The sequence below is a fragment of the Zeus faber genome (assembly GCF_960531495.2).
Source record: "Zeus faber genome assembly, chromosome: 4".
Classification (NCBI taxonomy): Eukaryota; Metazoa; Chordata; class Actinopteri; order Zeiformes; family Zeidae; genus Zeus; species Zeus faber.
In genome coordinates this window covers 31,338,817-31,482,995 of record NC_137191.1, presented here as the reverse complement: position 1 = coordinate 31,482,995, position 144,179 = coordinate 31,338,817, and the positions used below count along the sequence as shown (strand labels likewise).

General features: G+C 43.2%; 4 protein-coding genes across 5 annotated transcripts; 2 read left to right on the top strand and 2 right to left on the bottom strand.

Moving 5' to 3' along the window:
* Nucleotides 1–48,700: 48,700 nt before the first annotated feature.
* On the bottom strand, nt 48,701–66,887 carry LOC307229338 (actin-related protein 2-A). Of its 2 annotated transcripts, XM_079999322.1 has the most exons (10): nt 66,761–66,887; nt 64,773–64,883; nt 63,213–63,227; nt 62,221–62,436; nt 60,655–60,727; nt 59,098–59,234; nt 56,926–57,075; nt 52,346–52,491; nt 51,987–52,119; nt 48,701–50,507 (listed from the first exon to the last, which is right to left on the bottom strand). In XM_079999322.1, exons 1-10 carry the CDS (start codon nt 66,806–66,808, stop codon nt 50,337–50,339), a joined length of 1,200 nt encoding a protein of 399 aa, XP_079855448.1. In that variant the 5' UTR covers nt 66,809–66,887; the 3' UTR covers nt 48,701–50,336. The 2 variants fall into 2 exon arrangements, with proteins under 2 accessions (XP_079855448.1, XP_079855449.1); XM_079999323.1 differs by lacking the exon at nt 63,213–63,227.
* Nucleotides 66,888–79,119: 12,232 nt separating this feature from the next.
* LOC307229639 (ras-related protein ORAB-1) lies at nt 79,120–87,216 on the top strand. The gene is made up of 6 exons (XM_079999665.1): nt 79,120–79,267; nt 80,018–80,090; nt 80,239–80,334; nt 80,474–80,569; nt 82,434–82,565; nt 85,496–87,216. Exons 1-6 carry the CDS (start codon nt 79,254–79,256, stop codon nt 85,691–85,693), a joined length of 609 nt encoding a protein of 202 aa, XP_079855791.1. The 5' UTR covers nt 79,120–79,253; the 3' UTR covers nt 85,694–87,216.
* Nucleotides 87,217–95,990: 8,774 nt separating this feature from the next.
* LOC307229627 (SERTA domain-containing protein 2-like) lies at nt 95,991–108,817 on the top strand. Its single transcript, XM_079999652.1, has 2 exons — nt 95,991–96,141; nt 104,860–108,817. The coding sequence occupies exon 2, from the start codon at nt 104,864–104,866 to the stop codon at nt 105,998–106,000; it is 1,137 nt and encodes a 378-aa protein (XP_079855778.1). The 5' UTR covers nt 95,991–96,141; nt 104,860–104,863; the 3' UTR covers nt 106,001–108,817.
* A 1,221-nt stretch (nt 108,818–110,038) lies between these two features.
* On the bottom strand, nt 110,039–129,341 carry aftpha (aftiphilin a). The gene is made up of 10 exons (XM_079999548.1): nt 129,279–129,341; nt 125,288–127,009; nt 120,473–120,633; nt 119,816–119,945; nt 117,969–118,025; nt 117,227–117,349; nt 116,905–116,968; nt 112,740–112,823; nt 112,235–112,358; nt 110,039–110,585 (listed from the first exon to the last, which is right to left on the bottom strand). The coding sequence occupies exons 2-10, from the start codon at nt 126,968–126,970 to the stop codon at nt 110,441–110,443; spliced, it is 2,571 nt and encodes an 856-aa protein (XP_079855674.1). The 5' UTR covers nt 126,971–127,009; nt 129,279–129,341; the 3' UTR covers nt 110,039–110,440.
* Nucleotides 129,342–144,179: the final 14,838 nt, after the last annotated feature.

Genomic DNA, 144,179 nt, shown 5'->3' with positions numbered 1-144,179 from the left:
ACTGGAGGAGCTAGGCATTCTACAGTGGCAAGACCCAGGGGTCAGCAAGGTAGTGGACTCCCTTCCCACCATTGGCCGACACCGGAGGCGGGCGCAAGCGGTCTGTGAGACCCAGCAAGCATCGTAAGCGGTGTGCTAGACCCAGCAAGCGCGGAACTCGAGCGGGCATCAGCGCCAGGCTAAAAGCCAACCCTTACAGACCTGCATTTCCCTCTATTCTGCTATCCAACGTTCGCTCACTGGAAAACAAAATGGACTACCTCACATTGGATCTAACCACGCATCATCCTCACTGAGACGTGGCTTAATCAGAACGTTCCGGACAACGCCATTCAAGTGGATGGACAAACAACGTTCCGGGCGGACAGGAGCCATGCTCTCAGCGGAAAATCTCGGGGAGGTGGTGTGTGTATTTTCATCAATAACAACTGGTGCACTCACGGCGAAATTGTCTCAAGTCACTGTTCTCCGGATATAGAATTTCTAACAGTTAAATGCCGACCATTCTACATGCCTAGAGAATTCACAGCCATATACATCACAGCTGTTTACATTCCACCCAGTGCGATAACTAAGAATGCACTGTCTACATTGTATCAATCTGTGAGCTCAATGCAGAACTTTAATCCAGACTCTGTCTATATAATCGCTGGTGATTTCAATCAGGCCAAATTGAAGACAGTACTTCCACATTACCACAAACATGTGAACTTTGCGAGAAGGGGAGAGAACATTCTTGACCAGGTATACACCAACATTAAACAGGCATTCAGAGCTGTTCCCCACCCCCACCTGGGGAACTCGGACCATCTCTCTGTTATGCTAATGCCATCTTACAAACCACTTCTAACCAGGAGTAAGCCGTCTGTGAAGCAAATCAGAGCATGGCCAGAAGGAGCAACCTTAGCTCTCCAAGACTGTTTTGAATGCACAGTTTGGCCTGTTTTTAGGGAGGCTGCCACTACCAACCATCATGTCAACCTGTCTGTGACAGGCTATATACACCAATGCATGGACGATGTGACCGTCATCAAAAACATCACTACAAGAGCCAATGAAAAACCCTGGTTCACCAGGGAGGTACGTGCAGTCCTGAGAGCACGGAACGCTGCCTTCAAGTCTGGGGACAAGGACGCCCTCAGAGCTCCTCGGGCCAACTTGAACCGGGGCGTGATAACAGCCAAGCGTGCCTATGGACAGAAAATCCAATCACACTTCACAGACACAAAAGACCCCAGTTGCCCGTGGCAAGGCATCCAGTCAGTCACCGGTTACAGGCCAACACCCCCACCGTGCGAGGACAACACAGACTTCCTCAACACAATTAACACATTTTTCAGCCGGTTTGAGGAAAACAACACCACCACACCAACAAAAGTCCGGACCTGCCCGGACAATGTAACACTTCACCTGGACCCTGCTGATGTGCGGAAGACCCTTCTTAAGGTGAACCCCAGAAAAGCTGCAGGTCCTGACAACATACCGGGGAGTGTGCTCAGAGACTGTGCTGACCAACTTACAGATGTTCTCACGGATATCTACACCTCTCTGAGCCAAGCCATCATACCAGCATGCTTCAAAGCCACCACCAACATACTGCTACTCAAGAAATCCCCAGCCTCAACACTGAACGACTACCGACCCATAGTACTCACGTCCATCATGATGAAGTGCCTTGAAAGATTGGTCAAGGCCCACATAACATCCAGTCTCCCCACTGATGATGCCATAGCAACAGCACTCCACCTATGCCTGGCTCATCTGGAAAACAAAAACAGTTACGTGCGGATACTGTTCATTGACTTCAGTTCCGCCTTCAACACAGTCATCCTCCAACACCTGGTAAATAAACTCAGCGAAATAGGCATCAGCACCCCACTCTGCAACTGGCTACTGGACTTCCTTACTGATAGACCACAGACAGTAAGAGTTGGCAAAAACTCCTCAGAGACCATCACTGTGAACACTGGAGTCCCCCAAGGCTGTGTGTTGTTCCCTCTGCTGTTCACACTGGTGACGCATGACTTTTGTGCCAGATACAACTCGAACCACTTCATTAAGTTTGCAGATGAAACAACAGTTGTGGGCCTCATCAGTGACGACAACAACTCAGCCTACAGAGAGGAGGTACATCACCTCATCAACTGGGGTGCACATCACAGACGACCTGACATGGTCAATCAACACCACCTCCCTAGTAAAGAAGGCACAGCAACGCCTCTACTTCCTTCGCCGGATGAGGAGAGCTGACCTCCCCCCTTCTGCCCTCACCACCTTCTACAGGGGTGCTATTGAGAGCATTCTTACCAGCAGCCTTTCAGTCTGGTATGGCAGCTGCTCTGCTGCTGACCAGAAAGCCCTACAAAGAGTGGTGAGGACAGCAGAGAAGATCACCAAAACAGCACAACCAACCATCCAGGACCTGTACCCGTCTCGCTGCCGCAAGAGAGCCACTAATATCATCAAGGACCACACCCACCCAGCACACAAACTGTTCACCCTCCTACCTTCTGGCAAGCGGTACCGCAGCATGCGGTGCAATACCACCAGATTCAGGGACAGCTTTTTTCCAAAGGCCATCAGACTACTAAACTCACCAAACACGACATGAACATGACACCCACAAAGACCAACTGACTGCACAATATTTACATTTTTACAATACATATGTATCCCCTTGGTATACATATATATCGGCTTGCTGCTAGCTTTGTACTGCACCTTATTACATTAATAACATACCTCCTTTGACTTCTTGAGTATATTAAGACTATCCTTAGTCTTGTTGTGTTGTTGTGTCTATTGTTATTTTCTTTTTGCACTTTCATGTTATATGTTGTGTGTTACAAATATTTCTTGCACATTTGGAGTATGGGGAAATGCAATTTTGATCCTCTGTGTAATTACGTGTTACATGGTACGATTGACAATAAAGTACACTTTGAACTTTGAACTTTTTGAACTTTGAACCAGGCACTGAGGTCACAGAGAAAAACAATGTACTGGGATCATGTAGCTTGGGGAATTCTATCAGTTGTAAATTGCTTGTGCGAGTGATAGATATCACCGAAACCTCTGCCTCAGAGAGGGTGTAACTCTGAGTGGGTTATCCATGGAGTGAGGACTGTGAGACAGCTATAATTGCTAGCCTGGAGGATAATGAGTGCCCTCAGCCTTCTCCTCCCCAGACAAAGTGAGAGATACAGCAGCTAGTAGGAGTCCTCAATCTAGATATGGAGCAGTTGGACAGCACACAACTCAGAATTGTGAGAGAAATGTTTAGCAAATATGTTGGTGTATTTAGCACAGGGGATTTGGATTTGTGACACACAAAGTAAGTCCAGCACACGATAAATACAAGGGCCACAAGGCCAAACAAACAAACACTGAGACGGGTCCCCATCCATCTGGACGTAGAGTTTGACACCGACTTGCAGCACATGCTAGATAGGGAAATTGTTCAGCCATCATCTAGCCCATGGGCAGCACCTGTAGTGCTAGTTGAAAAAAAAGATAATACAGTGAAATTCTGTCTTGATTACAGAAAGCTAAGTGAAAATACGATGAAGGACGCATACCTGCTCCCCAGGATAGATTAGATGCTTGACTCAATGGCCGGGTAGGTGGAGATGCATCTTGATGACCATAGCAAGACAGCCTTTCTGACTGAGATAGGGCTTTTTGAGTTCTATGTCATGGACTTTGGATTGTGCAGTGCACCAGGTATGTTCCAGCATCTCATGGACTTGGTGCTTGCTGACATGCAGTGGACAACATGTTTGGTGTATTTAGACGATATAATTGTCATTGGTCGCCCTTTTTCAGGAACAATTAATGTTAAAGCTAAACAGCTGTAAACTTTGTTCATGGACGGACTAATCGTTACAGAGGAAATCGGAGACCAATACTTTAGGTTAATAAAGTATTTTATCTTGTAAAAGAGGATCCAAGGTTGTACAAGAGGAGCAGTTACAAAGCAACAACACAACATGATGCCACTGAGGAAATGCTCAACTCTCTCCAGAGAGCTGAGACTTTTTATAGGATGGAGACTCTTGTTGCATCATCGGCTTGCTTGAGCGTCTCCGGCTGGAAACAGTTCTTTGTGATCCATATGTCCTTTTGTGATCAGTTGTGCACATGTTGTTCCTGCACATAGCCGTTAGGACATATTGTCACAATACCTCATAAGTTCAATTGAGAATACACAGAAATACAAAATTCTTATAACATTCCCTCCTGTTTATGCTTATAATAAGCATTACATATGCAAATTTTGTGTGGAATGTGAGAGCAAAAACCCTGCCAGGCAGTATATGATACGGTTCCAAAACCCATTATCCTTTTGAGACAGGGAAACTCTCTCACACGCCCTCTGCCCAGGTGACCACCCACAGGTACTCCCTAACCTAATGGAGGTGAGTAAACATTCAAACAATGCAAAACCTTTAATTTTTATAATAATTATAATAATGCACTTTACGTTTGTAATGATGCTATCCAATTAATAAAGGGGAAGAAGGTAAATAAAACATAAAAGTGTCCAACACAGACTGGTCGACCCATCAGATGCTACAGCTGGACCTTTCCCTTCCTAATAGAATCTTACCCTAACATGAGAAACAAAATATAAAACATTGACCTTCTTCCCAGTTAACATGTATGTATAGTTTAAAACAAACAATCTTCATTGGCTGCATACTTCATGCCATCAGAGATTTATAACTTCCTTTGGAGATTTTCTATAAACTCTTCATAAAGCCTCAGACTTGTTATCTAATTAAACTTTGATGTCATTGTAAGAATTTCCGTTGGTGTGATTCGTGTCAACCCTTGTTCTTGGCCATCGGCTCCATTGGCTCATAGACTCCAGTATCATCATAGACTCCAGCGATGTTGAGATTGACGTCCGAACCTGCAACCTTGGACACATTCTCAACAGGGGTTATGTCATTATACTCCTTTAGATCGGCGTCGATAGGAGGTTCATCATGCGAGCGGTACCGTATTCCTCTATTAGGTACTTTGATGTATAGCATTGTTCTGGTCATAACATTTTCAATTAATCATTGAGACAACTTTCTTATACATGGGATACAACAACAAACACACGTAGCCACAATTGCAATTATCACAGCAATAGACAACAATTATGATTGTATTATCCCTGACCATTTTCCGAACATTCTCTCAAGCCACTTGGTAAGGGGATTCTCTATCCTGTCGTTTTCTGCCAGTTCTTTAGTTGATGTAGCAGGGGGTGTCGGTTTACTACAGACTGAGATCATAAATTGTCCCAGTGGGTCTTCCCTGGTTCCATAAGACCCCAATACATATATCTCAGTGTCTTTTTGCTGAGGATTCTTGAGAGTTATTGCTCTTTTGCAGTGGGTGAGGTGGACCCAGGTTTTCCATTCAGCAATACGGACTGCAGTGGGGATAGACAACAAAGACCTGGTATGACCCTTCCCAGTGTGGAGTGGACAAACACTTCTTTTTTAGGATCTTGATGAACACCCAGTCTCCTGGTTTTACTGGAGTCTTTCCCTGCGACGCTGGTTCTGTTGGAGAAAACACTTGGGCCATTATATCTTTGTTTTTTTTTTACATTTTACACATGTAATCAGCAATTGTTTCTGTTAATTCTGACCATATATTTCTGATAATTTTGATATGACTTGGTTTCTAAAATATTGGCTATTATCGCAGTAGATGGTTTCTGGAAACCCAAATCGTGGTACTATCATGGTAGCCAAAGCTTTGGCCACCGTGATTGCATCATTGGTTACTGTTGGTATTATTTCTACCCATGTAGAAAACATGTCTATTATTACTAAACAGTACTTTTTCCCTTCTGCTTCATTTAATTCTATAAAATCCATGCATATTGTTTGAGATGGATAATCCGTCGATGGAAATTTTCCTCTCTTTGGTCTCATTCTACCCTGTGCGTTTTGTTTAGAGCAGATTAGACATGATGCACAATTTTTTTTTTTGCCTAATTATGAAATCCGTATGTTGTGAATTGACATTCAACCATAATAACCATCCCTCCTGTTGAAACATGGGTGTTCCCATGGCTCAAAATAGTGGCAAATCTAAAATCTAATCTTAGACTAAATTTATTGTCTAACGGTATGTTGTTGTTATAACCATTTTTATTGTTAATCTCATGTTTAAAGTTTGTTTTTTATTGTTATTCTATATTTTATCTAATATATTAAATTCACTCGGAGATCGGGTGATGTTTCACCAAAATTGAGCGCAATACAAGTTAATGTATGCTGTAAATGTAATGTTTGCGTATAGACTGATAAATACTTGTTTTTAGCAGGATAATCCAGGCACTTACAATATATCATGATGAATGCTCCAAATTGACATAAGGTACAGTAGTCCACGCAGAGAAGAATATATTAACTGTTAAATTTAATTCAGTGCAGTTCTTTGGTAGACTTAGGCAAGTTATTACATTATACACATACACACATGTTACATTATTTTTCCTGGCTTACTGTAATCATAATTTGTACGGGGTAATAGATTTTCGTTTTGTCTCAAAATTATTAATTTCATGCGCTGAGGCAGACTAATATCCTGATCCTGCAGCTAATAGATATGCACGGGGTTCACACTTCAAATATATATGTGCTAAATGATACCCGTGGTGTTATTTCAATTATTAATAAATGATAATATTTATTTTAATTTAATTATTAAATTTTTCTCCTCCTCCTCCACCTCTTTCGCCTCTGTGTTGCCTCCTCGATCGGCAACTTCTTGCCCGGTGTCCAGGTTTGACATCGTCTCTCTCGTGTCCATTCCTCCTTCCCACTCCAGCTCTCCCACAACGTCCTCACCAACCACCTCATCCTCGAGATGCATTTCTTCGGACATACACAAAAGCATAACCATCATTATTTTCATCCTCTCCTTCTTTGATTACAAAAGCGTCACTCACCTTCTTTTCCTTTTTTGTGCGTTGCACTCCCACGGCATGCAGGGCATGCTCCTTTATGATGCACAAGCCTGCTGTGCCGTGTCCAATTAGGTGTTTTTTTTAACGAAAGCAGATAAACTTGGGTGCATGTTGTTTGGATAGGCATTTTTAATTGCATAATCATGTCACTAATAGCATCAAACACCCGCTTGAGTCATTCAAGGAAGATTATGAATTGTTTGCCTTCTTTCTGGCAGCAATGGTTTATTTTTGAGTAGTCCGCAGAATTTTTACATCGAATTGTGGTAGTATCGGTGAGAAAAAAGAATTGCATGACTTACCGCTGCAAGTTATTGTTTTTGGGATCTCGTCAGATTGGTACTGCCCTGGAGGAGCTGTGGCCTGTGGGCTGAGACATTGTGGTGGTGGAGGTCGGAGGAACTGGAGCATAGAGTGTTGGATGAGGAGTGAGGACTGGAGGTTTAGGATAGGGTGGAGGATCCGGTCGGCGACCCAGAGGACTGTACTCGTCATAATAAAGAACAGGGTAAAAGTTATTAATTTCTTCTGATTTTCTTGTTCCCGTCTTTCTTTCTCCCTTTTACAACAATATGAACAGTTGTTGTCCATTTTTATATTTTAAATTACCATTATTATTATTATTATTATCACTACTGTTAATTTGTTTTCAGCGCTTTTAACATTCATACAGACATACATCGATCTTTTGTTAACATACACAAAACACGGACAAAACACAAACACAGCCAGCAATAATATTTTGCTTGGTTACTAGAGCCTTTAGGCAGTGGGACCGAATTGACCGGACCTTTAGGTTACCTTTCCTAGAACCGGGCCTTTCACCCAAATGCGATCTTTTGTTAGCTCAGGTCCTGGGGGATTAGTTTAAGCCCTACCTCCTTCCAAAGACGTATTTTCGAGTTCTCGACTTCGGAGTTGTTTCCCTAAACCGGGCCTTTCACCCTTAATTGTTTGGTTTAACTGGGCCTTTCACCCTTAATTGTTTGGTTTAGCCGGGCCTTTCACCCTTAATTGTTTGGTTTCCTGAAGCGGGCCTTTCACCCTTAATTGAATTGTTGGGCGCCAATCCAATTTATTTAATTTTAGAGTTATTAATATTTTATAAATTATTTCCAAATTGTTTTACCTTCAAATAAGTAATGTTATCTAGTTTTTTACCTACCAATTTAATGTTGATGTTACTTTACCTTTTGGGAAGTAAATACTCAGAAAAAGGATTGTATCTTCTTACCGCTGCGAGTTAGCGGTGAAAATCAAGGAGAGGCTCACCTAGATACCCCTGATGCACGCTGCGAGTAACCGGTGAAAATCAAGGATAGGCCAACCTCGATACACCTGACGCACGCTTGTAACCCAATATTCCCTGCCTGAGTAAGTCACCTTACCTTTAGGCGTTTTCTACCCGTCTCCAATTTAGCCAATTAATGCTTATAAGTAATAGTTTTACCTGCAATTCTTCCAATTTAATGTTAAAATGTTACCTTACCTTTGGGCTTTTCGTGTCCCAGACATGAAACCTTAAATATATCCCAGATGTCTATTAAGGTGTGTCGTTTCCTCCATAGGCCTGGCCCCCATCACTGATCCGCTCTCCAGTGGAGCCTGGCCTCTAACAGTCCGCGGCTGAGGACTTTCTTTAGGAGTCCCAGACTCCCCCTTGCAAGGTTTCAGGTCCGATGCTCTGGAGAGAGGAGGCAGATTTTGGGGCGCCAAATTAACGTTAAAGCCAAACAGCTGTAAACTTTGTTTGTGGATGGACTAATCGTTAGAGAGGAAATCGGAGACCAATACTTTAGGTTAATAAAGTATTTCATCTTGTACAAGAGGATCCAAGGTTGTTCCAAAGGAGCAGTTACAAAGCAACAACACAACATGATGCCACCGAGGAAATGTTCAACTCTCTCCAGAGAGCAGAGACTTTTTATAGGATGGAGACTCTTGTTGCATCATCGGCTTGCTGGAGCACCTCCGGTTGGAAACAGTTTTTTGTGATCCATATGTCCTTTTGTAACCAGTTGTGCAGATGTTGTTCCTGCACATAGCCGTTAGGACATAATGTCACAATACCTCATAAGTTCAACTGCAAATACACAGAAATACAAAATTCTTATAACAAGTGACATGGTTGGAGGGGGTCCTTAACAGATTGAAACAGGTCAGCCTTGAGGTGAAGCCTGCTAAATGCCATCTGTTTAGGTCACAGGTGAGCTACCTAGGACATTTAATTTAAGGAGATGGAGTATCTACTGACCCCACGAAGACAGAGAGTATCAGAAGAAGATAGTGACAGAGGCCAGAAGCTTTCTCGGGCTTGCATCATATTATAGAAGATTCATACCTGATTTTCCACAGATGGCTGAGCCACTGTTCAGAAAACAGACAAGGGGAAACCATTTGAGTGGAATGCAGCATGTGAGGTGGCTTTCAATGAACTGAAATCCAAAGCGACCACATCATCAATATTGGCATTCCCTGACCCAAATTTAGATTTCATACTGGATACTGATGCATGTGACACCGGCGTAGGGGCGGTCCTATCACAAAAACATGGTAACTGTGAGAGAGTGGTAGCATATGCATGCAATTCATGCACTGCCTCACTTGGATCTCTGTTTCATGCAACTACATCTTGTGCAGCCCATATTCCCAGTTTTCATAATTCCATCACTGATTCACTTTCTCGCTTCATGTTTCAGAAGTTCAGACACTTGGCTCCAGACTCCGATGTTCAGCCCACCCCGATCCCTCCATTTTCTGTCAAGATCTTCAATTGACTCCCCAGCTTCATGCCCTCATGACCGCTTCTCAAAACTCCATCATCAACAGCCTTGCTCCTCGACCGTCTCGTCTTACATAACGGCATGGAACTGTTTCAAGACATTCCACCCTACCTTCTGGATACCGTTCCCCTCTCCAGATCTCATCACGATTTCAAGCTTCATTTCGCATGCTCATTCTTCATTCATTCATTCCTCATTCTTTATTCACACTTCCACCAAGTATACCTCTGGGGCATTAATTTTGTAATAATCTTTGTTTAGCATGACCGTTAGTGTACATTGTTCATTGGCGCGTTCTAATTCCTGCAGGGATATCTGAGCTTGTAAGTCCACGTTTGACTATTCCGACCCCTTGTTTGGTTTACTCTTCCCAAATATCCTTGGACTGGCCATTCCTGTCATACTTTCATGTTTTCTTTAGTACTGCCTTTCATTACCTGGTTACCCCAAGTCTGCCATGTTGATGGTGCTTCCCCCTTTCTCTGGATCGATCCTTGGACCAATGGAATCTGCCAGAGTGCATAGAGTATCAGGGGCAGACTCACCAGTCTCAGCATCATCTTCAATCTCTCTGATACCTTCCTCACTTGTTGCTGTAGCTCCTGGCTGGGCTGGATCTGGCCTTCCTGAGGTGCTTGGTCAGTCCTGGATACGTCTGCATCCCGATCTTCCTCATGTTGTTCCCTCGTCCTTGGCTGGGTGGGTTTTGTGCAATGGTTGCGGTGGTACCAGGTGGTACTCCCTTCCACCTGGATAGCTGTTGGCATTGCTCTGGTTACTTTGTATGTTCCTTCTCTCCTGGGTGCGTTCCACCATCTTCTGAACCCCCTCAGATACACCTGGTCACCAGGCTCCACCATGCTTGGTGGGTCTTCTTCTGGTTCTGGAATCCTGTTTTTCTCCTGTTGGAATATAAGCTTATGTATGCCAGTTAGTTGTTTGATATATTCCCTTATTTACATTTGCAATTCAATATGTATATGTATGTGACAAATAATCTCTTGAACTTGAACTTGACCTTGAATTGCTCCAAGGGAGGTCCCTTATGTGGTCATTGAATTGTTGGTGCAGACATGGGTCGACCCGTGAGCATTTCATGGCAAGTTAAATGTGTCATTCTGTTAGCCTGCATGCGATAACTCATTAGTGCCGGTGGTAGTGCATCTACCCAATTCAATTTATTTATTTATTTATTATTTTTTAACCTGTGCTGTCAGCATGCTAGGCATACAACACAGAGTATTTGTATGCTATTGCATCTAGGATGGAGTTAGTCTGCAAGTGGAGTTCAACTTCTCAACCTGCAATGCAATTTTTAATTAATTTTTAAATCATTAAGAACTGCTGCAATAACTCTGTCTAACTCTGTCCTGTGAACGACCTATAGGATGACAAGAGCACAGTTTTTGTTATACAGAGCCACCACCAATCCCAATCTTTGGAGAACAATTTTACCATGTTTGGGTCTATAAACAACTAATCACTACTCCAAGACGGAGAGATTGACCAGAGGTGAGACAATCAAACATACAACCAAACAACATGTACACAGACACGTAAAAACAGAGTTAATCAGGTCCAGGAAAACTCTAACAGTAATTGGACCCGTCGCATTTTCCTGTCACAGTTATGGCAGTAAATGAGGGAGGAAAGGAATGCAACCAGGAGGGTGCTGTGGTGCATTCAAAGCAGGTGTAGGTGGTGTGTGCATGTGTGTGTGATAGAACCACCTGTATGTGTGTGTGTATGTGTGTGTATGTGTGTATGTGTGTATGTGTGTGTGAGGTGTGCACCGGGTTGTGTCGATTACGCACATTTTGGTATTTTTTAGTATTTATAGAGCTTATTGTGAGTAATCACCGGGTGTCATGACATTTCACTGCATATATGTATGAACGTATGTATATGTATGTGACAAATAATCTCTTGAACTTGAACTTGAATGTACAGGATTTATCACAATTGGTTCTGGTGTATAAGGTCAGTATTATGTTGTGGCACCTCCAAGCAGCGGAAAGGGCCCTGAAGCCCTGTGTCCAAATTGGGTAGTGTGGAAAACACTGTACCCACCAGGACTGTACAGTGTTTTCCCAACAGCAAACCCTGGATTACTCCGGATATAAAGGTTCTCCTCAAGGAGAAGAAAAGGGCCTTTAAATCAGGAGACAATGAGGAGCTGGAGGAGGTACTTCTGTACCTCCTCCAGCTCCTCCTGATTTCCCTTGTGGGGCCCTCTTAGGTACAGCACAGCACCCCTCTTTATCCACATATTTTGCTCATAAACTACATCTTTATGCCCTACTACTGTTTGAGGCTACTTTGGCAGCCTCATCTGCAGCATTGTTACCTTGTATAACATCATCATTACCTTTCCTGTGTCCCTGACATTTGATTATTGCCACTTGTTTAGGCAGTAGCATGCTGACATTAATTCAACAATCTGATCACAATGCATTATGGGGGACTCAACTGTTTTCTTAAATCCCCTCATTTTCCATACTGCTCCAAACAAATGACATACATCATGTGCATATATGTAGAATCGGTGTATATATTTACCGTTTTCCCTGTTCCTACTCAACGGGCAGCTGGAAGAGCTCCCAACTCAGCTAACTTGCAGCTTCAAATACCTGGGAGTCCACATCACAGAGGACTTAACATGGACTGTACACACAGACACTCTGGTGAGAAAGGCAAGCAGCGTCTTTACCACCTCAGGCAGCTGAGGAAATTCCGGGTCTCGGTGAGGATCCTCAAGTCCTTCTACTCTGGAGCAGTGGAGAGCATCCTGACAGGCAACATCACTGCCTGGTTTGGAAACTTCACTGCTCAGGACAGGCGGGCCCTGCAGAGGGTGAGCGTTCAGCTGAACGTACCACTGGAACTACCCTCCCCCCCTTGCAGGAGTTATACACCAGGAGGTGTAGTAGCAGAGCCCGCAGGATCATGAAGGATCCTCATCACCCCAACAATGGACTGTTCCAGCTGCTGCGGTCAGGCAAGCGCCTCCACAGTCACACAGCGAGAACAGAGAGACAGAGACAGAGTTTTTTCCCGCAAGCCATTAGAACTGTCAATGCTGACCTCACCAGGGGTCCTCACTGAGCCATACACATAGGCTCCACTACCTTCTGTACTGTATGTAGCATACTGTACCGCATACTGTGTCACTGTTCAGGGTTGTTCGTGATGCCGTATTGCTGCGCCGTACTGTTGTATACTGTGCTGTATTATCCCAAATACTACCTCACTTTATTCACATGCCACTTTAATGCACATATCTGTATATACATAATTGCCTATTCCATATACATAAGCATATTCCCTCTATCTATTCCATTTTATTTAATTTTATTTTTATTGTATTTTATTTTATTCTATATATTTTCATTTTATTCTATAAGTATTCGACTTACTGTATTACGTTTTAGGAGTCAGTTAGTTGGGCTATTCAAAATTTTTCCTCGGACATATTGTGTGTTATCACCAGGTGCGTTGAATTACATTTCACTGCATATATGTATGAAAGTATGTATATGTAAGTGACGAATAAAAATCTTGAATCTTGAATCTTGAATCTTGAATCTTGAACATGGCTGTTTACAATGAGAACTTTGAATAACAGCAAACATTTTGTCTGGGTTCTGTCTCACTACTCCCAATCCTGTGTGGTTTCCCAAATTACCTTTGTAGCAAGATCCATCCACAAACATCCCTTCTTCTGCCTCAACTATGCTTATTGACATTAGATCTGGTCTCAGTTTGGTATAGGTCAGGGAGCCAGCTACACAATCATGTGGTGTTCCTTCAAAATCATGCAGAATTCTTTCTGCTGGAATTACTGTGGAACACCTTTTTATGGTGACACCTGGAAACGTTAAAAATGCCAAATATTCCAACAACCTTGAGTTTGTCAATACAAATTTTCCTTGTTCAATTAGTTCAGTGACTTTGTGATGCGTGAGAATAGTTACCGGACATCCCATTGTAATGGTCGAGGCCTCTTCATAAGCATACTATAATGCAGCCGATCCCTGGTAACAGGGCGGATGGCCTTGTGCTACTGCATCCAACTTTGAGCTGTAGTTCAAGTTCAAGTTCAAGAGATTATTTGTCACATACATATACATACAGTCATACATATATGCAGTGAAACGTCATGACACCCGGTGATTACGCACAATAAGCTCCAAAAATACTATAATGTGCGTAATCGACACAAGGTGCACGGGCAGGCGGCCGCAAGGGGCAGCGCCTCAATCGCGATAATGATATGGGTTGTTTTTGCTTTCCACTACATGATTCCTGCATTAACACTGCTGATATGTACCCCTGACTTCTATTTGACACATACAGTAGGAATGATTTTGTGTAGTCCGGAGTTGCTAACGTACTTGCTCCCACTGCATCTCTTGTATAATCCCTTCAAATGCTGCCATCGCATCTGTATTCCATGTCAATTGGGCTTGTAGGTTTGTTGTTCCTGCAGCCTTCATAATTTCTCTCAATGACGCGTTTTTTAGGGCATAGTCCTCTATCCAATCTGAACTAAACCTTGTTATCCCCAGGAATGTCATCATTTGTTGTATTGTCTGTGGCTAAGGTACTTTACTAATCCCTTCCAGTTGGCAAGGCGCTATTATTTTAGTTCAATGTGCTATCAGCCTCCCTAAGTAGTCCACTTCTTCTACTTTTTCTGTGACACCTTGTGTCCCCCTATGGCCAACTTGTTAAATACAGCCATGGAGTCCTCATAATATTGCTCCAACATGGGAGAACATATCAGAAGATCATCCACGTACTGTATCATAGTCCCATGTAGCACCAATTCCTACAGACCATTTTTCAGTACTTGGTTAAACACATGTGGGGAGTGTTTGAACCCCTGTGGGACTTTATATGTGTATTGTTTACCATAATACGTGAATGCAAAATGATGACAGTCTGCTTTTTTCTGCAAGTGGAACACCGAAGAATGCTCCACATAAGTGAATAACTGTGAAATATTTAGCATCAGGAGGGACATTAGTCAACAGTGTATGTAGGTTTGGAACCTCAGCCTGCATTTCTTCTTCTGTGTAAGTTATTGCTCTTAGATCATCTACTTACTGCCATTTTTTTTATCTGGTTTTATTACTTGAAGCAAAGTACTGTTACAATTACTTGTTTCTATCAATACACCCGCGGCTATTAGGCCTCCTGTGGTTGGGGCTAATCCTTAGCCGCGATTTAATGTAGTACTGTTTTTGCCATGGTAGTTTACCTTTTGATTTAATCTGGATTCTTACTGGGTTAACAGAATGCACCAATCCCATACACTGTATATGTCGAATTTCGACCATACCTGTTCTGGTGTTCTGGCTGCCATCGCTGTCTCAATCTCTTTCTGCCTTTCGTTGTGTGGCTTTCCTGTTTTGTTTCTGCTGTTACTGGATCACTTCCACTTCCTGTAAAACCCCTGTCATGTGTATATAACACAAGATTTTTAGCTACTTTCTGCAACATGGCTGATATGTTCCCTCCCATATTTGTTGTTTTTTTGTGGAGCATCGTTTCCCCTAGTTGTTCTGCCTCAAAACCCTTATTTATAAACAGAGTAACGTTGGGTGCTTTGTTAGTGTCTCTAAACGAATTTCTTATCGCCGAAGATTGAACTGCATCTTGTGCTGTCATAGCTGCTCCTTGTGGCCCAATTACTATGTATTGTGATTCTAGCATTTATTTTAACCCTGCAGCTTTCTTTTGCCATTGTTTTTCTAGTACATTAAAGTACAATGATATCCTATCCTTGACTCTCTTGTCAGAGGAATTTGAGCTCCGATGTAACTTCCCCATTTTTTCATTGTTACATTTACTTGATCTTGGACGTCTCCTATCCAATAGATGATAGCTGTGTCTTGCTTTGATGCTACCATTTGAGGTACTGTCCCTGCGTGTTCAATCAATATGCCTTGGGTCATGCATAGAATTTGTGTTTCTAATTTGCATAATGCATCCCTTCCTATTAGATTGACCAGTGTTGTGTCTCATATCAAGATGGGTAACGTAGCTGCACGTCCGTACAGCTTCAGTGTCACTGGAGCTGTCATTATGGTATTAACTGCGTTTGTCCCAAGAATCCTACAGTTTTAGCAAATTGTCCTGCCATTGGGAGGTGAGAGGCATAATTTTGAACTTACACAGGTCGCAGTTGCGTAAGTGTCCACCATCATTGGTGTACCTCTATCATTTATTAGAAGCTGCAGTATAGGTTCCTCATCAGCCTGTTTTTAATTGCTACTAGCTGACCCCCCCCCCCCCCCTGTGGTTTCTCTGGGCACCCCTAGTATCCTTGAATCATCCAGTGTCCTGCTGACCTCTCTAATAGTCGTTTTCCCATCTTTATTGTCCCTGCCTTTGCTGTCCCTGTCTTCTGTGTCCCTATTGCATCAGTGGGTAGGGGTTAATCAAACAAATTCTTCTGGGCTGACCTTCCTGATTGCATCCCCAACACTTCATAGGCCCTGGCTAGGGGATCCCTGCTGCTGAGCATATCTACACTGTCCTTGTGGCCCCTTATATTGACTCTGTTATCATTTAGATTCCCACAATTATGCGTGTATACAATTACAACAGGTTGGGCGGGTGACCTTTAGCTCTGAGGCTGTTGTGCTAGAGGAGAGAATACCTGAGGTGGGGCCTGTTGGATGATCGGTGTCATTATGCCTGGTTCTGCAACAACTGCCTGTTATTTCTTGTCTTTGTCTTTCTTTGTTATTTCCTTCAACTGGAGCTGAGACAACTTTCTCTGCACCTTTCTGCTTTGTTTGTGCATTCTTTGCTCATTTTGATGCTATATGTCCACCGCGTCCAACCAGGTGATCACTGAACTCTTTATGGTTCATTCATAAGGTCAGTCCCACTACATCTTCAAGCTTGTTTTGATTGCGGTATGTAGTGTCTCTATTATGGAGTTTGTGAGAGAAAAATACATATGATCAACTATTTGAATAATGTTTTACCTGTTAAATGAGGACAATAGCCTTTTCCTGTTGACGGGTTCAAAACATTGCCTCTGAGTTTTTAAGGAGCCCCCTCAGAGTTTACGTAAAGAGACTGTTCTTCCCTACAATGTCAATTCTAACATTGAAGAACAAGATCACATTTCTTCCTGTTTAGCCTTGTATGGAGATAAAGAATAACCCCAGGGGAGCTTGAAAGATCATTGTAAAAGGAACGACCGACTGTAAGACATCCAAGAAGGGTCGTTTGGACATGACGACCCTCCCTGATCTCGTGTTGTCCCTTCTGGACAACACGAGATCCCAAACAAATTAAGGTGAGGACTTACTGAGATATTGTACCGATCAGGGAAGATCGTAGGGAAGGCTTTGAGTAAGCTTAGATATTGTACTGATCAGGGAAAATCGAAGGAAAAGCTATTGTGAAGGAAATAGCTCTGAGTAAGCTTAAAGATTGTACGGATGTAGAGGATCGTTGAAGAGGCTTTGTTAAACTCAGAAATCCCCCCCTCAGACAGACGTGCCGCCAGTTGCGTGCGGTGCAAATTAGGAACGGGCAGCGGATAATCAGTCTGGAGGACTGTGGAAGTGGCCAATATTGCATCGATCAAGAGAATTGTGGTTTTTATTTGTTTATCTTTATTATTATTATTTTTATGTTATTCAATAATAAGTCAACATTATTGAAAACATAATTGTTATAGATCATTCTTGATCCCTCCTAGCAAAAGCATTGAGGGCAAGAAATAGAATAGTACTCTCCTTTTTTCCTCCTTGTAAAAGCGTTGAGAGTAGGAGAGGAACTTCTGGTATTGTCAAGATTACATTAGATTAATTAATAAATAAAGTCAGAATGGTTCTCTCTCTTGTTTCCTCGTAGCAAAAGCGTTGAGGGTAGGTGAGAAACAAGATAAAAGAAAAGAAGAAGAAAAAAGCCATTCCTGCCGGTCATGCAGTGTAAGGGACACAGGTTTGAAAATAAAAACGCTCTCATGTGATTTAGAAAAAGATATATAAATGTATTTAAAATAAATAAATAAATAAATAAATAAAATACAAATAAAATACAAAACAATATAAATAATTGTTATTATTATAATTTGTAATTGTTGTTTTGTTTATTATTTTTTATATTTTTATATTTTATTTTGGGGGTACTGATAATCCACCTATGCGACTTACTTTCTAACTAGTTTCAGTAATTTTTAAATAGTGAGGGAGAGGACGGAGTTCAAGGGCCCATTGTGTGACTCTATTTGCAGTATAAAACACTTTCACATGAATCCTGTGTGATCCAATTGGTGTCTGGGGCATGTGACCACCTGGCCAATGGACTACTCTGTAACACATATGGATGAGATGAGTTCAGAGAGATTCTATTGGTGTCTTGGGGTACGTTTAGCTACCTGGCTGATAAAAATCTCAATGAAACAAGCAAATGTATAAACGTGACATAAGCGTGGATGGGTGCTGTACATAACATGTCAAACTAGTTTCACACATGAGTCCTTGGTGTAAAAGTAGCATTATAATCTAAAATTTCTGGTAGGATTGCTGGATAGGATACTGTAAGGTTTTAAATTAATTTGAAAAAAATAAAAAAAAGAGGAGAGAGTTGTTAAGTTAGTGATAGACTGAAAGGATTAGGGAAGTTGATGTGAAAGACAATGAAGTTTGCACATGTTGCATTTGAGATTATTTGTTTAGGATGGAACTTGGAGCAAAGAGAGTTGTAAAAGTTATTTTAGTAGGATATTGGTTCAGCAGAGGAAGCTGCAGGACTGAATGATTTAACTTATAGTCAATTGGTACACTATGATAAAGGTGATTAAGGTTTACTAGTGGTGTTTAGCAGACTAAATTAAAATTTAATTTAATTTAAGTGCCAGCTAACAACAGTAGTCTACACTGAGGTAGTATGAATAGATATCGAACGGTTTAAACTGTCGGATTGTGTTTAGGGAGGTGATTGTGATGTTGATCATAGTGGTGTGGTGAGTTGTAGCAGGTTTTTAGTTGCTGGAAAGTGTCTTTGGTTCATTAATGCGACTTTGGTAAAGGTGAGGAGAAGGTATGGTAGGTGCTTTGTTAATAGATTTTATCGCAAAGCATTCCAAATTGATAAAACTAATTGGGAAAAATTGCTTCTAAAGTATGTTTTAAGACATCGCGGAGAGCAGATATGATGCATAGTAGCAGCAGAAATGCATTTGTTTTTGGTTAATAAAGAATTCTTTTTAGAGTTACTTTATTTTTTCCCTTTTGTGTTCTTGTGCCAAAGTGATCTGCTGGTTGAGATAAGATAATCCTTTATCTATCCCACGGTGGGGTAGTCTGCAGCGTAACAGCAGCAGTAACAAATTGGCACAATGGCAAAAAGCATTAGTAAATTGGTAATTCTAAATCAAAGGATATGATAAATAACTAAATAGTATAGATTAAACACTATACATTAAATCATGATATTGCATGAGTGAATTGTCAGTGAATTGTCAGTTTTGGTTTGATATACAATAGTATTTGTGTGTTTCAAATCCTTACCGGTTACTTTTTTTTCAGTAAATCTGGTGATTGTTTAAATATAATCGAACAACATTATTAATATATATATATTTTTTTTAATTTTGTCTTACTCTAGAAGTAATCTCAATTTGACATTGAATAAGGTAGATGTTGATATATAGTATAAAACTTAACAAGTAGGTTAACAAAGAGGAATAATTGCTTTGTTTTGTACACAAGAGAGGTAATGGATTGTGTACGTTTGCTTACTAAAAATTGAAACACTTAAAAAAATTTGAAATACGTTCGCCGTTTCAATGTTTTCTAATTTGGACATTCAACATTTTTTTAAGTTAAAACTTGAAAATAAACATGAAATTAACCAACCCGTCTCTTCAGTGTTTTATTTCCGCAGAGCTAAGCAGGAATCCACTGGGCTGCAGTTTTGATCAGTGTAGATGCGACTGGGTCTGATTGGGAAGACTTCAAAGAGAATTGCTCTACAATTGAGTAAGGCCATAACATGTCCAGCATCAGAATCCTTGTAAATTATTGATATTATTGCTATTGGTATTCAACCGATTTTCAAATTTGATTATTTAATAGGCTCAATTGGAATTATTTTGAAATGATATGCATGCAAGTATAAAAAAATGGAGACCTTGATTGAATTTAGCTCTATACCTCATATTGAGCTCCATCGTTAAAAATTATTAAAGCATCAGATGTTATAGAGTGACCTATAGAAACAGAATCATTTTCATAGTTCTTATTTTAATATGACATTCTAGTTGTCTAGTCTAGTTGTTGAAGCAATGCTCAGAAGCTGAGTTACGGTTAACTGGGTTAACACTCTGGGACACTGTTGTCAGAAAACCCTGGAGTGATTATCTTTAGGACACTGCCTGTTACAGTGGTAGACCTCTCTTTTCATCTTTTGATAATGTATGAGAACAATACATTAAGCACCGTAGGACATTTCACACAGGCCCAAAGGACATTCCTATTTTCCTGATATCCTGCTGAGAGACATGCCTACGCCTGCATTTTGGAGGAGGTCTGTGTAGACCTTGTATAGAGAGATCCAGTTTGGCCAACAACAGGTTGAATAACTTGGGACATTTTCTGAACAACAAACAAAGTTCTGTGATGTGAAATCAAATGCAACCGTTGACTCCTGCTGCTCCTTCCCTCCACCAACGAACATGAAGTGTTTGGCCTCAGTGTTTGGCACAATTGAAAAAGATGTTGTGGACAGGTGAGGAGCCTAATCATCTGTACTCCTTTGGACCTGCGTTTGGTGATGTGACTGCATCAGACAAAACACCAAACTGAATGACTGCAATTAGAATTTTTTACTGCAACAGGGAGACGTGGAATGACTGACCACCGGAAGTCCATGGTGGCTGCTTCTGTGTTTTCTCAGCCATTGTTTTATCAATCAGTCTATCCTGATAGTACACAGATCATAGACGAAAGTAATTGCTTCATTGATTTGATTTGTTGATAATAGCCCTTCTAGGTTTTAGTTGGTCTCAATCTGAATGCTGGCTATGTTATTGTCATTATAAATATATATATTTTTTATATAAAGGTGTTAATTGGAATTGTTAATTGGAAATGCCAAATAAACTCTCAATTTTTCTCTAATCAGACTGCAGAATGATGGGACTATTTGAATATTCCCTGACCAAAAGGTAAGACTAGCAGTTCAAAGCTTAACACATAACATATGTAATTTGTAGGAGTTGAGTAACGTATATTGACCGTGAGATAATGGATAGTTGATCAAATGTTATTGATCATCGCCAGTTAGGCTTCTATTAGATTGATGACTGCTGAGATCTCTGGCTTATTGTTTGCAATTATTAATTGTACCTTTAAGGGTATAAGTAAGAATTATAATGAATAAATAAATAAATAATTGGAATATAGTATTGAATGCTAAATATTAAAATGTTTTTTCTTATCCTCTCTAGTTGCTTAACTCATTGTTGAAATTATGTGGAGCCTCTGACTGATTTTGACTGATTTTGATTTTATCAATGGCAGCACACTTATTAGAGTATTGATGGTTCATTGATCTGCTTGTGTCGTGGATACACAGAACTTCCTAAAATACTTAGAACAGGATGTTCACAGTCCCCCCCCCGCCCCCCTTATAACTCCAGCCGGCATAAAAGAACGTTCATTATTTGAGTCATGACATTTATTTTATTTTAATTTTGTACCCTGGCATGGCCTTTCTCGGCTGTTGTGGTTGTTGGTTGGTTGTTTTTGGGTTGTGGAATGAGCCCATGCGTGCCCATCCATTAGACGGGAGAATGTTTTGTTTGCTTTTTTTGTTGCCTTACTCCTTTTTAAAAAAAAATGTTAATTTTTATTTTATTTATTATTGATTTATTTGTTTTTTTAGTTCCTTTCTCTTCCTGTGTCTAAAAAGGTTCCACCTGGGCCAATTCACTCGCTCCTTTTTCATCTCCTCCTCCCCACCTCCTGCTCGCCTCCGTCTAACCAAGGCTCTACTTGGGTTACTAAATAAACTATTCTGTAGCGTATCCATCTGTTATCTATTAATGTAATTAAAATAGACCCTTAGTTTCTTATTTTTATTATTGCAACCGACAGTTTTATATTCTTCAATTACTTAATTACTTCAGTTTTTATTCTTCCTAGAATATTTTCATACCCCGTTCCTAGTTGCCTCTATTATTTATTTTATTTTATTCGTAACACAGAGCTTCTAGATTGCACTTTCTTGAGGAGGTATTACAGAATCTTATCAATCTGAGGCAGTTTCGCCACCACACGCCACCCAAGTGACGTGTTCAGGGCCCTCCGGCCCAGAGACACAGATGACGGAGGGTTGTTAACACCAGTTTATTGTAGAGATGAGGCTAGGTGGAATTAGCCAGGAGCAGATGGAACATGTCATGACAGGGCTCTCATCCTGAGTGCGTGTGTGGATGGGGTTTTAAACCTGTGGCTGTTCAAGCTATCCCATCCACCACTCTATCCAAGCAGACCCTTACCCTTACAATTTTTAATAAATCATAAAGCCTTCAAAAACCTTTATCAGCAATCCGGGATATCACAAAAGCTTTCATAAGTGTTATTAGCAGTTTTAGTAAATTAAAAAGCTGTTGAAAATATTATCAGTAATTTATCCAACTTCAAAGTTTTCCAAAGTTAACGATCTACAAGGCTTTCAAAAAGTTTAATCGGCAATTTAGTAAAACACATATCGTAATGATTAATGCATGCACATTCACCCATGGATTCCCTCTCTCTTTTCTGTTATGTATGCTATGGTTTATAAATTTGGAGAGATACTTTACTTACTGCTTAGCATTAGGATCGGGTAGGTACTAATCACACAATGTTTCTATAACTAATAACTAAGAACGTTGCTCATCTTTCTCAAATGAGTGGCCACTCGGCCATTCTTCACCAGCTTGCCAGTCACAAATCATCATCATCATCATCATCAACTCAACTTTATCTTCGTTCCATCAAATCCATATTTTTTGCTTGTCATCCTCAATTAAACCAACAAACTCAAACGTTTTGTTGTGGTGTGGTCTATAACTCGTGAAATACAGCAAGGTCAAGTTCAGATCCAAATAAAATTGTCAGATACTTGGAATTAAAAAATCCAGAGCAGTTTGATTGTTATAGAATTTAATGGTTTCATCTCCACTTAATTGGTTTGATCTATGGAGATTTGGGTCATGGGACCGGCAAATAGGTCGAGTTCAGATTTTATGCATTCTACACCTAAACAATGCTAACACTCATTCATTTTTATTTATTTTTTATTCTTTCTGACGTAGTCTAAAAAATGGTCTGACCGTTGCTACCACCTTTTCGCTCCTTACGACTGGTTGAGGTTTTGTTTTTATTGATTTTACTCCTTTTTGAACGGATGAGAGGGAACCCAGTGGGAAAAGTTGCCGGTGCCTGTCTTTTCCTACCGCGGTACAAAAGTCAAATCAGTCTGGATTTTTCTTATTTGGACTCGGCTGTTTTATTGAATATGGATAATGCTGCATTATGACGTCCAAAGAGACCCCTTTTGCTGCAGTTTTCAAATGAGCTTCCACAATATTCTCCCCTCGTTTAATAAAAGGAAAAAGGACAAAATGAAAGACTCTACTCAATATAGAAAAAATAGAACCTGGACCACAACCACATCACAGGAGAGCCCATGAATCCCGGAAGATCGTTTCCCAATTGATTGAGGTATTACTGGGGATACTATGAGCATACATAATATGAGGATCAGTGTGCTTACTTCAAAAGTTATTCCTGAGTGGAGAGAAACGTAGTTTGAATATTACTTTTCCGTAGGTAAATTGTATGTTCCGGTTTTGATCGGATTTAATCTCCTTGTATATGTTGCAGAGTGCATTTATTCACAGGAACATACTGGGGTTTGTCATCATTTATATTGATGACCTTCCCGTATTCACCCTATATTTTAAACCATTCTCAGAAGAGGGACTTGAAATTCTCCCGAGAGTTGATATTCTATAATATTGGTATAGACAACAAGGAATAACACCCCACATGTATATCCATGGGCCCTGATTCCCTCTACCACACGATACCACACTTTAGGCTCATAGCCTAACATACAGTATAATCCAGTGGAGGGTGGAATCTTACAGACAGGTTGACATTTCCTATAAAGCCGCCTTTTTTAACAAGATTGTTGTAACTCAATTGTATGTTCAGGCCGGATTTGACCAAGCTGCAATTAATTTTACCCAGCAACTGCGGAATGTCTTCGTAATGTCCCAGTTTAAGTTTTTGAAAAATGCGGGTAGAGTTTTGTATCTACCCGGACAATAGCTACCTCGTAGCTATTGTCCGGGTAGATTATATTGTTCCATGAATGAAGATAGCTGATTTCAGACAGCTCCACCTCGTAAAGACCCTGTAATTCTATCGGTTGTGACAAATGTACTGTAAAATTAGAATTTCTGTTGTCTAGGTAGTCTCTTAGTTTACCGGTGGTTCTCTTGCTATACATTCACAAACTAAGAAATACTTGTGTGTAAAAGTCTGTTCGTACATTTTATCATACACACTATATTTAGACAGTCTTCTGACGTCCCCAACACAAAATTTGAAGCCCGCCGAGTGATGCAGGAGAGGAAAGTTACCATATAAGTTGTCAATAAAAACTTGAGTGGTAGTGTCTGACGTCACTTCCGACAGTTTCATTTTCTCTAGGTCGTCCTCAGACGAGCCTTCCATCGTTGTTTCCAGTCCTCCCGGTTCTCCATACATCTGGCCAGCTCGTTGGTGCTTTGTGCTCCCGCATCATTCTTGAGTACATCCACATATGTTAAAGTGGGACGTCCTCGTGACCGGTGCCCATGTGTTGGCTCCCACAGTACCAGTTTGCTGGCTGGCAGCTCCTGGTGTCTTTTGCAGTGTCCTGCTAGTCTCATTCTCCTTGCAGCAATCTTCTCGCCCACCCTTGGTATTCCCTCATACAGAATTCTGTTGGTTACATGTGTACTCTTGCTGATGTGAAGCACTACACGCAACATCCTGGTGTAGCACCCGTCCAGGGACTTCTCTAGGGTTGGCTTCAGGGACCACCATTCACTGCCATAGAGGAGAACGGACTCTACTGTCGCATAGAAGAAGCTGAGTTTGATTTGGCGGGGGAGGTTGGCGTTCCATACACTGGACATGCCGTTCAGGGCCCTCCATGCATGTGCCTTCCTCACTTTCAGATCTTGCTCAGTTGAGTTGACCCATGAACCCAGGTACTTGAAGTCATCGACTTCTTTCAGCACAGTTCCTCCTGCTGTAGTCAGAGGTTGATGTTCTGGTGGAACGTCATAGGTGATGACCTCAGTTTTCTTGGCGTTTAGCCTCAGGCCTACTTTGGCACACTCCAGCTCTACCCTTTTCAGTAGTTCTTGTGCTTGTTCCACATTATTGGAGAGCAGACTGATGTAATCCGCATAATCAAGGTCTGTGAGGACCACTGCGGGATGTCGTCTTGACCTCCTTGGTGTTAGCGTGAAGCCAAGTTCCTGCTCTCGCCCGCTGATTGCCTTCCTGAGTGCGTAATCGAGGACTATGATGAAGAGGAAGGGGGCTAGTGTGTCCCCTTGCATAACGCCAGCCAGGATGTCAAACTCCTCGCTGTTGCCATCTGGGGTCATCACCTTGGCCCTTGTTCCTGCGTACATGGTCTCTATTGCTCGGAGTAGGTTGGGAGGAATTCCATACGCCCTAAGGATTTTCACCATCATGCCTCTGTGGATCGAGTCAAAAGCCTTTTTGATATCAATGAAGCACAGAACTGCAGTCAGGTTGTCCTTCCTCACCTCCTCAATTATTCTCCTGAGTGCCAAGATCTGGGCTGTTGTTGTTCTCCCCTCCCGAAAGCCGTTCTGGTTCTCCCTCAAATGAGGGTCGATGGCAGGTCTTATCCTGTTCAGTATCATGCGATTGTAGATCTTTGCAGGGATACATGTCAGGCTAATGCCTCGGTAGTTGTCCGGTTTCGAGAGATCTCCAGCTTTGGGCACTGGGATGATGTTCGATAGAGACCACATATCAGGCTGCCGATTGTGCAGCAGAGCAAGGTTGCAGAAATCTAGAAAGATGTCGTCGAGATCACATTTCTTCAGGACCTCTGGGGGTAGACCATCTGGACCGGCACTTTTCCCCACTTTCACGGTGGTTTTTGCCCTGGCGACCTCCCCAGCCGTGAAGGGACCATCATCAATTCCCAGGTCTTGGAGGACTGTTGGCACATCTTCCTCCACTCCGCAGTCTCTCCCAGCAGCCTCTGGAAGTGCCTGGCCCAGGTTGTCACCCTCTCCTCAGGGCCGTGTCCGTCGACCTGTCCCTTCTTGGTCCTCTTCCTCCCAGTCATTTTATTGATTACCCTCCAGGCCTCCCCATATCTCTGTCCACCTTGCGCTGCCTTCACTCTCTGCACTTTCTCCATCAGCTCCTCCCCTTTGATGGTGTAGTAGGTGTTGAAGAGAAGCTGTTTGGCTTCATTCAGCTCCCTACGTCTCTCCACTGTTGGTACCCGCTCATAGTTGAGGCGGGCTTCCTCCACATGCCCTCGCGCTGCTACTACCTCAGGGTGTTTCGATCGCCGGGAGGATCTGACTCTCTCCATCATGGGCACACATAGTTTGGTCGCCTCCTCGTTCGCAGCAATGAAACGCATGTATTCGTTGCTGGACTCCGCTCCTTTGTCCAGCTGCTGGAAACGCTTCCTCACCTCCTCCGTGTACCTGGTTTGAAGGCCAGGGTTGTTTGAGAACGCTTTCCAGTCCCGCCAGATCTTAGGACTTGGTTTAGGGACCCTGAGGCTCAGTCTCAGCCGCATGGAGACCACGTGGTGGTCTGAGCCCACAGAACTGAATGTGGTTATGAGCCCCATCTGCCCACGCTATTTAACCCATAGCTGGGACAGTGGTTGGCAGACGCCAGGGCTTGTCCACACACCGGTGGGCCTGCGCGCCTTGCCTCTGGGGCCCACTGCTGCTCCGAGATCTCCTACAGTTTGGCCTGGGACCTCGCGATACCCAGTTACCGTGTGTGGCCACGCGGAGGCACTGCAGAAGTCTTGGTGATGGAGAGGCTATGTACTGACCTCGGAAGACTAACGCACTCGGCTTCCTTTACCCAAGACTGGGTTGATCAGCGGCAGAAACTAAGGGAGGGGAGTCACATGCATCTCTACAAGCAACATCTCTCTAGTATGCTGCACTAGACGCATCAATACACCCTACGAGCTCTAGCCCGCTCACACACAACAACATTTTAATACTACTGTGAAAGCTGCGATTATACCCCATCATAAGATGATCTTAAATATTGCGGTAGAGTCAGGTGCTTTTGGCGTTAAAATATTTCTACATACACCCTTTCAACGTTCTATTAAATCTATATCTACATCTAAATCTATTAAAGTCTACAGCAGACGCTTTTAACTCACTCTGTCACAAAATGTGTAATGTTATGCTTCTTTCATAAATTAGCTAATGTCATGTTGAAAAAATTCTTTGCCATCATCCGTCTTCAGTTTGAGAGGAATCCCACTTTCAGCAAAAAATTGATTGAAAGGCCCTAGTCACCTCAGCCCCCCTGTTGTTTTTCAAAGCCTGTGCATAGGCTTTTTTTTTTTTTTTTTTTTTTCTTCGAAAAAAGGTCTTCGACCATTAGGCGGTATTTGAATCCATCATTGTATCTGCTCAGGGCTTGCATATCAAACAGATCCACCTGGAACTGATACGTACTCTTAAATACATAAATACAAACACACAATTCCTAGGGTATATTTCTTATGGCGGTTTGTGTAAAGTGTAAGCATCCTGCTGCACCAACCAAATCTCTTACCTCACCCCCTTCAGCTTTTCCCCCGTTTCATCTTACATCGCTTTCTGTAACTTGTCTACCCCCGGTTAGAATTGTAAAAAGCCTTCCTTAACGAACACGGTGTTTTCTTTGAAACAGACATGGCTGTGAAAGCTCTTATACTCATGTTTATATAGTTTAATTGTTTTGTATCAGCATCATGACACTTTTATTTGATTCTTTTATTTTATACATTTTATTTGATTCTTCAGTCGAATAGTTGATACATCAATATAATTATAGCACGTCATTGATTTGTATTAACATTAAAACACCACATTTTTCAATAACAATAGCATATAATACAGATAATATATGTTCAAAATGAATAGTACGTAGATTACCTGGACAGGCAAACAATACAATGAAAACAAATGTCCGTGCTGAAAAGCGTTATCGGGGATTTGACACACACATTGCATCAGCAACAGTTCAACATTGTTCTCCAACGAAGATTAATGAGATGCTCCCATTGGTACTGTTCACCCATTGTTCTGACCGTCACCATGATTTGATCGAATCGTTTAAAAGATTGGAAATGATCCTCATTCACTTTTTTGGCGATAGCGCATCGTGAAAGTACTACACTCTTTTGGATAATATAATAAAGGGTAATGTGAATTTTCTTTAATCTTAAAACTACTCCTCAGAGAGGAGTAGTTTTAAGATTAAAGAAAATTGTCATTGTGACTTGGACTCCAGTCGCCTCAAGTCCCTCTTTTGATGACTTGCAAGAAAAAAGAAAAAGACTTGACACTCGGCTTGGACTTGGAAGTTAAAGACTCGTGACTTGACTTGAGACATGATGACTCGAATGACATATTGGTGTTTATTTTCATTCACTGAAACCTTGAATTGAAACGCGATCGCCAAACAAAAATGTACTTTGGTTGGGCTCGGTAGTCCCCTTCACTTTGTTGTTGCAGCTCGGTAGCAGACAACCAAATGTTATAGTAATCCATGAATGGTGCCATTGTGCAATTTGAGATTTCCTTATTCAACATGCGCGCCACACTCCTCCATGTTTGTTTTCATTTACTCCCACATGCAGATAACGTAAAGCACCGTGACCCCAAAGGATGTCACATATTGCCGTAAAGCAGTTTTGCCGCTGTTTTGTGACATAGTGATACTACATACTGAATCAGTATCAGAATCAGTAAGTTTACACATACAATGAATTTGTCTTGATGTTTGGTGCATACAGGAAACATAAATGTAAAATAGAACAGTAGGAAACGAATCTGTAAAGCTATAATAATATGTAAAATTTGGCTTTTTTTAATAAAGAGCTATACAGTTTGTGCAGGAATGTGCAAATGTTCAGAGTATTAGGTATAACAGTATGTGCAATGTGTACAGATAATACTCCAGAAGAATGGAGAATGTGCGTTAAGTAACGCATTGACATATTGCAGGGGACCAGGGGCGCGGGGCTAAGCCGCCGCTGCAGACATGCGGTGCAGGCTCCCATCCCAGGGTCGCTCAACTGCTGTGGATCAGGCTTATCAGTGGAGGGACTCCGCTGATTTGCCTGATCCCAAAACAGTAAGATATAATTGTTTGTGTGTCCCCGCACTGAAGATCGGCATGCCTGGGAGTCAGACGGCACTGGGCGAGTCTGCCCGACAGGCAAGCTTTCGGACACGGACAGTGGGAGATTGCGGAAGCGGTGATCGGCATGGACTATTTGTATGTTTGCCTGCGAGCCCCTGAGTTTCCTTTTTGGTCCAAGAGCCACCGTTGATTTAACATTGAACAATAAACACGCCACCTGCAGCTGTTTCGCCCCGCCTGCCTCCTCTTCCTCATTCCCTGGCCCTGAGCCAGAACACACCTCCGCAAGTGGCGCCTGAGCAGGGACTTGGAGCAGTGCAAGGCAGAATGCCCCCCCCCCCGGAAGAGATGGTGGCTTGCCACAATGCAGGAGCGACAAGCCCTGCAGTTCCAGGAGATGGCAAGGGGGCCAGGGGGACCAGGGGGCGCTCCGGGAAACCAGCATGCCAAACAGATCCTACTCCGGGAACACACCAGACCCGGCAAGGAACGACCGCTGGGCCCCCAGTCCCCAGACTACAGAAGATGACGGGGGAGGATTATCCCGAGGCGTTCCTCGCCAACTTCAAATGGATGGCCGAGGCGGCCAGATGGACGGACCGTGAGCAGGCGTGGCAGCTCGTTCCCCTCCTCACAGGAGAAGCCCAGCTGGCGGTGCATGCCCGACCACCGGAGCAGCGGATTAGCTACGCTGTTGTCCGGAGGGTGGTGATGGAACGGGTCGGGAGGACACCTGAGGGCCACTGCCTGCGCCTCTGGTCACTTCCCTATGACACCACGGGCCGGCCGCTCCTGCACACCCAGCAGCCCCCGGACGCAGACCAGCGTTGGCCCAGACCGGAGGAGCGCTCCTCAGACCAGATCGTTGAGGCAGTGGTCACCGAACAGTTTGTGGATAATCTCCAAGCCTGCGCCGCTAGCTGGGTGAGATGCCACCATCCAGCCCCCCTCCAAGCTGCTATAGCCCTTGCGGGGGACCACGGGGAGGCCTATGCCCAAACTAGAGCCTACAAGAGCCAACACCGGACCAGAGAGGGGCCCACCAAGGGACCGCCGAGGGTCCTAGGACCTAGGACCTGGCAGCCACCACCAGCCTCCCTTCCGGGGCCCCGGAGGGGCCCTACCTGCCGTCCCATTCGCCCGCCAGGGGAGGGAGACCACCTCCTACCCAACTCCACCCCCCGATCCTTCCTGAGTGGCGCAGCCTTGGGACCACCGAAAGCTGGGCAGATACCTGGGCAGGTATGCTGGTGTTGCGGAAGACCCAACCACGACTTCAAGGACTGCCCAATCATGGAGGTCGGCCAGGTTGTTCGGACATATGTGAATGTTGTGCAGCGCACGGCAATGCGGAGGTCACACCGGCGGAGGTCACCAGAGCGGAGGAGGGGAAGCCCTAGGTGGGAACTTCCCCGGAACCCCGAGTCCATCCCATGGAGGATTTTTCTCTATAATATTTGCGGGACAATTCGCTCTGCGGGGCCTTTGAGCGGGTAGATAAAATCGTTGGCGTGTTAGTGTGTCCGGAGGCTGTGCTCACTCACCCATATTTTGCGGTGATTAGGGATAGATTATATCGAGTGAACCGTGACGCTCAATCAGGAGGTTAACCAATTGTTAGTCCCTAAAAGCCGTCGGGATTTAGTCTTCCAGGTGGCTCATTATAACCTGATGGCCGGTGACCTAGGGCACGAAAAAACACTCAAGCGGATAATGGCCTGTATCTATTGGCCGGGCATTTGGTCAGAAGTGCGGCGGCGCTGTGCTGCTTGTCCCGAGTGTCAGAAGTGACAAGCAGCGGGCCATTAGATCGTAGTGCTCGGGGCTATCGATTTATGTTAGTCCTAGTGGACAACGCGACCCGACACCCAGAAGCAGTGCAGTTGCACAGTATTACGGCCAAAAATGTGGCGCAGGCTCTGTTTCAGGTCATCTCCCGGGTCAAGATTCCGAAGGAAATCCTGACCAACCAGTGAACTTAGTTTATGTCACTCACACTCCATGAACTCTATGGGTTACTAGGCGTCCGCTCAATCCGGACTAGCATTTACCACCCGCAGACGGATGGCCTGGTCAAGCGCTTCAACAAAACGTTGAAAAACATGATCAGGAAGTTTGTCCATGATGACAGCCGAAATTGGAACACATGAATGAACCCCCTGTTGTTTGCGGTGCAGGAGGTTCCCCAGTCCACCACAGGATTTTCCTCCTTTGAGCTACTGTTCAGCAGGAGACCTCGGTGGGTGCTCGACCTGATTAAGGAAAAAACTGGCAGGAGGTCCCGGCACCAAAACGAGGTGCAGTACGTCCTGGACCTGAGGGCAAAGCTACACGCCTTAGGGCAGGAATCATGGGAGGACTTGGCCCAGGAACATCAGCACCATCTGTACGAGTGCATTGCAGTGCATTGCACTGTTGCCTCACAGCAAGAAGGTCCTGGGTTCGATTCCCGCCTGGGGCGCTGTTCTCCCCGTGCTCACATGGGGTGTCCTCTACCTAACGTCAGGGAGGACCCCCACCAAAAACATGCACACATCATCGTCTGACCAGCAATGGACACTCGTCACCAGGTCCCCGTGCGCGTCCACGAATGCTGCCAACTGCTCCTGGCTGTGCCCCCGGAGGAAGGACAAGCCAAGGATGGGTTAAATGCAGAGGCCTCATTTCACCAGCCACCATCCAAAGCATGTGCATGTGTGTGTGTGTGTGTGCATGTATGTGTTGTAGTGTGGTGTGCTGTGTGACAATTAAAGATTCTTCATTCTTCTTCTTCAAATTACTGGCAAAGTAGCAAGGGCCCTTCGTGGTCACAGGATTTGTGGAGGAGGTAGATTACGAGGTCGAACGCACAGACGGGGGGGGGGGGGGGGGGTCTGCCCAAATTTACCACCTAAACCTCCTAAAACAATGGAGGGAAGGCATGCCCGTGGCACTGGCCACAGCAACGATTGAGAGGGATGAGTTGGGACCGGAGGTTCCAAAGCTGGCAGAACGCACCGCAGCCCTTTTAAGTGACCATATCTCTCCCGGCCAGAGCGCGGATGTTGCGGCACTGCAGCAGCGCTTTGCCAACGTGTTCTCTCCCCTGCCCAGCCATACGCCCCTCATAGTCCACCATGTGGAGACGACCCCAGGGGTGCGCTCTCGGCCGTATCACCCACCCAAAACATACGGAAAATAGTGCAGGCGGCATTAAAGGCCATGCTGGACATGAGGGTAATAGAGAAATCTACGAACGAAAGCCCCATTGTGCTAGTGGGTAAGCCTGATGGGTCAATGCGGATACCGTAAGGTGAACGCGGTGTCAAAGTTCGATGCCTACCCGATGCCCCGTGTCGACGAGCTTCTCGACCGGTTAGGTACGGCTCATTTTTTACGACGCTGGGTTTAACCAGCGTCTGCTACTGGCAGATTCCCTTGCCCCAGCAGTCCAAGGAAAAATCACGGTCCTCCACTCTGCAAGGCCTTTGCCAATTCAGAGTGCTTCTGTTCAGGTTGTTTGGTGCCCTCGCGTCCTCTCAGAGACTCATGGACAGGGTCCTGCGTCCGCATGCAGCATTTGCCGCTGCACATTTATATGATGTTATTATTCATAGTTATACGTGGGAGCGGCATCTGCAGCATGTGGACGCAGTGCTAGCATTCCTGAGACACACGGGGCTCACCGCCAACCCAAAGAAGTGCGCAGTTGGGCGAAGAGAGGTGCGGTATTTGGGGTACCACTTGGAGGCGGCCTGCTCCGACCGCAGGTACGTAGACAAGACCGTCGCGGTCGCGAACACGTCGAGACCTAAGACTAAAAAAGAGGTAAAGCAGTTTTTGGGGCTGACCAGATACTATAGGAGGTTTGTGCAGGAATTTGCGGCACTGTCCAGCCACTTAAATGACTTGACTTGAAAGGTGCTCCAGATCTGGTCCAGTTGTCAGAGCCGTACCAGCAGGCATTTGTCTGCTCAGCTGCTGTGGATCAGGCTAATCAGCGGACGGACTCTGCTGATTTACCTGACCCCGAAATAGGAAGATATAATTGTTTGTGTGCGTCCCCGTAATGAAGATTGGCGTGCCTGCAAGTCAGACGGCACTGGGCGAGTCAGCCCTACAGGCAAGCTTTCGAACACGGACAGCGGGAGATCACAGAAGTGGTGATGCGCATGGACTATTTGTAGTTGCCCTGCAAGCCCCTGAGTTTCCTTTTTGGCCCACGAGCCACCGTTGATTTAAAAGACTGAACAATAAACACGCCAACCGGCGCTATTCCGCCTCCACCTGCCTCCTCTTCTTCATTTCCTAATCCTGAGCCAGAACACACCTCCACACATATCCATTTAATTCAAGGCGTTCAGGTCCATGTAGTGTTTATGGGGGGAGGGGGCGGGAGTCCGTTTCAGTGGGGGTCCAGGGCCTTGTTGATGAGGCCAGTTGCAGACGTGAAGAAACTGTTCTTGTGGCGAGAGTTTTTGGTCTGGTTGGACCGCAGCTTCCTGCCAGAGGGAGGTGTTTCAAACAGTTTGTGTCCGGGATGTGAGGAGTCAGCCACAATCTTACCTGCACGCCTCAGGGTTCTGGAGGCGTACAGGTCCTGGAGAGATGGTAGATTGCAGCCAATCACCTTCTCAGCAGAGCAAATGACACACTGCAGTCTACCCTTGTCCTTGGTGGTTGCAGCAGTGTACCAGGTGGTGATGGAGGTTGTGAGAATGGACTAAATGATGGAGGTGTAGAAGTGCACCATCATCGTCTCTGGCAGGTTGAACTTCCTCAGCTGCCGCAAGAAGTATGTCCTCTGCTGGGCTTTTTTGATGACGGAGCTGATGTTCAGCTCCGACTTGAGGTCCTGGGAGATAATGCTTCCCAGGAAGCGGCAGGACTCCACAGATATGACTGGGGAGTCACACAGGGTGATGGGGGTGAGTGGGGCTGCGTTCTCCACAACCAGTCCACAACCATCTCCACTGTCTTCACAGCGTTGAGCTCCAGGTTGTTCTGGCTGCACCAGGTCACCAGATGGTCAAGCTCCCACCTGTTGGCAGACTCATCCCCACCAGAGATGAGTCCAATGAGGGTGGTGTTGTCCACAAATTTCAGGAGCTTGCTAAAGTGGTGGCTGGAGGTGCAGCTGTTGATATACAGGGAGAAGAGTTGCGGAGAAAGAACGCAGCCTTGAGAGGAACCGGTGCTGATGGTCTGGGAGTCAGATGTATTTTCCAAGCTTCACGTGCAGCCTCCTGTCAGACAGGAAGTCTGTGATCCACCTGCAGGGGGAGTCAAGCACGCTCAGCTGGGAGAGCTTGTCCTGTAGAAGAGCCGGGTTGATTGTGTTGAAGGCAGAGCTGAAATCTACAAACAGGCGTAGGTTCCTGAGGAGACCAGGTACTGGAGGATGAAGTGGAAGGCCAAGTTTACTGCATTGTCTACAGAACTGTTGGCTCTGTAGGTGAACTGCAGGGGGTCCAGGAGAGGGTCTGTGATGGATTTGAGGTGAGACATCACAAGAGCTTAAAAAGAGCCTCTGGGTACTCATCCAGCCTGTTGGTAGCAGTCCTGAAAACGTCCCAGTCGCTGCAGTCCAAGCACGCCTGAAGATCCTCCACAGTTTCACTGGTCCACTTCTTTCCTCACCACAAGTTTACACAGCTTTGATTTATGCCTGTATGCAGGGATCAGATGGACCATGACTTGGTCAGAGTGTCCCCGTGCGGCTTGGGGACAGCGTGATAGGTTGCTTACTGTGGTGTAACAGTAGTCCAAAGTATTCTCCTCTCTGGTGGGGCATTTAATAAAGTGTCTATATTTGGGGAGTTCATGGCTGAGGTTGCCTTTGTTAAAGTCGGCAAAGACAATAACTTAGGAGTCCGGGGTTGTCCATTCCACACACCGTATCTGGTCGGCGCACATGCGCTGTGCGTCCTGTGCGGCGGTATGTAAACACCGACCAGTATGAATGAAACAAACTCACAGGGAGAATAGAAGGGTTTGCACTTAATGAAAAAATATTCCAGATCAGGAGAACAGTGCTGTAGGATCAGTGTCACGTCATTACACCAGCTACTGTTGGTGTAAAAACACAAACCTCCACCGGTCCTCCAAATCTTACCCGGTATGCGAGCGTACACTGGCCATTGTCATGATTGGATGACTACCCTGTCAGTCAAGCTCCTTGCCATCTGACTTTTTTTTTTTAACGAGAAGCACTTGTTACCCTCCTGCTGGTTACACACACACAGTATGATCCCATCAGCTCATCACGGTTTTCATTGGCGACTGTGCCAAGAGTTATCACTTTCAGATTAAAAAATGTCATTCAGTCAAATCAATTTGTGCAAATCTGTTCATTACTTTTAGATATTTAAACAGGCAGACCCACGGTATTAGGAATACGGTCTGGTGAACCCAAATTCAGGACACAAAGGCTCAGGAGTAAATGCAAGGTTTATCGTAGAACAGGCAGGATTCAGAACCAGGGGAACAGTCAAAGACAACCTTGACGGCAGGTAACCGGTGGAGAACCAGGTTCCAGGGAAACAGGCAGAGAACCAGAGTCCAGGGAAGCAGGGAGAGAATCAGGATCCAGGGAAACAGGCAGAGAACCACACAGTGGCTAAGATATAGGACAGTGAATCCCATACACAATGATCTGAAACCACAGAATGAATGGGAAACAGGTTCAATGCAGAGTAGTGAAGACAGGTGGAAGGGGAAGACATGTGGTGAGATTGAATAACGGGGATCGGTGTGCAGTGGCAGGGATGTGGAACCCAAGACAGACAGAGGGAGCTAGAGAGGGACAGATAACAAACAAGGCAAGATCCTGACAGACGGACAGGGGCGGAATGTAACAAAGTTTGATGTTGTAGTCTGGCTGTCAGAATTTCACCGTTTGATTGCATTTATTTTACTGAATATCAATAATTATAATACAAATTCAATTCATTGTCATACCTTTTGAACAGGTTAGAAAGATTGGTGAATAATATCATTTTTAGACAGGTTCTAATACCTTATCTTACTCTTTATAAAGAGAAAAGTATCTTGGGTGCAGTATCTTGGGAAAAAAAGTGACAACTTGGTATTTGATTTGCCTTAATTAAGGAATTGACCTGACATAACCTGTGACTTGACTTGCCAAGGAAAAATGACTTAGGACTTGGACCAAATGACTTGAGGCTTACTTGTGACTTGGGTAAGAGGGACTTTGTCACATTTCTGCTACTCGTCCTCATCTTCCTCCTTATTGGTGTGCCAAAATGTTAAAAGCTCCCTCCATGCCTTGTTGTCAACTGGTCTTTTACTCACACCATCCCAAAGTTCTGCTGCTACTTGCATTAGGGCTGGGGAAATTGACTTATTGAGCTTCGTCAAGATCATGTGCAGTGCAGGAATGAACCGGGGGGTCCACATCTGTGTGACAAGCTCATCAAAATGTTTCAAGGTATAATATTTTTTAACCGGTGACAAACAGGCATGCTGGACTTGGATGGGGTGACTTGACATCCGTAACACTCTTTGGATCTGTAGATCAGGCCTGTCGATGACTTTGTTCAGGAGCGGCAAAATCTGCCCTCTTACACGTTCCAGCCAAACCAAACCTTCTAGTGCATCCTCTTTGAAATCCATACTCTGGTGATGGTGATGGCTAGGTGGAGGTGTGGGTGGGGAGAAGGGAGCAGATTCCCCCTCAGGGTTGGAAAGAGAACACGAATAGTCATAACAATCACTTTTCCACTTAATGTTTTATTGTTGTTGTTTCCCCATAGACAGTTGGGTTGAACGATGAAAGCCGCATATGTTACACAGTCTTAAATACTTTGACAGATGTCAAGAAGACATACTAGACTTTTTAATTTCTCTGAAAAATGTGTCCAGGGGTTCAGTCTTTTAATCAATCAGCTCAAACCAATCCAAAGATATCTGAACAAAACAGGCGGGTCACCGCCTTGAACACCAGGAAAGCTGCGGGCCCAGATTGCATATCTGGGCAAGTACTGAAAACCTGTGCTAACCAGCTAGACGCTATGCTCACTATGATATTCAATGCCTCTCTGGCCGAGTCGGTGGTTCCGTCCTGCTTCAAGAGGTCCACCATCATCCCTGTGCCGAAGAACGCCTCTCCAGCCTGCTTGAATGACTACCGTCTGGTGGCCCTCACCTCAGTGGTCAGGAAGTGCAGTCGATTGGCTGATTAAGGATTACATCTGCGCCTCCCTCACCTGCACCATTGACCCGCTGCAGTTTGCATACTGGCTGAACAGATTCATGGACGACACGATCTCTCAGGTACTGCACACCACGCTCTCGTAGCTGGATGGCCAGAAGAGGGGCTATGTGTGATTGCTGTTCATTGATTACAGTTCAGCTTTCAATACCATAGTTCCCACCAGACTGGCTGTCAAGCTGTGGAAGCTAGGACTGAACACTCCATTGTGTGCCTGAATCCTGGACCTCCTCACAACTAGGCCCCAGGTGGTTAGGGTGGGGAGGCACACGTCTAGCACCCTCACCCTGAACACAGGATCCCCCCAGGGCTGCGTCGACGACGAGGAGATGAGAAGGCCTACCGTAAGGAGGTGGCAGACCTGTCACTATGGTGCCAGGACAACAGCTTCCTCCTGAATGTCAGCAAAACTTAGGAGCTGGTTGTGGACTTTATAGGAGAGGGCTACAACTGAGGACACACACGGCATTTTTGATTAATGGGACTTCTCTCGACAGGATGAGCAGCTTCAAGTACCTGGGAGTCCACATCACAGAGGACTTAACATGAACTATACATACAGACACTCTGGTGAGAAAGGCAAGCAGCGCCTTTACCACCTCAGACAGCTGAAGAAATTCAGGGTCTCAGTGAGGATCCTCAAGTCCTTCTACTGTGGAGCAGTGGAGAGCATCCTGACAGGCAACATCACTGCCTGGTTTGGGAACTGTACTGCTCAGGACAGGCAGGCCCTTCAGAGGGTGGTGCGTTCAGCCGAACGTATGACTGGAACTACCCTCCCCTCCCTGTAGGACTTATACACCAGGAGGTGTAGTAGCAAAGCACGCAGGATCATGAAGGATCATCACTACCCAACAACAGACTGTTCCAGCTGCTGCGGTCGGGCAAGCGCCTCTGCAGTCACGTAGTGAAAACAAAGAGACTGTGACGGAGTTTCTTTCCGCAGGCCATAAGGACTGTCAATGCTGAACTCACCAGGGGCCCCCACTGAGACACACACATAGGCCCCACTGCCTTACTGTACTGTATGTTGCATAGTGTACTGTATTCTGTATCACTGAGTTATAGCATACTGTGCTGTATTGCTGTTCGGTGTTACTGTACTGCTGTGCCGTACTGTTGAATACTGTACTGTATATCTCAACACTCACTACCTCATTTTATTCATATGCCATTTTACTGCACATATCTGTATATACATTATAGTCTATTCCTTTTATTTCTATTTTGTATTCCAACTTATATACTTCCTACTGTATATACATTTTATTCTATTTTCTAACTGAATTATATTTTAGGATACAGCCTGTTTAGTTAGTTAATTAGTTAGCTTTTGTGACAGTTAGTAATTATTTTGCATAGTCTCTGGGTGCATTGCAATGTCATTTTACTACATAATTTATATGTATGCTCATAGGAGCATATGTATGTGACAAATAAACATCTTGAATCATCCAACACATGGACACACACAAACACACCCAATTAATGCACGTTTATACACACACACACACACACACACACACACACACACACACACACACACACACACACACACACACACTTCAGGAGACAGAGTGGGTTTCAAAAAATGTGTTGACAATGAGCAAAAGCATAATGTGGTGGTCAAAAAACAAGTAGGCAGTCTGATCAGGCAAAGGTACAGAAAAATCACAAGGCCATTGCAGAATGGGTGCCAACTGTGCAGTGGCAGGAAGGCAGAACCAGGGTGACAGACAGAGGGAGCTAGAGACAATGCAGGGATCTGGTATATGAGTAGTGAACTAATGCCGGAACTGGATGTATTGACAGACTCTGACAGTCTGGGTGCCACCTGAAGCTCCATCTTGATAAGACAGAGTTCCACTTTCTCCTTGGGAAAGACTGCCCACAAACAGACTTCTCCAACACCATCGGGAACACCACATAACTCTCAAACTACCAAGAGCCTTGGTATAATTCTGGACAACCAGCTCTCCTGCATTTCAGATCTCCCATCACTGGTCAGGTTCTAGACTAAGACTTGTTCGCTCCACTCCTCAACCCTTTCCGGCCGCCTTGCTCCTCCGCCTTTCACCACAGACTGAGGACCCATCTCTTCAGACTACATGTGGACCATACTTGGACGGACTCTTTACCCTTTTACTTAAAACAAATTAATTCTGCAGGTGCCGTTTGTTCCTAGAGAAGGTTTAGCTGTGACTTTAGCTGTACAGTTTGACAACCACCAGTTTCAATTTATTGTAAGTCGCTTTGGACAAAATGGTGTGCTAAATGACATGTAAATGTAGTCGTGCCCCTTTAACCTTCTACCCATCGTTTTTTTGTTGTTGATTTTTCTGTTTGCTTTTGTACCTGTGCTGTCAGCAGGCTTGGCATACAACACAGGGTATGTGTATGCAATTTAATCCGAGACAGAGTTAATCTGCAAGTGCACTTCAAATTCTCAACCTGCAATACCACTGTTTATTAATCATGAAGAACTGCTTGCAATAACTCTGTCCTGTGGATGACCTGTGGAATAACAAGGGCACAGCTTTTTTGTTATACAAGACCACCACCAATCCCCCTCTTTTGAGAATGATCTTACCAGGTTTTGTTCTATAAAGAACTAATCATCACAGCTGAGACAGATAAACATAGGGACAAACACCAATATGTACTTGACAAAACATAAACATAGAAACAGACAACACATTATCAATTAAGTAGACTAAAATTGGAACAGCAACACGTGGCCTCTTGTGATAGCAATGGCAGTAAAGGAGAGAAAGGGAGAAGGATGTAATCAGGAGGGTTTTTGGGGTGTGTTCAAGCCAAATGCTGGTAGTGTGTGTGGGCCTGCGATAAGTCCACCTGTGTGTGTGTGTGTGTGTATGTGTGTGTGTGGGTGTGTGTGTGTGTGTGCGTGTGTGTGCGTGTGATGTGTCCACCGGTGGATGCACAGGACTTGTCCCAATTAGTTCTGGTGTATTGGGTCAGAACTACTGTATATCATAGTGCCTCCAAGCAGCAGTAAAGGCCTTGCAGCCACCCACAAGTCTCACAGTGGTATAGACACCCCACGACCTCAAGAAAGCTCCGCGCACAATGCACCACAGCTACAGAAGACCCCCCCAACCCACAGAGAAACCAGGATCCTGCAGAGCAACACCCACTCATGACCCTGAGGTGCACAAACCAGTCCCAGAGAGTATAGAGCAGGGGTGTCAAACTCATTTTAGCTCAGGGGCCACATGGAGGAAAATCTGTTCTCAAGCGGGCCCGACCAGTAAAATCATGGCATAAAAACTTAAAAATAACGATAACTTCAGATTGTTTTCTTTGTTTTACTCCAAAAAGAACTTAGACTTCGTCTCAGTGTATCTAGAAAGCCATTAAACTTTAAGTCATAGCCTATCTGGGATTGAAAAAAAATACAAAATAAATAATAAATAAATAAAACAACTCTCTTTTGTATCAAATACCTCATTTGTCATTTCCACATATTAATCCTGTGCTAACTCAACAAACCATACAAACCGAGGTAGAAACTATTCAAGAGGGTTGATTTAATCCCTGCCTTGTAGGCTACACTATTTCTTGATAGAAAGATAAAAGCTGTGCAATGCATGAACAATTTCAACAAACCAAACTTATGAACTGAAGTGACTGACAATATTACAGTATATCACACACTGTTCATTTTCTTTAAATTTCCACAGAAGACAATCATTTTCATAGAACTATATCAGGGTGCAGTATCTCATGCAGCATTTTAAGCGGGGTTACCCTGGCATCTTTTAGCTTTCACAAGTGCATCTATATCAGGCGTCATGGGGATGGTAGCTCAGGAGGTAGAGCTGGTGCTCTAGTGATCCAAAGGTTGCTGGTTCGATCCCAGGCTCCTCCTGCTAGCATGCTGTAGTGTCCTTGAGCAAGACACTTAACCCCTAATTGCTCCTGATGGCTGCGTCCGTCGGTGTTTGAACAATTGTAAGTCGCTTTGGATAAAAGCGTCTGCTAAATGTAATGTAATGTAATGTCACATCCTGAATGGTAGCCAATTTCAGGATGTTATTCAAGTGCTTGTTTGTGAGCCTTGAGCACAGCTTTGTTTTTTTGATGCTCATTACAGAGAAAACTTGCTCACAAAGATATGTGGTTCTCAAGGGGGCTGTCAAGTTGGGCTACAGCCAATCCAGGCTAGCCCTGGATTGTCTGTAGCCTACTTGTTCAGCCCCAGTATAAACAGTTTGCTTGCTTAACAGAATTGCTATTGTGACACCCACTGGACACACTTAGAAAAGCAGTTTCATTCATTGAAAAATTGCAGCTCAATTTTATGCTTTGCAAAATCATCTCGCGGGCTGGATTAAACCTGTTCGCGGGCCTGATCCGGCCCGCGGGCCATATGTTTGACACCCCTGGTATAGAGTGACCTTGCACCGCTGAGGCGCACACATACATGTTCCAGCCCGGTGCCCAGGACCAGCCCCTCCCCCCCCACACAGGACGGAGATGGACACATGAGTCCCACCACACCACCCACAGGGCTGCCGACCCCAGTGGCGCACTGCAATCACCCCCTGCCCCCGGCCCAAGCCCCAAACCTGCAACCACACACCAGACGACACACGTAAGCCAGCTGCAGGCACCCCCCAAGGGCACAGCCCCCCTCCACACACCCGGAGACCAGCCAGCTCAAACCAGAGATAAGAGCAGACGTCCCCCGGGCCCCCTAACCCCCGGATTAGCCCAGGACCCCCTATGGCTACAGTACCCAGTGCCAACGACATCCCCACAGCAGCACCGCACCCATTGAACCCATAGCCCTGGCATGAAGTTATGTCATTGATAAAAGTAGCCATATTTCATTAAATGAATCAACTTTGTTTTTGGATATTGCCAATAGTCTTTCCATTGAGACGTATTCAATTAATAACTGTAACCATTTGGATGTGGTGAGATTATTTTCGCTTTTCCAATTGATTAATATTATTTTCTTGGCGATTGTTAAGGCGATCAAAATTGGTTGCTTGTTTTTGAGAGGTGGGTCAACCGAGATATGATATCATACCATACCGATATCATACATTTAGGGTTGGGAAAGAAAAAAGGGAATTGTCTTCAAAAATGTTTTCCAGGTGAGTAATTCCTTATCTTTTGCAAGACCTGAAAATTATTGGTCTGTTTTTAACCACAAAATCCGGGTTGTGCAAGATTGGAGTTAATTTGTTGGGGGATTGTTGAATTTCTACCATGCTGACAGAGTCGTTGCAATTGAATAGGTTTTTAAAGCAATTATGTTTCTTTATAGTTTCAGTAAGGAATGGGAGATCAGAGATTGATAAATCCTGACATTCTGTTTGTGCAACGTTTCACCATCCATGGCCTAATTGCTGCTCTGGTTGTCACCATTTAATTATAAACTGAAGATGGTTCGCTAAATAGTGGTATCTGAAGTTTGGGAAGCTAGGCCTCCACAGTCTTTGTTTTTCTGTAGTGTTGCTAGTTTAATTCTCAGTTTATTGTGTTTCCAATATGATTTAATGATTATTGAGACTAGAGTATTAAACCAATTTACTGTTGGTTGGACTGGGGTCATTGTAATATATCGTTTATTTTTGGTAGTATATTCATTTTCACTGCTGCCATCCTACGAATTAGTAAGATAGGTAGGTTGTTTCATCAAGTGAGGTCTTCTTCAATGGATTCGAGCAATGGATTAAAGTTAAGGGTAAACAAATCTGACAGATTTGTGGAGATATCAATACCAAGGTATCTATTGTTGCCTGTTGTGATGGTTATGGGGAGTTTTTGAGTTACACCATTCCAGTCTTCCCGACTGAGTGGTAAGACCATGGTTTTAGTCCAGTTCATCGAATAGTCTGAGATGGCTGAAAATGTAGATATAAGATTGAACACTTCTGGTAGGGATGATATTGGGTTCCGCAAAATATAACAAAATATCGTTTGCATATAAACTGATTTTGTGAACAGAGTTTCCTGTTTGTATGCCAATGATATTACTGTTTTGACAGATGGCCGCTGCAAGGGGTTGAATAAAGATGGTGAATATTAAAGGGGAGAGTGGACGTCCTTGTCTTGTGCCACATTGTAGAGTGAAACGCTGTGAAGTGTAACCATTGGTGGTGACAGAAGCAGATGGTGAGCTGTCCAGAATTTTGATCCATTGAATGAGTGACTCTCCAAAGCCAAATTTGTTGAGGGTGGAAAAAAGACATGTCCAAATGACTCCGTCAAATGCTTTTTTAGCATTTAAAGAAGCAATAACAGTATTTAAGTCGTTCCTTTGAGATATGCTGATCAGACTCAGATCAACGCTGCATATTACTGGACGAGTGTCTGCCCTCAATAAAGCCCGTTTGGTCTGGGCGAGTTATAAATAGAATTACTTTTTCAATTCCGTTGGTTAGTGATTTACTTTTACGATCTTTAAATGACAATTAATTGGGCTTACAGGTCGAAAACCGGATGGAACTATACAGATGGACAAATTTGTTGGTGCCCTTACAGCTCATTGAAACAATGCTTCATTCCTCCTGAAAAGTGATGAAATTAAAAGCAATTTTCTCATGTATACCTGCATGCCTTTGATATGTCAGAGTAAAGCAAATTAATGAAATGAGATAAATTATTGCTAAAAAGATCAATTATATTCTCAAATACCCTGACCAGATTTGTTGGTACCCCTTAAATAATTGGATTATAGTGATATTTCAAACTGTTTTCTTTAATTGGTATCACGCATGTCTTCTATCTTATAATCAGTCATTCAGACTATTTAAATGGTGAAAAGTAGTCACTCTGCTGTTTGGTATCATTGTGCGCACCACACTGAACATGGACCAAAGAAAGCAAAGGAGAGAGGTGTCTGAGGAAATCTGAAAGAAATTTATAGACAAACATGTTAAAGGTTAAGGCTATAAGACCATCTCCAAGCAGCTTGTTGTTCCTGTGACTACAGTTGCAAATACTATTAAGAAGTGAGGGGTCCGTGGGACTGTAGCCAACCTCCCTGGATGCGGCCGCAATAGGAAAATCGACTCCAGATTGAACAGAAGGATAGTGGTAGAAAAAAAAGCGAATGGTAGAAAAAGAGCCAAGGACAACTTCCAAAGAGGTACAAGCTAAACTCCAAGGTCAAGGTCCATCAGTGTCTGATCGCACCATCTGTCGTTTTTGAATGACAGTGGGCTCTATGACAGAAGACCCAGGAGGACTCCACTTTTGAAAGATAAAAAGAAAAATATAAAAATCCACACTGGAATTCGCTAAAATGCATATTGACAAGCCACAATGCTTCTTGGAAAATGTTATGTTATGTAATGTTATGTTTTGGGGCTGCCTTGCTGCATCTGGCATGGAGTGCCTTGAATCTGTGCAGGGCACAATGCAATCTCAAAACTATCAAGGCCTTCTGGAGCAAAACATACTGCCCACTGTCAGAAAGCTCTGTCTCAGTATCAGGTCATGGGTCCTCCAACAGGATAATGAGCCGAAACACACAGGTAAAATGGAATGGATAAGAACAAAACATTGGACTATTCTGAAGTGGCCTTCTATGAGTCCTGATCTGAATCCTATCGAACATCTATGGAAAGAGCTGAAACATGCAGTCTGGAGAAGGCACCCTTCAAACCTGAGACAGCTAGAGCCGTTTGCTCAGGAAGAGTGGGGCAAACTACCTGTTGACAGGTGCAGAATTCTCATTGAGAGCTACAGAAATTGCTTGATTGCAGTGATTGCCTCTGAAGGTTGTGCAACAAAATATTAGGTTAAGGGTCCCATCCTTTTTGCCCATGCCATTTTCATTACTTTTATTATGTAAAATATTCTGTTGAATCAAAAAATAAAAAGCAAAGTCTGATTTATTTTAAATATTGAATAAAGAATAAAGAAGAGTTTCAAGATATTTCAGAGAAAATTGTGGGTTCTTTTTTCCTCGAAGGATAATAACAAATTTGTAAAACGTCTGTTTATGTAAATCTATGTAATCACATAAACATATATGCACACACATATGCAGTCACATATCTTTATTTCAGCACACAGTGTTAATTCTCACACACATATTTGCTATAATACTGTATGATTGTAAGATCATATAATCAAACAGTTGTGTACACTTTTTAACGCACGTACTCTCCATACTGTGTACACTCGTCACAGACAAATCCCATTGAAACCGGCTAAAACCAGTTTCAGTCACCCCATCATCCCTTACATTGTGACAAACTCCTTCCTATGTCATAATGCGAACCATGACCATATAAACTTGTGTGTGTCCTGAATAAACTGTTTGTCTCAGGGAGCTGCTCTTGAGCACATCTCTGTTCCAACCCTTGTACAAGCTAAGACCAACGTCTGTCTGCCTCTTTATATAAAATCACCGACTGACAAAACTGCAGATGAAAGCGACCCTTTATTGGGTTTTAACAAAACCAAAATGAGAGTGGTGGAGTTATTCTCCGTAACCATTTTAATGAATAGTGGGGAAAGGGTGGCCAGAAGTGTTTATAGCAGTGGTTCCTAAGCTGGGCTCGATCGAACCCCAGGGGTTCGGAAGGGGTCAAGACACACACAGTATAGCCCGATTCACACAGCAATGTCAGGCCGTTTTTGTCGGCCGTCAAAAAATTGGCTGCCGACAATTTGGCACCACACAATTTTTCTTCACCGTGTTAGATTACAAATATTTAGCTGCTTAGTAAAAATGTGTTACACTACACAAAATAAATTCAGCCCACTCGTATTATTCATGACGTCACGCTCTGCTTGGCCATCTTTGGCTGCAGCTGATCACGCCACATTGCTTGGCTTTGATATCTGTGCTGCAGGGAACTTGGTGCGCTCAGTAGTCGACTTGTGGCTGTTGTGATTGTACGTAATTTGTGATTTTCTTCTAATCTTTCGGTGGTTATCCTGGGTAAAGGTGCTGAATCGTGTTTTTGCCATGCAAGTGGAATTAGCCCTGTTTTTGCGAGAGTACCAACGTTGTCACGCAGATTGCTTCGAAAATTCTGAGTTCATTCTCATTTTGGCAAACATGGCCGATATTTTCAATGCTCTCAATCATCTGCAGATGCAGGGCAGTGGAGTCAACATCATCGAAGCGGAAGAAAATCTGAAGGTATTTAAAAAAAGGCTACCTTTATGGAAACGAGGAACAGAGAATGATAACTACGCAAACTTTCCCCTGCTGGACGACTGTGTATGTAAGATCGAAGACGTGTCTGGAATTGGAGACATTTCTGTACCTGGGGAGCTGAAGCAAGCAATTGCCATGCACCTTGATGAGCTCGCAAAGTCTCTCGACGGATACTTCCCCACCAGAGAGACAGCCGTTAATGTTTAGTGTTGCGACAGCAGATGTCAACGATGAATACCTCGACGAAATCATTGAACTTCAGAAGAGCCAGCTTCAACAGCAACTCTTCAGAACAACAACGCTCAACGTTTTGGTGTCACCAAATCGTACCATAACCCTATTGCTAAGAAAGCCCTTGAGATACTCACACTGCTTGTTACAACGTATCTTTGCGAGCAATCCTTTTCGAGGATGGTAGACATGAAAACTAAGAAAAGGAACTGACTTTGTTGCGAAAATGATATGAGAGTAGCACTTGTCAAGGTGAAGCCGCGCATTTCTGAACTTGTATCTGAAAGGCAACAGCAAAAGTCACATTGATTTGTAGTAGATATTCATTGAGTTGTGTTTTTGTGTGAAATTCATGTTTTGTTGGTTTTGTTCTTTGAACACAGCGATTTTGTGTGCAACTGATGCATGGTTCTTTTTGTGTACTTATAAAATATATACCTATGTTTTGAAGAAATCATGTTTTATTTTTCCAATTACGAAGGGTTCAGTGAATGCACTGATGAAGCTTGCAGGGTTCAGTACCTCCAAAAAGGTTAAGAACCACTGGTTAATAGAATTTCACTGGGTAGCGATCTGATTCAGGCGATTTGATGGTTAAGGGTTGGGCATAGAAAGGAGAGCTTTCCTGTGTTCTTCTACAGTTAGGGGTTGAGCTAATGTAATAGCCTCCTCTGTAGATAGTTTAGGGAGGTCCATATAACCTAGCAATGAGTTAATGTTTCATATATTTCATCCGATTGTACATACTGTACAGACTGTGCTTGTTATAAACATTTCTAAATATTTTATTGATGCCTTGCGGGGTGTGTTATCCTACCCTTTGGATCTTTGATGGCTGTAATAAGTGTTTTTTCTCGATCGTGTTTCAATTGATTGGCAAGAAATTTACCTGATTTGTCATTGAATTCTAAATAATTCACTCTTGTTAATTGCATGGGGAATTGTGTCTTTTGATGGATGATATTATCAAGTTAAGATTTAATTCTCTGGATCTCATTTCAGATTTGGTTAGTGGGTGAGTGGGCTTGTTGGAAGTGCAAGTGCAGTCTTTTATTCTTTGTTCTAGTTTATTTTGGCATTCTTGTCCTTTCTTTTTCTTGTGGGTGGGGAATGAAATAATATTAGCTCATAACTGTCTCTGCCATTTACCAGAGTAAGGGTGGTTTCTGGAGTCATTCAGTTCAATGAAGGATGTCCATGCTCCGGAAAGGAAATAAGTCTGCCAGGAGTTTTCGGGTTGGTTTCATCAATGAGGCTGAAACTAATTGGCCCATAATTGGAGATTGCAATAGGGTGGTGTGGGAGTCTCTGCCCACCGGGAGGGGTTTAGGGGTTTATCATATATTGTTTTATAATGTCAGACGAACGCCAGACTTAATTAGTAATTATTTCTGGTTTGTGAACGATCTAAACTTGGATCGAGTACTGTGTTGAAGTCCCCTCCCAGTATAATAACTGAGTCAGAGAATTCGAAGAGAAAATACACTGTGAAAGAAATTTGGGCCGTCCTCAGTGGGGTCATAAATATTAGCTATGGTTAATTTCATGTTTCTTAAAATTCTGTTTATGTATTACCCTTCTGTATCTGACATAGTGGTTTTATTCTGATATGGGATGCTTTTATTGATCAATACAGAAACACCTATTTTTGTTTTGAATTATATGATGCAGAAAACATCTTTAACCCATTTAGCTTTCAGTTTGAGGTGCTCAGATACAGTGAGGTGAGTTTCTGGCAGGAGACAGAAGCTGGGGTTCATACTGGTGAGGTGATATGATTTTGAAGAGCGCGCGCGCACGCACGCGCACGCACACGCACACGCACACGCACACACACACACACACACACGAGAGAGAGCGCTGTAGCAACAGTGGATATTTATAAATCACTTTTCTTTATTTAAATCAGCGGTAGGCAGTTATGCTATGAAAAAAAAATAACAAGAAAAAATAAACAACGTTAAAAAGGACAAACGAAAATGCGATTCCACTAGAATAAGTGTACTTGGCACTGAACGACTGTGTCGGGGTGGGATGGTCGTACAGATAAATAGCGTGTGTGAGCTCCTCCGATATACACACGAGAACCAAAACAGAAACCGCAAATACCAGCTTTTACGTAGTCTCCGTCTCCTTCATTGACCCCCAAATTTATATTATTACAAATATTGTTTCAGAGACCCCCGCCCACCGCCGCAAATTTACCCTTCATTAGGAGAAAGACTTGTTCGGATAGATGTAACTTCTTTTTTTTTTTTGCCCATCCTGAACTGAGCCCAATCTATTTTCAGGTCCGGAGAAGGGAGGGAGTGGGTTTACTGCTTTCCGTTCTAAAACAGTTTCACTCAATAAGCACAGGATGTGATGCGATACAGACGGACGTACAGTAAGACCAAATGTTACAGAGAACTAAAAAATAATAATAAAATAAATCCCTCAGAAAAAAAAGGCTTCACCATGGTCACATCAGGGGGGGAATCAATCAAAATTAGTGATTACGGAAGAAAAATTTTTTGTTTATCAAACCTCACTGAAATTAAAAGAGTGGCAGAGTGCAACGGCAGGCCATACTCCATTTTGACTCTGATTTTTTTGTTGTTTAATCTCGATCAGGAGCTTTGTTGCGGTCGTCACAAAAACGACAAACAAAACCAAAAATAAAAAATAATATAGGCTCAAGCCGACCCATTATATACACTGTTTTTTTTCCTTCTTTCTTTCTCTTCCCGGAAATCTTTAACATTTCGAACCCCTGGAACTGTTTTACAGGAGTCTTATTTTTAATCTTACGGTGCAGCACTAGGAACTTCGCAAACTGCCACCGATGACTTCATGTGGAGTTTCCACGGGGAAAGTATAGGTGGGTGGGTGGGGGGGGGGTTTAAAGAGTTTTCAAACTGCTGTCTACCACACAAGGGAAACATACACACACGATACCGAAGGGGAACAGATGAGCGGGAGTGGTGATTAAAAGGAAAGACCAGCATGTAGCATCTATTTTGCAAACAAAACAAAAAAATATTTGATTTCCATCACTTATTACTAAGGAACCGCTGTATTAGGGTCAAATCCAGTCTTCACCCTATGCCACCACTCAGAAGTGCCTGAAAAGGGAGTAATTATGAATAAAAAATTATAATAATAATGGTCGACTTTACTCCCCACGGTAATATAATCGAATATGCAAAGAAATATGTATAATAATAATAAAATAAAGTGACACAATGTCATGCAACACTACAAGATATCGGGTCTGTTACAGTGGTGTTGTAAAACTATATACCGTAACCATAGTGATGAGCGGGCTCCAAAACAGGGGGAATGTCTATCATCAATGGGTCCTTCCTTTATTGAATACGTACGTGTGTGTGTGTGTGTGTGTGTGTATGTACGTGTGAGGTGAGCGATGGATGATGCATCACATGGACGTGAATGGGCAAATGGCTGCACAAAGAGAGAGAGAGAGTGAGAGAGAGAGAGAGAGAGGAAGAGGGGGTGAGGGAAGATTGCTTTATCTGACGGTGACGCCCAGCTTCTCCAGGACCCTCATCCCTTTCTCCTGGTACTCCTCCCTCGTCAGCCAGAAGTTGTCCTTGTCCTTCATAATGTCGGCCAGCACGGCACCGCCCAGGAACACCATGTGCTTGCGCCGCGGAGGGTCCTCGATCCTGATTTTGAATTTCTGGGGGGGGGGGGGGGTGAGACAAGGATGCTTTCTTATAGCACACTAGGGTGTCAGATTAAGCTGATTTCAAATGTAATTTAAGATTAAAATTTTTTTTTAGCAAAAAACATTTTCAATCAATTCGGAATTAGTGAATTAGCGATCGGCATAGGAATCGTAATTGTAAATTGATCTGGTGAAAGAATAGCTTCATTCCACCGCCAATCCTTCAGGTTGACCCCATTGATCGAGAAATAAAGTTAAAAAATACAAATAAAATAAAAAAAACACGGCAGAATTTCCTCTTGAAAGAGGCTTTCAAAAGCATGGGTCATATTTACTGAAAATCTATGAAGGCATTGAATCAATTAGACAGATGGATAGTCAAAGAGGACTAGATCCCTTTTCCATTCTACGAGAATTCTGTTTGAAAGACTGAAATCATGAAACGGCTTTTAACGTCTACAAACCTGGATAATGCAACATTATTATTATTTTTTTTTCAATGTGTCAAGGACTAATATTGCGTTTCTGTCTATATCTTTGTATATGTTTTGTAGTTATCCAAAATAACTGGATCGTCTCAAGAAATGCGAGGGAGTGGTGTAGCCCTTCTTTATAGTCATGAGCTGGCCTTTGAGCGCCAAGGACAAATTTGCGCACTAGCGACACCTACAGGTGATGGTTGAAAAGGTTTACATACTATAAGCAAGATCAGCTGGACAAATTACCGGATTTGCCGTCCAAAAAAAAGTTCAACTGAAATCAATGAACACTGTTGGGCACTGTTTCAAAAAGATAATAGAAATATAAATTTTACTTTTTAAACAAGTGCTTTTTTCAAAGAGACAGAACAAAATGCACCATGAGTTAAGTTCAAATGCCCTCTACCAAACATTTACTATATTGGCAGTATTTGTGACTTTATGTTGCGAGCGAATGAGAGATCCTAAAATTTGATCAATTCAGAAAATTTGCTGTGACAGCTCTGTGGATATATTTTTTGTCCCATTTAAGATAATTTAAGAACCATAACCCATAAAAGAGGCTGACTTTCCAGGTGTTCCACTACACTATCTCAAAGACACATCAGGTAGCAAGGCAAGACTATTTTTGTTGTTGTTTGTTATAAGGAGACTTAAAATTACAAACAAGACGCTTCAAAAAGAAAATCATAGGTAAATGTTTCAGTTCAACATCTACTAGTCTACTGAGACAGACTGTGAATGTAGTCATTTCAGCCTGTTGCCAATACAGGCTCACAACTTTATATTTGAGTCCAACGTGGAGGCAGACCAGATGATAGTAAAAGAAAGAGAGAAAAAAAGCGATCCCATGACAAGAGAAAGCTGCAATTCCGAGAGTTCTCAGGGTCATATGTGGATCTCAGTATGACACCATTTGGCCAGAAACACCAACTGCAAGCGATGACTGTTTTTAAATTAAGTCCTGTACAGAACCGAGACGTGTGTGTGGTAGGCTGTGTGGGGCTCTTACCGACAGCTTGTCGACATCGCCCTTCAGCACACGCTCCAGGTACAGCTGCTTGAGCTCCCGCTCCAGGCGAGAGGGCAGGCCGGGATACATGGTGGAGCCTCCGGACAGCACAATGTGTTTGTAGAACTCAGACCTGACCGGGGAGAGAGTCAAGAGGAACACTTTTTTTTTTCTCTTCCATCTGTATGTAAGAATATGAACACAGACTCACACACACAAATAATATATATATATATATATTTTAATATAAATTGTAAAAGCAAGTGTCAAAGTTTTGCCAACCAGTCCCCTGCTTGAAATAAGGACAGCGGAGGAAAAAACTCTGTCCATATGATGTCCAGTGTTGACATGTGACGCACCTGGTGTCAATGTCCGCTGCCTGGATGGTGTTAAAGAGCAGCTCTGCCACGCCCACCCCCTCCACATTGATGAGATGGGGCTGGAACAGAGCCTCGGGGGCCTCGAACCGTTCACCACCCACCTTGATCACCCTGCCGTCGGGAAGCTGCGGATACAGACAGGTGCCAGTTAAGGTTTGAGCAACGTACGAGTAGTAGTTGGGTGGGATGGACGGTCCAAATAATGGTCTGTAAGGCCCGTTACTACACACCCTAAACAAGACAACACAAAGGTGTGTTTCTTGCATAGCAATGTGCGTGTTCAAATTTTGAAAACTCACCACAAACATGTGGTGCAATTCCATGCGTTTCCTGTAGAGGCACTAAATACCAATACTACTCAACAAAAGACAATTAAGTAACCGTTTCTGGGAGAGAAACTGAAACGGTAATGGTGGAAGGAGAATTTGGACCTACACCCATCTGTATAACACAGGGTCTCCACTGCATTCCAACGACTACTGAGGATACAGTAAATGAAATTATACATCCCCCCCGGTAGACATTTTTCAATACCCCACTCAATTCTTCCTCAGAACGAAATTAGTGATTTTGTTAATCAGCAATTTATGACTCCAGCAGGACCTCATGACCTGCGTATGGTATGACAGCAAAAGGGTAGCGCAAGGCCACGTAGCTGCGTTTCCATATTGTAGCTTACGTAGGGTGTGTAACAAGCCTGAGAAGGTGTGGTTGGAAGTAGTTAACCTTATGGATACGATTTGGATTGTGAGATCACAAATAAGATAATGTTAAACGGAACATGATGCTGTGATATGACTAATGGGATTAAAGAATGTACAGAGTGAACACAGACGCAGTGGGCGGAGGAGAAGAGACGCACTTGCAGTAGTGTTGAAAGGTTTGTCTCTCTTCAGTGAGCTGGATGATCCGGCTCATATGAAAAGAACCAGCTCTCAGAAACAGCTCCCAAGCGTTTATCTATGAAATTTTATGAAATATTTGTTTATATTTATTCCATATTTATTTGACTACCACGAAGAGAGTGGCGACTGCTGGAAAGACAGCTGACAGCCCAGGAAGAAGGCAACCGGGGCAGGAAGGGCCAGCAACCCAACTTGCATCTTCTGTGAAGAAGAACCGAATATAGCTTCACAAATGGACAGACAACCAGGCAACAACCCATGCAACTGAAACAACGAGAGTGCTATGCATATGGGCAAGAGCTGCAAAAACTTGCAAGGCCTGAAGATCCACCAGGCCAAGATGCAGTGTTTGGTAGGCGAGCAGCTGGAGCAACGCACAAGGAGCAACCTTTGTGAGACGCAGGAGGAGCCAAGCCAGGAGTCACCCCACACTGCCCAGAACCTACGAGTTCTAGAAGCTTTAGTACCACCCACAGCACAACAACACCCACGAGTTAAGTGGCGCCAAGCCAGCAGCAAGAACGAGTGGCGCCAATTCGATGTGGACGTGGACAGTATCCTAGAAGCAACCTTGAAGGGGGAAGCAGATAGGAGACTTAAAGCAATGACGACCACATTCATCAGCCTCAGCACTGAGAGGTTTGGTACAGTGGAGAAGCATGGTACCAAAGGCCAATACATCAAGAACCGCAGGGCAAAGATCAAGCAGTTGAGACAAGAACTGCGACTTCTGAAAAGGCAGTTCAATGAGGCTAGTGAGGAGAAGAGGGGGCTTGCAGAACTCCGTAACATCCTCAGGCATCCTAAGATAATCCATATGGATTCACCAAACAACTGCTAGGACAGAAGCGCAGTGGCCAACTCGTGTGCTCGAAAGAGGACATTGACAACCATCTGAAAAACCCATACAGCGATGCAGCAAGAGGAGTAGACTTAGGAGAGTGCAGAGCCCTGATCAGCCCTCCTATACCAACCACTGACTTTAACACCAAAGAGCACAGTTTGAAAGACGTTCAAGCTGTGGTCAAGGCTGCCAGGGCCAGCTCAGCACCTGGACCCAGTGGAGTGCCTTACCTGGTGTAAAAGAGGTGCCCCAAGCTCACGCTCCGCCTGTGGAAGATCCTGAGGGCGATCTGGAGGAGGGGGAAGGTAGCCCAACAATGGTGATTTGCAGAAGGAGTGTGGGTTCCAAAGGAGGAGAACTCTACTAACATCGAACAGTTTAGGACCATCTCACTGCTCTGCATGGAAGGGAAGATATTTTTCAGTATCGTCTCCAAATGCCTGACAGAGTACCTCCTGAAAAATCATTACATAAACACCTCTGTGCAGAAAGGTGGAATTCCAGGGGTTCCAGGCTGCCGAGAACACAGCGGTGTGGTAACACAGCTCATCCAAGAAGCACGAGAAGGAAAAGGCGACCTGGCAGTGCTATGGTTAGACCTCACTAACGCATTCGGCTCCATACCTCACAAACTGGTTCAAACAACATTGGAACGACATCACATCTCAAGTAAAATCAAGGAACTCGTCTTGGATTATTATAACATCTTTAACCTGAGATTTACTTCTGGGCCCATCACATCGGCGTGGCACCGACTGGAAAAAGGGATCATCACTGGCTGCACCATTTCAGTGACCCTTTTTGCCCTGGCCATGAACATGCTGGTCAAGTTGGCCGAGGTGGAGAAGAACAATCTTTATTTGTCACACAGCACACCACACTACAACACATGCACGCACATGCTTTGGATGGCGGCCGGTGAAATAAGGCCTCTGCCTTTAACCCATCCTGGATTGTCCTTCCTCCGGGGGCACAGCCAGGAGCAGTGGGCAGCATTCGTGGATGCGCCCGGGGACCTGGTGGTGAGTGCCCATCGCTGGTCAGACGATGATGTGTGCATGTTTTCCGGGGAGGTGTCCTTACTGACGTTAGGTTGAGGAAAGTCCTTGTGAGCACGGGGAGAACATGCAAACTCCACACAGAAAGGCTCATATTTGGGAGAGCGCGGAGCACGGTACCAACAGCACCAGCGCTGGTGGGATCTGTGGCTGTTGGCAGAGCAGGACTGGGCAGCATATCAACCACCAACTACATCAAGGCAAAGGGGAAAGAGAGGCGGGACTTGGTCCAGAAAGAAGTGAGAGCTGGGGTCGAGGAGCTGCGTGCGAGCCAGATGGTGGGAATGAGGCAGCAGGTTGCGTGGACCAGGTGGGAACAGGCAGTGGATCGCAAGGTCACATGGTCTCAGTTGTGGAAGGCTGAACCCCTGCTGCATGAACTCATTCAATCCGTGTACGATTTTCTGCCCAGCTTCTTGGGTCAGCTTGCGACTGGCAAATGAGGCTGGACCTGGAAACCCAACTCAATTTCCCCGAAGCCATCGTAGAGACCACCCTTCGCCCAGACATTGTGCTATTCTCGGAAACATCCAAACAAGTGGTCATGCTGGAGCTCACAGTGCCTTGGAAGGAGCGAATGGAAGAGGCCAACGAAAGGAAGAGGGAGAAAAATGCAGAGCTGGTTGGAAGGTGCTGCAGACAGGGGTGGCGTGCAAAGTGTTTGCCCATCGAGGCTGGAGGCAGGGGCTTTGCGAGCAAGTCCTTGTTCAAAGCCTATAGCCTCCTGGGCATCACTGGTGTGTGCAAAAGAAAGGGAGAGAGAGAGAGAGATACAGACTTGCCTACAATGACGACTGTACCTCGCTTAATTCCCAACAGATTTTCATGAAATTGTTTGTAATAAACGTGAAAAATTTAACGATTAAATTGAATGATACTGGTTACTGTTACTGGAATTAAATTCAGTTACTTTTTTTTTTTATTCACTACCATGTTTAAAGGAAGAAGGTATCATGTGTGCCTCATACTGCACTTTAATTTAACAATTTAGAATTGAGATTAAGATTAAGATTTTATTTAAACATTGGACCTTGAATTGGATTAGATTGGATCTTGAATGTTGTCATTTAAGCCCATGGGCAAAAGTTCCTTGCTTTAAGTGTTTTACAGAATAAATGGAAAGCAAAGTTATATTTGTCTCCCTTTTCTTTTATTTATTTTTTGCTGATCTTAAAAATGATCCAATCCTTGACTCAAAACCGTGATACAATCCGAACCAAGAGTTTTGTGATCCACTGCACCCCTAGATATTAGGCAAATATTTTGTGCAGAAGACTGCCTGTGCAGGGGGGTCCTGACAGCATTGCTTTGACAGCAGTGCCTGACAGCTGTGTCTGTGTGTGTGTGTGTGTGTGTGTGTGTGTGTGTGTGTGTACGCACGCACAGGGGATGGCATAAAAGGCTCCATTGATGGCCTTGAGTAAGCCGGAAAACAAAAAAGAAACGAGGGAAACCAACCACCCCCACATGGGCACATGATGAATGGTAGCATACCGCACACACAAGAAATGATGTCAAGGCCGGAAGGCAAGAAGTGAAAGCTGTGTGTTTTTAGGGATTTGGCATACAACGCTTAGGGTGCAATAAAAACGATTTTGAAAAAGATTATATCTTTTTTTTATTATCATTATTTGTTATAGCCTGCAGTTATCGGTTTTTTTTTTACTCCATTTCCTCTTTTGTTAATCCCATATTTCTTTCTTAATCTTATTTGCCATTTCTAATTGTTTTTCTCTAGACTTGTGCGCTGACCGTGTAGGACTCCACCAGCACGGTGGTCTCCAGCGCGAGCTTCTGCTCCTGCTCGATGTTGTAGCCCACGTAGCAAAGCTTCTCCTTCATCATGCGCACAGTCTCAAAGTCAGCGGAGTGGTTGAAGGCATAGCCCCTCAGGAGCAGCAGCTGGGGGGAGGGAGAAGAGAGAATGAATTTCATCATGTAAAATTCCTACTTATGCTACGAGGACGCGGGCCCAAGCCATTCAGGTCTTCTGGTGATGTTTGGTGAAATTAACAGAAAATCGCTAGTCACATGGCAAAAAAAAACTAAATATGAATAAAGAATATGTACACACCACAAACTGGTTGCTGCAATATGGGCAGATGGACACTACAGTATATAAGTATGAATCTATGTATAGACTGGTAAGGAGCAGTATAGAGGTGCTAGAGCAGTATGATGGCAGTCCAAAGTCCAGATCCCATTTCAATTGCAATGAAAAATTGCATTGATCAACTACGATCCGTTACCCCACTACTAATATCCGTACTGATTTGTACTAATCTTAGTACTCTTCGCAAAAAATTAGTAATCATTATAACCACTCCATGTGAAATAAAAGCCTTAAAACCAATAAAATCAAACAAATAAAACCACAAGCTTACTGAGAGTTGGCGATCTATATAACTAACAACATTTTGGTGGTCGCTAAGGGCACTTTCCAATTCCTTTGCAAATTAAAAAAATTAAATAAAAAAAAAAAAACACTGGAATAGAGCGGTCAAGACATTGTAGCTGGTGATAAATTGTCATACAAATAATTGTGATTCTTAATAACACACGTCCACCATAGGAAGACATGGAAATTGGATAGCTGATTAATTTGCCTCAACCTAACTTGTGAAAAATCTCCATTTATTGGCATGTGATTAACCATGACTCAAAACTCTGACGTTTGGATGGAAACATATCATTGGAGATTCTGGTGATTTTACGAAATTGCTGCGATTAGCTCAAATAATTGCGATCAGGCAACTATGTAATAAATGTGACAGCTCTAAGACGGAATAAATGTATTTTAAACAGAAAAAAAATTGAACAAACACTGCTGTGCCAACTCAACTTTGCAGTTTCTTTCAGTTTAACAGTAAATAAATCAACCAAAGCATTTAGAAGCGATGAAAAAGGGAGTGTGGGATTCTTTTTTTTTTTGTTAAATTTCTCTTCAAAGTTTTCACAGGAATTCATAGGAATGTACCCAAAAAACTGAAAATAACAATTTCAAGGTGCCATAGTATCACATAGGGGACTTCCTGTCATTGGAACTTTTACAGAGCAAGTCCACTATTTTGATGACTTTTACATTACATTGCATTTAGCAGACGCGTTTATCCAAAGCGACTTACAATTTTTCAAACACCGACGGACGCAGCCATCAGGAGCAATTAAGGGTTAAGTGTCTTGCTCAAGGACACTACAGCATGCTAGCAGGAGGAGCCTGGGATCAAACCAGTGACCTTTAGATTACTAGACGACCAGCTCTACCTCCTGAGCTACCATCCCCCCCGACTTTCCCAGACTATAGACAGACAATAGTAATTATTCCAGCCCCTAATTTGGTCATTTAAATGCTATCCAGAAGGACACCCGGGGTGTTTTAGATAATTACTCACTAGATGCCACTGGTTATTGGGGGCCTCAGCCCTGTATAATATGGAATCTGCCATTTCTGACACCTAAAGCCCAGGTGCCACCCACACAGAGAGCTCAGGGTGTTTATAGTGTGAAGCAGGAAGTAGTAAACGAAGGAGAGCGCTAGTAGACACAAGACAGCACACAAACATGGCTGTACGCACAGAATCAGAGTTTGTGCCGAGGAGGAATTGTTGTTCATGGTGGCTGAACTGTCAAAAGCCCGAAAAGGAGAAAAGGAGCCGGTCTTGTTGAAGTTATGTCCTGGCACCACCCCCTGGCACCACCCCCTGGTGACGTAATTTGATTACGCACTCCACGCGCCCTTGTGCTTGGGGCAGGTATAAACCTAGCTTCATACATGTAAGATGGAAGATATTGAGACATTTACCATAGTGACAAATACACCAGGTGGGTGATCTTTGGAAAAACATACCTAACTCATAAATCAGCAAAAAGTCTTGAAAGGGAGGAAGGAATTTTACATTATGGCTTCCTTTCCACACGCCTAACCTTGATGAGGTAGCGTGTGATGTCTCTGCCTGCAATGTCCAGTCTCCGGGTCAGGTGGGGCAGAGAGAAGCCCTCGTACACCGGACAGATGTGGGTGACTCCGTCGCCAGAGTCCACCACCACGCCAGTCAGCAGACCTGTCAAAAAATAATAATAAAAGTTGAAATCTCCTTTTGGGAAACTTGTATTATAGTCATGTGTATCTTTAGTTCAGTTATTTCATGTGTAGTAATGGGGTAACAGAAAGTAGTGAAATACAGTTTTACTGCCACTGTTACTTCTAAAGTAATAAATCCATAAATCTTGATGCAGGGTTGCAGTGAAAAAGAAGAAGAGACAAGACAGATGCGTGCTGTGTTTTACTCTGAAGCACAGTGACTGGTTCACGGAATGTTACGCTATGTTGCTGCTACTTGACAATGTCAGGAAGCCAATGGCGCCAATATGCGTCTGCTCGTCCACCATATTGGAGCAGTCAAGATCCGCTAGTAAACAAATACTATGTGTATTGAGAGAGTAGCTCACTTAATTTTGAAAAGATTTTCATGAAATTTAGTTTGTTATAAATGTTGGAAATTGAACATGATACTGGAATTCAATTACTAGGGGCGGATCTTACATTTTTCATGCGTATCATGCGTGCCTCATACTGCACTTTAACACACGCACGCACGCCTGACCACAGCACCCTCCTGGTTGCATTCCTCTCCTTTCCTCCCTCATTTACTGCCATAACTATGACAGGAAGAGACCACGTGACCAGTTGTAGTTCTAGTTTTCCTGGACCTAATTCACTGTTTTTCAATACATGTTGTCATCCAATGGTTATGTTTCTGTGTAAATGTTGTTCCATGTTTAATTATCTCACCCGTGGTGAATCTCCCCCTGTTGGAGTAGTGATTAGTTGTTTATAGACCCAAACATGGTAAAATAGTTCTCCAAAGAGGGGGATTGGTGGTGGCTCTGTATAAAAAAAACCTGTGCTCTTGTCATCCTTGTCATCATCGTCCACAGGACAGAGTTATTGATCATTTAAGAATTAATAAAGAGTTGCTCTTAAATTTACATGCTGACAGCACAGGTTAAAAAAATGTTTTACACACACACACACACACACACACACACACGCACACACACACACACACACACACACACACACACACACACACACACACACACACACACACACACACACACACACACACACACACACACACACACACACACACCTGATTAAACATTGACATTGCTTTTTGCAAACAAACTCAATGCAACTCAGCAAAAAAGCAAATCTTCACAGTGACCACAGAAGTTTCTACAGTAAAGGTGAGCAAAAGCCTATGTACTAACTAAGGTACTAAGGCATTGGTATAGACTAAGGTACATAACCATTTTAAATTATATAATAATAATAATAATGATAATCTTTCTGCAAAGACTAGATTCAACTTTTATTCTAATTGGTGACGGGCCTACCAATGCACTGTAGCACAGCAGAAAACAAACAACAATGTTACCAGCTATAACAGCGTCTTGTATATCACATGGTGAACATACCTTGAGCATAGAGTGTGAGGACAGCCTGGATGGCGATGTAAACGCCTTCAAACTGGTACGTTTCAAACATAACCTGAGAGACAGAAATAAAACAAAATGTTTCACAACTTGAAATTCAGACTAATTTCTGATGATTACCTCAACTGGAACGCTAAAGGCAGGTTTACCTCATAAATCATGACTACCTTTTCTTATGATATATAGTGATTTGCATCAACAGAACATTAAATTCTGTGGCAGCCAGTGCACAATTTAAATACCCAAGTAGTTCAATCTCTTCAGTATTAGTAAATAAAATCTAAGGTTTTAAACAGGGGGGCAGAGATGGGTTTATATTAATACAGTATTGGGTGGTTTGCAGAGAGGGTTTAATCTAAATAAGCAGTAAGATAATCATAATTTAAAAAATCCAGAATCTGAAAATTCCTTTCTAAGAAGTTGCTTAAGTTAAGATTAAGTAGTTCTAGACTAGGAAGTCCTGACCTAGACTAAGGTGATACAAGCAGCTCCCCGTCTAGTCTTGGTGCTGGTCTTGGTCCAGATCATCCATTTTCTCTATTGTCAACGTCGACCTGGAGGCCACATCCATTCATCCACAGATCCATCTTCCTCTAGCCAAGTTTAAATCAAATCTTCACTTAGACCTAGATAAGCTCTAATCTTCCTTCTGGAAAATCCGCCCCCCTTTAGGGGAGGTGGATAGGGCTAAGTCCAAGACTATTTTAAAACCATGACTGAGAAAGGTCATTTCAGTTAATACGGATGAAAAGTGTGATTTAGTCTAAGATGAGGCTTAACCTAAGCTCTTTTCACACACGCACTCCAGAGGTCTGGATATTGTCCGGAGTTACTCTTTTACACATGTAGCACACAATCGGAGACTGTCCATGTCAGCCGTGTTAACACAACCTGGAAATACTCTGTTTGGATTAGACGAGGGGCGGAGCGTGCATCCTGGCTAACCCAAGATGGCGGACAAGCCTACTGACTTATCTTTTTTTCCTTTGATACTACATGTATTTGGATGTAATATAAACTAAAGAGTGGAAAGTAATATAAAGGAAAGCAGAAAGGACTATGAAGCAGCAACGCACTGTGCACGAAGATCTGCATGAAGGTAAATAACTGCCGCATGATAGAGACGTCATCAACACATAGCATGCCCATTCGCTCGCTAAGAATGCTCCGGACAATCAACTGCCCTGTTCACACATGGGCTCAACTGGACATTATGTGGACTTTGTTCTAGGGTATTGGCTGGGTAAAGTTTGGTCCAAATGACTCGGACATTTGTGTTCACACACACACACACACACACACACACACACACACACACACACACACACACACACACACACACACACACACACACACACACACACACACACACACACACACACACACACACACACACACACACACACACACACCTCCTCCGGGTAAGGTCCGGATAATTTCAGGGTTGCAGCACATGTGGGAAAGCAGCTCACGATTACTGAAATCAAGAGAGGATCGCGACAGAACCGGCTTCAAAACCAATGCATTGGCACAACACAAACACCGCACCTCAATGATCTTCTCTCTGTTTTTAGTGGGGTTCATGGGCGGCTCGGTCAGGAGGATCTTGCAGTTGCGGGAGTCGATGTTGAGCTTCTCATGGCCAAAGGTATAGTCCCACAGGTGCTTCATGTCGTCCCAGTTGCGCACAATGCCGTTCTCCATGGGGTAGTTCACTTCCAGCATGGAGCGTAGCTCGCTGGCCTCATCCCCCACCATCAGGTCCTAAGTGGGGTCAAATTTTTTTTTTTTTTTTTTTAAGAGATTTAAACTAGGATTTACGCATCACAACATAAATAAACCAAGGGAAGCCATGAATACAGGTAGAATTTCAGGTTTATTCTGCTGTTGCACCAATTGGGATTCTGTACAGAGTAGACATGCAGTACTAATGTGCAGTATCGCAAATATTATTTCTCTATCATCCCTTCTCGTCATTACCAGGGCTTGCTGTTCAAATTAACAAATCTAATAGAGGGTTGTAACAAGGTTAGATTTTAGATGCAAAGGCTTCAATCGAGCATTGACTTTTTTTCTCTGTTTCCTCCGGACGCATTTACTCAAAGGGCATGTGGATTAATCACTAATAATCACACCACTCTATTTGCATGTGCATGTTAACATGTTTCAAGACATGGGTATCTACTGGGGAGTTAGTCAACTCAGCGATGTGAGTTTTAGTGATGTCTCCCATTTTAACGGTGTGTCTTTACGCCAAGCGTGCAGGGTTCAGGGTTCCTGATTAGCGGGCTGCCCGTTAATGTTAACTTGCACAAAAACAAAACCACACACAAGTGCTGGTGAACATATGCTAGGCAGGCGCCAAACCTATGGCAATTGAAATTGGCCCTACTAGCAAAAAAATAATCAAATCAACCATCAACATCAGTAGCTAAGACAATGTTGCCATGATTTCAAAAACAACTAAAAAGTTAGTCAGGAGGGAATGCAAACATGACAACACCCAGTTCCTGCCCAGACGCATGGCGGTCCACACTCACCATCTTCCTGTTGTGCTATTTCAGAAGAGGAGGAAGAGGAGGAGGAGGAGGAGAGGGGTGGGGGAAGGCCAAAGAGTCAGAGTGCAGGCCAAAGAGGAGGTCATATGCAGACTGGTGCATGGTGAGGGGGTGGTGTGCGTGCGAGATGCTCCACCCCGCTTAATCAGCAATGGAATGGCACAGAATAGTCATGGCAAGGTGTTTAGTTACTGTTTAACAGCTTGATAACGGCCCACCTCAATGTGGACGCCTGGTATGGTGTGTTCTTCTAGTGATGTGTGTGGAGTATAAAAAATATATAAAAAACACACACACTGACAGGTGAAGTAAATTCCATTGATCATCTCGTTCCAATAGCACCTGTCAAGGGGTGGGATATATTGGGCAGCAAGTGAACAGACAGTTCTTGAAGTTGATGTATTGGAAGCAGGAAAAATGGGTAAGGGTAAGGATCTGAGCGACTCTGACAAGGGCCAAATTGTAAAAGCTAGACGACTGGGTCAGAGCATGTCCAAGACAGCAGTTCTTGTGGGGTGTTCCAGGTATGTAGTGGTTAGTACCAACCAAAAGCGGTCCAAGGAAGGAACCGGCGACAGGGTTATGGCACCCATGGGCTCATTGATGCAAGTGGGGAACGAAGGCCAGCCCTTCTGGTCTGATCCCACAGAAGAGCTATTGTAGCACAAAATGCTGACAAAGTTCATGCTGGCTATGATATAAAGGTGTCAGAACACATAGTGCATCACAGCTTTCTGCATACAGGGCTGCGTAGCCGCAGACCGGTAAGGGCACCCATGCTGCCCCTGTCCACCGCCGAAAGACTGGCAATGGGCACAAGAGCATCAGACCTTGACTATGGAGCAATGGAAGAAGGTGGCCTGATCTGATCAATCACGTTTTCCTTTACATCATGTAGACGGCCAGGGTTAGGGTCCAATCCAATCGAGTATATGTGGGATGTGCTGGAACAACAAGCCATCGCAATTTATAGGACTTAAGATCTGCTGCTAATGTCTTGGTGCCAGATACCACAGGACACCTTCAGAGGTCTCTAGGAATATTAGTGGTGGATTTAATGCTGCGGCTGATCGGTGTGTGTCAGCCACAACATTAAAACCACCACTAATATTATGTAGTCCCCCCTCCCCGCCAAAACAGCTCTGACCCATCAAGGCATGGGCTCGACAAGACTTCTGATTCATTAATTTTTCTGGTTTATTTTCTATTATCCTGCCATATTTTATTGGGTACAGTTGAGTGTGAGTTTTGTTGTACATTTCACTTTTTTCCAAAAATATTGCCACTTTTCACATTTTCATAATTAATTTTATTATTATTATTATTATTATTATTATTATTATTATTATATAACATTGTTTTGATGTGAGCTGTAGGGACATCGCAATTTCCTTGAATAAAAGGATGAATAAAATATCTATCTCTCTACTCCAGTCAGTTAACGGCTCATGTATAAAGGCTCCACAAGTCACTGGTGAGATGTAGAAGAAATAATTTAAAAGGATCTCAAAAACAAATGTAAAAATAAGATAAAAGTTTTACCTTGATTTCGATGTTGCCCACTTTGGCTGTGGAACGAATGATTGGCCTGCCAACCAGGGCTGGGAAGATGTGCTCTGGGAAGTTGGAGCCTGCATACCCGCACTTGACAAACTAGAAAAAAAAAGAAATAAAAAAAGAACAAAAACCAACATTTTTAGAATGTTGACTCTCTGCTTTCAGCAGAGGACTAACAGAAAAAACCCAGTAACACATTACAGGTACTCCTCACTTAACGACATTACAGGTACTCCTCACTTAGCGACATTACAGGTACTCCTCACTTAGCGACCTACATGTTTAACGACTGTTCAGACCTATGACCAGCCCTACGACCAGTCTGTATTGTGTGCTGCATACAATACCGCTGCATGCGGGCGGGCTGCATGCGTGACGTCTCAGCCTCAAGCATCTCATCCCGCAGCACCCTTTATACACTATATATACATACTGTATACATCTTATTGCGCATCACCATTCTCATTCCCGCAGTCTGTCTGTATTGACTACACTAGCATTCACAATGGCCACATCCCCTTACCGTGAAATAACACGGGTCCTCAATTAACAACCAATTCGTCACTTAACAACCTGGTTGTAGGAACGGAACGGTCCTTTAGTGAAGAGTACCTGTATATAATAACACCAAATAACTTGCCACAATGGAATAAATCTGAACTTATATATAAATAACTAATATTAATCTAATATTATACTGTACATATATATACACACACATATATATCTATATATATTCACACACACATTATATATATATATATATATATATATATATATATATATATATATATATATATATACACACACACACATATATACACACACACACACACACACAAACACACACATATTCTCTCTCTCTCTCTCTCTCTACATATGTGTACATACATATAAAATAACTACTGTAGTACATATAACATATATATATATATATATATATATATATATATATATATATATATATATATATATATATATATATATACACACACATTCACGAAAAAGTGACCATTCAGCCCTTTTGCATCTAACTCAGCAGAAAACACATCTGGAAACAGTTGAGTTTGAGAACACCTCTTGGCCGGACGTTTCAGAAAACCTTGCTTTTATTAAGTTAGCCAGCAGCGAGAGAGATTCTGATATATTTCTCCCCCACCCATATTAATAAACATATAATATGCATTATATTTATAATATAAATGTGCTGAACAAGCATCCATTCTTGCAACTATGGAGACTAGAGTTTCAGTGCTGAGACAGCACACACGGCTTCCTTCACGTCACGCCCGGGTGCCGAAATGTTAACTGGCCCGGAATTTCAATGAGTTATGTCAGCAACAACCTAAGGATAGAAGTGTAACCATACTATTTCGACAACAACAACCTCCACCAAATACAAATCACGAACCCTGAGCTTGTGACAAGTTGAAAATAGGGCAGCATGTAGCATGGAAGGCGAGGTGACGCTTATGCTATCGGCGTACCACGCATGCGCATTGTCTCCAAAAGGAAAATGCGTTTTAGCGTTAGAAGAATCGGGTGAGCTCCACTACAATACGGCGAATACGTCCGATGTATAGCATCCAACACGGCCCCCACATGCAGGTTGGGTACCAGGGCGATGTGGCCTCGAATCCCAGTGAGGGCGGGGCCGCTTGGCAACCCGGCTCATGTGTATTCAATAATCAATGATCGATACAGCGACAATCGACGCTTATGACAAGGAACGCGATCACATAAGACGTTATGCACCCCTCCGACAGGTGAATGTATGCCGAAGTAAACGAGATGACAGACACGTTCCTCTTGAATAACCCACCGGAAAAGCTAAGGTATAGGCTAACATTGGCTAGCGTGCTAACAGAGCAGACGGCTAGCGATACTTCCTGTTTCTCGTCCGCGCCACTACTTTCTGAAACGCCGGCACGTACGTTACGGGACGAAACATCGCCGTCTCTTCCCGAACTTACCCCGGTTCCATTGTCGCAAACTACTACTTTCCTTCCTTGACTGTCCATTTTTCAGCCCCTGAAACCGGTAGCTCTCCTCCGCCTGGCTGGTCAACTTTTTTTCTCACCCGAGAAGGCGGAAGTTAAGTCACCACCCCGGCACTAGAACACGGCGAGCGACGCTTCCGGGTTCTCCAAAAAAAACCTTTTGCACCAAAACGATTCTCAAGGGTGACATATGAATGTATGTACATTGGAATACCATAAGGTGTGACGTTAATTGGAAACATTTATTGATTGAATAGATAAGCCCACCCCATCCAAGTATTTGAATGTATAATAATAAGCCTGGACCCCTATCTAATATCTAGTCACGAAATGGGTACATCCGAACGGGGGACATTCATCACTGTTCTACACCAGAAGGGACACGTCAGCGTCAACGAAAGCGGCACGACAACGCTTCAGGTACGCTGCCATGTTAATCAATGTGGAAGGACACACCGAGCAGAACGTCAGCGTCGCGAAAGCGGCATGACGGGGGGGGAGAGAGAGAGAGAGAGAGAAAGAGATGTGCCAAAATTGAGCCGAATCCTAAAATAAACGGCTTTAGCCTCGATTCAAGCTGACTTGTCAATCAATAGATTTTTGTAGTAGAGAAATCTGTCGATTTGTTTATAAGCTATTAATGTGTTTTATGAAATGTACAAGAATATACCCATTTCATGTTTTTCTTCATTTAATAATCAAACCACAAATAACTCATAACAAAAAATAATCAGAAAATACTTTATTACAGAAAAAGCTCAATAAATAAATAAATTGGCTTCCGATTCGAAACTGTCTGAATCAAACTGAATCGTACTTCTGTCAAACCTAGAATAGATTATAATAAGAAACCTACATTGCTTTTCTAACATAGTTTCTGATTTGTGAAAGTAATATACTACTTGTGAAACAGGAACAATGTGGATTTTACTGTATTTCTTTCACACTGGCCACATTAAACAATAAATAAATATTTCATACCCATAGCTGTCAAACCTGGCTTATAGCCAGGCATACTGTATATGTGAAGAAAAAAATATATATATATACATATATATATATATATATATATATATATATATATATATATATATATATATATATATATATATATATACATATATGTGTATATATATACACACATACATTCAGTGTATAAATATATAATATATATTTATATATATATACACATACTATATATATACATACTATATATGCATATATACTATATACTGTATGTATGTATATACTATATAAAAATATACTGCATTAATATATATACTGTATTTATACTGTGTGTTTGTGTGTGTGTGTGTGTCTGTATATATATATATATACAGTATATACACACATGTAGAAATACATACAGTATACACTGTATATACTGTATATATACATTGTATGTATGTTTTTTGGGTTTTTTTTTTAACCTGTGCTGTCAGCATGCTGGGCATACAACACAGATTATTTGTTCCATTGCACTAGGACAGAGTTAGTCTGCAGGTGGAGTTCAACTTCTCAACCTGCAATGCCACTTTTTATTCATTATTTAATCATCAAAAACTGCTGCAATAACTCTGTCTTGTGGACGAACTGTGGGATGACAAGAGCAGAGCTTTTTGTTACACGGCACTGCCACCATTGCCCCTCTTTGGAGAACTATCTTACCATGTTTTGGTCTCTGGACAACTAATAATCATTACTACCCCAAGGGGGGTAGAATCACCACAGGTGAGACAAATAAACATAGAACCAAACAACATGTACATGGAAAAAACGTAAACATAGAAACATCAGATGACAACATGTATCGACAAAACAGAGTTAATTTAGTCCAGGAAAACTGGGACAGCAATTTGGCACGTGGTCTCTTCCTGTCATAGTTATGCCAGTAAATGAGGGAGAAAGGGAGAAGGATGTAACCAGAGTCCATTTGTGTGTGTGTGTGTGTGTGTGTGTGTGTGTGTGTGTGTGTGTGTGTGTGTGTGTGTGTGTGTGTGTGTGTGTGTGTGTGTGTGTGATTTGTCTACCAGTGAGTGTACAGGACTTGTCCCATTGGTTCTGGTGTATAAGGTCAGTATTATATCGAAGCCAACCCTCAGTCCCGTGGCTATAAAGTCACCCAACAACCGCAGGAAAGCCCCAAGCACCCTGCCCTGTAGCCACAGAAGCCCCCCCAGCCCCCATAGAAGCCGGAAGCCGGCGGAGCAACACCCACGCACGTGCAGGGGTGAGGCCCGCCATACCGCAACCAGCCAGATGCCTCACCCAGGCAAGCCCCGAGTACCCATCCACGGAGTGAAGTTGACGCTGAGCGCTAGGTGTCAGGCACCAGGTGTCAGACCCGCCCCGCTCACGCTCAAAAAGCAGGTGCATTTAAAACAAAGTTTATTTTGTCAGCAGACTTAACACAGGCACTCATCTGCCCTCACCACGTGCAGACGTACGTGGCTATGTAGTGAGCTAAACACCTTCCCCAAAAGTACCCAGGGACAGGAGCTCACTTTTGGTATCTTTAATAGAAGCAGTGTAAAACTGTACTATATATGCTATATATACATACTGTATACATCTTATCGCGCATCACCGTTCTCAGTCTCGTTCCCGCAGTCTGTCAGTATTCACTACACTAGCGTTCGCAATGGCTACGCCCCCTTCCCGTAAATTAACACTGGTCCTCACTTATCCACCAATTTGCTTAACGTACTGTTCCTAGGAACGGAACTCAGTCATTAAGTGAAGAGTATCTGTATTCTAGAAGTGAAATCGAAATTTCATGACTGTCTAGTTATAATTTGAAAATGGGGAAACAGGACCTATGTTCAAGAGATTCAAGATTTTTATTTGTCACATACATATACATACTTTCATACATATATGCAGTGAAATGTAATAACCGGAGCGCCGGCGCAGGCGACCGCTAGGGGCGGCGCCACTATCGCACACCTATGTTGTTACCTATGTAATTGGACCTATATTATTTTTATGTCTTAATTAACACAACAACTACTGTTATTTCTATAAATAAATAATATTATATTTGTGAGACAGTTTTATTTAGAATATTGTAGACTTTTGAAAGAATTGTGTGCTCATTCACATAATTGTGTGATTAAGCACAGTGATTTGATAGGCTAAATATGCGATCGTTCTTAAAAGGTACAAAACCTGGACGTTTTAATTATATTTCTCTCATTGCCCCCCCCCCCCCTTAATTTTAAGTCGTTTTTAAGAAATTAAAATGCGTGATTGGGACACAAGAGAGCTCTGTTGTCCACTTTAGTTCAGCTGTTTTGAGTAAACTACGTATAACTGATGATTTTCTGTCCCAACAAGTCCCGCAATTTACTGAGAAAAAGTAAGAAGAAATTGTTGATAACAAAAACTCTTCACACACTTTTTGGGTTTTACCTTTGTCTTGAAACCACCTCCATTATAACAGAGAGAACGCGTCCTGACAGCTGAGGATGATACTGTCAGATACTGTTCCCCCTGTGTTCGATAAGAAAATGCACTCACACATATGTCAAATTCATACGGCTGGCTTGTTTCCCCACAACAGGTAAGTCCTGTGATTTTCAGCCGGATATCCCTAAATTTGTCCATTATAACAAGGAGAAGACATCCTGACAGCTAAGAATGTTACTGTCAGATACTGTTTCCCTGTGTTTATTAAGAAAGGACTCTCACAAATACTGTATGTCCAATTCATACTGGGGAGCTGCGATGGTGCTATGCAAAATCCTGACGGGGCACCAGTTAGCCCCGGCGTAGCGCCACCACTGCAGACGTGTGACTGTGAGGCAAAGTATCGTGGGGTTAAAGTAAAAGAAATAATAGAATTACCCTCGTTTTAAAAAATTCCAAATGTTGTTATGCATGAAAATTCCCGACGGAAGCGGGCCTACTACTCCCGCTGCCGGGGAATGGACTTTGGTTGTATTTCTCTGTAAAGCACATTGTGTTGGCATTGCACATTGAAATGCGCCTTATAAATAAAGTTTGACTTGACCCAGGTGTGGGTCTACTGTGCGGAGAGTCAGAAGGGCCTCTCCCCCAAGCTGTCGAGCCAGTGGGCTGGCCCTTACACTATGCTGGAACAGCTGTCCGACCTGGTGTACAGGGTGCGGCTGGTCAAAGGGAACCGGGTGGTGGCCCTCCACCATACTCGCCGCCTGCCGGCCCCTGGCTCAAACCGAGGAGGTATCGTGAGCTGAGGACCAGCTCCGAGCAACCATCACCGCTGAGTAGGAGAGCGCGAACGGTCCCACTGGTGTTCCCAGGCCCTGAGTCTGTGAGATAACCACGCCCCATAATTTGCATATAATACATGGAAATGTGGCATAATGAAATAAAGTGCCCTGAAATAAATAAATGTGGCATTATGAAATAAATGTCCGCTTCAATAAATACATGTGGAATTATGAAATAAAAGTCCCCTGAGATTAATAAAAATTGTCTTTTGAAAAACGTCCTTTTAAAAATTAAAAAAAGATGTATTTATTTATTTAACTATATTTAGTCATTTATACATTTATATTTACATTTATTTATATATTTATTGCCTAATTTATCAATTCCATGATTTATTTCATAGGAACATCTATTTATTTATACTTGCAAGAGAACACGGTCACTGATTTACTGCCAAGACGTCTTAGCCATAGAGAAACATTTTCTTAAGGGTGGCTACTTCCGAGTCACCTATACTGACACCGATATGGTCACTAATATTATCAACATTGACCTGGATGAAGCAGAAACCGCAGCTGCACCAGATAATGCCGGGCAAGAAGTTGTTTACTCACCTTGTTTGTGTAGCAAAAAAGAATTACATATCAGACAATGTTTAAACACATTGCTATAGTTTGTTCTTTTGATGTTTTGTCCAACTGTTTTGGCGAACTGTTCAGTAAAACACTTATCTTGTAATAGATGTCATGCTTTTTCCACGCACGTCACACCATCACACACGTCACACCGACTAACCTAGACCCCTAGCATTGGTGCCTGCAGCTATATTTAGGGGTCCAGCCCACAGGGCTGTAACCCTGTTGTTCCTGTCCGAATTATTATTATTATTATTTTTCTCCTTGGCATTTCCTGGCTGAAAGTGTCTGGCACACAGCAACAGCCGAACCCACGTACATGAATGAGGTGTCGTTGGATCCAGGGCATTTCAGACATCTTGTGGTCCAAGTTTGATCCACATCGAGCTGTATTTGGAGCAGGAATTTGTAAAAAACCATTGCAAAACTACCGGAATGTGGGGGTTGCCGTATCGTCAATACGCCAATGGCCTGACTTTGTGGAGCAGGGAACTTTGTGACCTAATCATCCAATTTGTTATATACGTGCAGATTGTGACTCTGGGGGACTTTCACATGGGCCGAGGTGCCCGGTGTACACTCCATCGGTCCGTAGTGGTTGTGTCACGCAGGGTTTGCGCTGGATCGAGATGACAGACAGCAAAACCCTTACTTGTGGGTGTCCCTGCCTCGAGTCGGACCAATCAGGACTAATCAGTGCCTGGGCACTGATTAGGCCGATTCAAGGCAGCTTTGCAGCCGTGGGAAAGGGAACAGTGCTGTCGTCTGCAGCCGGTGCTTGACCACGCCCCTTGGTCCACCACAGTTAGTTATAACATTAATCTTAATATATCCTCGTCAAAGTATTCACATCGGCCTATATTTAGAGTTTGACTTAGATAAAAAACGTTTTTCTCTAGGATGTGGCGCCAACATACCGGCAGTAGCTGAGTGAAGGGATCAGGGTTGGCATAGTGGGGAGGGGGTGGGATGGTGGAACAGGACGCTGACATCATTATCCAAATTGTTAAGTGCAGATTGTGGCTATGGGGCTTTCGCATTGGGTCACTTTAGGCGGTGCACTACGTTCTACACTCCATTGGCGTGTATTGCTTGCTTCGCACAGAAGCTGTGCCGGTAAGACGAGCGACAATTCAAACTGATGCTGTGTCCCAGGGGAACTCGGAAATTTGTAATTGGTGTCGGAAAACTGCAATTCATAACTAGCATGACTAACCTGGACCCCGTGCATTGCTGCCTGCAGCTATATTTATTAGCTGGACCCACGGATACGACAGAGGTCTCGTTAGAACCGGGACGTCACAGACAGCTTGTGGTTCGAGTTTCATCCATATCAATCTACATTTGGAGCATGAATTTGTTAAAAAACGATTAAATTAAACCAGTAGTAGGGGAATGTTCACGCATCGCCGACACGCCAAGGTTCTAAAACCTCCGGTCAGGTGGTGGAGCGAGATGAGTTTGTGCAGTGGGACCCTTTGTGACACCATCATCCAATTTGTTATGTTCAGGTTGGGGCGCCGAACGCATAAGTTTGGAAGGCCATAAGGGCAAATAACGTGTTAGAAATAATGTCACAAAACTATGTGTTAGGTCAAAAAGTGACCTGTGTCAAAAAGTGACGTGTTTCTGCTTGTGGCCAATGAGGGACATTGAATCAAGGAAGTCATAAATATTCATGAGGATGGCTGTGTCACGGATGTCGAACAACGACGCAAGAGACAGGCTGCGCACAAATTACTGACGTTGTGCATAAATTAATGTACGTACATGCTACGCAGTTGTTACACGACTCCTACGTATGCCGTCAAATAAATGACGTGGATGAAACGTAAGCAATGACGCGTGTGTTTTGGAAGAAGCCATTTGAATCTTTCAGTGGGGGTCGGCCGGGTCGGTGGAGTTTCTGAAGCAGGCAAGCCGAAGAAACTTGGTGATTGGCGAAATTTTCTTTTGAATTGCAACACATGTAGGGAGTGGACGAGACAAGCAGCATCAGACGATGAGGAAACAATCTGAGCAGCTCTGACAAGGTAAGATACATCACCAGCTTTATGCTGTAATGACTAACTGTTGTAGTTGTTATGCTGGCTGTATGTTGTAGATGCCTCATGCCTAGCAGGTCATGCTGTCTACCCAATCTGTGCTTTAGATTTAGCACCGTCTTTTCGAACATCCTAGGTGATTAGGATGTGATAAAACGGCTGGTGTGAGTCTTATATCCTGTGTATTATCTTTGTCCTTTACCTAAAGTTCACCTGTTGTTTTACTTGCTGTGTTTATTTCCATAACCTAGGATGCAAGCAATGGAAGCAAGTCTCCTGTGGGCGAGAGGAAGGCTTGTTGAAGTTAGCTGACCAGTTGTTGGATCTGATCAGTGAACTTCGTCAGGAGATTGTGGAAGAGCTACGACAGCCCCGTAAGTTCCCTCACTGTGATCAGTAGATAAATCATTTATTAATGGGTATATTCATAAGGCATACACTGATGCAGAGGGCAAAAATACATAAATCTATTTTCATACAAGATTGTTGAAGATATGTGTGTGTCTGTTTATGATCCACAGAGCAATGAAGTGAGAAGCAGTGTCCATACGGAAAAGGAAGGGCTGAAACAGGGGTCTGGAGTTTCTAGACAGATCTGGTGTCAAAGGGGCTTCCCTGGTGACAGACCGACACACCCAGGTTCAGAAGTTTATCGAGGAACACAAACCAGATATTGGCCACTTTTATCATGTGTGGCATTTATGTAAAGGTAGGATAATTTTGAAATGATGTTTATTGATTATTGGTCGCACAGCAAATTTTGTGCAACACTAACATTAACTGTAGAAATAAAAAACAATTATATCTTTTAAAACTGTTGACAGCACTCACCAAGAAGGTAGATTCCATTTCTAAAGTGAAGGACAGCAAGAAGGTCAACATGTGGACAAAGAGCATCAAAGATCATCTCCACTGGTCAGCATCCGGTTCATTCACTGGAGGGGAAACAGTGGAGACGGTGACATCTCTTCTGAACCACATCCTGAATGTGCATGTCTATTAAAATCCACTCTTCCCCAAGTGCCTCCACCAAGAGGTTCAAGGCTGGTACGCAACTATTCAATAGCAATTATGTCATCTCATTACAATCCTGCAATATACTCTCAGCTGCTATGCACTCATTGTCTTTTATGAATTTCTTATTCTCTTTCCCCCTCTCACAACAAAGGCAACTTACAACCTGCCGAAGGTGCAAGCGAAGAAGCGTGTTCTTGGTGATGTGGAAAAAGCTGAGCCCTCTCTACCAAACATCTGCCTTGGAGGGGTTCCACAGTGTGATTCTGCGGTTCGCACTAAATAAAACGTGGCCTTCCCATACCTAGTAAGTTTAAGTAAAGTGCAGGCCTGCCCAGTGCCACTGATAACATTTATTTGGGAATATACCAGTTTTACATATTACTTGTGTATATGCTGTTGCCCATTTATTTGCTGGTGCCAGTATCTAACACCTCAAGGCACTGGCACCACAGAAGTACAATTTATTATAACTTAACTATTTTGAAAGGAATCCTATACAAATCCTTCTCATTTCAGGCTTTACCCGGCCGCATCGCATTTCAACAAAAATTCTGTTCATGCCCAAGTGAGGACTGCAGCAGGAGAACTGCAGTTCCAAATAAAGTTTCAAAAGGCCAAGAGAGGGGAACATATACTTACTTCTTAGTTCATTCTCAATTGTCTGATGCAAGTTTTCATCTCTATACTAATATATGCATGATCCCAGACACATTTGTCCCGCTGGTGAGATTTTGGCACCACCTGAGCGACAAGGAGTAGGTCTACATTTGCCAGCGTAACAAAATTATAAACAAGCAGGAAACATAACATTTCTAACATGACTTGCAGTACGTACAGACATGGTTGAGGTCTTGTTAGAACCAGGACGTTTCAGACATCTTGTCGTTCCAGTTTGATCAAACTCGATCTAGATTTGGAGCAGAAATTTGTGAAAAACATCCGTAATTTTACCGCAAGTAGAAGAACGTTGAGGCGATTTGATTAATTTCAAGAGCGGCCTGCTTTGTGACATCATCATCCGAAGTTATACTGTATAAGTCCGAGCTTCCGCTCTCAGAACTCATTGGCATCCAGCCACTTGCGAGGGGCCACCTAGACAGACAGCTTGAGCCTTTTACAAAACCCTAAACACTAGAATTGTTCACAGATGTCTTCGCACCACAGGAAGTTCTTCTTACCTTTAGAGGAACTAGGACTGGGCGATAAAACTATCTTGGTCATTTTCACGATAAAATTTTCCATGATAACGATGACAAATTTATAAGATTTCTTTTCGATATACAGTAGAGTCCGCTTTCAGCTATCTACAAAGACACGACATGAACAGCTAATCGTCCAGCAGAGAAACAATCATGTGACACAAACAGCCAATTGTACAGCAGGAGCGCTGATGTTTCCTCCGCTTCCCCCGCACTCTCCCCGGCCGAGAGTGCGGGGGAGCCGGGCAGCGTGCAGCGGGGATGAGGCCCCCCGGAGCTGACCAGGAGGATCTTCCTACAACACCAACTTGAACTCGAACTCGCACTCCCCCCAGCCCAAGCCCGTCACGGCCCCCATCCCCGCAAAAGCAGATAGATTAAAGAAAGAATCAGATTTTCAGTGATGTCTGGTCTGACACGTTTGGAGAGAGTCACTTGTTCCACTCCAAATGTCTCCTCATATAATCACAGAGCACAGATATGGGAACCTCGGAAACCTGTAATACGTATCTATCATGACTTAACTGGATCCCATGCATTGCTGCCTGAAACTATATTTATTTTTATTATTTGAAAAATATATCTTGTTTGACATTTTAATTGGGCTAGTGTATATGCCATGATGAACAGCTCAGGATGTATAACAAATGTATTATAAATGTTCAAATTGGCACGTGGATAGATTGTTTTATGTAAATTGGTGGCTAACGGGCCGTGGGAAAAAATCGAATAAAACACGAGCTAGAAATCCAACTCCCAGAAGTCCCACGGTGTGGTATTTCCTAGGCGTTGCTAAGCCAGTTCGACCTGTGATGAGAGGGACCTGAGCGCAAACAAAATGGCGGACTTTCACGGTCGACAGGAAGTTGGCCCTTTCTCAATGTGCGTTCTTGTCTGTACTTGTGTTCTTGTGGACTTGTGAAACGTCATCAGTCGCAGCCGAAGTACTGTTCCAATTCAAAGTACGCATCAAGTCAAGTCCAGTCCAAATGCCTGGATGTGCACTTGCGCCCATTTTATCGAGGATGCATCGGTGGTGACTTGTGTAGACTTGGGACAGCCAAGTATCCCACAATGTATTTCGCAGAATGACCGTCCTGCGTCCTCCCGTTCCCGGGAGTCTGTACTACCAAGTCCGCAAGTCCGGACTTCGCGTACTTCGCGTACTTGGTATTGAGAAACGGCCGTTGTGTCACGTTCGCAGCGGAACATCTGTGTGAACATCTGCATTGCACATGTGCGTAGTTAATTTGTGGAAAGGCGAGAAGGCGACTTTACAGACTTAACTGTAAGATATGGAAACGTTTGTTTTCTTTTCTATTTCTATTCTTTTGTATTTCCTATTCTATTTTTTTTATTAGATTTTGTCTATCAAACTTTAATATACGGAAGAATCCAGCGAGCGTAGGCCACTCTGTAGGCTGTGTGTTACTGATTAAAAGCACTTAAAAAAACAATCGAAAATAACCCGAAATAATTCGTGCCCACCGCAATAGCCACTTACAATGTATAACTCCTCCTCTGAATGCCAATGCACAAGGCACATTTTTACTTTACATTTTACTTCCACTTTTAAGCTTTACCTTTCACTAAGTAAAATTCTATTTTATTCTATTTATTTATATTTTTTATAATTTTTATTTATTTTGATATTTTATATGTATATGGGTATACACATATGTATATGTGAGTGTATCTGTATATATGTGTGTATGTGTGTGTATATATGTGTATATATATATATATATAAAAATATATGTGTATATATGTGTGTATTTATATATATATATATATATATATATATGTGTGTGTATATATGTATATATATGTGTATGTATATGTGTATATGTGTATATATGTATATATATGTATGTATATATATATATATATATATATATATATATATATATATTAGTAATTTAAAAAACAGTTTTTGTAAATTATTTGTGTTTTGTCATGTATGTCATTGCTGCTGCAACACTGGATTTTCCCTTTGGGGATTAATAAAGTACCTTTATCTTTTTGTCATATGAGATATATATATTATTATTATTTTTTTTTTTTTTTTTTTTTTTTTTTGTTTGTTTGTTTATTTATTAATTTTTTTAATAGATAAACTGTGTGGTCAGTCTTTTACCCCTCTGGACAAAAAGTGCACCATCTCAGACAGCACAGGGAATCATTGGATCATTTGCAAACTGTTTTTCAGATAATCATCCAGATCAAAATCCTGGAGGCCAAAGGACAAACACAGTACCAAGCAGAGGTCACCTCAGCCAGAGGGAGACAGGTTTTAACCTGAGATGAAAATAATATTGTTATTGCACTGCAAGTCATTTGTTTGATAAGAATAATTTGATGAATGAATAAATTGATAACAGTGAGTTGTAGTGATGGGTGATGATCCTCATGCCAGAGTCCTCTCTCCATGTACATGTCTAAGAAATAAGACTTGTACACATATCTGAATCAACGCATCCATCCATGTAACTGAGGGGGATCATCTTTTTGGCCTTTCTTCTTGACCTGGAAGTATAGAGGTCCTGAAGGGTGGACAGGTCACAAACAATGATCCTCTCTGCTCTGATGACCTGTTGAATCTGGCCTTATCCTGGACATTGACCAGACACACACTTTTATTGAGTTTTTATCTAGTTTTTACTATCATTGACTAACTGCTTGTGTTCCTCGCTGATGTGTGTAAACTTGGGTAACACTTTCAATTACACTCATTTTTTTGTAGGTTAAATGTGCTGTAGTTTGACCCCAAAATTAAAGATGTCTGTTTATTTTGACATAATAGCTGGTTAATTTTGATTTTAACAATAGAGGATGCAATAAAAGTGCTAAGGGTCACTATGCTTCATCAGTAGCTCCAGTGCCTATTTACATTGTTTAGTAAATTCTTTATAAGAAATTGTTTAATAAATAAATTTGATCGAAACATTAAACTTTGTAAAGCTTTATTGAAATAACTTTATATAGGTCCATTTTTTAGGGTCGGTTGACTTTTAAAATATATTTCTAATGAATAAACTTTGTATTGTGAAAAAATGTGTGTGTGTGTGTGTGTGTGTGTGTGTGTGTGTGTGTGTGTGTGTGTGTGTGTGTGTGTGTGTGTGTGTGTGTGTGTGTGTATATTCTGACACGCCGAATAAAATAACTACAACTCCCAGAAGCCCCGCGAGGTGGTACTTCCTGGTAGAGCGGGCGGCCATATTTGATTCTATTATGCTGTTCTGGTTACGACAACTAGTTCAGCCAGTTTCTTGACAAAAACGGTGTTTTCTGCTGGATTACAGCAAGCTTTATAGGTTAACCTACGACGGAAAATAGCGGTATCTTTAGTATAAACTGTTATCTCGTGTAGTCCACGATGAATCCCGAATAGTAAGTGTCAATTTCGGTGACTTTAAAGCTTTGGTCGAGCTGTCAGTTTAGCTGATTTAAAATGCTAATGGCTAAGCTAACGCTAGCCAGTGAGTCTTTTACTGTATACAAAATGAACGTCAGCTGCTTTGTCTCCCGTGTCAGCTAGCTTAGCTTAGTCATTGTTGTTGGTATTTCACTTCTAATATCACACATTTCTAATGTCTAATTAAAAATAAAGTTTAAAACTGGTTTGTATACGTTGTTTTGTTCTCGACGAACGAGTTTTGAATTGGCGTTAGCTAGCTGGCTTAGTTGAGTTAGTATTAGCAACATAGGGTAATGCGATGGGGTTTAAGTTAGTAAGTTCCTTCTAGAAGGAAACACTTAATACTCTGTGTAGATGGAAAATAATCGTCTCGTAGTGTCGGTGGCACAACTGTCAACTGGGTGTAGGAATGTAAGAAAGAAGTAATACATAATTAACATTGAATATACATTTACATATAGTATGTATTCATTTGATATACATATTATATACAAAATAATACTAAACAAATATACATATATACCATTATATGTTTTATATTTCTGTTATTATTATTATAGTATATTTTGTTAATTTAGTGTATATGTTTTACTCCGTACTTATGTTACGGTGTCGGTGTGATTAATTATGTTTTTTGTTTTTTGTTTTTTTTTGTCGATAAGCAAGTGGGGTACTGCACTATTTGTCAAGCCAAAAAAAAAGTTTTTCTTTAACCTTCACAGTGACTATTTATTCAAACTGCTTCTGATCGGCGATTCTGGTGTCGGGAAGTCATGTCTCCTCCTGCGGTTTGCAGTAAGTGTCAGGATTTTTTTGTTCTTGTTGCGTGCGAGAAACGCTAATGTTACATAATTGGTGATTATATAGGATTTTTCCCTGGCATGGTCAGATAACACTGAACATTTACAACTCTCCCCTGCCTCGATTGGCGTGTGTTTATTAGGATGATACCTACACAGAGAGCTATATCAGCACCATCGGCGTGGATTTCAAGATCAGGACCATAGAACTTGATGGAAAGACTATTAAACTTCAGATTGTAAGTATGTCCTAATAGGACTACATTTTTACACATAAATAGGACTTATTATGATATATTTCATAGAAATCATACTGTTTCTGTTGTTGGGTCTTGTGGTCTCAACCGCCGACTGACTACTTCTACATTGCTTGCACAGTGGGACACGGCTGGTCAGGAGCGCTTCCGTACCATCACTTCCAGTTACTACAGAGGAGCTCATGGAATTATAGTTGTGTATGATGTCACAGATCAGGTCAGTACCTTCCTTTCCTATTTTTTGTTACACTTTTATCACTTGCTTTCTTATTTCCCAAGAACAAAGTATGTGCGTTAAAATCAGTTTGTGGATCCATTAAAAGATACAGAGGGTTGTGCTAACTCCTACCAAGGTTCGACGTATTCTCCAAGTGGCCCAATAGACTGAAGATGGCACAAACACTTTTCAGGGAGTGGTTCAGTACCCCTGAGTGACAGCATTAATTAAAATGTAAATGCAAAATAATAATGATGATAATAATTATACATTTTATTTATTTTATTTATGTGATATAATCACATAGACAAAATAAATCACATACTAAAATACAACAATGCATACAATAGTCAATGTCAATTCCTTAAATGTAATGAAAAACAATTGAACGATATAATTCTGTACATATAACTTGCACAACAATACCAGCATCTGCTTTATTTAAATGCATAATGTGCTGGATGTCTTTGCAATACTGCACACTATTCAGGACAGTTTGAGATTATTTGAATATTGTAACAGCTGTTTCTACTTCATTCTGTGTCTGTTTTCTAGTTGGGTAAGTGCTAGCATCAGTCTGATCACAGGTGTCTTATTTTGAAGCCGTGGCAGGAAAGGTCACACTTCCCTTGCTGCTGGCAACTTTCAACATAAAAAATAATGACTATTAAATGAGGGAAATATGACTTGAACTAAACTTTCCAGATGCTATCATGCCCTCTATGCCACCATGCCAAATTCCAATATTTGTAATTCAATGGTTGAATATCAATTTGGGTATTGAAATTAATATAATACTGTTCATCCCTAGTGTTTATTACACTAGTTCTGTGCCCGTTCAAAACATGCCTGGTCGGAACGGGCTGAATTGTAGGGGTGGGCAGATCGATACTAAAATAATCAATACTACGTCTTGTTTTGAAGATCCATACTAGCGTCAGTAGGATCGATACCGAAAAAGGGATCCGTTTCTCTCAAAATATTTCCTCACTTGCGTTTGCTTGGTGCCCGTCACTGTATGGTGAATGGGACATCCTTTCCGCATGCACGTTACGTGAATGCCCACACGCAACGCTGGCAGAAAAGGGATCAGTGAAAGTGATCTGCTGCGTGTCCCCATTCACTATTTCTAAAAACAAAACCAATAATAACAATTTATTTTGGGCTTGTTCTGGCCCTGGTATTACTTGGGATGGGATTGAAACAAATTTTGCGGTATCGCAATCCTCTACCGCACTGTTTGGAACAGGCTGCACTGTGGATGTAAGTGACCAAGGGCGCTGAAGCCCCGCGCCGCTGCTGCGCAGAGCAAGTGACTTGCTAGTTGCTTGGTTATTCAAAGTTTATGAATATTATGTGTGTCACGTGTCCAAGTTGCACTCGTAATACACCTGCCACATGTGAAGTACATTGGATGAACGGTTGTCGTGATAATCGAAGGACTACATACAGAGATTCCATCCTTTATGGTTAGATGAAAGGAAAATTTTCCACCATTTGGAGTCGACACAAGTGATTGGCGTCAGAATCCTTTCAATTAATCCGGCATTGAGAGAATAGCTTCAGCCGAGTGCCGTGCAACGGGGCGATTGCGACCACGTTCTGTGGTGTGGTGGTTTTTAATTTTAGCTTAAAGAAGAGGCCAAGGTAAGTGTGGCCACTTTGGTCCATAATTGATATGACGCTAATTGTGTAATGTTAATAAGTCTCTCGAAAAACTGCATTTTGTTGCTGGTGACAACTTTTCATTACATTTACAGTTAGAAAAATAAGGCGGCAACACTTAGAGTGAGTGGAACTTGGCTCAGTTTCCCCTCAGACACTGACATTGGTATTAATAGCCTCCCCTACTGTCTGGTGTCAGGAGTCGTTCAACAATGTGAAACAGTGGCTACAGGAGATCGACCGCTACGCCAGCGAGAACGTCAACAAGCTCCTAGTAGGCAACAAGTGTGACCTGACAACAAAGAAAGTGGTGGACTATACTACAGCCAAGGTAGGAGGCTATGCATGTCTTCCACAAAGAGGTCAGTCATTCTCATGAAACCACCATAAAATATGTCCAAAATAAATCGCTACACATATTCACAGAGAATGTTAAATAATTAATTAACATATTAAGGTACATAATGCCTACTACAGGGCTCGACATTAACCCCTGCCCGCTTGCATGGGCCATGTAAACCCTGTAGTTGGGCACGTGGAAAGCCTCATGCAGTTGTCCGAACGGGCAAAGGAAAAATAAATGTGATCTCTAATGTAACGTCAGCTCGAGCCGCAGGAGCCAGAGCTTGCATCTTGTGCATTCTAATAATTTAAAGATATTGCGCTCCGATTCAATAAAACTGACATTTTACAATATGTCCACTTGAGAGGGCAGAACAGAGCATCAGCAGCTTGTGAGAGGTGCCGGTACGCGTTCCATAAGAGTAGGTAACGTTATGGATACGATGTGGATTTTGTTTTCAAAGATAAGATAATAATGTTAAACAGAAGATGATGCTGTGATATGATGAGTTGAATAAGGAAAAAAGTCTTATTAGAGAAGAATGTACCGAGCGGACACAGATGTGGTGGACGGAGGAGAACAGACACTTACAGTAGTGTTGAAAAGGATTCGTCGTAAATTATTCTAATTGTACAAATCCCTGTGGGTTTCATAAATCTTCTTTTTTTTTTTTTTTTTTTTTACCTATGCTGTCAGCATGCTTGGGCATACAACACAGAGTATGTGTATGCCATTACATTCAGGACAGAGTTAGTCTGCAAGTGGAGTTAAAAGTTCTCAACCTGCAATGCAACTCTTAATTAATTCTTAAATCATCAAGAACTGCTGCAATAACTCTGTCTGTTATGGCATTTTTTAATAGGCCTACATTTTCCATTTCGGATGAGTAAATTTGACTGTCGAGCAAGTAAAACATCTCAGTCAAGCGCTAATGTAAAGCCCTGCACTATATGGCCCACTTGGTTGTTTTTTACTATAATATTATATTTGTGGGGGTTTTTTCAGCATTTTTCTGATTTAAGAAAAATAAATAGATAAATAAAAATAAAAACATACATTGCCATAACTCGTCCGGACAATTAAAGATGGCCGTTACGGTCGTTAATGCACCATAGCTTAACTAAGCTTAGCGTAAAATGGCGGAACACCCAATCACCGTGCAAAAATGTATACTCAATCACTACATTTCCTCAATGCTCTTAATACTGTAATGTTTAAAATTAATATTTCTTTAAAAAAATATTCGATACTACCCTACATTGCCGTTACAATGTATTTTTGGTGGGTGGGTGGGTGTGTGGGTGTGTGTGTGTGTGTGTGTGTGTGTTAGGTGTTGTGTACCTTAATATTTTAATGAATTATTTCACATTCTCTGTTAATATGCAGGGCTCAACACTAACTTTTACACATGGTTGCCGAAACTGAAAATATGATTGCCGTTTTAAGTCATATATTTTGTGTAATTAAGATAATATGCAGTTATACTTCAGCTTAATAATGAAAACGTGACATGAAAGAATGTTTAAAAGCTTAATTACAGTAACTGAACAAAATTCTTTGTAGTTTGCATTTTATTTGATACTTTACAAAATGTGAATGTTCAGAGGGGAAGAAACAAGTCAAGACAGTCAACAGCTGTGATAACTCGAACTCCTCTGGTCACACTCTGCCTGTTCACAATTAGCCCCTGTCTCTCTCTTACACCCACATGTATATGCTCACACACAGATAATAAAAATCTTAACAGTCGTTTTTGTCCGCACATTGTTAACAACTACTACATGCCTGTGCAAAGTCTTAGACAAGTTAACAGCACAATTTAACAAATGTCAATGATTCAGTCCTTTGTTCTACAATGTAAGATGAAACTGTCAGTTAATGTCATACACTGGGGCAAGACGCTCTTTGTAATGCAGTTGCAGAGCCCTGAAGCCCTGCATGTCCGTGTCGCATGTCCAAAAAGCACCAAATTCAGGGCAACCGGTCAACAGTTACTGTCGAGACCTGATGTGTATCAATTTATTTGGGACCCAGGAGTGTTATAATTATCATGACAATGGCTGCTGAATTCCAATAAAACGAAACACCCCAATTATGTATAATGGATACAAGGTTGCCACTGGAGAAATTGTGGAGTTCGAAAAGGAGTCATTTTGTTTTTGTTTGTTTTTCAGGCTTACATATACTATAAATTCTTACTTTCCGACTGCCTGCCACTACAAATGACTCATAGGTGTGCTTGAGAGATATTGATGTCTGTTCTTCTATGGCCAAATTACCGAGGCCCGTAGTGACTCCGGCTCCTCCTCCAGGGAGAAGAGACCCAGACTGGGACAGCTTCTTTCCTCGGGATAATTACACAATTTGATCATTTTATTTTACTCCTCCAATCTTTATCCTTTGTTGTGAGATTTTAGAAAGCGCCCCCAGACAATGGAAAAGAAAAAAAATCCAAGCCTAATTAAGCAAATGCTTTAACCCGAACCTCTGCGCTGCAGCCGGTAAGACCCCGGTGCTTTGTCCCAGACTGTGTTTGCAAAGACAGCAAATTAGTTCAATGTCCTTCAGCTTGCCGGTTGCGTCCGGTTAAAAACCAGAAGAATCCCATATAGGGGCGCATGGAGAAGCGCATCGGAGCATGTGACATATCACCCAACCCTATAGTCTGAGACTATTCATCAAGTTATGGTAATTTCAGATGTGATTATTTTGTTGTATATTTTGCTCCAGTAACACATATAGTATCTTCAAGATGTTAGACAACAAAAGTGTTGCACGGCATGTCGTCACTCGCCTTCCGTCACTCTCATCCAATTGAATATTTGACCAGAGCTAGCTGTCGCACAGACAGCCGACCTAATATTTCTGCCCACCAAGTCTTATTGCTGGCTCCCCTTGGCCTCCGTCTCTTTCATCAGGAGTTTGCAGACAACCTGGGGATCCCCTTCCTGGAGACCAGCGCCAAAAGCGCCACCAATGTGGAGCAGGCCTTCATGACCATGGCCGCCGAGATCAAGAAGCGAATGGGGCCCGGCGCCACGTCCGGCACTGCCGAGAAGTCAAACGTCAAGATCCAGAGCAAGCCGGTCAACACCTCCTCTGGGGGCTGCTGCTGAGAGCATGTGACCCCCTCCCCCCCTCCACGACCAGTCTCTAAACGTTAGGATGCTCCACAGGAATACACGGATAGCTAGAGAAAGAGGGAAAGGAATAGGAGTCGGGAGACTTTGATCAGAGCTGTGTGTGTGTGTGTGTGTGTGTGTGTGTGTGTGTGTGTGTGTGTGTGTGTGTGTGTGTGTGTGTGTGTGTGTGTGTGTGTGTGTGTGTGTGTGTGTGTGTGTGTGTGTGTGTGTGTGTGACCACGCCTAACCCTTCAAACATGATCAACAATAGGACACCTACACTACTCACTGGCTTATTTTTGCATACTTTACAAAAAACGTACATAAAAATCAACATACACAAAGGCTCAATAAGTATTCCTCCACTGTAATTTCTATTTTGAACAATGTTAATCAATGAAAGAAAACACAGGTATAGTCTTTTTTTTTTTTTTCCCCACCCCCCTAATTATTTTCCTTCAGATTTGGTAGACGGAGTCACTTTTCTAAACTTGGTTGTGTTTTTATGGGGGGGTCCACGGGCGCTCAGCATGACTTTGGCCTGAACCTTCCTTTACCACAAATTTGTAAGCACTTCAAAATGAAGCACATGCTTAGAAACAACAACATCCCAGCATTATGCATGTTAGCAGAACTGATTACATTCTCTCTCTCTTTGCCTCTATCTCTCTTAATGCATCCGGAATGCAGTTGTATAATTATGTGGCTTCTCGGGCCCCAGTACATGATAGAAACGCCCCCAAATGTCACATGGTCCAGCATAGCATCACACTTTTGCCCCCATCACACCCCGTTAAAGACAAAATAAGGACAACAATGTGCCAGTGCCTTTGTGGCGGAGTTTTTACATTACATAATGCCTTTGGTGCGTCTGCCCACATTAGGTGGCTTGCTCTTAATCTTTAGAGAATTAACTTTGTATGATATTAGTAAAAAATCCTGTGTGTGTTTGTATGTGTGTATGTGTGTGTGTGTGTATGTATATATATGTGTATATATATATATGTATATATATATGTGTGTGTGTGTGTGTGTGTGTGTATATATATATATATATATACATACATACACACACACACACACACACACACACACATATATATATATATACACACATACATATATATATATCTCCACACACACATACACATATATATATATACACACACTGTGTTTGCTCTGCTGATATAAATGACAGACCATAAGCATGTGCTACATTGGGAAGCGTGACGTCGGCAATGTTTATTGGTCTTAATAGTTTCTCAAACCAACAGCACAACAACTGGAAAGAACAAGGAAGACACCATCCAAGCTACGAGAATAATCTATAAACTGTATATATTTATACATAAATGTAAGAAGTGATTTGCAAATTCCGTAGAGAAGCGAGTGAAACTATGCTATCACAATGAGTAGCTGGAGTTTGTTATCTCGGCACGTGATTAAGTGGCTGACATGACATTTTTTTTGTGGCACAATGTCTACTATTAAACAATGAAGGAAATCTTTGATAACCACTGGTCGTGTTGGTGTTATTTTTGCTTCTTCAGTGCACTTGCGCTGCACCCACAGCATAAGCCTTCGTCACCAGCCGTTTTCTGCGTTCCACTTCTGTAAGCTGTGAGGAATGATGATCTTTGGCCTAGACTGAACCACGTCATTGAACAGCAGTTGCAGGTTTCCACCAGCAGAGTGGAGTGTTGATCTCAAGTTGTATTGCTATTGCGTCTGCACTAACTTGAATATTTATTTTTACCATTTTCATTAAACCTTTATTTACATAGTAGAGTACCTCCCTTCCCTAAATTACAAATGAGCTGTCGTTTGTATTGTTAGTCCTGCTAAATACTCAAGTTATATTGCACTGTGAAACACAGGCTTCATTTGGCCTAACCCTCTTCATAAATGGGGATGGTAGCTCAGGAGGTAGAGCTGGTTGTCTAGTGATCTAAAGGTTGCTGGTTGGATCCCAGGCTCCTACTGCTAGCATGCTGTAGTGTCCTTGAGCAAGACCCTTAACCCCTAATTGCTCCTGATGGCTGCGTCCGTCGGTCTTTGAACAATTGTAAGTCGCTTTGGATAAAAGTGTCTGCTAAATGACTAAATGTAATAAACAAGGCAGCTACTGTTTATTGATTTTTTTTGTAACCTGGCATGTGGCCTGAAAACTACCTGACGAGTCATCCTGAGTTTTGGAAGCCGTTGTGGGCTGCTTCGTAAATATCTGGCCTCTTCTGAGCAGTAACAATGAATTGACAGCCCCGCCTCATCTTCCTACAAAAAAAACATCCACATGCTGCACAGTCCAACAGAGCCACCCTCTATAAGAGACTGACCCTGCAAACTCTTTAAATTCACCCTAATTATTTTTTTCACAAGCCCACTTAAATTGTGTCAAGCAAGTGTTCCCTTTTTTTAAATGCAGAGTAAGTTTTACCACATTAGTTAGCTTGCCGCTCAACAGTCTCATCTCTCCAGGCACAACCCCAATTTGCCTTTGCCTTTGCCTGGACATAACACACACAGTGAGTGTCGACCAGACCTGAAGCGGACAAAGAGTGAGATTTTTTGGGGGAGTGGGGGAAGCAGGGTGATGTGGAAAGAAGCAGAGTTTCTGTGTCTTTGAGGGTCGGGGAGGAGGGTGGTTGGGTCAGCTGGGCCTGCTTGCCAGCTTTATTTGTTCTCGGTTGCTGGGCAGTGTCCGGGGGAAGGGGGGTGGAGGGTTAAGGCGACAGCCTCTACAGCTGTCACAGATGCTCCCCCACTCTGTGGAGAAGAAGGGGGACAGAAGATGAGGGGGGTGGTCCATGTGTGAAGTTCACTCAGACAATAGTGTGCACACTTCACAAAAAGCCCAGCTGATCTGAAAGTGCAAGTGAATGGGCCCCTTGGATGTCAGCCAGGGCCCCGCGACTCTCTCTCACTGTCTCACTCTCTCTTTGAGCCACAGCCATGTTCACTGGAGAACGAAGCTGTGCTGACACTTTCATTTTTTTTATTTTTTTTTTTTACTTAGAGTAGGTTTGGTTGGGGCCCGGATGGGTTCCACTTTGGCTGCCCAGACAATCTCTGTTCAGACAATAGATACGGGCAGTTAAGGTTAAACCCTGCGGCACCTTTCAACCCAGGTTTCATTGTAAACTTGGTTCCCATCTTTTATAACTGTTCGTAGCAACAGCCTCTCTAAACACTTGACTATTGAGACACCACCCTGCTACAGCTTCTCACTGTGCGTACATCCAGTCAAACGGGGCTGATGTTTAAGTCTGAAAGAAATGTTCTATGTTAGATATTTATTCTTTATGTTATACTAGCGAGGTCAATCACAAACTGGATCATCAGGTATTTCAATTTTCTGTTGTTTTTTTTTTAACTGTTTGCACTTCCATAAATCAGCTATGCTAACCCAAGAGACAAGAAACACAATGTTCCTACTGGCAACCCGCTGTAGCCAACATTACACTTTGGATGCACTGCGGCACTTACAAAAAGTAATTGAGAATAAAATGTGATGTAACTCATTCAAAACATGCTCAAAAAATACAATGAGACGTGTTGCTATAATTTTAGTTTTCTGCTTTCGAAAAGGAGATTCAGTACATACATATATATATATATATATATATATACATATTTTTTTTTTTTAAGGCTTGAACGTTTGCGCCATTGGGATTTTTGCCAGTGGGGCAAAAAAGTATTTAGTCAGCCACCAATTGTGCAAGTTCTCCCACTTAAAAAGATGAGAGAGGCCTGTTATTTTCATCATAGGTATACCTCAACTATGAGAGACAAAATGAGAAAAAAGAATCCAGAAAATCACATCACAAGAATTTATTTGCAAATTATGGTGGAAAAAAAGTATTTGGTCAATAACAAAAGTTAATCTCAATACTTTGTTATATACCCTTTGTTTGCAATGACAGAGGTCAAATGTTTTCTGTAAGTCTTCACAAGGTTTTCACACACTGTTGCTGGTATTTTGGCCCATTCCTCCATGCAGATCTCCTCTAGAGCAGTGATGTTTTGGGGCTGTCGCTGGGCAACACGGACTTTCAACTCCCTCCAAAGATTTTCTATGGGGTTGAGATCTGGAGACTGGCTAGGCCACTCCAGGACCTTGAAATGCTTCTTACGAAGCCACTCCTTCGTTGCCCGGGCGGTGTGTTTGGGATCATTGTCATGCTGAAAGACCCAGCCACGTTTCATCTTCATCTTCAATGCCCTTGCTGATGGAAGGAGGTTTTCACTCAAAATCTCACGATACATGGCCCCATTCATTCTTTCCTTTACACAGATCAGTCGTCCTGGTCCCTTTGCATAAAAACAGCCCCAAAGCATGATGTTTCCACCCCATGCTTCACAGTAGGTATGGTGTTCTTTGGATGCAACTCAGCTTTCTTTCTCCTCCAAACACGACAAGTTGAGTTTTTACCAAAAAGTTCTATTTTGGTTTCATCTGACCATATGACATTCTCCCAATCCTCTTCTGGATCATCCAAATGCTCTCTAGCAAACTTCAGACGGGCCTGGACATGTACTGGCTTAAGCCGGGGGACACATCTGGCACTGCAGGATTTGAGTCCCTGGCGGCGTAGTGTGTTACTGAAGGTAGCCTTTGTTACTTTGGTCCCAGCTCTCTGCAGGTCATTCACTAGGTCCCCCCGTGTGGTTCTGGGATGTTTGCTCACCGTTCTTGTGATCATTTTGACCCCACGGGGTGAGATCTTGCGTGGAGCCCCAGATCGAGGGAGATTATCAATGGTCTTGTATGTCTTCCATTTTCTAATAATTGCTCCCACAGTTGATTTCTTCACAACAAGCTGCTTACCTATTGCAGATTCAGTCTTCCCAGCCTGGTGCAGGTCTACAATTTTGTTTCTGGTGTCCTTTGACAGCTCTTTGGTCTTGGCCATAGTGGAGTTTGGAGTGTGACTGTTTGAGGTTGTGGACAGGTGTCTTTTATACTGATAACGAGTTCAAACAGGTGCCATTAATACAGGTAACGAGTGGAGGACAGAGGAGCCTCTTAAAGAAAAAGTTACAGGTCTGTGAAAGCCAGAAATTTTGCTTGTTTGTAGGTGACCAAATACTTATTTTACCGAGGAATTTACCAATTAATTCATTAAAAATCCTACAATGTGATTTCCTGGATTCTTTCCCCCCATTCTGTCTCTCATAGTCGAAGTATACCTATGATGAAAATTACAGGCCTCTCTCTTCTTTTTAAGTGGGAGAACATGCACAATTGGTGGCTGACTAAATACTTTTTGCCCCACTGTAAGCACAATAAGAAGCTGCAGCAAGTTTCTGCCATGGACAGCTACAAATGATGGGAACCAACATTTTAAGAAGTGTGTGTTGGTTTTATAAATACTAATCCTATCCCCTATCCCCTTGAACCTATTAGCTGCTGTCCAAAATGTGAAGGATGCTGATTCACGCACTGCCCTGCTGTTGAAATGTTGTCTGTCCTAAAAAAAAACCCGTAACTCAACGAATCAAATACAATGGGCGTAAAGTCAAAAATGCCTAAAGTACACCCGATGTCTTGTCACTCTGCCCCAAAATATTCACGATGCGTCAGTCGATCACTAAAGGAGGGATAACCCAGATATTGTGCCTTTGGTTTCACACTCCTTTTTTTCCCCCCACGGAATGAATTAAGTACTTTCCAAAAGACACATGTCTTTTGGAAAGTAGCATTACTGGGTATTGATGAACAGGTATGTGCTTGTCTTTCCTTGCCTTCTCTGGAACTCACTTGAGTGCAAGCTCTGCTGTAAAATTTGCAAGCTTGCAAAAAGCCAAGTACACCTACAATGTCCAGATGCAGCATTTGTGACTGGGCTAACTTCAGTGGGGGTTGTCACATAACAATAAAAAAATGAGCATGCCAGATGTTTTAGCCCAGGTGCCATTTTATTTGCTGTCTGAGAACCAGATACACGAATGGAACTGTGTTGCTGTTGGTACGGAGCAGATTACACTGCTGTGATTTTTATGGCAGAATGTAACCGATATGATTGAATGCGGGGCACACGTGGGCGCTGACAGCAAAGCAGCTTATCTGTCGTCTCGTATTGGAGGAGATGGGTTGAAAATTGAGATATCTGCATCCAAGCTCTGTCAAACATGTGCTTTTGTGTCTCCGCTAGCACTGATTCCCCGCCGCCCCAAGGCTGACGGGCTGCTTTGGCATCACCCAATCATAACTTTCCCCCAAAACCACTTCGTGGTGATAGGGAAATTCTCTTGAGTACCCTACGCCAAAGCTGCTTTCTTACCTCCTAAACAATCAGGAAGGCATGTTAAATGGCAGCCGGACTAATACCTTTCGAGGTGGACTTTTGAGATTAAACGGATGCACTGCTGACGTTTTGGCCTGGGCACCATCTTATATTTGCTGTCCCCGTGTCCCTGGAAAAGAAAGGAGAGAAGTGGTGTAAACAAGCCAGTGAAGCGGAAATACCAGAACACTTCCTAGTTGACACTTGTTCATTGGTTCTGTCGGTGAAACGTTGACTTTGGTTTCCGTTTGACATGGATGCTGTTATTGGTTGCGTTTTAAAGACAGAAGAAAGAAGCAGATAGGCTGTCCCATTTGAACACATATGCACAATGCAATTGCTTGTTTTCCTCTAGTGAGGAAGGGGTAGCAATAGCGGTAGTAAAAGGTTCGGGACATTTGGGAAGCCCGATTGACCAGGGTATCCCAGCATGCACTTGGCGACACTACCACTGGGGGCAAACACAGCCCAGCTTGTTCTCCCAATGCAAAGGACCGCCAACTTTCCAAGAAAATAAGTCCTATCTATATAACTGCTGATTTGCTTGGTGCTTTTGTTTGACAAAAGCACCAATTTAAAACACAATGGACACTGCATTCTTCTGGATCTATGCAGCGAAGAGTAAAAAACAAGCACACACAAAATCACATTTCTTGTGATAGAGGACACATTTTGTTCCTTGATGGCAATATTGACTCAAACTGCGTTTGCATAGCGTTCCCTGGAGTATTTAATGAGCACATAAAGTAATAAGCCAGAAGCACGTCAAGGGAAGAAAACTACAACTACAAAACCAAAAGTCAACTTTGGTTGAATTCATTTGATTTGCTGATTCTGTCAATTTACTGCATGAAATGATCCAGCTCCAGTATTAATTCCCTAGAGGGATCAGAATTTACATTGACAAAATTAGAAAGCGTTTTGGGTGTTTTGTAGAACTAAGAACTGACCACTAAACCACCACTAAAAATACCTTGGGAATACATTTCCATCAAAAGTATAATAAGCTGCTATTGGGGGGAAAGAAATCCCAGGTGATGGCTTTTGTGGTGAAAATATTAACTTCATTGCTACAGGTATTGGAATTGCCCTTACCCAGCACCAATAAAATCATCAACATGAGACAGTGTGTGACCCCATGTTATTTTTTGTTATTTCTGAAAGTCTCAAGTCGACAAGCGCCGCATTCTGGCATCTTTTTTTACACTTGCTCCCATGTGTGCGCAAGTAACGTAAAGTACCATGTTGTGAAATATTGGCTTAAAGCAGTTCTGGCGGAACGCAGTGCTCAGAGAAATCAATCATTGGATGGATTATTATAACATTTGGCCGTCTGCTACCGGGCAGCGGCAACATAAGTTGAGGTGAACTACAGTTTACATCTGCAATTTTGCAACATAAATTTATACCATGGGCATGATATTACAGGGAAAGGTTTACAGTTCAGAATTGTGGTTGCTTGATACCGCGGTATAACTTAAAACAGTATACTGTTACATCCCTAATTACGATCGTTCCTGGATCATGCAGTGCGGACAATAAAAAAAAAAGGGACAGTTCCTCCAAAGGTTATTAAAACTTTCTGCGGTGAGAAAACACCTGTGACTGATTATAGATTATAGTTTTCAAGTAACGAGTTACAGCTTTCCGAGTTTCCATTCAATGCAACATCTGCTCGGGTTGACTGTCTTGCATAGCAAACATTATGCAGTCAACAGGGCGCAAGTCATTGGTTGCGAATGAGCTCGGACTTATATAATGTTGGATGGTGGTGTGGAAATTACGACAGATTTTCACAAATTTCTGCTCCAAATGTAGATCGATATTAATCAAACTCGAACTACAAGCCGTCTGAAATGTCCCGTTTCTAACAAGACCTCAACCATGTCTGTGTGTTTTGTGGTTGTCATGTCTGAGATACTTTTAGCCTAGATGAGCCTCGATCATTTTCTAGATGTATTCTACATTTTTTAATCCATATTTGTAGCCGATATTCTACTATTTTATGTTCATTTGTTTTTCATTTGCAATAGATTATCTGGTTGGGGGGAGGGGTATTGGCATACATCTAGCAGATGCTTAAGGGATTACGTTATTATTATTATTAGTGTAAAGTGCACCGTGCAACTGCGGTTCCGACATGATGTTCCCATTCTGATACATGACACTAAAGAAATTTGTGAATGGTTTCATGAACACCAGGATGCAGTCAACCGCCCACCATGTCCTCTGATCTGGAGTGAAGACAGGGGGAACCGGAGCCTTTCTTCTAAAAGAACATTGCAATATCCGACTACACAACAAATACTGGGGTGGCCCTACACACCTTATTAGGTCCTTGATATTATTTATATTTTCTTATATATGTGCGTGTGTGTGTGTGTGTGTGTGTGTGTGTGTGTGTGTGTGTGTGTGTGTGTGTGTGTGTGTGTGTGTGTGTGTGTGTGTGTGTGTGTGTTTGCACTGGTACATGATATAGAGAGTTCAATTAACTTGTCTAAGCACACAGGAGGCTGAATATCCTCTACATGAAAACATTAAGGGAAAAAAGGAGAAGTTCAGTCCAACTAGTTCAACCAGTTCAGCCGATTCTGCACACCCATTCTGAAATGCTCAATGTTAGGATACTTCTAATAGAACCGGATCAGGCCCAGCATGCCAAGTTCAAGAGATTATCTGTCACATACATACACATACGGTCGTAAATATATGCTGTGAATTGTCATGACACCCGGTGATTACGCACAAGCTCTATAAGTTATATTGACGGACAGTGCTAGTAAAAAGCCTTTTAGACTCATGCATGCAACTGCACGCATTGAAAGTTGTACCTTGCTTAATACTGATCCTGGCTTAAATGCTGTTATCTATTTAACCCTGCCCGCTGTGTACAGTAGATATTACCACTAGAGAGGAAAGTCTGTGTGGAATTTCTGCTGTTGGAACCAATGCTTTGCTCTGTCTGCCTATTAGATGCTGAATAACTCAAATGCTTTACATGGTTGTGGTTGCTGAACCTTTCAGCTGGAGTAGTTAAAGTGGAAATTCATAACATTGTCTGTGTCCGGTGGATTACACTTCAAGCCCCAGAATAGTCATCCATATTGACATTTTATGGGCCGCAATTAACTCCAACGGTTTGTCAAATTCATCGCGTCTGCCCTGTTCATTTCCTCCGCGTGCCCGATCAGTGCATTCTTGCTGGGAAAGGCGGACCCCGTCACCAACATTGCAAACGACAGCATATAGAGGAAGCATATGCATACAACCAATTCATTACATGGCTGTTACTTAAAAGTGCCAGCTAGAAAGTAAAAGCATCAAACATGTTTTTTTGTTAACAATACAATCAAATGGATTACTACTTTAATGCAAGAACACTTAAACCAAGAAACGGGTTGTCGGTGTTTGGTAAGTAGAGCACCTTTTTAATTTCACAACAAACAAGCTTGTGTGAGTTTTCTCATTAAATGAGAACTAATGATACAATTTATGAAAGACAACTACAGCTGCTTTGAGTATCAAAAAAAAAAAAATGTAAAAACAATATTTCATGTTATGTGTAAATAGTAATATAATGTACTTATTGACTGTGGTTTATATTTGATCCAACTGCCTGCTATGGCTAAATGTTTATATATACATATTTAAAAAACAAACACACACAGATTCGAGACTTGGTCTTTGACGGGGGGGGGGTTGATTAGCGTAATATCGCGATATGTTAAACATCGTTTATTCCTCCGCGTGTAAACATGTCATGGGAGCAAATCTCACGTAATTATCGATATCGTGGTAGCCGTCACGAAATATCGCGATATTTGACTGGATCAATATCGCCTATGAGGTGGCATGGGGCTTTCCTTCTCTGAGCGAGGCGGCAGCCCCGGCCCGTCCCTCCCTGCCCCGCCGCTCTGAACCTTTCTACTCGGCTTTTACGTCACACCTGGTGGTGGTGGTGGTGGTGGTGGTGGTGGTGACACATCTCCTCCCCGGGCCTCTTGACTCGCTCGCCATTGTTGTGTGGAGAGGAACGAGACCGACCGACCGAGACCAAACCGAGATCTCCGGGAGACTTCCATGTTCGCCTTCCCGCCCGGAGCGTCTCCAACGTCTTCATGCGGGATTGGGAGCCCCTTGCCCGGCGTACGTGCGGTGAGTTTGCGGAGCTGCTTGTTACGGTAGCTGTTACACACACACACACACACACACACACACACACACACACACACACACACACACACACACACACACACACACACAAACTCGATTTATCGTGTGTGAGTGTGTGCCGTCTTCATAAGTTTTCCCAAAAGGCGTACGGTGTGTTATTTCATAGGTTTATCGTAAAAGCAAATGTCTCCACCTTTTATGGATAGTTTCAGCCGTAGGAGTGTCGCAGGGTACAGTCTCGTATATAGTTTTTTATTTTTATTTTTAAATCAGAATCCGTTTATCCGGTCAAGTGAATTTTTCATAGACAATAATTTGCCTTGGTTAAGACAACTGGTATAAATAGCTTAACAGTCTAAAATATATATGTATTTTAAATAAAATAAAATAAATGAAAGTACAAGACAATGACAGGGGCGTTGCTAGTATGGGTTGTGGGTATAAATGTAAACATAGCTGGAATATTCTGTGCAGGATCAATACGTATGTATACAATAATGGATAACAATGGAGGAGTCGGTCTAAATGTCTATATCTAACGTCTGAAGTTATTACAATGTAATCACAAGACTACTGTTACAATTACAATGTGTGATCCAATAACCACATAACAACTATCACCTAATGGGGTGAATGTGGTGTATGTACTTTGGTGGCAGGTGGTGCGGGAGCGCACTATATGGCGCCCCCCCCCACGAAGCCTTCTGTTGCCGGAGGTTAGTAGGGTGGGTGGGTTAGTAGGGTGGGTGGGTTAGTAGGGTGGGTGGGTGGGGAGCTGGTGGTGGCGGTGGTGGGCAGCTGTTGTGACAGGTTCAGAAAGGGGAGTGGGGGGGGGTCACCGGAAGAAGGAGAAGGAATGGAGTGCTCTAAAAAAGAGTGATGTGTATGTATGTGAAAACGAATCTCTTGAACTTGAACTTGAACTTCTGGAGTTTCTTTTTCTCCACGCGGCGGCCTCGAGAGGGAGAATGTGATTCACGCCATTAAAGTTGAAGTGGGCGGAGCGTCATGCGACCTGCTTTGCTTCGGCTACGGGGTGCCAGTTTCGCCGTTTTCACGTTTCATCCGCTGCATGAAATATACATAAGAAGAAAGGAGAAGAAAATAAGTTTCTTCTTTCTTCTTCTACTTTTACATACACAAGGAATTTGTTCTGGTGAGGTTTGGTGCACTGCAGTACAGACCATAACCATAAAAAAAAAAACGAGAATAAAAATAATAATAAAATATTATAGGATAAAAATAAAAAAATACAATTCAAATTGAGATATCACATAAAATAAAATATAACAAATAGCCAAAACTACAAAAAAGACAAAACATAAAAAAGTCAGATATTTAAGATAGATAAATGCAATACTATGCACAGGATAAATTATTGTTGTAGTATATATAGGTTAACAATTATAAATTATAATATGAATTGTTACTATATGCTAACTATAGCTTATTACAGTATGTACAGTGTTATTATACCAGTGTTATTGCACAAGTTGTGTATGTGTGAGTGAGTGAAAGGGTTATGGTTATGGTCATGCTATGATATGATGATATTCTGTTTTTATGGGTTAGTTAGGTTACCATTCAATTCAATCATTTGTTTTTCTAAGTGAGAATGGACACCAGCATTGTTTTACTGTTTTTTTAAGTGCTCTGCATATGGAATACAAATTTCTCTCAAAATCTTTTATTAATTTATTTTTCTCACAAAACCCTGCAAAATCATCAGTCATCTTCAGACACTAAGTTTTGTAGCCTAAAGTAAAAATATTTTGTAAAACTTAAATCATAGTGTCTAGTGTAACTAAAATAGGGGAGTTGTTCATATAAAACTAGTAAACTTGAGTTTAAATAAAACCCTTTTTTTTTCGTAAAAAGTAAGGGAAATAATTTGTCCAGGCAAAAATACAAATGTTAGTTGTCAGTTTATAACTCCCCTTCATACGTATATTAAGATAAATGAAAGGCCTGAGAGTCTCTTTTTTTCAGTGTAGTTTAGAGACATGCATAAACGTGTACTGTGGCAAATAAGAGTGTACCTAATTATCAACTTAACTTTAAATATACATTTGAGTAGAGTATATTCACTTCAACTCAGAAATCGAACCATGAGTAGTATACCCACTTTCCCTACAGTATTACTTGCTGACTATAGTACAGCCCTATCATATAGGGCTGTACTATAGTCAGTGTTTGGGTGTGTGTATAGTGTATAGTCAGTGTTCGGGTCGTTACTCAAAAAAAGTAATGTATTACACATCACTCATCACTTTAAAAAGTATTGCTTTACTTTACTTATTATTCCCTGAAGAAAGTAATTGGTTAAACTACTCATTTCATTACTTTTGCATTACTCCGCAACGTCGCCTGTGATGCGTCGTCATGTAATTGCCACATAGTTAGCCTTGTGCCTTCCTGTTTCCCAGCATGCATTGTGTTCAGACTTTGAGAGTTATGTTACTAACTTTTATCGTTAAGTATATGTTTTCAATTCCATATTCAAGTCTTACGCATGATAGTTCAGTGTTGTTCAATTGTTAGTAATCGCTTTTGTTCATGTCGTAAGGGTTTTAGGGAATGAAGTACCGAAACCGTGATGGACATTGCTGTTCGGTTTGATGCGTTAATTTTCATGCTGCTCACGTCACCTGTCTGTTCAGCCAATAGGGAGACTGATGAAGGAAACTTTGTCTTACTTCCCTGACAGCTGCAATGCATACATACATACCTTCATACATACATACATACATACCTACGTACGTACATACCTACGTACATACATACCTACCTACGTACGTACATACATACCTACGTACATACATACCTACCTACGTACGTACATACATACCTACGTACATACATACCTACGTACATACCTACGTACATACATACCTACCTACGTACGTACATACATACCTACGTACATACATACCTACGTACATACCTACGTACATACATACCTACATACATACATACATACCTATGTACATTCATACCTACGTACATACATACATACATACCTACGTACATACATACCTACCTACGTACGTACATACATACCTACGTACATACATACCTACGTACATACCTACGTACATACATACCTACATACATACATACAAACCTATGTACATTCATACCTACGTACATACATACATACATACATACCTACGTACATACATACCTACGTACATACATACATACCTACGTACATTCATACCTACGTACATACATACATACATACCTACGTACATACATACCTACGTACATACATACCTACGTACATACATACGTACATACATACATAGAGAGATGCCTTCCTTCGTTAGTTGCATATGGAACTTATGCAGACTAACGCAAGTGATGAGGAACAACATAGTTGTTTGATTAGTAACTGTGTGATTACTGAATTTAGGAGCAGTAACACATTACATTACACGTTACAGACAGATGTAATGTGATTACAGTCACCCCAACACTGAATATTATATATATTTATGCAATAGCATTTTGTATGGTGGAACATGGAATTAAGTAGGATGGATGGTTGAATGGACGGATCAATGAAATTAGTGCATCAAAAATTGGGCCGTGGGCCCTGGGCTTCAAATGGCATTTGCACTGGAAAGTTTACTCTGACCTGGCAACGCTGTCGTTGGTCTTCTACAAAATGACACATGTGTGTTTCTTGGTATGGTATGATGTTTTGTCTCCCAGCAAAAATGTCCCAAAATGTTCAAGACAGGCTGCAGAATAGCGCGTTTGTTTGTTTGTTAGTGTTATTTACACAATGTTGTTTTTGAAACACATTTTAAAACGGTCATAGGTTTTTTTGGACAGAGGACTGTTGCAGAGACCCTGCCATCAACTTGCTGAACAAATGTTTGCTTTTCGCCTATAGACCGATGAGTCATGTGAAGGAAACATGCAGGCTGTAGTGACTCGCAGCCTCATATTAAAATGGGCGTTGGAATCCTAGGGAGAGTGATGTGTGACTCTGCCTGATTGTTTAATTATAATTTTTATTTATAATTGTATAATAATAATATAATAATTAGTAATTTACATTGTTTAGTTACTGTTAGGTGGTGTACCATGAATGTAAAATGGCTCATTTTGCATTATAAAATGATATTCATGGATTTCAAGTACCTGTTAAGCACTATTGTCACATTGTATATCATTTATTTTAGTATATCTATATATCTGTCATTAATCTCATTGGCATCTACTATTATAAGTATCTGTTTGTTTGTCCATTTGTCTAATGTCTTTCTTTTGCTGCACCTTGTAACTCTGGTTTTAAAAGGCACTTTATAAATAAAATGAACTTACTAACTAACTTACTTTTTCCAACCATGCTGGACTCAATTAAAAGTATTGCAGTTCTGGAAATGATGTATCAAGCCTGTTAATGCAGAGTAAAAGCCTGATACATCAAAGAATAGCCAGAATAGATCATATTTGGTACATAAGTAGTTTATGGAAATGTACTGATCACGTGTTTGTTTATTTTTTGTAAACAAAAACATAATTTTAGAATTTTTTATTTCGGCAAAATTAAAAAGAAATTTGGTTCAGTAAATTTGAACAGCAACCTTTAAGTAATCTTCCACGGCCGTAGCTCCGCCCCCAACGGAACGTGTGAAGACGCCTGGCTTTGTGACTCAGATACGTGCGCCCCCTTGCTGTCGTTCCCGGAACGACCGTGCTACTACAGAGGGATCCCCCTGCAACTGGGTTTTTCCATTTTCCCATTTTTCCTCTGCCCAAAAACGAATTGAAAAAGGACGTCTGCTTTTAACCTGGAAGAAGACAAGTTGATAAACGACCAACGTCTTGATTGTCATTCCGGGCGGAGAGGGAGAGCAGACGGGCTGCAACAGCTAGGCACCTGTCCAGAAGTTAGGTACATACCCACAAGGCTGTAACGAGAATTTTAACGGGGCATCAGTTCTTAAAGTAGAAAACTATTTGAATCTTTCTTAAAATATCCCATATTTAATACAAATAAATAATAATAATAATAATAATAATAATAATAAATAAATAGCTATTAGATGTATTCGCGTTAAGTACGGTATTTGCTGTTTCGATTTGGGTAGCAGAAGACCGCCTTTCCCGTGCAAGATCGTGAAAGGCGGGCCGTCGGGGAATTTGATTGAGCAACGTTGCCAGTTGTGATAAATGAAATGACGGATCAGCCAACAACAACAACCAACAAACTTTTCTCAAAGGACTCCTGGGGATGGAAGCCCCTCCAAGTTTGCGCCAGAAACCAGAGAATTGAACGCGGTTGGCTTAAATTTTTGATTGCAGTGATATCACACCTAAGAGAAACTCCTTCTCCAGAGTCAAGATGGAGCTCACAGATGAGCACTTTAACAAGTGTGTTTCTGCAGTGGCCAGTCTACACAGTGTTGGCAATTGGATACCTTTACAGAAACTTTGTCTCAGAACATTGGTGTCCGGATAGGATGTTTTAGCTTTTCTTCCCACCGGCTACTGGAAAAGTTGAATTTATCAGTGCTGGCTGAGTTTGTGTTAGCAATTAGACAAGGAGTTATCTGGGATCCCAGCGGTCCTTTTCTAAAAGGGTTTTTTTTAGTCCCTGGCAACCAATGTCAGCCATGTCACATTTCAATGACCATGTTATTGTTGTGGTTTTCCTGGTCAGGTTGTTTCTCAGTAGGGACTCATTCCATGTAAATGCATGCAAACAGATCCCCTGCCCCCCAGCAAGATGATTGGTCAAAACATAATAGAACGAAAGAAAGTGAAGCGCCCCATATATACACATTGTAGACCAGTTTACTTGAGACTATGGTCAAGTAAACTGTCCATCGGGATGGAACATTCATGAAAAGGGACAAAAATATCCACCACCGAAGTCAGTCAATAGATTGGAAGGTGGCAAAGGGAAAGGGATTTGAGCCTCTTGGTGCGAAGGCCAGGGTCAACCCCCCCAGGAAACCCAAAACGTTGCAATTGTAAGCGATGCAGTGTAATTTGTCCAACGTGAACCACCTTTTAACAAATGCTTAAAGAGGGAGAGGGGGATCTCCTCTTCCTACACCTCCCCCCAGCTCTTGACTTTGTCCTAAGGGAGCAGGAGCCACCTCTCTCTCTCTCTCTCTCTCTCTCTCTCTCTCTCCAGAAGTCAATGTCCTGCCCGTGTTTTCTCCCCTGCCCACACCCCCCAACCAGTTGATTTCACTCATCAGTCGAACCTCTGGCTTGTGCTTATTAGCGAATCCAGATGGTTGACTCAAAATAGCCAGAGGAGAACTTTTACTTTCCTGAAACTGGGAAGCTCCACCTCTCTCTCTCTGTCTCTCTCTCTCTCTCTCTCTCTCCCTCCTGCTGTCTGTTCCTCCCTCCCTGTGCGCGCCCCCACTCATCACTCCCACCCTGACTCAGGGTGTTGGAGCAGATGGAACCCTGTGAGCCTCAACAGCCCCCCCCCCCCCCCCAGTGTGATAAGGATGAGCGAGTAAGTGCACAGTGTGGGAGAGAGTGAGAGACGGTGAGAGAGAGCGAGAGAGAGAGAGGGCAGGTGGATGAATAATGCTGTGAGTGTGTTAGGGGGTGCAGGATGTATTTGATTGTTTGACACCCCCTCCACCCCACACACACACACACACACACACACACACACACACACACACACACACACACACACACCTGCTTGTTAAGTCCCTATGATACCAGGGTCTCTCTCTCTATTGTGATTCAATCTTGCAATTTACTATCATTTTTGTAACAACATCTTTGCCATCGTCCAGTGATGGGGGGATTGTCGGTTTGATGGACAGCTCCTCCTGGTGGCGTGCTGAAGTGTCCTTGAGCGAGACACTTCACCCCCCCACAACCACTCCCCCAACGAACGGCCCCAAACTGTGAAACAATGTATCCTGCGATTCAATGTGTAGACCGTGGCGATATGGACATCGTACCGGCAGTGTTTACGTCCACTTGTTGGTTCTGTTGGTTCATCGCTCCTATCAACAGAATGCATCGCAGTGTTTGCCGAACGAGAGGTGGCGGGGGAAGGAGTACCGTTGCACCGCGAAGTAGTAAGTTACGAATCCCCACGACACTCGGAGGATGTCACCTCGCCAAAGCAGGGGGGTTGGGCTAGCTGATTCCCGCACGCCTAGACGCTCTACATCTCATCCGTGTGTGTGTGTGTGTGTGTGTGTGTGTGTGTGTGTGTGTGTGTGTGTGTGTGTGTGTGCGTGTGTGCGTTGCGGAGAACGCTCCTCTTTGATGTGCTGCAGCGTGGTAAAGAGTTGTCTTAAAAGCAGCCAATGGACGGACGGACAAGCAGCTGCCCAGTGTGTTGCGCAACTGGCCACGAGCCGGGCTGGAGGAGTGGAGGGCTGGTGGGGTGGTTGGGGTAGGGATACACACTGTGTTTTTAAACTGCTCCTTCTAAGAATAACGTCCTCTGGCACCTCTCCCTCCCCCCTCCACACCTCGCCCTCTCTCTCCCTCCCCTTCCCTCTCTCCCACTCCGCCTGTCGGTCCCTTCATCTCCCCCTCTCCCTCTCTATAGGTCTCTCTCCCACTCTACCTGTTTGTGCCTTCATCTCACCTCTCTGTCTCTCTATCTCTCTCTATGCCTCCTCTCTCTCTTTCTCCCTAACTCTTCCTCCACCCCCCTCTCGCTCTCTTTCTCCCCAAACTCTCTCTACCCCCCCTCTCCCCCACCCCTCTCTCTCCCTTCCCCCTTCCCTCTCTAACACTCCACCTGTCTGTCCCTTCATCTTTCCTTTCTCTCTTCTTTCTCCCCCAACTCGTACTCCACCCCTCTCTCTCCCTCCCTCTCTCCCACCCCACCTGTCTACCGCTCTTTTAGTTTTCATTCTAATCTCCTGAGGTTACCGAGGTTACTTGGTTACTTACTTATACATTTATTTTCTTTGATTCATTCTGGATTAATCGGGAAAACGCTGCGATGCAAAAAATGTGCTTACATATGTTCATTTACACACCAACACACACACACACACACACACACATACACACACACACACACACACACACACACACACACACACACTATCCACCACAGGCGGTCAGCTGACTCCTTACACGGGAGCCAGTCAGCTGACAGGTCACCCACCCACTCTTGTTGTCGGATCTCACACACACACTCACACACACACACACACACACAGGAGCAGCACAATCCCTCCTTTGCGAGGAAGCATCTCGGCTTCCAGTAAACCCAGCCACTCTGATCAGTTGTTGTGCAAATCACCGGGTTCTAAAAACAAAAAATGTGTGTATGAAGATTAGTGGCCATTATTCGTAGAAACACTTGGACGGAGTTGAATTAGTTTCTCCCAAACTTCAAGTGCTACATTAGTCGTCACTTTTCGAGTGAGAGTTGTTTTGTGAGCACAGAGCTGCTGTTCTGGCCGGAAATTACGAATTTGATGAATTGTTACACACTTGCAATTTTGAGCTTGTAACACAAGGGATAATATCGAGGAGTTTGTGTTCCTGAAATACATTGTTTGGTCAAACTTCCTCCATTTTCAAATTCCTGTAAACAGCTGATTTGTCACTTGCTGTTTGCTGGTAGTACTCGCTGCCCCTCGCTACTTTAGTTTTATAGGAGGAAATGGAAATCCAGAAGGTCATGTAGTTGCTGTACCTTCTGTAGTCTCATCTCCCTCTCTGCCTCCACAGATTCATGTCGGCTAACGGTGTGAAGCGCAAACTGGACGAGGAAGAGGATGGCCTGGAGTGTGTCGGAGCATTGGGGCCCGAGCCTGGGCCGGGGGGACCCCCCAGGGGCCCCTACTTGCTGCAGCGTCAGACGGTGCTCAACGTGTCCCTGGTGAAGCTGTACGGGCCCCGTGGGGCCGAGATGGGCCTGCGGCGTCGCGTGCTCATCAACAACCTGGTGCGGCACGTGTACGAGCAGCTGCAGCGGGAGGGCAGGGTGCACACCCTCTTCTTCGCCGTGCCGACGCCCCCTGCCCCCGCCCCTGCCGCCGCCGCCGCCCACCCAGACGGCAGCTACGTAGGCCCGCCGCCCCCTCTTTCTCCTCCTCCTCTTCCTCTTTCTCCTCCCTCATTGCTTCCCTTCGGGCCCCTCGCCGCCCCATCCCCCCTGGACACCTGCCTGACTCCTGCCTCCCTCCTGGAGGAGGACTCGCCGCTTTTCTTCGCCCTGGGGCCCTCCCCCACCTCTTCCCCTCATCTGCTTCCGCTCCCCCATCCCTCAAGGACGCTGCCCCCCGCGCAGCCCAAGGACAGCTTCTCCTCTGCCCTGGAGGAGATTGAAGAGCTGTGCGCCCCCACCCCCGCCCCTCTTCCTCCCCCGCCCCATGCCCCCCCCTCCCAGACAGACAGGACACCGCCATTAGACGTAGCGGTGGCGGGGGAGGAGGAGGAGCAGGAGGAGGAAGAGGAGGAAGAGATCAAAATGGACGAGCCTCCTTCTCCTCCTCCTCCCCGTCCCGCTCCCGCTCCCGCTTCGCCGCTCCGAGCGGCTGCCCCGCCGCCCCCCTGTTGCCAGGGGGGCTTCCTCACAGACTTCGCCCTGGACGACACACTTTTCACGGACATCGACCCTTCCATGTACGACTTCTGCCCCTGCTCCCTGCCCGCTGGAGGGCCAGGGACGGCAGCGGCCGGAGGGGTGGGGGCGGCGGTGGGTGGCAAGGTGGCCCCCGTCACGCTGACTGACGACCTGGTGGTCCGAGCCATATCGGGCTATGGGGCAGCGGTCGCCGGCAGCGGCAGTGGCAGCCCCCAGGGCCAGCCTTTCCGAATGGACCTGGCGGAGCTGGACCACATCATGGAGGTGCTGGTGGGCTCCTGACGGAGGGGGCGGGGCCAAAGAGCCACCAGACTGCATCACAGTAGGGAATCACTTTTATAAATTATAATTTACCTTCAGTGTGGACTGGAATGGAATAAGGTGATTTTTTTTAAATGACAGTGTTTTTTTTCTTCCTGTGACTGTCCCCAGAATTGTAACAAAAACATGCAACGCCCGACCAGAGACTTTTATACTGTCTGTGCTTGCAGATAAGAGGACATTTTAAGTGTTTTCTTTTTATTTTTCAAACACAACAGCTTAGTGCCTTTTTCCGTGTTTCACAGACTTAACCGAATGTCTATGTTTTGCTAACATTCTTTAAGCAGCATACACAATAAAACAAAGAGCTATATTCTAAACTTCTAGATTCCATCCATTGTAGGGAGAGCATTAGCCAGAATGTATCATTAATTAGAAATATATTTTTTAATTAATTTACAAACTCAAGCGGCTCCAAAGTTAAAGTTAAAATGTCGTAATTTTTCTTCCTGTCTATTGAGATTAGTTTTGTTTTATCCTTCAAAAAGGACTATGATTATGTTTTTGTCTTTTTTTTTTTCATTTAATTTCCCTTTTTGAAAGGTTTTGAGAGCTTTCTGGGGGGTTTATTAAATGTGGAAAGTCAGGGAGTGGCATAAGGTGGGCACACTCTGGCAGCTCTCATCCAGTAGTTTTTAAATTCTAGGGATGCTCAGTAGCACTTTAGCGTCTGACGCCATTGTAATGGCCCTACCTTTCCCGGATATTGATAAACTTTCTACATTTTTGTCTTTACCTGTGGGGGGCTCTTGACCGGTGCCAAGGGCCAAAAGGCTCCAACAACTCCAACAAAAAATGTTGTGTTGCGTTAAAGGATCGGTCCGCTGTTTTTGAACCCAGTTCTTACCAGAATGTCAGTTCCCATTATTTATGAATGCAGTCCAGTGGTGCAAACGTTGAATCCTTGGGAGTCAACATTTTAATAAGGCCTGGGTTGGGAGAATGGTGAACTTGTCCTTTAATGTGATTGATGGCATGTTTGGTCCAGTTTGGAGGTGATGACCAAGTATGAAACGCAATGGCAGAACAATTTTTTTATGATAGCAGGAACGTTCAGCCACTGCAAACTCCCAAAACGGTCCATTTCCAGCCACATTATTTATAACTTCTCAGTTCTGGCATACACACATATATGTATTTATTTCTCCCCCATTACTCTATTTTTTTGGTACAGAAAGTAGGATGTGTATTCTGTTAGAGGCGAACTTTACCAAAAATGAGTGTCGGAAGGGCCTTAATTATACCTTTTTCTTGGATCTTGGAGAACTCAGGATGCAAATGATCTTGAATCAACATTTTTTATGTCTTTCTTGCGGTCTTATGAGTTTGGTGCGGTTTTTCTCCTCTGTGAAATGTATGAGTGACTGGTGTGTATGTGTGGGGGATGAGGATAAAATGGGACCTCGGAATGACCATTGACCTGAACTAACCTGCAGGCTGTCGTTCTGAAGCCATACTGTTTAACTTTCCATTGTCAGTAGCCAATAACATTTTGTATAAAAACAGGATCCATAATCCACATGCCAGGTTTAATTTTGTTTTTAGTCAATAATACATTAACTGGATAAAAAAACAACTAAAAAATACTACACTTGGCCCACCAGCTGAAATTCCTAGTCAAGAGTGGAGAAAAGTCAGCCATTACGAATCAAAGTTAAATTGTTTTAGCTTTTTTTGTTTCCATTGCAGATCTATTGAGTCACTGTAGCCATTTTGGGGTTTGGGGAATATTTGGATTTGTTCCTGATCTTGTCCGTGTAGAGGTCGGTCTGGTGCGCGCCTTCCCTTGTGAACTGACCTTCACGGCCGACCTCGGAATTTGTGCCTGTGTGTCTTATGCAATAGAGAATTCAATTGGAATGTTGAAGATTAAAAAAAGAAAAAAAGATAAAACTTTCATGGGATTATGCTTTCATAAAAAAATTTAAATGAATATTTTCAATAATAAAGAGAAAAGAATGTTTGACATAGTGTTTATTGTCTTACTCCTGCACTCAGAGGGGTGAAAGGTGAGACCAAAATTCCAGACCAACAAAATGTGCTGGGATCACCCACCACAAAACAAAGTCTATCATCAACATATCACTATGTCCATTTTAGAAAAATACCAAATTAGATGAGGTGTAGCTTGCGTAGCCAGTTCTGTCAGACAACTTGACGGCGCAAGACGCTTCCAGGTCCTTATTTGGCTGGCCTATTTAAGCAGCCCTATGCTTGCTGCACTCCCTCCACCTCCTCTTCTATCCAATGGGGGGGATTCAAGTTTATCACTCCTATACTTCTAGCTCATTAAGAATGTCTATGTTTGCTATACACCTTGTCGGGAGTGATGAGCAGTAGAGCCCAGACGCCCAAACTCAAACGATGCTAAATAAATAAAGATAATTCAAAAGTTGTCTGTCAGATATGTGACTGTTAATATAAAAGGGCTTGTACTTGTATTATCAACAGTAAACACGATTTTAGAACTCCACAACCCCCTAAAGCCCCTACATAAATTTGGTCACACAAAAGTAGAATTTAGTTTATTTCACAAAGATGAAATTTGTGAAAATAGATTTGTGTGATGAAATAATGGCTAGGCAACAAAGGAAGAGAGACTGACCACAACTCATTGTTTTTTTTCCTTTTTTCTCTTAAATTATTTTAATTTCTTGTGTACACTAAAAGTAAAATTTACACATTTAAAGTCTCAAAAGAACCCGGACATGCACGATAACCTGTTGACAGGCTCTTCAAGTGATTCAGTATTTTTCCATAGGAATCCCCACCCCCCGTGTCCATTTTCACAGTCCATAGTTCAACTGTATAGTCTAAAGCCACAGTGAACTATGATTACATCCATTTCATCTTTACAATGTGCAAAAAAATCCTCCTTAGGGGGGGTGGGGGTGGGGCTGACAGTGGTAAAAAAAAAAAAAAAAAAATTTTATATATATATATATATATATATATATATATATATATATATATATATATATATATATATATATTTTTTTTTTAATAAAGATCTGATAATGAGTGCAAAGGAAAAGACAAAAAACAAACCAAACCCAAAGACGAGCACTTCATTTTGGAGACTGTTTACAACCAAACTCATCGACACTGAAAAATTGGTCCCTTAATTCCCTTGTGATCGACGCAACTTCGGCTGAGATCTGGTGGGGTTTTTCTCCCCTCCCCGCCAACAAACCCACACGATAAAAAGTATTAAATAATAATAATAATAATAATAATAATAAAAACAAAAACATTACTCTCCAACAGGGCCAGAGGCTTTACTTCTTTTTTTAAGCCTTTATAGTAGAATAATTCAGAATTCAAAACACTTGCTGGTTTCCCGGTGAATGCAAATCCCCCCCGCCCCCCAAAAAAAACAACCCTGGAATGACAGTGGTGGGGGGGATTACAAAGAAAAGGAATTTTCAAAGAGAGAGAGAAAAAAAAAAAAAAAAAAAGAAGAGCTACAGTCAGATATTACGATAAATCAAAGGAACAAACCGAGGAGCCAGGCTGTGGAATTGTGGGTAAAATCAATCACAATGGGGGTTAAAATCTACAATATGCTAACGCAATTTAAAATTGGAACTAAATCAGTTTATGCGACAGTGGGAAACATTCAGCTGGATCTCGCAGGCAGTGTGGTTTCAAGTTTGTTTGTTTATATACACACACACACACACACACACACACATATGTATCCGCGCACACACAACCACATATATATGTATGCACACAACCACATATATATGTATGCACACACACACACACACACACACACACACACACACACACACACACACACACGCACACACACACACACACACACACTTTATATTAATACATTTATACTATTTATTTTTTACTTTAGTTTGATTTGACTCTGTCAACATGAAAGAAAAAACAACGTTATGACGAATAATCAGCGTTAGCCAGTGTTTTCCTCCCGATATATAGATATGGATTCAAAACCCACCACCGAAAGAGAAATAACAAAATTAGCAATTAAAAACAAACCAACAAACATATTTGTACCCAAATTATGTACACGTTGATTCTAACAACTTATTCCTCCGTGTGTGTGCGGTTCGGCAAGTAAAACACAAAACCCCCCGGCTTTTCTCTAGGCTGTCAACGCTTCACCTATCTGTTATAAGACGATTAAAAAGAATGCAACATTAAAAACAGAGAAAGAAGCAGACAGTGATAAGAAGAAAAAAAAAAAAAAGAAAAAAAAAAAAGTTGTGGTTGAAAAAAAAAAAAACAACAAAAAAACAAAACAAAATCCAAGCTAAAGAGGAGAGCTGAGGAGGCTTCCCGGCGTTACGGAGTGGTAAGCAGGGGTAGCGAGGCAGGTTTTTCGGAGGCGGAGGGATCGGGGTCCGGGTGGGTGGGGTTCGCTCAGTTGGGCGTGGTGCTGGAGCAGCCCAGGGGCGTCAGCGTGGTGGGGAACATCAGCACCTTGGCCTGCATGAAGGAGAGGTCGGGCAGGGCGGCGATCACCTTCGCGGCCTCTTGGCTCAGGTGCTCTTCCTTCTTAGGCTTCCTGTTGGGTCCCAGAAAAAAATAAAAATAATTTAATTCAACTCAACTCAATAAAACAGGGAAGCACAAAGGGACAACGACAACGGCTTCTATACAGTGAAGCAACCTTCCCTTTAAACCACTAAAAAGGTCAGAAATTAAATGATTCTTCAATTTCCATTCACAACCCAGAGCCAAACCGATCCTTCGGACCCTCATTCATGGGTCCACCGTGGTCCTCCCTCGCTCACTGTGCGTTACACCAATTTAATTTTCTGACTGACTCGTCAAGAACCAAATCTCAAAAGACAACAACCTATCACTACGAATAGCCCTCTCTTTCAGTGTGAAATGTGTTCTGTTGGGAGTTGATATTCTATCTGGAAACGATGAATTTGATAAATTAGTGCAGCATTGTAATTTTGATCTTGTAACACGATGTGTTTATTCTTTATATTTGTCTCTCACTTCATTTATTTTTTTCTTCTATTTTCTTTTTTCCTGTAGCACCTTGAGATTGGTCCCAATGAAAGGTGCATTAAAAATTAAATGTATTATTATTATTATATATCAATTATTATATATTAATTATTATTCAAATTATATTATAATTCCCATTATTTATTTTTTCAACACTGCAGTCAAGTGAACTTTTGCTGCATAATTGTATCTTAAACGTGTGTTTACACTCACACTACGACAGGGGAAACACTGTATTATACAAGTTGGCCTTGTGTTAAACAGGTGCACTGGTTTAGGACTTCAAATAAGGCCAGAAGTACGAGACTCTTCACTCCCAAGTCATAATTATTCCACAATGTCACTTAAATGGGTTGGATTGCCAACAAATATCAACAACAACATTCTGTAATTCTCTGCATATGTGACAAATATATAATATATGAGATTTTATATTACGATAAGAGTTTCCATTTCGAAAAAATCTGGGTTGAAAACATTTTACATCATCACATAGATTCAATGTAACGTGACAACCCCCCCCAGCGCAATTAGAAAATAGTGCTCTGGCGGAAATGGCGCGATTATTCCATTTTCCTACGCAACATACTTCTTCTAGGCCAGTGATTCTCAACGGGTTTTCACATAAAGGACCCTCAATTTGATACTCAATAGGCTACAGACTCCATTTGATAACATTTGTCACTGAGACTACAATCTGAGAAGATTTAAATCGTTAGATATGATTTTGTGTCTATATTAAAGTTCGGAAGATAACAGTGAAACTAGGATCACCATATTGCACATGGTGCTAAACCGCTTGTAAATTAAATAATGTTGAAGTTTCACTCTCAATCGTTTTACTAAGGCCCCTTGAAGGACCATGTCGAGAAACACTGCTATAGTATAGGAGTTCTCTGGGAACTGGGAACCACTGACCTCTAGTGGTCATAGAAGCGATTGTAGGGTCACCACAATAATTTGTTCTATTTTATCTACCCCCCCCCCCCCCCCCCCCCCGCCGCACATTTTTTTACCCCAAAAATAAATAAAGTTGTGAACTTTTCTTCCCCCCTCATCTGACTCAGGAGCTGTAAAATTGTAAAACTCCAAAATAATGTGTATGCAAGGTAAACGCTCCTTTCATGGATCTAGTGATATTTTGAAAACCTGAGCAGCATTTCTCTCAAATCTGGTTCCATGACCTCTGACCTGGTGGAGGTACTGGTCTTCTCCATGGTGGACATCAGGCGGGCAAAAGCGTCTGCCACACGGCTGCCGGAGCTGGCGGGGTCCAGCTTAGCAGTGGTAAGCTCGTATAGCTCCGGATCCACGCCTTGGTGGGGAAAAAAAACCCATAGTGACAGGATAAAAGAAAAAAGACAGACCTTTTATTAGAGAGATTTCCACAAAACATTTTAAACATACACATTGGATGAGTTCGATATAAGATAAAAAGCTCTTCCCCTGGTTGAAGGAAATTGCCAAAAAATAATAAAAATCAACCAAGAGGGAAACCAAATCAGTCCCATGTCATGTTTTGTCAACTCCCCGAGCGAGGCTGATCATCAGGATGTTGCGGAGCAATGGATGTATTTAAAGACCAAGAGAAGCAGGAAAAAAAGGCAGCATGGAGAAAAACAAAACACAAAAACACCCTGACAAACATGGAACAACCAGGCCATGCCGCTTGAGGTGCCCGTCTGCTGCTGCTGACCTGGGATGGAGGGGGAGCCGCTGGAGCTTGAGTCCTCCACAGGGCCAAAGAAATCCAGGTTTAACAGAGAGGAGCCGCCGCTCGCTGCACAGACAACGAGGTCAGCAGGAGGAGAAGTAGGAGGGCGGGGCAGCCAAGGTTATAGAGAGAGAGCGAGGAAGAAACCGACGGATGAAACCAACCGGGGAAAGAGACAGAGAGACAAGCAGCTGGGTCAGTGGTTGTAGAAAAAGGAGGAAACTAGGTGAGACGTCCATGTTTAGTAACAGAGCTTGGTGAAAAACACATTTAGAGTGGAAAATATCAGCATGCAAACATCAGAAATGTTGAGTCTGATGCAGAAGAACTGGACTAATTTGGACAAAAAATACTAAATATTATGTTGAATGACATGAATTCAAATGACAAGACAATTTCATGACTTTTAAGGCCCAATAGTTGTCTAATTGAATTTAAGACATTTTAAGAGCTTTTAAGGAACTGTAGCCACCACAGTCGATGGTTTAATCAATCGTCTTGAAGCCACATTGTAGGACAAACTGTCATTCGATGGTCCTCGTCTAAGTTTATTTGGTTCCTTTAACATGTCTGTAAATCAAAAGAAGCATATTTGGCTGGTAGGGCCCAAGACATCCGTTGTCATTTTTGTTGAATTTAGAAGAAAAAAAAAAAAAACATTTTAATTTTGACTCTCAGAGAAGACACCGCTTATACACACCAATCAGCCACAACATTAAAACCACCTGCCTAATATTGTATAGGTCCCCCTCGTGCCGCCAAAACAGCTCTGACCCATCTGTGTGTCCTGTGGTATCTGGCACCAAGAAGAGAGCAGCAGATCCTTTAAGTCCTTAGAACAACAAGTCAGGCTTGTTGTTCTAGCACATCCCACAGATGCTCGATCGGATTGAGATCTGGGAAATTTTGAGGCCAAATCAACACCTTGATGTCTTTGTCATATTCCTATAACCATTCCTGAACAATTTCTGCAGTGTGGTAGGGCGCATTATCCTGCTGAAAGAGGCCACTGCCACCAGGAAATACCATTGCCATGAAGGGGTGTGCTTGTCTGTAACAATGTTTAGGGAGGTGGTACATGTCAAAGTAACATCCACATGAATGCCAGGACCCAAGGCTTCCCAGTAGAACATTGCCCAAAGAATCACTGTCTCCACTGGCTTGCCTTCTTCCCACAGTACATCCTGGTGCCATCGCTTCCCCAGGTAAACAACGCACATGGCATCCACATCCACATGATGGAAAAGAAAAAGTGATTCATCAGACCAGGCAACCTTACATGCCCATTGTAGGCGCTTTCTTCGGTGGACAGGGGTCAGCATGGGCACTCTGACCACTCTGTAGCTAGCAAGCCCCATACGCGGCAAGCTGTGATGCACTGTGTGTTCTGACACCTTTCTATCATATCCAGCATGAACTTTTTCAGCAATTTGTGCTAAAGAAGCTCTACAAGTGTGATCGGACCAGACGGGCTAGCCTTCGTTCCCCACGTGCATCAACGAGCCTTGGGCGCCCATGACCCGTCGGTTCACAGGCTGTCCTTCCTTGTACCACTTTTGGTAGATACTAACCACTTCATACCGAGAACACCCCACAAGACCTACCGTTTTGGAAATGCTAACCAAGTCGTCTAGCCATCACAATTTGGTCCTTGTCAAAGTCGCTCAGATCCTTACGCTTGCCCATTTTTCCTGCTTCCAACACATCAACTTCAACAACTGACTCTTCACTTGCTGCCTCATATATCCCACCCCTTGACAGATGCCATTGGAACGAAATGAGGAATATTATTCACGTCGCCTGTCAGTTGTTTTAATATTGTGGCTGATCGGTGTATGTGCATGCGTCTGGCACTTCCCTGGATACAGTCTACTGTGGTGCACTATGCTTTCTTACAGGTTCTAGGTCCCTTTACATGCCACGGGTAGGCCTAACTTCTGAGTCACCAAAGATGGTTTCATTGGTACATTGCAGATTTCTTAATGGTTCATTCTAACCGTCTGTGGACTAAGTATGTGCATGTATCTAAGTTAGTGTGCAAGCAGGTCTCCCTTGCAAGAGAGATCCTCATCTCAATAAGACTTAGCATTAGTCACGAATGACAGTTTTCCGAATTCCAGGCCACAACTGTTTTTCACGACTAGCCTGTCCCAACTAATTAAGCTGTAGATCATTTCAGTATTATCAGGGATGTAGCCTGCAGGCAGTTGCTGTGCCTGGCACACAGCAACCGCCGGACCCAAGGACACAAATTAAGTGTCGTATTCGGGGAAGCCCAGACATTTTGTGGTCCAAGTTTAATTCACATTGGTCTATATTTGGAGCCAGAACTAGTGAAAAATGTTTTTTTCTGAAGGAAGTGGAGCCAACATACTGGAAGTAGCAGAACGAAGGGATCCCATCCAGATCGCTTCTTTCAGAACCGGGTGGGCTGGGGTGGTGGAGCGGGCGCTTTGTGACATCATCATCCAATTTGTTATCTATGTATGCGCAGGGTGCGGCTCTGGCGGGGGCTTTCGTATGGGGCAGGGTGCACTGCAGTCTATACTCTATTGGTGCGTATTGGTTGCTTCGCACCAGATTTGCACCGGATCGAGACGAGAGACAGCAGGAGCCAATGCCGCGTTCCATGGGAACTCGGAAAATTTCAATTTGTGTTGGTAAGAAGTTATGCTGAGTTTCACGAGTACTCGGAAAACTGATTGGTCACAGAGAGTCGTCATTGCATCATTGAGCGTCATGAAATATAGCATAACCACCGACACAAATTTAAATTTTCCAAGTTCCCATGGAATCAAGCATCAGTTCCTGTCTTCACTCGTCTCGATCTGGCGCAGATCCTGACCAAAGCAACCAACCAATCCTCTGTGCTCGGACAGTTAATGTACTGCTTGTATTTCAGGAGTTTGTGTCTTATATTCCCTTGTGTGCCATGACGCGCAATGATGCAATGACGACTCTTTGTGACCAATCATAGTTTTCCGAGTTCTCGTGAAACTCAGCATAACTTCTTACCAACACAAATTGAAATTTTCCAAGTTCCCATGGAACGCGGCATTGGCTCCTGCTGTCTCTTGTCCCGATCCGGTGCAAATCTGGTGCGAAGCAACCAATACGCACCAATAGAGTATAGACTGCAGTGCACCCTGCCCCATACGAAAGCCCCCGCCACAGCCGCACCCTGCGCATACATAGATAACAAATTGGATGATGATGTCACAAAGCGCCCCGCTCCACCACCCCAGCCCACCCGGTTCCGAAAGAAGGGATCTGGGTGGGATCTCTTCGTTCTGCTACTTCCAGTATGTTGGCTCCACTTCCTTCAGAAAAACATTTTTCACTAGTTCTGGCTCCAAATGTAGACCAATGTGAATTAAACTTGGACCACAAAATGTCTGGGCTTCCCCGAATACGACACTTAATTTGTGTCCTTGGGTCCGGCCGTTGCTGTGTGCAACTGCCTGCAGGCTACATCCCTGATAATACTGAAATGATCTACAGCTTAACTAGTTGGGACAGGCTAGTCGTGAAAAACAGTTGTGGCCTGGAAGAAAGGGCAAATAAATCAGTGAGTTATTTTTCATTTTTGTATTTATTTATTTAATTTATGTATTTACGTATTTCATTGTGATTTAATAATATATATATATATATATATATATATATATATATATATATATATATATATATGTATGTATATGTATTTTATTTTTATTTTTTTCCCTGGTGACAAGGAGAGGTGTGGGGTATGGGAGGAGGTCTTCCTATGGGGAAGGGGTGTTGAAGGTGTGTGTGTGGTGGTACATTAAGTATGGGAATTGAGGATGGGTGGATGCAGGGGGAGAATATGGGAGCAGGTTATGGGGACATGTTATGTTTATGCATTTTGTACATTTTGCGTGTGGCAGTATGAGGGAGGGGGGAGGGAGAAAACATGGGAAATGAAAAGAAACTCAATAAACAGATCACAAAAACAATCTATTTGGTGGATTCAACAGTGAAAGTGAGAGTTTCATGACGTCATCATGTGATGATAGACAGTGAAAATACAGGAAGCGGGGAATAGGAAGACAAGAAAAGAAAACAACAGGGGTTTGGACCCCAGAGAGTGGCTGTGGTAGAAGATGGGGGGGGGGGGGTGACCTACCATCCAAGGGGTTGGTAAGGCCACTGCTGCTCCAGTCAAACTGGACGGGTGGGAGCGCCTCCTGCTGGAAGAAGTGTGTGTGTGTCAGGGAAATTAAGCCAGAGGAAAACAAAACAGGCTTAGTCAAAATGAAGAAGCCATAAACCACACAACACTGTCTAAAATAAATATATTTGGTGAGGAACTGAAAAGAGGAAATCCTGGCTTCTTATCTATTTGCATGCCTAAATGTGTTTTAAAATTGATCAGTGTCAGTTCTCTAAATCACTGCAGTGAAGTAAAAAAACAAACCAAAAGAGACAATTAAACAGTAAGGTCCTACCTGGGCCGTGTCTGGGGGACAGGGACTTTTCTCTGGGCCCACCGGAGGCACTTGTGCTATTGAGGCGATCATCTCGGCCGCAGAGACTGGTTTCACAGGTTCTTTGGTTGGTTCCAACATGCCCTTCAGGACAGCAGTGTAGACAGGCAAATGCATTGGTGTTCATTGGGTATAGTAAAAAAACAAAGGTCGATATTGTCAAATATGTTTTTCCGCTCTTAAGGGTAACCTTTGCCACTAGCTGGTCTAAGACAAGATAAGACTATTAATCCTCAGAGGGAAATTCACGCATTAGATCAGCAAAAATGGTGCAGTCGAGAAAGAGATACAAATTAAGATGAGATAAGAAATGACACATATCTACACGTCTATCTACACAAAGTTAACATTGAGTAGCACTACGCTAACTGGTAGCACTATGCTAACTAGTGACTAAAGAGCGCAAAATGGGCAAGTAGTTATTCTACATTAACTAAGTACAAGCTACAGTTTTGTGGCAATACCAAAAAAAGGTGGTGTACAGTAGTATCTACTCAATCAATCAACTTGCTTGGGTATAATATCCACATGACTAATGATTGCTTCTTATAAAATGTATTGTGGGTACATTTCTTTTGAAAGTCTTCACTAAAATATTGTCCAATTATCGAAGTTGTGTTGATGTGATGATTATGATTAGTCAAAACAAATTACAATCTGGTTAAGCCACCGTAGGAGGGTTAAACCAGAGTTGCCGACTCACTAGGCTGGCGGCGTACATGGGGACTATGACGGGCTGTTTCTTCTGTCCTGTGAACAGCTGTGGAGAGGGGAGGTGGTAAAGCAGCAGGTTAGGGTTAGGTTTTTATGTTTTGACTCTGGATGCACTGGCACACTATTTATTCTCTTTTTTTGCCTTTTTTCTTATTTTTCAGTTTTGTATTTAGTTTTGTAAATTTGTTTACTATGTCAAATACAGCAGTATACTGCTGGTAGAGAGGGAGGGAAGTCCCCAGGCAGGTAAGTAATATCTCTTAAGTGTAAGAGGGCTATTCATTTTTTTGAGGAGTTAAGTTTCACCTGTACAATCATTTAGTTTATTACAGGGAATTCTCTGGAGGTCCTGCCTAAGCGTAGATCTACACCACGGATCTAGGGAGGGGGGGGGGCTAAGTTTGGCTGTCTGTGAGAGAGCAAGGGTAAGTAGAACGAACACACACACACACACACACACACACACACACACACACACACACACACACACACACACACACACACACACACACACACACACACACACACACACACACACACACACACACACACACACCAGAAAGTCTACAAACACCTTCACTTTTTGCAGGCTTTACTGTATTGAAGATGTAATTTGGAAGGCCTTTATGGAAGAGTGGCTGGACGGAAACCACTTGAGTAAAAGTTTGCCAAACTACATTTAAAGGACTCTGAGAGCATGATGAGAAAGATCCTCTGGTCCGATGAGACAAAAATGTAAACTCTTTGGGCAGAAGTCCAAGCACCATGTCTGGCAAACACCAGGCACTGCTATTCACCTGGCTAATACCATCCCTACGGTGAAGCACGGTGATGGCAACATCATGTTATGGGGGTGCTTCTCAGCAGATTGCAGTTAAGACGCTTCCCATTCAAACTGATGGATTTTGAGAGCATCTGCCAGGAAGAATGGGATGAACTTAGTACAGGTACTCCTCACTTAACGATCGAGTTCCGTTCATACAACCAGGTTGTTAAGCAAAAGGGTCGATAAACGAGGACCCCTTACCGTTATTTCAGTCTTGGATTGATGGTGAACGTTAGTGTAATGAATACTGACCAACTGCGGGAACGAGACAGACTGAGAAAGGGTAAGCACGAACGGTCGTTAAATAAGTAGGTCGTTAAGTGAGTACCTGTAATACAATTGCACAATAACCTGTGCAAAAAGTGAAGGGGTCTGAATACTTTCTGAAGACACTGTAGATATTGGAATAAAGACTTGGATTTTTTTCCTAATAAAAAATAACTGCTGAAAGCAAACAAATTTAAGGATCCTTGCTTGGCAAATTAATGCCATTTAACAGGCTGTGCGCAAAACTTACTTTGGAGGACAGTCTATTGTTAAAGGCAGTGGATAGCATTTTGGAGCTCAACTTTTAAATTTGTGCATTTGTAAAAATCAAACATGGTTTGAATGCGATTGACCAATAACAATTACTTGGGACATTACTGGACAGCCACAAGGGTAATTTTTTCTTTTGATTTTCTTAAAGGCCTTGTCGGTACCGTACCACAACATACATTTGAACGTACAACTCTTTGGCTAAATACAACTATACTAAAGTAAGACTCTAAAATTTAAATGCAAATTGTAATAAGACTGGAGTGAGGAAAAAAACCCAACAAAAACAAAATTAAGCACTCATGAAGCTAAACCGAAAGTCAAACAGAAATTTGAAATAGCATATGAAAATATATGTCAACTTTCAAAACTAGTTTGAAAAAGTGAAACGAAAATAATGCTGAAACTGCAAGTTTTCTTGAAAGGTCTATTATTATTATTAACTAGACGGGTTGATAGTGGCTGGAACTTACAATGTTTCGAGTGTCAATGCCCAGAGAGCAGAGCAGCGTCTTGTTGCTATGGGAACCGCCCCATTGATGTCTGAGACCCAAGGCCTCGTGGATGTCCTGCAGCTGCCTCCAGAGGCCCAGACCCAGAGCCCTGGGTGGTGGGGCACATGAGGGAACATGGGTCAATTGCATTAATTCCTGTCTGACCACTGGGGGCCGACACAGTGAGGGCATAGTTAACAACATGAAACCGACAATGTTTCACCAAAGTCATTGGGGGGGGGGGCTTTAGTTTGATATCATACAGCATAGTTTAATGTGTTGAGCCTCAGTTAAGATTCTGTAAATGTTGGTTTTAAACACTGGATCAAAATGAGTGGTCATTGCTTTAAATTAGGGCCAATTTATCTGTGAACTTTTGGTTGGTAAGGTCAAATCTAACTGAATGGAATTAGTTGGTGCATACGATCTAAAAACCTATCAAAGGTGATCAAAAAGTTAAAGTTTATGACTCCTTCATAAAACGGTGGATGGTTAAAACAAACACGCAAACATGTATCCCCGCGTCTGCTGAATGATAAATACCTCAGACTTTGTCTGCATATTGGGCACCAATTACAGTTGAGTAGAATATTTTTTATGGTAACCATGGTGATGCCTATGTAGTGTATGACTAACCTCCTGTCCTCTGGGCCCTGCCCTCGTGGTGAGGACCTCTTGCCCTCCTCTGTAGGCTCCAGCAGGGTCTGGAGCGGCAGCACCTCCTCTCCCACCCGGTGGACGGGGGTGTCTGGGAAGCTGTGCTGGAACAGCTTCTCCAGGCGGCTGGAGAGCGCCACCTGCTGGCATGAAGCAAACTGCCTGATTAACATTTCTATACAGACAGCAATATAGAGTTCTGCTCAGATCAACTGCTTTTACTGAACAGTATAGAGTCGAGGCTAGAAAAGATCACACACGGTTGTCTTTCGGAGACGTTCGTGTGGCTGTTTGCTTTTACACACACACACACACACACACACACACACACACACACACACACACACACACACACACACACACACACACACACACACACACACACACACACACACACACACACACACACACACACACACACACACACACACTTTTGTGTATAACGTAAACTTGTCCACTGGGTGGTAGCGTCACATTAAGTGATCCTCAATGTACAGAAAACATAGAAGAAATCCTTTTTTGTTGTTGTTTTGTTACCAAAATTTATTTGAAAACTCAAAAATGGGGATATATGCAAATACAAATGCGCTTTTGCACCTCATCCACAAGTCGTTCTTGTATCTGCTCCATTTTCTTTTCCCATTACGAACCTGCCTCCCGACAGGATGTTGGACTTTTCAACCATTCGGCGTGTTTGACATGCAGGACTGCGCAACACCTTGTTGAGATTTGGAAGGTGTGCATGTCTGCTCCTGCGTGACCTATGGTTACCCATAACACCCTTTGCTGCCTAGCTCTGCAGAGGCGCTTACGTTTATCTTTGAAGAAGCATAACCTGACTTTAGACCATATGCAAATTTTAAAAGGCCACCTCTTGTATTTTTGCATGAGCCATTTCAAAGTTTTTTGTTTTAGACATATAATTGCTTTAATTTGGCACAATCTTAAGCTCTTGTTAAAACGATACTCAAGAAGTGACCTATGATGGGTTAGGGTTAGGCCCACTCGCTGTGTAATTAAACCGTTTCTTCGATTGTTCGACAACAATCCACTAGTTGAGTAGTCGTGTTTGTATTTGCGCTCCATTATTAATGCTATTAAGTGGCTTAATGTTTGTCAAAAAAATGGCTTCCTTTATCACTGGTTTCCAATGGGGTTGCCAATTTGGTAACTGACTAACCCCCATGTTCCGTTTGGGGATAACTTGAGGGGGAAAACAGGATGTGAAATTGTCTGAAGACAAAAAATACGTCTTTTTTTTTTTTTTTTTTATATCAGACACATCTGAAACGGCCTTTGTTTTCCGATTTTTATATTGCACAGATGCTTGCACGAGTATAGTTAATGGCATCAATGCATCACTAATATTAAATGTATTCTCAGATAATAATTAAATAAAACCATTTCATCCCAATATCCGGCAGGTTGGTACAACCCCATAGTAACCAACTAATAGAATTGCTTTTTTGACAACAATAAAACTTGACTCAAACTGTCCCTTGTGACATCCATGGGAAGGTCGTCCAAGATCGGAGGGGGGGCCTAGAATACAAAATCACGAGTGACAAAGGGGGCTACAGCTCAAGTATTTATACTCGCATGGTTACCTTGGGTCTGTGTGGTGCTGTGGCAGGTAGTAGAGCAAGAAAAGCCAGCCAAGGTCACATTCCTCGGCAGAAGGCAGATCTCTGTGCTCAGATTAAATCATCTCTTTGTGAGTCAGAATTCCTGCGTCTGTAGCGGTAATGGCACCTTGTACTAGATTCCAGAGACTACCTCTGCTGTCCTATATTATTTCACAACTGCCAGGGGTTTGTTCATCGCTAAGGAATTCGGCCTGCCTCACTGGATAGAACACCTACTGTACATGGCTAATTTTATTACAGTTGTCCAACTTTCTTCTGTTGTTCATTACCTTTCAGTATCATTGTGAATAAACTAATACAGTGTTTGTATATAGTATACACTCCCTACTGTATAAAACTTTAGTTATATTTTTGGCTGAGTAACGCTGAAGAGGTCCATATGTATCCTCCTTTTGACTGAGTAACACTGAAGAGATATTCAATAATACCGATGCATTGTAATTGATGCCAAAAAAAGGTATCAAATTTCTTCACCCCAGCCCTGAAATATGCTGCAGTTAAGTATTTTTTGTAAAAACACTTCCTCTACTTCTGCCCAAACTAGAGTGTGTTTTCATTAAGAGGCATTTTTCAATCTGTGCATCTTGCCGTACACTTCTATAATGACAATATCACCAGTGCTTTGTGTGTGCACTGCTATGGTAACTGGACAATGTATTTTTAAACAATCTATAAATAATGTTCATTTTAATAAATCTTTTGACACAATTAATTCTACTGCGGCCTCAGCTAGAACCTCATTATTACTGAACTGCAACTGGGTAAGTTATTATATAGGTTCTAGTTTTGTTATTATATTGTATGAAATTATAACAGTTTTAATTTGAAATTGTGAGCCGCTGTTTTTTGGGATCGTCATATGTTCTACATGGAATAAAACACGTTGTCTCAATGACCCCCACAGCCTACAGCTGCTAGGGCTGGGTATTGGGCAGGATCTCAAGATCCGATTCGATACAAAGGGTCATGATGGGAATCTACACCGATCATCCACAACATTAAAACCACCACAAATAACCACTAATATTGTGTAGGTGCCCCTCATACTGCAAACAGCTCTAATCCGCCGAGGCATGGACTCCATAAGACCTCTGACGGTGTCCTGTGGTACCTGGCTCCAAGATGTTACCAGAGGTTAGATCCTTTAAGTCCTGGAAGTTGCGATGTGGGGCCTTGTTCCAGCACATCCCACAGACGCAGATCGGCCCCTAACCCTGGCCATCCACATAATGTAAAAGAAAACATGACTCATCAGACCAGGCCACCTTCCTCCTTTGCTCCATGGTACAGTTCTGACTCTCACGTGCCCATTGTAGGTGGTTTAAGAAGTAAACAGGGGTCAGCATGGGCACTCTGACCAGTCTGCAGCTACGCAGCCCCATACACAGCAAGCTGCGATGCACTGTGTGTTCTGACACCTTTCTATCATAGCCAGCATGAACTTTTTCAGCAATTTGTGCTAAAGGAGCTCTTCTGTGGGATCGGACACGACGGACTACACTTAGCTCCCCACGTGCATCAATGAGTCTTGGGCGCCCATGACCTGCCCATGTCCTTCCATGGACCATTTTTGGTAGATACTAACCACTGCATACTGGGCACACCCCACAAGACCTGTCGTTTTGGAGATGCTCTGACCCATTTGTCTAGTCAACACAATTTGTCCCTTGTCAACGTCATTCAGATCCTTACGCTTGCCCATTTTTCCCTCCTTCCAACGCATCAACTTCAAGACAGGTGCCATTGGAACAAGATGAGCAATGTTTTCACCTCACGTCAGTGGTTTTAATGTTGTAGCTGATCGGTGTATATTGATATTGATGACAGACATTTGATACATGAGATGAATTGCTTACAACCTTTCGGTGTGCCATAGGATGTGCATAAAAAAAATATTCAACATAACATCCAATTCATTTGTGGCTGTGCTGGTATTTCATTTAAGTGGAAAATGGTTACATAACTTCCAAACAATGTGATAATGTTGCAATTTACAATCGATTCAGAAAGTGAGACAATAGAATTGAATCTTATCGCTGTATCAGTCTTTAACTGAGCCCTAACAATTACGAGGAAAGGTCCATGTGAAGACTTACCGTATGCTTACACCAGAAGTGACACGCAGCATAAAAGTGGCCGGAAGTCATTCATCTCCAATGAGAGATGGCAAAGAGGAGCAAGGGAGAGCGACGCAACAGTTGACTAACGAGACTTGGCGACGGGAGAAAGATGAGCGGAGTTCAACTTTATGTCAATTTGCTGTGACGTGGGGCAGCGATAATGCATTTCTGCTGGTCAGTCCACTAATAAATCGTGAACAAACCCATGACTCTGGTTCCTACAAAACTTTTGTTCCTGAAATGGAGGAAAAGCTTATTGTTGCAGTAGCCAGTTTCCCCATGCTCTATGATGTAACGCTATAATCGGCAGGAAACGGCAGAGACATTTTTTTTTAAATCATACATTGAAGAAGCTGGGATCCCTGGTGAGGTTTATTACATGTACTGAAGTACAATTGTGTCCAAGTCCAAGTTTGAGCTCTGTTGAAGTTCACGTGGAGATGTCGCCAAGACTGACAATACCCCTATACTTCCATATAGTTTGAATGAAAGCATTTTCCATGTACAGCTTGATGTCATATAACACAAATCACATGGACAGAGAAGAGTTAATCAGTTAATCTGAATTCTGTATGGGCATTTACACTCGCATACATCCACAAAAAGAGACAGAATGTTGCAATGTTTTGTTATTGTATTTTTTTTTTTTTATCATTAGTTGAAGATTGCAAGAGAAATGGAAAAATCTTAGGGACACATACATAAGGGAGAGAGAGAAAGAGGAGCAGAAGTGGTGCATGGGCACTTGATTTGTGGGGTAATGTCAAATATATTAAATGTTTAAAAATAACCGTGTTACTTAAAAAAATATATATTTGCAAACAAAATCTAAATAAATGAATGCAGCTGTGCACAGTAATCTGTTTATGCACTGCTATGGCAACTACTCAGCGATAAGTTGAATAGGAACGCCTACAAGCGACAGTGATGGCTTTTGGTGTGAGTGTATGGTTAGCAGCTCAAGAGCATGAGAGCAGTACTTGAGGAGAAATTATACACACAATTTACACAACACTCCCATTACTCACAGAGTGGCTCTCCATTCTGCTGGTTGTGTCGCTGACGGGGGCAGGGGCAGCGGCAGGTGTAGTAGTCTGGTGCCACTCCTCCTGACTGAGGGAATCACCAACACCCTGCTCCTCACCAAATGCAGCCCAGGAGTCACCCTCACCCTGACAAAACTCCGGCTTGTCAAAAGTAATCCATCCTGCGTCCGCGCCAGATTCTGCACCTGTCACAACCGAGTTGAAATTCCCAAAACTGTCACTGCTAGGAAAATCCGCAAACTGCTCTCCGTCGCTGTCTCCGTCGCAATCGCCCTCTGCCATTCCAGCAGTCTGAAACTTGGGGGCATTGAAATCACCAAAGTCGTCGTCGCTGCCACCTTCATTCACCATCGGTTCTGGTGCGGGAGCAAAAGGAGTATTGGGCACACTCTGCTCCAGCTGGACGTCCAGCTCCTGCTGGTCGAAATCTGCAAAGCCCGGGCAGCCTGCATCCCCAAAGTCCCCAAAGTCCTCATCGTCTTCAGCCAACTGGCTGTGGTCGGCAGGCGTAGCCGTATCCTCCTGGAGGGGCGGAGAGGTCGCTGAGCCTGTGGTGCTCATGTCCCCATACTCCTCCAGGGCGTCTGTTGACAGCGGCCGGCCCAGGGACGTTTCAGTTTCGGTCTCCGTCTCATTTCCGGTCTCCGTCTCATTTCCGGTCTCCGTCTCATTTCCGGAGCCCTTACCGTCCGACTGCACGCCCCCACTCTCTGCACTCGGCCTCTCCGGAGGGGAGAGGTCGTGGTTCTCCCCGCTGCCGGCCGTGTCAACTGAACTGTCGCTGCCAAAGCCGTTGAGGGCAGGTGTTTCCTTAGTGCAAACCGGCTCGTGCTCATGTGCAAAGGCTGTGTCCTGCTGTATAGAGTCGGTGTCTGTGCAGGGGGCCCCATTCCCGTTGCTCAGCCTGTCCGGGGCCTTGACGAGGACGGATATGGAAACAAGCCCCGGCGTGTCAAGTTCAGTTCTGTTTGTGTCCCTGACAAGGTCCTCTAAAGTCACTTCCTGTATTATTTCAAACTGCTCTGCCAGCCCACCACCCCCATGGGGACTCTCAGAGTCCTCCGTCTGGATGCGGTGTCCTCCAGTGTTACAGAAAGCAGCAAAGTCTGCAAAATTATCCTCCTGGCTGCCAGGAGGGATGGTACCCGAGTCCTCTGTGGAGGCTTCCGTTTTACAGGGGTGGACAACATCGTGCAGGCGAGGGCTTCCCTGCCCTTCAAACGGTGCAAATCCGTTCATTAGCACCTTCACGCCTTCGCGATTGCAGTCCATGGGCTGACTGCCAGCTTGGCCACTCCAGGGAAAGTCCACCGAGCCAGAGAGGACCTTCTTAGCATCACAGACAGTCCTTTCTGAGTGAGAGCCACCGTGGCAGGCCCCAGGCAAAACACCGTTAGTCTTAGACAGGTCCTCCTGGGGACCGGGAGCCCCGATGCTTGGAGTCAAGAACGCTGCTGCCCCTATGTTGTTGAGTTCAGGCGGGGAGGTGGCGTTCAGCGCCTGTGTCTGGTTCAAGGTGGCAGGGGTGTCAAACTCGGTGAAGCTGATGCTGTTGGGGATGCTGGAGAAGCCCCCGAAGTCACCAAACTCATCGTCCTCTTCCTCAGCGCCATCCTCCAGTGGAGGCGGAGAGGAGGAGTACATGCGGATCACTTCGGGCTCCATTGTTCTCTGGCAGGATCTCCACAGCACTCCAGGCTACACCTGGGACAGTGTGAAGACAGGATGATGAGGATCAGGAACTTTCAAAGTTTCAACAAAGCGAAAAACTACTACAACAACTACAACAAAGTATCAGTAATTGGGCCAAAATGGTCTGCAGTGTATGAGCTTTGGAGGTGAAAAATAAATTTAATCTATATTCTCTTCTGAGCTAACAGTTTCATGCTATTTAAACTAACCAAAAGACTAGCCTCTGGTGAAAATCTGGCGGAATAAGACAGCTATCGCATCCTGTCAGCTTGTTGAGGAAGCCTCAACAACCAACCACCATGTATTGCACTGGTCTTTTTGGACAAAGGACTCTGTTACAAAACATAATGTAATGTTTCTTGGCTTAGATCACATACTGATAGTTTTAACTGCCAATTAATTTGTATCTAGGACAGATACATAATACAAGAAGATATGTAAAAAATATTTCTTTTTTTTTTTTTTTTTTAACTTAATGGAAGTATTTTAAAACCAACCCTTAATTCCAAATACAAGAATAATTAAAGTATCTCATACATTAGCAGTCTGAATTAATTAACTGTAGTTCTCCATTGGAGGCCAGGCTTTTTGTCATTTATAGTTTGAAGCAACCAACTCCACAGAAAAACTCACTTCAAATGCCGAGACAAAAGTATGACAGAACTCTCTTTGCGCCTGCCTCATACAGGAAAAGTTGGGTGTCAACAAAGGATTGTTTGCATAGTTTCTTTATCTGGCAGAATATTAGTATAGCATTTATACTCAAGCTATTCAAAGACATAACAGGAAACACAGTAACTCAAATCCCCCATGTTCGTCACAACATTTAAGGAGTGTATTATAATGTTCAATACTGTATTATTCAATATAATATTTAAAAATTTGCCATTTGACATTCACCAGTTTTTACAATAAAAACTGGGTGTTTTTTTATGATTCTAGCTAATTTTACAGAGAAGAGCTGTCAAGTGCCAGACTCACGGGTTCTTTGCAAATGAATCTTTTAAATGATCCAGGAGTCATTACGGCAAGAGTGGGCAAGTAAAACTTTGACTCAAACTTGAAATAATTACAAAGAAAGTAACTAAATACTAAGACTAAGTAAGACTCAATCAAGTCCGAAGCCAAAAAAATCAAATAAAGTTGTGGCATTTCTCTGCCAAAATAAATTACTTTTGAGACACTTAGGCGAGAATATTTTTGGGATCCACAGCTTGCATCATTCATTCATTTCACGTTCAAACATTTTCTAAGATGTAAATAATTCTTGCGGGAATCGCATTCATACCTGTAGAGCTAACCGACTCATCTGACTGTCATTCAAATTAAACGACTCGTTAAGAAAATGAGTCAAATCTGTCACCACTATTAAAATAATAACGCTATTCTGGTGACACCTATTTACTTGGTAAACAACAATTTCAACTGTGCTTTTCGATGCAATCTATCTGGAATGGCAAGGTTTCAAATGTGTCATTAGTTGCCTTGAAGTATTGCCAGAAACTGTAAAAACAAGTACACTAGTCAGCAATTAGTGTGTGTGTGTGCATATATATATATATATATATATATATATATATATATAATATATATATATATATATATATATATATATATATATACATACACACACACACACACACACACACACATATATACACACAAACTCTCTCTCTCATCCCATTCAGGAAAATAACAAAAGGCAATAATAATAATTCCGTAATAACAATAAACGTAGAAAAAAATGGCAGTACGCAACAAACATTGACCAACACAATCAACCTTAATAACCAATTCACACTGTCAAAAATAGGAAATTGTGCACGTTTGATAACATAAATCAAAGTGACGTGTAACTTAAGTAATAGTAATAGTAGTAAATAATGCGTGTATGTAGGAATACGATCATACGAAATTGAAAATGATATCAACATGAAATAGAAGTCCCCTACGAGTCGAGCCTCACACCTTGGGTAACGTCAGCTGAATAAGTACACAGCACCACTGATATCAAAGCTATATAGCATGTGTAATTAATCTCCGTGTATCCGAGCCGGTAATATATTATCGCCGTCGACGAGTCTACTTATACCAGGTTTACTCTAACGTACGGCAGAACAGGGGGTAGGGGTGACAGTTCGAGTTATTGTATCTGCTATCTGCGCAGCTAGCCCTGGCTAGCACTGACAGCTAGCTTGGATTTGCTTCCCTTTGGCTTGGAGGCTAGCGTTAGCTTCACCTGTGACAGCAGCTAGTTAGGGAAGAAAAGGTTTCGACCAACCTCGGGAGCTTCGCCGCTGATTTCCATTCCTCGGTTGAAGAGAGTACTTCCCATCGGGTAAAGAAAAAAAAAAAAAAGCCCAAGTCGCTGCCGAATCAAACGGGTGATCTGAGCGACAGCTGAGGCTGAGTTGTCTGGTTGATGATCCCACTCTGGCCCCTCTTCGCCTAAAACTCGCCCAAATCTTACCCAGAATGCACCGCGAGTGACTTTTTTTTTTTTTTTTTTTTCCCTCGGTGTGTGCGTTTTGCAGCATTCCGATGAAATAGGAATTCGAAAAACTCCGCACCGCCTAATTTGGAAAAGTGCAAGGAACGGCTATTTATATCGGAATTTCGGGGCGGTTTGCTGAGATCAGATCTGTACTTGACGGCAACATTGCGGCACACATCGTTAACCGTGAACAGAACACAATAATAACACGTAAAAATTCCATTTGAACTAGTTGTTATGTGATGTTAACACACCATTTGTAGCTCATATAATCCACAAGCTTGCCAAACAAAAACACATGTACGACGAGCCGCCACGTTTCCCGAACAGCGGCAATGGAACTAACTCAATTTGCTCGGAAGCGGGGACTACCGACTTGGAATTACCGATTTCCGAGTTCCTATGGAACGCAGCATTCGCGCGCCTGTACTTGCGTCAGGCGTCATGTCCCCTTCCGTGGTTACAAATCCCGCCTTCTTCACTGTGATTGGCCAGAAAATGTCTAAATGAACGCGGTGGTTGGATTATGGAGACGCCAATCAAATTGGGGGGAACTCAAAGTTCTGACCTATGGTTTGGAAAACAGAGCCTCGAGCGAACAGAAAGCAACGGCAAGTATGAAGGACAAAAAGCACTTAACTCGATTTGACATTTATAATTGATCATAATCTAGAAATCGACTAAGATCCAAGATCCAATCAGAGGCTTTTGCAAAGCTTCTAATAATCCTTCTAAGATTAACATGATTAATAAAAAACAATGGTGCAGTTAATCAAACAGTTAAATGAATAAAGCAAAATTAAATAAAAACAATTAAACATAAATAAATAAATTACATGCATTCTGCTGTTAATTTCTTTATTTTTATCAAATATATTTCATTTTTCAGACCTCTCTGTGTTTCTGTTGTCAACATTTACACCCAGTCACCATTTCTTTACAAAGACTTTTTACCTAAAAGTCTTACAAACAGGCATATACCGTAACTAAAAGATGAGTTAGAGAGGAGTTATGTGCAGTTACATATATAACTATATTTGTGGACCCATCCTGTTACTTTTGTACTTTTAATGAATTAAGTGCCAGCTGTGCCTCAGCAACCTCAACATATTCGTCAACTTCAACCTTGTACATTTGGAATTATTTGACAACAGTGAACAAAAGGAAGATAGAAGCATATAAATGTTTAATTAAAGTGTATTAATTTAATGTTACTAGAAATAAACTATAAACCTTTGTCTAATGTTACATTTGGCGGATCAACTGCAAATTAAAACAAAATATATTGTTAGGCTTCGTAAATAAAAATAAAAATATTTGATCATCTGTGAGTAATTAATGGAATTTGCAAAATGAAATGCACATACAATGTTCTAACTGATAATTATAATGGGATGTTTATGAATACAGCTGCCTGCAGAATGTAAATAGTATTTAATATCATTGAGTCAGTGCGTATGTTTACGCACTGACTCAAAAATCACCCCAAAAAAATAAAACATCCATGTTAACAAGACTGTAATTGATTTTGTAGGACACACCCCAAAGAAAATGAGCTGTTCCCGGTGCTGAAAGGGGCAGAATATGTAATTGGATAAGGTACATTTCAGGATATAAGGAATCCCAAAAGGTTAGTCAGTTGGACTCCGGAGTCGCTCTCAATGTTTATTGCTGTACTTGACGCTCAAATACACAATACATTTTTTTTCATTAGATGGTTCCAGTGTTTTTTCTTAAAAGTTTTTGAGGCCAGGACAGATAGAAACGTCGTCCAGAGATTCAGACTTTTCACTGGCCCAGGTCTGGACCTCTTTTGGTCACAACATTTGGCGAAGCCGAGCCAGGAGAGAACCACGACCAAGACCGAGACCGAAACCTGGGAAGGAGCAGCCTGCACTTTAGACACACTACTGGCCACAAAATGTGTGGTTTCTCTTGTGTATGCTGGAGGATTGGTTTGGCTAAAACTAGTATGTCTGTAGTACGTTAGTGACAGTTACAGCCCTAAGAAGAGAAGTTTGTTGTGTGTCTGATAAAATCTATTGGCGAGTTTATTGTGTTTATTGAAAATAGAGTAGTTATAGAGGTTTTCTTATCAAGTATAAGAAGAGACAACGGCGTGTATGTTGTAATTACTCTGAGACTGATAAATCTCATACATACATACATCTTTCTCGTGTTGAGGGAGTGTATCTAGAAAGAACGCCAGATAGGTAGAAGATAAAAAGTTCTCGAAGAACTTAAGCATATGTCTTTCTAGCGTTGAGAAAGTGTATCTAAAAACAACGCCAGATGAATTTATAAAGTTCCAGAGGAACTTAAGGCCGCATAAATACTGTGGATACCACTCTTCGTCCTGTGTCGTCGCAGCCATATGCTGCGACTTCCCAAGTGAAGGAGAGGAATGTAAGAGCGGGGAGTTTAAAATTGCTTAAGGGATAGGCAATCGCGCGCGTCGCTGGAGAGTAAGTAATATAAGTCGTGTGTCTGTAATTTAGCTAGAATATTATACATGAACCATTTTAAGTGGTTGGAGGGTCAGGAGGAACATGTAGAGATAATTAGAACAACCAATGCAGGAGTGAAGGGATTCCTTGTGTTATTTGGATTAGAATTATTCACACTGTGAACCACAGTACTGCACCTGTTACTGAGGGAAAAAAGGGGATTGTGGGCACCGTCCCACCCTAGATAGTTGGGAAAAGTATCAATAAAAGGTCTGCATACAGGAGATTATTCCTTAATCAGAGTGGATGTCTAACTTACAAGTTGAAAGATAGTTAATGGACAAAGAACACTTTAGCGAGGACAAAGTCTTTATACCAGAACACTATCAGAAGGAGGGGGACCCAGAGACACAAGGTATATGCACACATTTTTGGCTTGAACAAACATACAGAGACAAGGAGGGCATGGAGCATTGGCAAGACGCACAACTGATCAATTAAAAACTTCAGATCACCAAATTTGTTTTTTTTAACCCAAGCAAAAGAGTATTTGCCAAACATTCCTGGGAGCAAGCGTTGCGTGATTGGTGGACCCCAAGAGAGCTAGCACAAGTATTAGAACAGTTGTGCAGCGATCCAAGTACGGAAGCCACCATCCCATTAAACCCAATATACAGTGTACCGGAGGAGTTTGCTATGGAGGGCCGTGACAGACAGACTCCAAATCAAACGACAAACTGAGTATCACTGTCAGTCTCAGGCGAGTTAGGTGGGAGACATGCAAGTGGGCACACATGGTTGGACACCCCGAAGGAGACAGGTCATTAAGGTTCGGATACAGGGGAAAATACACAGGGAAAATAATTGTATTAGTTAGAACAAGAGAGCAGGGGAAATGGTCCCAAGCGGAGCTTAACAAGATGGAGACTAAAACATTAACATCACTGTGTGGGTCTCTACCCATAGGTAAGGGTTTAGGGATACAGACGGAGTCTTTCTGGCCATGGTGCGCCAACATGACGAGAGTCTTTATTGTCACCTTACACAATAAGGTACGCTGGTCACAAGAATAAATAGCAAAATGATGATTATTATAATAATGAAGTTGATAATAATCATCTCGTGCGCAGGAGGAATGGCGTTCTGTTCGTGTGCCAATCCCCTCTGCAAGACAAACAAAAAATAAAGAAATCTCCCTGCCTTGAGTCGGACTAATCAGTACCCGCGCGGCACCGATTCGAGGCAGCTTGGCGTCCGTGGGAAAGTGAACCATGCTGTCGTCTGCAGCTGGTGCTTGACCACGCCCCTTTGTATGCCACATACCCCTACACCCGACTTAGGCCGGGAGCTGTCCGGCCGACAGCCGACTCGGTGTGTTTGCAACCGCAGCGGTTTTATCAAGTTGGGGTCGGACCAGGCCTTCGCCCAAGCGGTACCCCAGATACCGTACCACCTGCCATCCCACTTCTTTGGGTTGGCAGGGAGCCCAGCCCGCCTCAGTGACTCAAGCACAGTGGCCACATGCTGCATATGCCGCTCCCAGGTGTCGCTGTGAATAATAATGTCATCTCGGTAGGTCTACATGCGGACACAGGACACAGTCCATGAGTCTTGACTCATGGACTGGGGCTGGGGCATCGAACAACCCGAACGGAAGTGTGTGAAAGTGGTATGAGCCAAACGACGTGGAGAACACTGATTTTTCCTCGGACTCCTGAAACAAGGGAATCTGCCATTATCCCTTGGTTAAATCCAGTGTCGTGAAAAAATTATATGTACCTAAACGGTCGAGAAGTTCATCGACCCGGGGTATCGGGTATGTGCAGCATGGCCTCAAATTCCGCCTGCATGATCTTGCGTTTGTGTTCGGGCAGGCGATATGGCCAAGAGCGCACCTTCACCCCCGGGGTCATCTCCACATGGTCGTGTATTAGGGACGTGAAGCCTGGCAGGGAGGAGAAAACATCAGAGAAGCAACGCCGAAGTGCAGCAACGTCCACCATCTGGGACGGAGACAGATGGTCACTTAACAGGGCCACGGTACGATTGGCCGCTTTTTGAACTTCCAGCCCCAACTCATTCCGCTCAATGACTGGCGTGACCAGAGCCATGGACGCCCCCTCCCCCCATTCTTTTAAGAGGTTTAGGTGATAAATCTGTGTCGCCCCCTGCCTGTCAGACCATGTGACCACAAAAGGCCCTTGCCACTTCGCGAGCAATTTAGAGCTGGACATAGGGAGCAACACTAACACCTTGTCTCCCTGTGCAAATTGTCTGAGTCGAGCCCCCAGGTTGTATAAGAGGCGCTGACGTTCCTGAATCCGGAACAAATTCTCTCGTGATAACGGCCGAACCAGCGTGTGTAACTTTGCTCTCAGGTCCATAACATACTGTATTTCATTCTTACTGGTGCTAGAACCTTCCTCCCAGTTTTCTTTAATTAGGTCTAGCACCCCCTGGGGTCTCCTGCCAAAGAGGAATTCAAAGAGAGAAAATCCTGTGGAGGCCTGGGGAACCTCCCACACTGCAAACAACAGGGGGTCTAACCACTTGTCCAAATTACGGCGATCGTCGTGAACAAACTTTTGAATCATATTTTTCAGCATTTTATAAAAGCACTCCACCAGGCCGTCGGTCTGGGATGGTAAACGCTGGTCCAAATTAAGTGGACGCCCAGTAACTCATAAAGTTCATGAAATGTACGTGACATAAAGGTAGTGTCCTGGTCGGTCAGGATTTCCTTCGGAATCCCAACTTGGGAGATGACCTGAAACAGTGCCTGCGTTGAATGTCCGGCAAATAGAAGCGGCCATTGTCTGCTGTCGTCTTTTCTCATGACCGAGGTGACCGGCCATCGGGTTATGGTGAGGCGCCTAGAAGTGCATTTACCGGCGGATCTTCGGCACCAACAACTGGGTTATCTCCATTCCTGTCTGAGTGTCACAGCTCACTCCATATAACCTGTCCCTAATCACCGAAAAATACGGGTGAGTGAGCATGGTATCTGGGCGCGTCAATACGGCATCGATTTTAACTACCCCCTCAAAGGCAGGTAGGGTGTCATCTTGCGACTGCTTCAGTGGAAAATTGTTGATAGGGAAGGTTAAAGGGGCAGGAAAAGATCCTACTTGGGATCCCGCCGCCCCTGCACCAGTCGCGCACACGGACGACACCTCTGTGTCACTGTGAATTAACTCCCCCAGCCTCCCTCATCAACGCGTCAAACCCTGGCCAATCCATGCCAAAATTTAGGGAGTACACAGGTGGGAACTAACCGCTGCCTGTACCCTAGTCTTTTTTCCCTTATAACAAATTTCGAGCCGGACCATCGGATACGTGAATATCCCCATGCACACAACGAACCTCCACCTGTGACGCCTCCACCAAAGCCTCAGGTTGAACCAGGCGTTACTGGACCATCGTCACCAAGCAGCCAGTCCAGCAACATCGATGTCTACCCCCACCCTAACGCTACTTGGTAGGCCCCTTTCGGACCAGGAGAGGACCTCCTGGTCAAGTTCCATCCAGGGACAGTCGTGGTCGGGCCGCCCGCAGTGTCTGCACCCCTGCCCAGACGCCCGGACTTCCCATGGCAGCACCGCCCTGGGAGCTGAGGGGGGACAGAGAAGGGACAGCATGGGAAGGTGAGAGAGCACCCCGCAGCACCACAGAACCCGGCGAATCACACGTAGGTTCTGGGGTCGGACGTAGCGCCCCCCCCGGACCTTGTCCTCCGAGGCACCGCGATGGGCTGCAGACTGCGACCCGGAGCTGGCCAGAGGACCAGACCCGCGTCCAACCCCAGGACCCACGCGGGTCTGGTCCTCTGGCCAGCTCCCTGGCGCAGCGGCAGGGAGCTCACGCTGGCGAGGACACACCCCAGCTGGCAGAGGAGGTATTATCGCTCCTCCTTCCAGGTGAGGCATTTCCGCAGCCCACAGATCAGCTCCGGGGTGCCTGTCACTCAGCCCCCTGCCCCTCCCGGGCCCCACATTGGGCGCCACTTGTGGGGGTCTCTGCCCACAGGTAAGGGTTTAGAGAGGGAGACGGGGTCTTTCTGGCTATGGTGCACCAACATGGCGAGAGTCTTCGTTGTCACCTTACACAATAAGGTACACTGGTCACAACTATACACCACGTTCCAATTTATTATGCAAATTGGATTTAAGTGTCCTAAACATTAAATTTTTTGTTTTTCGATCAAACTCATGGATGGTATTGTGTCTCAGGGCTCTTTGGATCACTGAAATCAATCTCAGACACCTGTGATAATTAGTTTGTCAGGTGAGCCCAATTAAAGGAAAACTACTTAAGAAGGACGTTCCAGATTATTAAGCAGGCCACAGGTTTCAAGCAATACGGGAAAGAAAAATGATCTCTCTGCTGCTGAAAAGCGTCAAATAGTGCAATGCCTTGGACAAGGTATGAAAACATTAGATATTTCCCGAAAACTTAAACGTGATCATCGTACTGTGAAGAGATTTGTGGCTGATTCAGAGCCAGACAGGTTGGTGCAGATAAAGGCATAATGAGGAAGGTTTCTGCCAGACAAATTAATCGGATTAAGAGCGCAGCTGCTAAAATGCCATTACAAACCAGCAAACAGGTATTTGAAGCTGCTGGTGCCTCTGAAGTCCTGCGAACCTCAAGGTGTAGGATCCTCCACGGGCTTGCAGTTGTGCATAAACCTACTATTGGGCCACCACTCACCAATGCTCACAAGCAGAAACGGTTGCAGTGGGCCCAGAAATACATGAAGACTCATTTTCAAAAAGACTTGTTTACTGATGAGTGCCGCGCAACCCTGGATTGTCCAGATGGATGGAGTAGTGGATGGTTGGTGGATGGCCACCATGTCCCAACAAGGCTGCGACGTCAGCAAGGAGGTGGCGGAGTCAGGTTTTGGGGCCGGAATCATGGGGAGAGAGCTGGTAGGCCCCTTTAGAATCCCCGAAGGTGTGAAAATTACCTTGGCAAAGTATAACGAGTTTCTGACTGACCACTTTCTTCCATGGTACAAAAAGAAGAACCGTGCCTTCTGTAGCAAAATCATCTTCATGCATGACAATGCACCATCTCATGCTGCAAAGAATACCTCTGTGTCATTGGCTGCTATGGGCATTAAAGAAGAGAAACTCATGCTGTGGCCCCCATCCTCCCCTGACCTCAACCCTATTGAGAACCTTTGAAGCATCCTCAAGCAAAAGATCTATGAGGGTGGGAGGCAGTTTGCATCAAAACAGCAGCTCTGGGAGGCTATTCTGACATCCTGCAAAGAAATTCAAGCAGAAACTCTCCAAAAACTCACAAGTTCAATGGATGCAAGAATTGTGAAGGTGATATCAAAGAAGGGGTCCTATGTTAACATGTAACTTGGCCTGTTAAGATGTTTTTAATTGAAATATCTTTTGATTTTAGTAATTATGACCTCCAAATGCTGCAAATTCAACAAATGACCATTTTCAGTTCTTTACAACCTATAAAATCTTTTGAAACTCTGTTGTGCATAAAAATTTGGAAAAGTGCATCTTGAGTTTTTTATTTTGGATAAAAATACTGTTATCATTGGGAGGTTTGTTCAATAACATTCGAATTACACCCTAACAGTTGATGACTTGAAAATTATTCTGACTGTCATTTGCATCAACTATTTAAGAAAATCTGAGAAAAATATCATTTGCATAATAATTTGGAATGAGGTGTAAATAACAAAATGATGATTATTATAATAATGAAGTTGATAATTATCATCTCGGGCGAAGGAGGAATTGCATTCCACTGCTGGGCGGCTGACGAGCCCGAGCGCCGATCCCCTCTGCAAGACACACAAAACATTAAGAGTCTCCCAATCAGCGCTGATTGGTCCAATTCGAGGCAGCTTGGCGGCCGCGGGAAAGGGAATCACGCTGTCGTCCGCAGCTGGTGCTTGACCATGCACCTTTGTCCACTACAATCACAAAGCCAAAGACACGGGTGACAAGAGGGCAAAGAAAAGAGCAAAAGAAAGGGAAATGCAAAGTTGGTTCAGACAAGAGGGAAGCAATAACCAGCAAGCGGTTAGAGTAATACGAAAGATTGCGATGGAGGATAATAAGGAGACAGGAAAAGGAGACAAAGGAAAAGGGCAAGAAATAGAGGAAGGTCAGAGGCCCCACCCCATAGCTCCCCATTATTCAATTGACCCGCTGTCTTACCCACGTGATAAAAACCTGTGATGATACCCACTGAGCCTTAGCCAAGACAAAAAACGAGAAGTGACCGGCAAGTTACAGGGAGACTTCACCCTAACACTAAGAGAGGGACCCACAGACCAAAGAAGAAAATACAAGTAAGGGAATGGAAGACAACCTCCCCCTGGACCACAATAGAGACGCTCCCAATCCAACCCAGACATACACGACAGCTACCAACCAAAAAACGCGTGCTGGGGATGTGGGCAAACCGGCCACCTAAGAAAGATTGTCCTAAGCATTAGTAAATATGTAATTGTAAATTAAAGGTATGATAAATAAGTAAACGGTACAGATTTGACACTATACATTAAATAGTAATATTGAATGAGTGAATGGTCAGTTTTTGGTATGATATACAGTAGTGTTTGTGTGTTAATATCCTTACCGGTTACTTTTTTCAGTAAGACTGGAAATTGTTTGAGTAGGATCGAACAGCATTATTTGTATTTTTTACTCTCGAAGTGATCTCGACTTGACCTTGAATAAGGTAGCTGTTGATATACAGTATAAAACTTAGCAAGTAGGTTAACAAAGAGGAATTTGTTTTGTACACTGGAGAGGTGATGGAATGTGTGTGTTTGCTTACTAAAAATTTGTGAAAAACGTTGGCCGTTTCAATGGCTTTTAATTTGGGCATTCTAAAGTTTATATTTGAAAATATCTTGTGAATCTTTTAATTTTGTAATTATTTATTGATTAATATTAACCAACCTGTCTATTCAGTGTTTTATTTCCGCAGTTTTAAGCATTTGAACAGAAATCCACTGGACTGTAGTTTGACTTTTGACCAGTGTAGAAGTGGCAGCGTCTCAATGGGAAGACCTGGAGGATTGACAACAGGATTGATCAATGAGAATTGCTCTATATTTGAGTAAGGTCATAACATGTTCAGCATTCAAAGGTCCTTGTAAACTATTGATATTATTGCTATTTGTATTTAACTGATTTGCAAACACTATTATTTAATAGCATCAATTGGAATTATTTTGAGATGAAATGCATGTAAGTATATAAATGGAAAGGCCTTCATTGAATTTAGCTCTATACCTATTGAGCTCCATTGTTAAAATTATTGTCAGATATTATAGAGTGCCCTGTAGAACCAGAATTGTTTTGATTATTTCTTATCTAAATTTGACATTCTCCTAAATTGACCTAGTGGTTGAAGCAATGTTCCGAAGTTGAGTTAAGTTACAAACACGGAAAGTCTCTAGGTGATATCTGTGATATCACCAAGAGACATTGTTGTCAGAGAACCCTGGAATGATTTTCTTGACAATACTGCCTGTTACTGTGGTAGACCTCTTCTTTCATCTTCTAATAATGTCTGCAGATAGCACATTAAGCGTCCCGGGGCTTCAAGAGATTCAAGATTCAAGATTTTTATTTGTCACATACATATACATACTTTCATACATATATGCAGTGAAATGTAATGCAACGCACCCGGTGATAGCACACAATATGTCCTAGGAAAAAAATAATAATAAATAAAAAATAAAAAAAAATAAAAAAACATAATACAGTAAGTTGAATACTTATAGAATAAAATAAAAATATATAGAATAAAATACAATAAAAAGAAAAAGAAATAAAATGGAATAGATAGAGGGAATATGCCTATGTATATACAGATATGTGCATTCAAGTGGCATGTGACTTAAAGTGGCATGTGAATGTGAATAGAGTGAGGTAGTGTTTGGGATAATACAGCACAGTATACAACAGTACGGCGCAGCAATACGGCATCACGAACAACCCTGAACAGTGACACAGTATGCGGTACAGTATGCTACATATAGTACAGTAGGTAGTGGAGCCTATGTGTATGGCTCAGTTATGACCCCTGGTGAGGTCAGCATTGACAGTTCTAATGGCTTGCGGGAAAAAACTCCGTCTCAGTCTCTCTGTTCTAGCTGTGTGACTGCGGGGGCGCTTGCCTGACCGCAGCAGCTGGAACAGTCCATTGTTGGGGTGATGAGGATCCTTCATGATCCTGCGGGCTCTGCTACTACACCTCCTGGTGGATAACTCCTGCAAGGGGGGGAGGGTAGTTCGGTACGTTCAGCTGAACGCACCACCCTCTGCAGGGCCCGCCTGTCCTGGGCAGTACAGTTCCCAAACCAGGCAGTGATGTTGCCTGTCAGGATGCTCTCCACTGCTCCAGAGTAGAAGGACTTGAGGATCCTCACCGAGACCCGGAATTTCCCCAGCTGCCTGAGGTGGTAAATACGCTGCTTGCCTTTCTCACCAGAGTGTCTGTGTGTACAGTCCATGTTAAGTACTCTGTGATGTGGACTCCCAGATATCTGAAGCTGATCACCCTGTCGACAGAAGTCTCATTAATCCACAAGGGCGCGTGCGTCCTCGATTGTGATCCACGCCTAAAGTCCACAATCAGCTCCTTGGTTTTGCTGAAGTTCAGGTGGAGGCTGTTGTCCTGGCACCAGAGTGACAGGTCAGCCACCTCCTCGCGGTAGGCCTTCTCATCGCAGTCGGTGATCAGGCCCACGACCACGGTGTCGTCAGCAAACTTGATGATGGTGTTGGAGCTGGACCTGGCCACACAGTCATGTGTGTACAAGGAGTACAGAACGGGGGCTGAGGACGCAGCCCTGGGGGGATCCTGTATTCAGGGTGAGGAAGCTTGACATGTACTTCCCCACCCTGACCACCTGGGGGCGAGCTGTGAGGAAGTCCAGGATCCAGGCGCACAGCGGAGCATTCAGTCCGAGCTCCTTCAGCTTGACAGCCAGTCTGGTGGGGACTATGGTGTTGAAAGCTGAACTATAATCGATGAACAGCATTCTCACATAGGCCCCCTTCTGGCCATCCAGATGCGTGAGCGTGGTGTGCAGTATCTGGGAGACCGCGTCATCCGTGGATCTGTTTTGCCGGTACACGAACTGCAACGGGTCCAAGGTGCAGGGAAGGGAGGCGCAGATGTAATCCTTGATCAGCCTCTCGAAACACTTCATGACCACCGAGGTGAGGGCCACCGGACGGTAGTCATTCAGGCAGGTTGGAGAGGCGATCTTCGGGACAGGAACGATGGTGGACCTCTTGAAGCAGGACGGGACCACTGATTCAGCCAGGGAGATGTTGAATATTGTAGTGAACACCGGAGCTAGCTGGTTAGCACAGGTCTTCAGTACTTGCCCAGATATCCCATCTGGGCCCGCAGCTTTCTTGGTGTTCACCCGCATCAAAGCCCTCCTGACCTCGTGCACGGACACTGAGAGTGCGTGCTCATCCCCAGCGGTGTAGCTCCAATTAGCCGGCGAGCTAGCGGTGTTGCTGCCAGACTAGAACCGCGCATAAAAGGAGTTCAGTTGGTTGGCCAGGGAGGCGTCCACACTCGTGGCTGGGGAGGAGCTGCTCTTGTAATTCGTAATAGTCCGCAGCCCCTGCCACAAGCGTCTTGTGTCCCCCCGCTCCATCTGTAGCTCCACTGTCTCCCTGTACGTCCGTTTGGCGTCCCTCACCACCCTCCGCAGATTGTACGACGCCGCTTTGTAATTGTCCATATTACCAGATACAAGACCGTCGTTGTAAGCGGCCGTGCGAGCATTCAGAGCGAAGCGGATGGATTTATCAACCCACGGTTTCTGGTTTGGGAATATCCGAACTTTCACCGTGGGAACGATATTATCCGAGGCCCGAGGCCGAGGCCCGAGGCCCGAGGCCGAGGCCCGAGGCCCGAAGGACATTCCTATTCACCTTATATTCTGCTGGGAGACACTCTACTCCTGCATTGCCGAGAAGGTCTGTGAAGACCTTGTGTACAGAGATGCAGTTTTGCCAACATCAGGCTGAGTAACTTGGGACATTTTCGAAACAACAAACAAAGTTCTGTTATGTGAAATGAAATGCAAGCGCCAACTTCTGCTGCTCCTCCTCTCTACTGAGGAACCAATTACGTATGTAACAATAAATCTATGTAATTACGTAAATATATACAAATGCATGCACGCATAATGAAGGACACAACCTCCTATAGCCCCAGTCACATGTCTTTATTTCAGCACACAGTGTTCCAGCACATGATGTACAAAATATGTAACTCTCACACGCACCTGCAGGTGCTCTCGGTCAGCCTTGGGCTCCTGCCGGTGGCTGTTGTTGTGCCATTTCCGCCATTCCCCAGCTGCAACTGCAGAGCGGGAACAACACCCTATTATCCATGCTTCAAAGTTTTGCCTAATCTTGAGCATGCACGAAACTGTGACATCAAACTGACTATATAAGTATTTTGCCGCACTCAAATAAACTGTTAATCTCAGAGCACTGCTTTCAAGCATGTTTCTGATCTGACCCTTGTGCAAGCAAAACCAATGTCTGTCTGCCTCTTTATTTAAAATCACCAACTGACAAACCGCAGATTAAAGCGACCCTTTCATTTCTGTAACATATCCTGGCGTCACGAACAGGATCAAGCTGCGTCCAGGAGGACCAGCGAAGATGGAGCCGGCATAAACTAAAGCCCACCTTCGGTGGGACTCCAGGGCGCCACCTCGATCTACGTTCCTGATAACGGGGTAAGACAGATGTTGTGAAGAATGATTTTGGAAGATAAAAGAATTGTGAAATTGTCAGTGAATTGTCATTCACAGAATTGTGAAATTGCTCAGTCAACCACTGTACCCCACAACAACCTGAACTGTCTTTAATTCGTCCCCAACATGTGTCACTCGGGAAACCCTCTTCGGCTGCCTGGAAGGACTTGGGTCTCCAAATCCTTTTCCCTCCTCGCATAACACATTATACAGCCCATCCACTGACATCTACACCACACCACTGCAACATGTCACACCTGTCGAACGACTCATGCTGTGACCGGATGACAGCTTTCCGTTTATCGGCTTACTCACAGAAGAGGAATTCCCCAATGTCTCTGGGCCACCGGTCCCGCTGATATTGGCCTAATAAAAGAAGTCACTCCCTATGTGGTTCAGCAGAAGGGATCTTATATCCCTCAACAATCTCAATATCCCCTTCCACAGGACGCCCTGGATGGCATAATGGATGGTCTTCAATGCTCTTGTGGAAAAAGGTATTATTGTCCCAATTACCAATCCGCCTGTAAATACTCCAATTTTCCCAGTGAAAAAGGCCGCCGTTAGAGGCGGCCAGGCTCAAACCAGTTGGCTATTTGTCATAGATTTACAGTCTGTGAACGTTGCTGTCATACCGTGAGCCCCCGTTGTCGCGAACCCACACAAAATTCTCACACAATTTCCCCCGGAAGTGGCCTGTTTCGCTGTTATCAACCTGAAAAATGTATTTTTCTCTGTCCCTGTTGCTTCCGACAGTCCGTTTTGGTTCACCTTTACTTTGTAGGCTCCGCCTGGACATCGCCTAGGTTACCTCAGGGCTCTACGGACAGTTCGACCACCTTTCACGGCGCCTTAGCACACAACCTCGCTAAATTTACACCTCCTGCTGGCTCCAATATTTTGCACTACCTGGACGACCTCCTCGTTGCCAGCACATCCACACAACAATGTCGCACGGATACGATCGCTCTCCTGCACTTTTTTGCTGACAACGGACATAAAGTCAGCCATGACCAGCTTCAACTGGTACAATTTAAACTGGGACAGGTCACCTACTTAGGCTACATGCTCTCTGCCCAGGGGAAATGCTTGTACTCAAAACGTGTTTCCGCTATCCAAGCTATCGATCCCCCACACACAAAGTGCCAACTCATGTATTTTCTCAGCACTACGTCTTACTGCCGCCAATGGATTCCTGATTATGCATCACGTGAGGCTCCCTTGGCCGTGCTTGATTAATGAAGGCTCGGGTGGCCTTCAATAATCTAAAACACTCCCTTACCATCGCGCCCACACTCGGGTTCCCTGATTGTAGACTCGCATTTACTCAGTTTGTGGATCAAAAGTGGGTATATATTATATAGATATATTATCGGTGCTGTGCCAACCCCATGGGGAAAAACTCGGTGGCATATTTTTCTTCTAAATTAGACCCAGTAGCAGCTGGACCCC

Coding starts and splice junctions, on each gene's coding strand:
- LOC307229338 (XM_079999322.1), bottom strand. CDS start 66,808: ATGGACAGTCAAGGAAGGAAAGTAGTAGTTTGCGACAATGGAACCGGG. Junction 60,728..62,220: donor ACAGAGAGAAGATCATTGAG/GTGCGGTGTTTG, acceptor TCTGTCTCTCAG/GTTATGTTTGAAACGTACCA. Junction 59,235..60,654: donor CCTCACACTCTATGCTCAAG/GTATGTTCACCA, acceptor ATTTTTTGACAG/GTCTGCTGACTGGCGTGGTG.
- LOC307229639 (XM_079999665.1), top strand. Junction 80,570..82,433: donor TGTATGATGTCACAGATCAG/GTCAGTACCTTC, acceptor GTCTGGTGTCAG/GAGTCGTTCAACAATGTGAA. Junction 82,566..85,495: donor TGGACTATACTACAGCCAAG/GTAGGAGGCTAT, acceptor CTCTTTCATCAG/GAGTTTGCAGACAACCTGGG.
- LOC307229627 (XM_079999652.1), top strand. CDS start 104,864: ATGTCGGCTAACGGTGTGAAGCGCAAACTGGACGAGGAAGAGGATGGC.
- aftpha (XM_079999548.1), bottom strand. CDS start 126,970: ATGGAGCCCGAAGTGATCCGCATGTACTCCTCCTCTCCGCCTCCACTG. Junction 112,824..116,904: donor CCTTACCAACCCCTTGGATG/GTAGGTCACCCC, acceptor TTGTCTGTGCAG/CGAGCGGCGGCTCCTCTCTG. Junction 110,586..112,234: donor AAGACCAGTACCTCCACCAG/GTCAGAGGTCAT, acceptor GGGACCCAACAG/GAAGCCTAAGAAGGAAGAGC.